This window comes from Meriones unguiculatus, chromosome 6 (assembly GCF_030254825.1).
Source record: "Meriones unguiculatus strain TT.TT164.6M chromosome 6, Bangor_MerUng_6.1, whole genome shotgun sequence".
NCBI lineage: Eukaryota > Metazoa > Chordata > Mammalia > Rodentia > Muridae > Meriones > Meriones unguiculatus.
This window is the reverse complement of record NC_083354.1, coordinates 3,161,876-3,306,054: the sequence shown is the minus strand read 5'-3', so window position 1 is coordinate 3,306,054 and position 144,179 is coordinate 3,161,876. Positions and strand designations below refer to the sequence as shown.

General features: G+C 39.9%; 1 long non-coding RNA gene across 1 annotated transcript; it reads right to left on the bottom strand.

Annotated features, from left to right (window-relative positions):
- Positions 1-33,116: 33,116 nt before the first annotated feature.
- LOC132654891 (uncharacterized) lies at positions 33,117-143,769 on the bottom strand. Its single transcript, XR_009592498.1, has 4 exons — positions 143,635-143,769; positions 110,129-110,752; positions 97,894-97,948; positions 33,117-34,172 (listed from the first exon to the last, which is right to left on the bottom strand). It is a non-coding gene; the product is annotated as an uncharacterized LOC132654891 (long non-coding RNA).
- Positions 143,770-144,179: the final 410 nt, after the last annotated feature.

Sequence of the window (144,179 nt, the reverse complement as noted above, 5' to 3'; positions counted from 1 at the left end):
CCCAGAGTTGCAGCAATATCAAATTAAGAATGTGTCTTTCTCTTTCAAGATTAATAGCCTCAAAATAGCTACCATTTGGTTAGAAGATGCATAAACTTGGAGAAAGGTAGAGAAACCAAGAAATAAAATAAAATTGGGAATAACATGTGGTAGAGGTTGGTGGTAAGGATATGAGCTTAGGGAATGACCAGAACACAATGGCTCAGGCGCCTATTATGTTTTTAAGGGAATTGTGGTATCTGTTACGAAAGAAACCAGGAACATAATTTTGGCAAATGATTGACTCCTGGTGACTTGATTGCTTAACTTCCTCTCACACACACAGGAGCTATGGCTACCAACAAGGACACCCAAATGCCCATGTCAAATGTGGTCTGTAAGGAGAGAAAAGCAGGAGGAAAAGACTAAAGAAAAAAACTCAAGATTTGTGCAGTTTCTACTAGAGAGCAGAAGATCCCTTTCCCATCACCAGAGAAACATCCCAAAACAAGACTTTTAGCATCCCGATGTTGCTCTGTACTAGGGGACATCTGTGTCCCATGCCTCACTCCTCTGAGAGCAAGCGTTCCTTCTGCCCACTCACTCCAGCCCTGTCACTGAAGTCACCTTGCCAAGAAGTGTCACATTCTGCCATTGTGTCTGTGATCCTAGACTTTTATCTGGATAGAGAGACTATGTGGGACTTGGGGTTTTGTTACTTGGGGAAGGATATAAGTGTGTTATATGTATAGAAGAAAAATATCTTCTGAATAAGTTGGAGCATTATGGCAAGATCATGTTATGTGTTCACCAACCTTATTTCCTTCTCTTTCTGGACATGTCCAGCCTCCTTTAGAGCTAATAGGTTCATTCAACTAAATTCCCATCAAGGAGTTTGAACAAAATTGATGAGTATGCCAAATCCAGATATTGCACACAAAATCCATAGCAAAACATTCTACTTCTCTCTTTCCCCATTGACAGATTGATTGTAAACAATCAGGGAATACTTAACAACCATACCTTGAAGGTGGCAGATTCTTCTTGACTATGGTCATTGGAAGATTGAACAAATAAGAGCTTATATCACTACTAACTCCTACCCAACCCACACAGTATTCAAAAATGTTCCTATCACTTTGACTATTCTCTTCCCAAACTGGAAGTAGCCACTGTTCTTTGGTAAGTGAATGGATCAGCCAGCTGCAGTATTCACATATCATAGAGGCCAGCAACAAAAGGAATGAGATATCAGAGCATATAAAAATCATGGATGGGTCTTACATATGTCTTAAATCTTAAGCAGTCCAAAAGGATCATTCTGAATCATTCTAATTATAGCACATTCTGAAGAGGGTTGTCTGTGGATTAGGAAGAAAGAAGTGTGTGGAGTGAGCAAAATTATTAGATATTGTAAGTGAGTGAAACTATCCTGGTTTATAGTATAAGATAGGTAAACGGAATATTGTATTGACAAACTTTTATAGACGTTCATAGAAGAAAGAGATACAAATTTAACAATCATTTATGAGGTTAGAATCCCAAAATAGAATTCAGACTATGAACAAGAATACCCAATAGTACTAGTAATGTCTGAAGGGAATGATCTTCTCACCAACAGGGTAAATGTCATTAAGTTATGTAACTTTGGAAATCAGCAGAGTCTGAAAGAACAAAAGCAAAAAACAAACAAACAAAAAAAAACAAAACAAACAAAAAAAACTACATGTAAGTAGAACATGAAAACACTGTTCTGCATTTGGCAAATTTTTGTTCCACAGGGATACAGGTGAATAAATCTAAAATCAGTGTATGTGGACCAATTAAATAACATGGTGGGAAGGAGGTGGAAAAGTTCTCTCACTGTTAGAAGAGGGAGCCAAAGGCAAGCATTGGAAGAAGCCTAGAAATGTCTGTGATATAATGGCTTAGAGTTGGAGACATCAATATGAAACCAAACATATATATACAATTAATATATATATATATATATATATATATATATATATAACTCTTTAACAATGGCTCCTTATCAAAAGAACACAGAAGGCAACCGAAAGAGCTCCTAATGGTCACCACTGGAAATATTTAACTGACAAAAATCAGTGAACTAATATGAAGCCATACCTCAAAGTAGTAAAATGTCCATGTATTCAACATTGATATAAAGTGATAGATTAATAAGTAAATAAAGGAGAACAGTCAAATCTCCTATCAGAAGAATAATCCATAAGGAGTAATTTCTGTAGGGACCTGTACTCCTGTACCAGGAGTATACCATAGAAATGGGTAAAAAATAAATAAAAATAAAAATAAAAAAAGAGTAACTGTGGGAAGTAAGTGCAACAAAAACTACTCTAGACAGGCAATCGAGAGTCGCCATCAACAGAGGGAAGCCATTTTGAGAGTGGGTATGAGAAACTGGGAAGCTTCCTTGTGTCTTCCCCCAAACCCATAATCCAAGCCAAGACATGAGAAAAACATTTCAAAAATACCACCTGGGAAGCAGTCTTCAAAATGCCTGAGCAACACTTCTTCCAGCTGCCAAGGTCAGAGAGAAGAAGTCTGAGAGAAGAAGCTAGCACAGCCACTAGGAGCCTAAAATACACACTGAGGAAATATAACACATCACAGAAAAGGGACCTGAAACAAGGACTAAAGAAGTCCACAGAAAGTATATGGGATAGAATGGCAGACTTGGCTTACTGATCGTTACACAATGCCCTCACATTAACTTAACAACAATAAAGGAAGTTGTGTTAGGGAAATGATAATATATAGCTGAGGCTTTTGTAAATGTAACCTATTCTAAAATTAAATCTATGGTGTTTCATAATAAACATAAAGGAAACGTAGCACTGCTGAGGGTGTATGTTCTTCTGTTAGCTGCTGAAATAAAACTGAAGGTTCTGGATGAGAGGGCATATAAAGACATTTCTAGCCCTAAGATTCTGTGATTCTATGTTATAAAGTTAACTAAGAAATTAATCTCAAACAACATACCCTCAAGACACTGGCATTTAAAAGGGTCTGGTCTCTCAACAAATGATCCGTTGGTACAATTTCTTAAAGTTAATACCTAATTCAATAATTAAATTGGAAAAAAAAACCCTAATGGTTAATTTCCTTTTCTTTCCTCAACATAATGAATGTTTGTCAAATATTTTCTCATACAGTCACCATCAAAGCAAAATCCATTTTCCAACACAGAGCATTTACGGAGAATGAACCAGCACAGACAGGAAAGGGTAGTTATTTTTAAACAAGCCCATTCTGTCCCTTTTGAGAGCAGTGGTGTACATATTCAAGTAGAATTATCAGGACCCTGAGCTGATGATGGAAGGCTGTGACAGAGCCACTGCTGTGGTTTCTATTAGCACAGCTGGCGACCAGAGATGGACCAACCTTTCAGAGACAAAGAGTATGGGAAAGAGAAGAAAAAAAGAGATGCCTTAATTCTTTTCTAAGATGGGTGATTATGAAGATTGCCAGTTGGTGGCTCGAGGATGGAGGGGGCAGCTGATGTGCTGCAAGAAAACCTCGGTGACTGAAAGGCTGCTGAGTAGCCAGGTTTGACACAAATGTGTAAATATTTTAGCAACTGAAGAGCAAAGGAGCTCAGTCTGTGACTAGTTTAAAAAGCCAGGACCTACTGCGTGATGAAGACAAGAGTTTAGTAGGTTCATGCTTACTCTTGTTTCTGTCAAAAACAGAGAGTTGATTGTTTTAGAAAAAAGAACCAGTGACTTCAATACCTAATGTTTTCCTTAAACCTTTCAAGAAGAGACTTATTAAAGGTTAAATGACTGTTTTAGCAATTCTGGGTTTCTTTTCTATTCCATATGAAGTTGAGAATTTTTCTTTCCAGGTCTGTAAAGAATTGTGTTGGTAATTTGATGGGCATTGCATTGAATCTGTAGATTGCTTTTGGTAAGATGGCCATTTTTACTATGTTAATCCTGCCAAGCCATGAGCATGGGAGATCTTTCCATCTTCTCATATCTTCTTCTAATTCTTTCTTCAGAGACTTGAAATTTTTTTCATACAAGTCTTTGACTTGCTTGGTTAGGGTTACACCAAAGTACTTTATGTCGTTTGTGGCTATTGTGAAGGGTGTTGTTTCCCTAATTTCTTTCTCAGCCCTTTTGTCTTTTGTATACAGGAGGGCTACTGATTTTTTTGAGTTAATTTTGTATCCAGCCACTTTGCTGAAGGTGTTTATCAGCTGTAGGAGTTCCCTGGTAGAGTTCTTGGGGTCACTCACGTATACTATCAGATCATCTGCAAATAGTGATAATTTGACTTCTTCCTTTCCTATTTGTATCCCCTTGATCTCCTTCAACTGTCTTATTGCTCTAGCAAGGACTTCCAGAACTATGTTGAAGAGATATGGGGAGAGTGGGCAGCCTTGTCTTGTCCCTGATTTCAGTGGGATTGCTTTAAGTTTCTCTCCATTCAGTTTGATGTTGGTTATAGGCTTGCTGTATTTTGCCTTTGCTATGTTTAGATATGTGCCTTGTATTCCTGATCTCTCCAATACTTTAAACATGAATGGATGTTGGATTTTGTCAAATGCTTTTTCAGCATCTAGGGAGATTATCATGTGTTTTTTTCTTTCAGTTTGTTAATATGATGGAAAGTGAATAAAGTGTTATTAATAAAATAAAATTAAATTTAAAAAGTTAAATGACTGAGTTAAAATCTCGAAGATTCTTGTTGGGGAAATTGCTATCAGATTTTTTTTTAAACCTTCTGAGCAAGAAATAAATTTTATTGAGCACTTTCATGTTCTTATTCTATACTCTGCTCTTTGCAGAATATAAGGAGAATGTAAAACAGATCCTGCTACTGGGAAGTAATTTACCCACTCTAACAACAGGGGCAGAGTTCGTGAGCTCACTAGGAGAAATGGAGGACCATAGATGTTCACAGGGGGGCAAGGCTAGGCAAAAAATAAAAAAAAAAGAAAAGAAAAGAAAAAGAAAACTAAGAAGAAATTAAGTCTTATTTCTAAAATATGCGTTAGTGAATGCATTTCCAGCATGTGAACACTTAAAGAGAACTATACAGTAAAAAGGTAAGCCTGCCAAGATGACCCACTGACCTCAGTGGGCACACTAGTAAATCTATGATGAAAAATAACACAACGGTACAAACGGTCCCTTGCCAATGTTCCAAATGTAAAAGGAGGCGCACGACCCCTCTGCCGTGCCTCTGGAGTCCTTGCCCAGTTGTTTAGTTTTACCTAGGAAAAGGAGCTATGAAAAGGTAAAATGTCAACAAAGCATTTAACGTCCAATTGATTTTTATTAGACCTTCGGGGACTGAAACACAGAAAGGTGTTGTGCCAGGTGTTGCCAGCCCTGTTTTTGCCGAGGGGCTTATTGTCTCCGTTTCTTTTTCTGTTGCTGGGACAAAAGCAACACGAGGGAGGAAGGGTTTGTTTGGGTTCATAGTTCAGAGCACAGCCCATGATGATAGAGGAGTCAAGGCAGTGATAGCTGGAAGCAGACAGACACAGTACATGCAGTCATGAAGCAGAGGGCAATGAATGCATAATTACTGCTGCTCAGCTTTCTCCACTATATACACTATATATATATATATGTTCATATATGTATGTATATATATTCCTGGATCCGAGCCAGGGAACAATGGTATAAACAGTTAGGCAGATCTTCACATCTCAATCACTCAACATAATTCTCAACAGACACACCCAAAAGTTTGTCTTCCATTTAATTGATCATTGAGGTTTACCATAATACTTGAGTGGGAAGGATGATACAGCACAAGCGCAGACAAGCTCACATCAAGCTCCTGATGAAAGGAGGGAGGACCATTGCCTTATAGCCAAACAGGATGACTGGCCCTCATGATTAGTTACTGTGGATTCTCCTGGTACAGGGGGAAGCTGTCAGACTTCTAAATTCAGTTTAACTGTGGATACCTGCCATGGTGATTCCATCCTGCCTTGGCCAGGATTACTGACACTTAGTGCCAGAGTTTAATCCAAAAGAATCTTCCATGATCTTTATATCACAGCACTCTAAAGTTGATTTCCACTTCAACTCCCTGGCCCCGCCAAGTCTCAGTACCTTCCAGTTATTGCTTATTGTTTTCAAACCACAGAAAGCTACTCTTACATCCATTTTGGGAGATGTAGTAACGCACAATATAAACGGCAGAACCTTTTTCTCTGGCCAAAGCCCATCATCTGTCAGGACATAGTTGAAGCCAAGCAAATCGCATCCTCATTGCTTGTGGTGAAGAAGAAACAAATGGGGTAAGCGACATTATGTTATGTCTGCCGGTAGATGTTGGCTTGGGTTGTGACTCTTGAAACATGGCCAATTAATCTTAAGGATGTCACAGTTCATCAGAATTCACACCTTTCACACTTCTTTCGTAATCATTCTAAGTCATGGCCACCACTTTATCTCCAGAATGTGTACTCGAATTTCATCCACACTCGTGTTTGTATTTGGTAGCGTTTGAGTTTTAACAGACAGATGGAAGCATCCCCTTTTCATGCTTAAAAGTAAACAGGGATGATTTGGTGGTGTGATTAGTAGAGATAAAGGCAGAAAGATATTTCTTCCGGCAAGTCTCAAACCTAAAGGCATTCTGCCAATAAAATTGTCATTCACTCCAAAACAATTATGTTAACATTTCAGAGAAAAATACAATGAAGTCTAATACTCTCCTCTCTCCCCTCCCTTGAAAGTTTTCTTGTAGCAAAAGGAAAGATAAATATGTAACATTTGCTATGATTTGATGTGAAAAACACCATCACATAGGCATAACCAAATCTTCCCTGATTAATCTGACAGCTGCACAACCTTTGTCTATTTCTGTTGCTTCGAAATATCACAGACTAATGATTAAAGGAAATTTCCTTCTTGTGGGTCTGGAAGTTGGGAGGCTGGAGGTTGGGCTGACAGACTCAGTGTCTGATGAAGACCACACTCTGTTTTCAAGGTGGTTCTTTACTGCCTTGTCCTCACATGGTGGAATACAGAATATCACAGAGGAATGATGCTGCCTAAGAACGTTCATCCTGTTTGTGAAAATGGAGTAGTCCAACTACCTTCTAAAGACCCAGCATTTACTGCTGGGCATTGACAATGAAAATTCAACCTCTGATTGCCATTCAGACCAGAGCACACAGCAAATGTCATATTCTGCAGCTCTCTTCACCAAACTGGGAGCCATGCTTTACTGATAATAAACTGGTTCTTTGTACATGGAAGCTCAATCTACACTGTTTAATGGATGAAGAGAGGTTGATGTCTCTATTAGGAAGTACTAGTCCTGCAAGGATAGCAGTTATGATGGGCAAAATAAAACACACCCTTGTAAATGTTTCAAAGCTCCAGGGTTGACTCGTTTTACTGTCCTTCAAGTTTCTAATGAGAGAGTTAAGTTTAGAAGAAAAGAGGCACCGTATTAGGTTTAAAAGAACATGGTATTCCTTGCCCTAGATGGTTATGACTCTCTCAGACATGTCTGGTGATCGCAGAGGGGCAAGTGCCAGGTGACTGGTGTTCTTATAAATCTTATAAAGAACGGGGACACACAGGGACACTCTGGAGCTGTGAACATACAGATAGCAACGTATGAAGAGGCGGCGAGAGGACAGTCATCGGCAAGCCAAGGGCAGAAACCCAACTTTCTACCATCTTGATCTTAACCTTCTAGATATGTGAGGGGAAACTGTGTCATTTAAGCCTCCAGTCGTCAGAATTTTGTTGTGCCAGCCCTTGCAAACTAATATAATTCTTCAACACACATCCTATGCTCTTAACTGATAGAAGACTCTTATTTATTCTGGAGCTGTATGCAGTCCAGAATCTACTATTTAATACAGTATGCACATTAATCTGATGCCAGCACTTCTAGGAACATCCCTGGGAAACTGTCAAACACTAACGTGCTTTACCAGCGGGGTCCCTTCCTGTCACACACTTCTACTGTCCTCTGTATGTATCCTCTGCATGTGCCTTGACTTCCAGAGGGCTGGCACCGCAGATGTCTGCTAGATGTGACCCTAGAACTACACAGAGGGCATAGAATCAAACAACACAAGGTCTGGCCTGGTCCCCTTCTTTATCATAGACACCCTGACACACCCCCTTGGCGAAGCTGGAGTCTATGTCTCATATACATATTGTGAAAATCACCATACAATTCTGCCTCTCTCTCTCTCTCTCTCTCTCTCTCTCTCTGTTCTTAGGAGCCCTGGCTCTAGACTGTAGTTCCGTTTATCAAGTCCTGCTGGAGAAAAATCAATTCCATTACCAGAGACATTCTGTGGAAAAGTTCTCTTATAGATCAAGGTTTTCACAACATATCACAGATACAAATCTGACACTAATGATGCCAAATGGTCCCATGGGACAGAGTGAGCCCCTGGTTGAAATTACTGGTTTTGGGGGAGTTCATCTCCTAGGTTTTAGCCCCTTCTGTTGCCCATTATCTGATGAGGTTACCAAGAATCATGGGTGCCTTTTTAAAATTGTATCGGCACTAAATCTGGTAGAAGTTCTAGTAGTCATTTATCCAGTCGTTCACTTGGGAAATACGGCCTGTTCTTATGTTCAGCACTGGCCTGGAGACAGCAGAAACAGTACTGTTGGCTTTTACAGTAGGCAGGAAAAAGTTTTAAACTTTGTTTTATAGTCTGGAAGTAGAGATAGATAACATTAGTTTAATAGTCTCACCTTGTCACCATCTTCAGAACACAGACATCTGAACGCCCCCACGGAAGTTATGTTTGTACATGTATGACGCTTGCACATGAAAAGACACACATACAGGCATGCGTGCTCACTCACAGGAAGCGCGCGCACGCGCGTGCACACACACACACACACACACACACAAACACACACACACCACATAAAAAGGAGCCAAGGTTAAAAAAAAGAGCCCAGTTCAGAAAACCCATCAAAGGAATTCTGTGAGGAAAAGGAAGAAAGGACCCCGTCGGGCTTATTGAAGCAGACATGGTGGCTGCTGGCTCCTGACACTTTAGCTGCTAGGGAACTGCAGAAGAGGCAGCAGACAGAGCTTCGGAGGATAAGCCCTGAGTGAGAGATGCGAACAGATTGTCTGGGGCTTTTGCCAGGGAGTTGATAAGGGGGTAGCTCCTTTTTCATTACATAATCTGCTTCCCTTGCAGAAAGAGGGACAGCAAGGAAAATCAGTGACTTGGGGCTCTAGTGTGGTAATCAGTGGCCACAACGGGACTTCATAATAAGTAAATGCCAACATCTATTGTGAGTGAGGATAGAATGTACGTTAGCGGTGTGGTCCTTGTTTGGCGTGAAGGCCATGTTTGAATATTTGAAATTAGCACCAATGCACAACACAGTTTTGGTTTTGGTTTTGGTTTGTTTGTTTGTTCTTCAGTTAGTTGTCCCTATGAAGCTGTTTCGCTTATATCAAATGTCACCAGGATAGTGCCCTTTTACCCATTCTCCAAGTAGAATATCACTTTTTTAACTAACATTAGCAACTGGGAAATTTTTGGATAAGGTATTTGATGCTGCCAACCTATGTAAAATAGCATTGCTGGAAGTGGATACGTTTGAGACAGCTCCTGTATGGGACTTGTCTGTGCATGCCTGGCTTAATCTCCCCCCAGAAGATGAAAATAACATTTAATCCTGGCATAGGCACTGTTGGGAGGCTGACTGTATGCCACTCCCAGTTCCCTTCTCTTGGAAAGCAAAACCACAGAGTTCAACACAGACAACAGCCAGTTAGCAGGCGCACATGCGAAATGGGAAATTAACTTAGAGTGGGTGAGACAGACTACTAAAATTCTGCCTATCCTGCTAAATTTAGCCAGAAAAAAAAAAAAACTGTCTGGGCCATTTTAAACTGGATTCTAGAGGCTGCTTGATCACACGTTTCAGCAAGAGGCTGAGGACCAAAATAGAGAAAGGAAATAGTTATTCCTTCCATTTAGATACATTTCTAATTAAAGTATCCAGCCACACCCTGTTTCACACAGGAAATACATGGCTCTTTTCTGCCGGACAAGAGCTCGGCAGACTTTATGATGGATTCCCTAGCTGCATTCCTGCTTCCCCTGTGGACTCTGAGCAGCTGATGCTACAAGGGCAAGAAATTCCGCATAGCCCTTTGGTCAGCGGACATGTTTCCAGGACTTTCATTATCATTATTCATTTCATTAGAATATTTAAATGCATCAGGTATAAGTTTCTAATACATTGACTCGGTCCTCTTTCCTGAAACACCCCCCTCAACCTTTCCCAAAGGTCGCTTTATCGATACAATCAGCAATTCCTTTCCTTTCATGCTTCAACTGCCATCCACTGCAATAAAGTTCAAAGTAAGTGATTATACAGGTGTGACTTATGGTGTTTTTTTTTTTTAGAATTATTTGAATTATTCTATTTTATAATCATCTAGCAAATAAAATGCATTCTCAGTTATTTTTTTTTTCATTGTCGGAATTATACAACCCAGGCTTTGAAATCAATGCTCAGAAATAAATGTGTAGTTCAGCCCTGACTTTCTATATAACCTTGACAAAGACATTTACCGTGCCTTGGCTCAGTTCCTCTATCTGTAAAACAGAGAGGAAAATATTGACTTTACTGATAGGGCTCTGGGTCAGATTAGTTACCCCAGCTTCACAAACTGCTTAAAAAAATTGTCAGGCTGCAGAAATCACACCTGGGTGAAGTGTGTATTTATCTTGTCCACTCATCCAAGTACTACCCTTTCCCATTCAAATCGCTCATCTTCTCCTGCCGCGTAGTAGCTTTTCATAGGCGAAGAAACAACATAGTACCCAGCACAAATCATCACCCCTGAAGGAGGCCCACACAGGTGAGGCAATATATAAAATGCTATATTGAAGGACAGAGGAAGAATTCAATCCTGTAACTGACAGTCTCGCCATGGGCATCACACTAGGTTTTTCAGAGCCTTGCTTTCCAGCATATTGATATCATTATCACAATTCTTCTCTTATCTGCTGAGCTCACAATTAGCTCTGGATCAAGTGCTGGGCTAAACTTTTAGTATTGTGACCATCTTCAGTCTTACCATTCACTGAGGGGTCTTAGTCTATTGTGTACGGCTTTACGGCCATGTTTCTCAACTTTCCTAATGCTGCGACCCTTTAATATAGTTTCTCGTATTATGACCCTCGATCATAAAATTATTTCCGTTGCTACTTCATAACTATGATATCTCTACTGTTATGAATCATAATGTAAATACCTGTGTTTTCTAATGGTCTCAGGTGACCCTGTGAAAGAAATGATCAATCCCTAATGGGGGTCATGACCCATAGGTTAAGGACTGCTGCCTTATGGGGTCCTGCAGTCGGGTATTTGTAAGGAAAAGATCCGTTATCCTCACAGTTCCGTGATCCTCACAGTTCTGGAAGCTGAGCAGTTCAAGACCAGCATGCTGACATCTGGGTGGAGCATGCCAGAGCAGAAAGCAAAGAGAGGTGGCCAATCTTCTTGCACCCTCTGGCCCTTTTATAATCGACCTGAATACATCCACGAAGGGGAAGCATTTGTGATCTAAAGCCTCTCTTCCAGATAGTATCTAGCATATAAAATATGTTTTCAGTTACACAGACTCTGACCCTCAACACTGCTATGTTGAGGACTGAGTCTCCAACTCATGCTGTTTGAGAGAAAGGTTCAAACCGTGCCAGAAAAGATTTGTTGTTATTCTTCCTATTTTATCCAGAGATCAAATGAGTGGAGGCCACATGACTAGTGAAAGAGGTAAAGCTAGAACCCAGCCTCAGTTCCAAGCAGCCCAGACTTCGGTTCCATGGTCCCACCCTGACTGAGTCACACAGCAGCTGTTAAAATCCAGTGCAATATGGGAAGAAAGAAGACACCAAGAAGCTGACATTGTTGTGCGTGTAGAAAACACTCCAAATAAAGCACTCCTTCTTCTTGTTGCTAAAAGGAATCACCTGAAACCAAACGCGACAACCTCAGGAGAAACTTTAGCTAATCATTCAGGTGGAACAGAAGCAGAGTACGGAACACACTTTAGATCCAACCTACCGCCGTGATATTTTTCTCATGCTCCCTAACTTACTTTAAAATATATCTAATGCTTTCAAAATGAAGATTGAATCTTTAAGGGGTGTTTGAAAAGAGAGCGCGTTGAATTGAACATTAAAGTAAATGACTCCTAGGTTCCCTTCCAAGCCGAGTTCAATGTTCTTTGAATGATTGGTGAAAACATAAATAGATCGAACAGTGCTGTTCTCAGAGTTAAGAAAAGTTCAAGGACACGGTGCTGATCCGGCTTGGCTTCGGCAACACCTTGTATCACAACCATCAAGGCACATGTGAGAACACCAGGGAAGGCCAGTAGTATCTCTCACAGCCCCTCACTCCTAACCGTCCTACAAGTTCTCAACACCTCTGCACTGGGAACCAAGCGTCCACATATGAACCTTTGTGGGACAGATCACAACCAAGCTGTAGCATGAGGCAGAGGCTCTCGGGATTATCTGCTTGGATTCTCTGAACACAGCGAGCTGCCTTGTAGGAGACGCTGCCTCTAAGCAGCCTGAAAAAAAAAATGTCTTTGGCTTCAACGTTGTTGTAATTATTAATTAATTCAATTTACACCGGGTCGTAATAGGCAGGAATTATATCTGAAAGTTGCCCCACAGCCAGACACTGCTGCCATCCTCTCAGAGAATACTTATTTGCCTTTTGCTTTGCAGGATAATTCCTGCTCTGTGTCTCTCTAAGACAGTCTCTCTGTCTTCCGAGGCTATTTCTGTACATATATCTTTGGAAATAGAGTCAAGAACAAAAGGCAACCAGTTATCACCCTGAAAACATTCAACAGTGTGCCCAGCCTTGGATATTTCATTGTTCTCACAGAAATGAATGGTAACCTGGCTGTTTCTATTGCAAGAGGCAATAAAATTTACTTAATGTCTTATGTTTCCTATAAAATTTTGGCTGCCTAACACACCACCTTGAAAGTAAAATAAAAACCTTAGACTTGTCATAACTCTTGTCAAGTTTTGTGAGGAGCATGACATGGCACAATATGCCATTTTTCACAGACACTCCATTGTGAAAAAGAAAGAAGAAACTGGGGAAATTTTTAATTATTTACTTTCTAACTGAATTGAATTAATTTCTTTTTCCCTGGAGGACAATTTTATTAGAGTTTACGTATAAAACAATAGGGCAAGCAGACTAAATCTCGGCAGTTGCTAGGAAGAGGGAAGGAGAGAAAGCCTTGGTGTTTGCAACCACAAGGTAAGGGGAGTCATGGCTTTAGAAAAAAAAGGGGGGGAAAGCCTAACTATCCAGAGAAAGCAAACTTAGCCTTCGGCCAGCACTCAAAACAGGGATAAAGAAAAGTATAGGAGGATTCCTGCCAGGGAAGCAGATCAGTGCCTGCTCAGCCATCGTCATCAGAGGTCGGAGCTGCTTCCTCCTCCAGCAGATGAGAACAAATAGAGACCCACAGCCAGACAATGTGCAGAGAGCAAGAGCTCTTACAACACTGAGCTCTAAACAGGCTGTCTCCGTCAAACCCCTCCCCTCAGGGAACCCTGCACAAGAGGCTGCAGGAAGAGTTTAAGAGCCAGAGGGGATAGGAGACACCAAGCAAGCAAGGTTCCCCATCCCCGGCATTTCCACGGCTCCTGCCTAATTCACAGTCCGTTTAGGCAGTCTTCTCTCCTCAGCTTATGTAATTTTGGCACTAGCCTTGGGAATCTTGGAATGTTTTGAGCTTCCTGCCACTTGTTAGCTTCCAGAGTCTTAGGAACCTTACTCCTTTCTCCTGGGACTGTTTCAGTAGTGGAGGAAATGGATACCAACAGCTCTCCAGCTGCAGGAATATTACGTTTGCATCAACAAGGGGGGGGGATAAAACTTGGCAAAATTCAGACACCTGTTTGCTGAATAAAGTTTCTTGGGAGTATGCAGGCAAAATCGATGCTTAGTTCCTTTCCCAATTAAAACAAAAACAAAAAAAAAAAACCGTTGGCTCTGATCGCTAGGTGCCAACCTTCTTCAGCACCTTATTGAACTACCATATTTGACATGGTATATGTCTCACTTGGACATTCTGTTTGGAGGGAGAGTACTATGGGCATTCTCTGAATGAAGACCCAGACCACAGGGTTAGGCTGGAAGGTGTCCAGAAAACCACGGCAGTCTCTCAGCCTTTGGCAGTCTCTCAGCCTTTGGCGCATATAACCTTACTCTTTTAAACTCAGCATCCAAAAGTGTGAGACAGGTGCATTTCTTTGAGTTCAAGGTCAGCCTGATACACTTAGAGAACTCCAAGCCAGCCAGAGTTACACAGTTGGACCCGTCTCAAAAAAAACAAAGAATTCTCTTCTTTGCCAATTCTCTGTGGCTGGCATGATTTCAAGTTGAAGCCTCCAGCAAAGAGAGATAGCCAATATCTGAATATCTCTTGGGGCTTTAGAAATTATTGCCTCTTGCCATGGCCACCATGAACCTCCTATCTTGCTACGGAGTACTAGATAAAGTTGTATTGAATTACCAGCTAGGAAATTCCCTAATCACTCTTTAATAACTCCACACCTTTTCTGCCAAGCTTGGGGCACTTTATTCTTTTAATGCTACAGTTTAAGATGGCTTTTCCCAATGTCCCAAGTGTTATTAATGGAATTTCATTAATATTCTGTATTAATTTTGGACAGTTGACATGTTCAGTAATAATAATTTATCATTTATGATTTCTTTCCCATTTACTTGAATCTTTGTAGACCTTCTAGTAAGACTACAATTACTCTATTTAAGTGTGGCATTTGGAATTTCAGTGATAGAACTTTTTAGCACCAGGTACTTATTGAATCATCATGTTTTTTCTCATCAAATTCTTGGTAATTTAGTTTTTTTCTTCGTGTGTATATTTTTTATATAGGAATTTTAAGTGAAATGTGTCTATTTTTTTTTCCATTTCCAGGTCTTTAACACAGAGGTAGACCAGCTTGCCCTCTGACCAGCTACCTTAACAAGTTCCTGAGATTGTTTTAGTAGGGTCTTGTTTTATTTCAGTATCTAACTCCTCCAAAAATGTGGCATGGAAGCAACAATTGTAGCTCTGATTAACTGTAGAAATGCCATACGGTAGAAGACATACAGTAGGACATAGGGTCTGTGGAGCCCAACATATGACCGGAAGTCCCAAAATGCGCCACTTCCTGTTGCTTGGACAACAGCAAGGCATTTCTCCTCTCCATGCCCAGTGATGAAATCTCCAAGTTACAGCCTGCAGATGTCAACATTATCTGTCTCACTGAGTTCTATGAAAACGAAGACATATAAAGTAGTTCCAGCAATCCTTGCCTACAGCTAGCAGGGTAGAAGGACAGTTATTATTTATTACTGGCTCATTTAAATTCATAACTGATTATGATGCTAATTTAGAAGAATTTTGCTGTTTAAAAATGGTATTTGTTGTAGGCATGTATAAAACACATAGGCACTTAAGCACGTATTTCCCCCTCAGTTTTACTGACTTTTATTATGGAAACTCTTTATTTTATTAAATGTCTTTCAAAACTTGTTTATAAGAACTAGATGGTCTTTTTTTTTCTTAAGTTTATTGATGTCATAATGGATCACAGTGCTATTTAATGGCCCTGAATTACCCAGTTTCTTGTTAGTGACACTGTGTTATTCTTTTGATCCACTGTTTTACAATATTTTTAGAATGTTGTTCATATAAACATGAGTTTTATTTTATTTTGGAACTATATTGAAACTTGAGAGAGTTTATTTTGATTAAGGTTCTGAGATTTGTAAGATAAATGAGGAAGATTTCTAGGTTCTTCTAAGGCTTGAAATAGTTTAAATAGCCTGGAATAAACTTTTCTTTGAAGGTTATGTAAAACTTGGCTAGGAATCCACCTGGCTCTTTCTGTTTGAATGCTACATCTTTATTCACCTTTTCAATCTTGTCTTTGGCAATTGGTCTGTTCAAGGATTCTACATCTTCTTAGGTCAAATTTAGTATTTTATCTCCGGCTACAAAAACCATCCATCTCTCTAAGTGTCCAGAGTTCTTGTCAAAATATGTGTGGCTTCTAAATTCTTTTAAATCTCATCGGTATCTAGTTTTATCCCTGCTTTTCCATTCCTGATCTTTCATATACTTTTATAACTATTTTTATAATCACTGTTATCTGCTTTATTGAGGTGTTGTTTCATCTTTTATATTTTTTCTATTGCCATGAATATTTGTATTTCATCTCATTAAATCTAGTTTATGTCTCATAATTTCTACTTGCCATTTTCATTTAATTTCATTTGGTATTCATTTTTCTAACTGCTCAAGAAGAGTTATTAGTTCCTTTGTTTTTATTTTTTCTTCAATACAAAAAAATTAAGATTTTTTTCTATTGTTTTTTTCCTTTGGGTATTATTTTTGTTATGCTTCATAGACCTGGTGATGAGTATTCTAATTTCCAGTGTTTCTCAAGGTAGAAGGTAATATTTCTTTATTAACCCAATATAATATTTATAAAATGCATAATATAATCTTCCTAGAACTGTTTCCAGGTGGTCATAATTAATTTATTATTTATTTTGAATATCATTTTGACAATAGGATGCAACCTATGAAAAAGATTTATCAATACTATGAAAATTTTAACCATTTGGGGGTAAGCAAGATGGCTCAGCAGGTAAAGGTGCTTGCTGCAAAGGCCTGGCTATTTGAGTTTGAATTCCAGTATCCACAAAATGGTGAATAAAAAGAACTGGCTCCACAAAGCTATTCTCTTAGCTACCTCTCCACAGTGCCATGAATGCTCCAACACAGACATCATGTGCACACAAACAAAAGTGAAAGTAAATACAATTTTTTAAAACAGCATTCTCATTTTTGTGACTAAATCCTTGATCAACTTTTATAAAACTTCTAGAGTATTAAAAAATTGTTTCTTCAGGAACTTAATGACTGGCTCTTTGGTCTCCCCACCCCCGAAGGGAGGAGCAGTCCTGTTAGGCCACAGAGGAGGGTTTTGCAGCCAGTCCTGAAGATAACTGATAAAACAGGATCAGATGAATGGGGAGGAGGTCTCCCCTATCAGTGGACTTAGAAAGGGGCACGGTGGAAATGAGGGAGGGAGGGAGGGACTGGGAGGGAATGAGGGATCGGGACACGGTTGGGATACAGAGTTAATAAAATGTAACTGATAAAAAAATAATAATAAAATCAAAAAATAAAAAAATAAAAATAAAAATTGTTTCTTAACTCATACATGTTAAACCAAATAAATTATTTATATGTTTCAATTCCCTCATGCCATTTTAATCTTAGTCTACAAGAAGCATTATTTAAGATGCATAAAGTGAATGATGATAATCGCATGAATAAATTATAATCCTTGCTTCTTATAGACTTAGAAACTACTGTTATGTGTAAAAAAAGTGTTGACTACTATTACTTTGGAAGCAAATTAGTAGAGACCAGAATGCTAGAAAGAACACGACTGGAATCCAGCAGTCAGGGGCTAAGGGAGGAGCTTTGCTGCATGTTTGAACTACATAGCTTTAAGTGCAGCCTGGGTTACTTAGGAGATCCTGTCTCAAAAACCAAAATCAACCAGCCAAAGAAAATGAATGAGAGAAAGTGGTGAGCTGATAAAGGGCACGGCTACAGACATGTATGAGAGCCGGAAAATGTCATTAAGAAAGCGACCCCTCACTCCACTCTCTGGCAGCCTTAGCAGTGGCTGTTAACTGCCAGGGATCATAGTGTGTCTTCTGAAAAGATGAACAAGAAGAATTAGCACCATCAGCCTTCAACAGCAAACTATTACCACCACCAACACACACACACACACACAAAACACACACACAAAAACAAAAACAAACAAAAAAAAAAACAACACAGCAGTGTTTTTAAAAAAAATCTAAACTGGCTTGATTTTATTTATTTTTTTTTTTTGATGTGTCAGAATGTTATTAAAGTAAGTACTTTCTCTGGGGGGAAAAAAGGAACCCTTGAGCTCTTAGCCTGTTAGCTCTAAAACTTCCAAAATGAGAGCCACAAGTACAAAGAAATGGGAATATATCTGGCAGTCTTCACACATGAAAACTGATAAAAATTCATCACAGTTTTCATTCTCCCATTGCTTGTTCTCTTTAACAGTGTTTCAGCTTCATGCTTTTTCTTTTCTGGGTGGAGTTCTTTATTTAGGAAAAATGGAAAGATGAAAATATACAAATATTGAACTTAGGACTTTTATCTCTGGTAATCAGAAAGACTAGAAGGTATGGGCATTATTTATTTATTTTTAAAATTTACTTATTTATTCACTTTACATCCTGATTGCAGACACACACACACTTTTCTCCTCCCAGTCCCTCCTCCCCACATCTCTCCCCCCATTCTTTTTCTTCCCAAAGAAACGGGGCGGGGTTCCCCCATGGGTACCAATCTTCCCTGGCACATTAAGTCACTGCAGAACCAGGCCTATCCTCTCCCACTGATGCCAGAGAAGGTAGCCCCATTAGGAGAAAGAAATACAAAGGGAGGAGTCAAAGTCAGAGAAGGTGTCTACTCCAGTTGTTGGGGGACCCACATGAAGACCAAGCTGCACATGTGCTACATCTGTGCAGAGGATCTAGGACCAGTCCATGCTCTCTGGTTGGTGGCTCAGTCTCTGTGAGCCCCATGGGCCCAAGCCAGTTGACTCTGTAAATTTTGTTGTGTCCTTGACCTCTCCAGCTCCTTCAATCATTCCTCCAACTCTTCTGTAGGTTTCCCCCAACTCTGTCTAATGCTTGATTGTGAGTCTCAGCCTGTTTCCATCAGCTCCTGGGTGAAGCCTCTTAGAGTAGTTACACTAAGCTCCTGTCTACAAGCATAACAGAGAAACGTTAATAATGTCAGGGACTGATTCTCTCCCATAGGATGGGCCTCAAGCAGGGCCAGTCTTTGGTTGACCATTCTCTCAATCTTTGCTCCATCTTTGTCCCTGTACTTCTTGTAGACAGAACAAATTTTGAGTCAGAAGTTTTGTGGGTGGGTTGGTGTCCTTATCCCTCCGCTGGACGTTCTGCCTGGTTACAGAAAGTGGCTACTTCAGGCACCATATCCCCCTCTGCTGGTGGTCTCAGCTAGGGTGACCCCCATAGACTTCATATGTTTAAAGAAAAATGAAGACATAATGATTTCTTGTTCCAGGGACTGTATAGACTCTGTGTTCTGCAGTACATGGGCTTGTTGTGTGTGGCACTTCTCCTGGGGAGGGCAACCCAAATATCTATTTACCCAAATAGGGAGCAGGCCAAAGTTACCCAAGTAACTTTGCACCCAAGTCCAGCTTTATAAATCAATGAGTTTATTTTGGTTGTACAGAAATATAGGTGAGAGGTTACTTACAGGAGCAGGGATGACTCAAAAGGCAGCAAAATAACTAAAGCCTGCCATAGCATCTGTGGTGGCTCATGAAGCCTAGAACCTGGAACCTCAATGAATGACAAGTTAGGGAACGTCTTTTCCAGGCAGTTTGCTGGGTTCTGTCTCATTAGCAGTTTTTAGTACTTATATAACCTCAGGGAGGGAAAGGCTTTACTCATCTGGTTATTTTCAGGGACTTCCTGAGACTTTTGAATAGTTTGCTTCCTGGGTCATAAGGATGATCCCTTTAGAATGTCCAGTCTTGAGTTTCCCTTCAAGATGGACTGTTTTGCTATACAGCAATACTAAAAAGAAATCTCAGCATGAGTACACCGCCGCAAATTTAGATGTGTAGAACTGTCACATTATTTTACTTTCTCTGTAGCAAACCAACACTACTGAATGCTTCTAATTTTGTACTTTTCCATTTAAATTGCTAATTCATGGAAAGCTGTTCTGCATATGATGTGAGGTGAAGATGAATTGGCATTCTTCTTCCATGTATAATAAACTTTTTTTCTATAATAAACTTTTCTGCATAATTGAACAATCCCTCCTTTTCCAAGCGATTTTCTACGCTACCTCTATCAAAGCAAAGTTCCGAGTGGGGGGTGCATCTATTGTTAAGCTACATGTTCTACCTCATGCACGGATTTCTCTGTTCTGTGTGAATGACAGGAACTAACATGGCTCAGTTTATCTCCGTATCTATAAAAGCAGTACATCTGTTGTGTTTTCAGTTATGTGAAAAAGTGTTCTGATTACTTCAAGCATTTATTGTGTTACACAAAGAATACTTTTAGGATTTTGCCTGGACCTACATTTAATCTAAAAACCCATATAGGAAGCAGAAAATTTTTACTACTACGTTGATGAACAAGAAATTTTTATACATTTATTAGTTGTTAAAAAATATTTTCAGAAATGTCTTAGATGTTCCAAGTGCTGGCCTTGCTTTTTTTTCCCATTTTATCTCTAAAAGTATAGCTTGCATTTTTAATTGTGAACAGAATCTTTGTAAGTAGTCTAATTATTTTTTATTTGTAAATGTATTATTGGAGCAAAGGGAGATGGCTTGCTGTGGAGAACAACTGAGTTTGGATTCCTGGTACCTATGTAGAACTCCAGGTGCTACAGAACACATCTGTAATCCCACAGCGGGGGAACTAGAGACAGGTGTATTCTGGGGGGTATTCAGAGAGTTGGTCTAGGCAAATTAGCAAGTCCAGGTTAAATCAGATAGCCTGGCTCAAAAAAAAAAAAAAAAAAAAAAAGATTGAGCACCTTGAGGAAGTCACTTGATACTGACCTCTGGCTGCTATTTGCACCGCCTCTAACCCCTCCACACACACTAGAGAGAGAGAGACCATACAAATACACCACAAATACACAAAATATTAAAGATATTTGCACATAAACTTCATTTCAGTCATTCTACCTCTTCTGATATTTACTTGATCTTCTAATTTGAAAGTATTTCAAGAAGATCATCATAACATCTGAAAATGACAGGCCTTTCTCTTTTCTTTCTTACCCTTAAAACTCTTAATGCATCCCTTTGTTTAAATAACACACAGTTGAATGAAAATATTTATTAGGTACTGATAAAAATAAAAAGTTAAAGTGTATGCTATGAAAATTCAGATAGTTTTCTTTTATTGTCTTTATGCACATGGATGTGTGTGTGTGTGTGTGTGTATGGCAGAGCACAAAGTACAAAGCAAGGTGTCTGGAGATCACCAACAGCTAAACTGTGTTGCCAGCCCACTCCAGGGATACTCCTGACTGTACTTCCTTTGTGCAGTGACTTCGGGCACATGCCACCTCTCTGGGCATTCCAACGTGGTAATTGGGGATTGAGCTCAGGTCCTCATGCTTGAAAGACAAGTACTCTCTAGACGAAGCTATCTTCTCAGGTTCCTCCCATTCAAAAAAATATTTATTCAGCATTGCAGTTCAACCCAGGGCCTTAGAAATGATTAAGAAATGCTTCTGCTGCTGAGCCACACCTTCTGTCTTCTAAATGAATATTCTCCTTGATATCATGGCAGCAAATAATTCCACAGAAATGCTTCACAGGAAAGAAAGATAAAAATATCTATTAACAAGAAGTCCTGCAAGTCAACAGCAAGGAATAAAAACTTAGTAAGTGGCCTGAATAGTCATTTCAGAGAAACTGCTCCTCTGTCTAACTCTAACCTAACTCAGCAAAGAGTGAAGCAAGAGTGGAATGATTCTTGTACATTTATCAAATGGGCTGGGAAACAAAAGCTGAGAGTGCCAAGAGTTACCCAGAGCAGATCAACGGATTCTCACACATTGCTCAGGGAATGTAAACTGACACAGTCACTTAGGAAAAGAATGTGGATTCTCGTATCAATTTGAATATTTGCATACCCAATAAACCAGCAATTTCACTTCTAGGTATTTATCTAAGAGTAGCTTAGCAAATATTATCAGAAAAAAATTGCCTAGCAACACTCTTCACAATAGCACAAATCAGATGATAATCTGTGTCAGTTGACAGGAGTTTGAATAAACCATGGTCTAATCACAAAGATATTAAATGCCAGTGAAAATTAATGAACTAAGGTACAGTTGCACATGAATAAACTTTGCAAACATGATAAGGTATAAGAAACAAATCCAGGAGGATCCATACATTTTGATACTATTTTTTAAAAAATGAAAAAGATGTTAAATAAAATATTTATGGGCTACACACTGATGTCTATATGTAATACTTCTTTTTGAAAGCAAAATAAAAATAAAAATAACATTCAAAATAATGACAATGAAAAAGCACGCTGAGCAGATGGAATAGAGTAGCATATGATTGTGTACAAGTCACTCTACGGATCTTAGCTCTTGATTCAAACGTGGGTCACCTACTGCATTCTATTGTTAACACATTCATAAAATCAAATACAGTAAATGCGGATCACAAATGAGCAGCAAAAGCAATATGTAATAAACCTGAGATTACAAGCACTGTTGGTACCAGGTGAAAACAAATGATGAGGGGCTAAGCTATGGCTCAGTGGCAGGTCACTTTTCAAGAATGTGGGTGCCCCTATATTCAACCCCTTTGTTCACAGAAATATAAATAAATGATGAAAGTGTGCTTTGAATAATTTTTAATAATTAATTAATCCCAATTGCAAACTCTATTCTAATAAGAGGGTGGGAAATTTAGAACCAGATTTTGGAAGGTTCCCACGCTCAATGTCTTGTTCAGGGCCTTGGGAAAAGGCACTAGGAAGACACCTTAGACTCACACGACTATAGTCATCACCACTATGGCTGTTATCTGAGTTTCATGCGGGTTTTTGGTCTCTGTGCTATGCTTTTGATTCTGTATGATTCTTTTTCTTTCACCTTATAACACAAGACAAGAACAAAAGCTCTGCCAACCACTAGAAAATGAATAGGAGAAGAAATACAGAAAACCAATAACAAAGCGACATCTCAAAAACTAAGCTGAATGTGGTGGCACATACCTGCACCCAGCACAGGGAGGTAGATTGAGCAGGATCAGGAGTTCTAGACCAGCCTTGGTTACATAGCAAATGGGAGGCCAACCTGGGCTCCATTAGCAAAATGAAGATTTCATTTTATCAACTAACTTCTGGGACAGGCTTTCGCAAGGCCACAGTCCTCCCATTTCCAATCCTCCAGATCAGTTTTATTATATTGTAGGGAATAAACTAAGAAGAGTCTGACTTCTATATCTTTAAATATTTGTTTTGCCTCTAAGCCAACTCTTTGGTGGCTGAACTTGGAGAAAAATTTAATTACAATTTTCCATGTCCTCTTGTTTACTTCCTCAAGTAGAAAACATTGTGATAGATGATAAAATGAAAAAAAGGCATAGAAAAGGAATTAAGAAAAGTCTCCTATGAAGTGGAAAACAAGCCCTATGGCAAGCCAATTTTATTGCTTTTTCCCTATTTATCTGAATTGCAGAGCTTAAATTAATGTAATATTGCCAAATGAAGCAGCTGAGTCTAGTTCATTTCTATTACTAATATCATCCTGCATTAATAATTAATGTGTGAGTCAAATAAGTATTTCATAACATTTGTAAGAACCAAACAGTGAACTACATTACGCTTTGAAGGATGACCCTGGGTCAGCTGGCTGAAAAGCAGTGCTGTGCTCACCCTTAGACATAGCTTTATTCTCTCACTCTGGCATGTTTTTCTTACATCGATTAATGAGCTATTTTTTTTATTTTCATCTTTTCCACATTTAACTTAAAAAGAGAAAACTACATCTCAGTTGATATATCTGAGTGCCGGGTAGAGAGGGGTTACAAAAGAGTAAGGAAAGGGTTTTCAAGAAAATGTACAGAATCTGTTGGTTAGAAACAGTTTAAGATTTGGAAGAAATGAGATCTTGGAATGAGGGAAGAATGAAAAGAGAAAAACTAGAAAGAGGATTAAGGCTTTCCAGACTAGAACACAACACTAATAACAAGGATTGATCTCACCTCCCTTTATTATTGCATTGCATTTTTTTGTTTTTATTACTAATATATCTCTCAAAGTGGCAGGGGAAAACCCAAAAATAAATCTAGATAAAAGACAACATATTAAACACACTTTCAGACATTTGAAGAAGCAGATTATAAATGTTTAAATAATGAAGCATCTAGAACATTTATTAATCTTTAAGGGTGAATAACAATTTATAAATATTAAAACTACATTAAAAGCATTAGGCCTAGCTTAAACGTACTTCAATATTCTGTAACGCACATATATGCATATAGTGTGTGTGTGTGTTGTTGTTGCTTTCTCTATAGTACTAAAGGTAATTCCTTTAAAACTCTCTTATGACTCTAGAATCCCTTGAGAGACTCCTATTCCCTTCTGTTTTAAGGGCACCAAGTCCAGGATGACAAAATGTGGCTTTAACCTTGATGTCATTCCAAGAACATACTCTGGGAACTGACCCTTAAGTGGATTTAACTAGGATCACACACACACACACACACACACACACACACACACACACTATGTGTGTGTATCCATCCATCCATCCATCCATACACACACATACATACACATGCAGAAAATCAGTCTTCAGTCTTCTTTTGTTACCACCCTGAGATTGTGTTATTTCCAATAGAATTTAATTATTTGGAATAATTTAAAAGATAGACAACCGTTTCCTGTCAATTGAGAAAAAAAAGTCTGATCATTTCAATCTTGGACATGTCTAATCCAGTCTTTATCTGAGAAGTAACCAATCACGTTTGAATATATTGTGCACAAACTGACGACTTTGGATTCTGATTTTTGATGTTTGCTGAAATGTGTGAACTCCAGGAAATTTTGCTTCATGTTTCAAACATTTTGCAAATGTGAGAAAGACCTCCAAAGCCCCAAGTGGTTCTGATCAAACTGTCCCCTTTGAACCTCAACATTTCTTCCTGAAAGGGCAGAAGGGCAGAAGGAATTGACCCAGGGAAAGAGCACAAGATTAGAAAGAACCATGTGTTTCATCCTTGTTGATCATAACACTCTGTCGCCTACATGTTGTCTCTTCACACAGTATTGTCCACGCCTCAATCTAAAATGTTTGACTTCTCAAACTCTCTCTGTACTCCCCCAGATCCTTTCTTCTAACTCTACTCTAAGACAGAAACGCAGCAATTCCCTTACAATGATGTTTTCCTATAGCCATAAAAGGCTTGGAAGTAGAGCAGGTGACCCCATCTTCATTCTTCCAAAATTCCCTCTTTTCTTTTCTCCTTCCTGAGAACCTCAGGCATTCCATCACACTATACTTCTGAGAGTCATTCTTTGCTGTGGTCAGCATAAACTTGTCTCTTTCCCTTCCGTTTCTTATCACTTCCATTGTATTTGTTATCATTCTTAGTGAGGCCAACATCCACATCAGTATCCTTTTAACCCCTGGCTTCTCTTTCCTTGACTTCATGGTCAATAGTCGACTTTTCCCTACTGATGTCAGCAATTCAGTCCCACAGTCATATCTCAGAACTCGTTGTTACCAAGAACTCACTGTTTCCCTCTTCCACATCTTCACTTTACTCTCTCTTAATTCCTATAATTCAGAACAACTATTCTAATACAGTAACTTCAATAATATTATGGTTTTAGTCAACTAACATAATTAGACTATTCTATATATTTTTACTAGATTTCAATTGCTAGTAATAGTAGCTCTCTCTATAGTGTTGAAGGAAATTCCTTTAAACTCTTTTCTGACTCTAGAAGCCCTTCCTTAAGGGACTACTGTTCCCTTCTGCTTTTTAAGGGCACCAAGTCCAGGATATCAACTGTGACTTTAACTTTCATGTCATTCCAAGAACATACTCTGGGAACTGACCTTTAAGTGGCTTTAGCTAGGACTTTCCTTTTTAACTTTCTCCAAACAGGCATGCCAAACTAAATAAAATCATCAAGTTCATTCACGTACATATGCTGCCTATCATTCATGGTTAACAAAAATGTCGATTCTATTTGAACAACAGTTTGTGTTTGTGGAGCCGTTTGATTCAACAATGGCTTACACATGATTTGAGACATGGTTTTCTAATCCTTTGAAATTTTTCATATTTTAGAAATTATAAATAAGGAAGAAGATAATATAATGAAACTTCAAATGTTCTAAGGGCTGGTCTGTGGCAGGGCAACAAATACCCCAGCGCATAGCAGACAAAAGCTCTACCACCAGGTTCCATTCCATCTATGAACGTTATCATTGATGATGATTTACTGTTGTTGTGAAATAAAACTAATATTTATACTTCCTTAAGCTGGAAGCTTTGTTCCAGAGTTACCATTTAGCAGTTGTCTCTTGCTACCATCAAAGTAGACCTCCACAGTGTAGAAATTAGCACTGAGGAGCTAACTGTTGACTATCTTCCAGGATATGCTCTACTGAAACTGTATTTAGGAAGACTCTGTCTTCTTTTTTATCCGATCTCAATGACCTTCCTGAAAACCTGAGTTTCCAACCATTAAATGTCATAAGTTCATTGATGATTCTATTTCCAGGTAGGAAAATCATCTGTGGCTACATCGCAACTTTTTACTTTCTTCTGTGCTAATGAAAACAATGCAGCTGTGACTTTATCAGGACCTGATTTGGACCAGTCTTTTACTTTTACTTTTACTGAAATTCCTCTCTCATGACTCCAAGTCAGTTTTAGGCATGTCCACATGCCCTAACATAATGTTCTAGCATGTTTGCTTTCTTCTAAAGCTGAGCATTCTTCAAATTAACCTATTTTTCTCCTCATGCCCTGACACCAATCACGGTCTTCAAATCTTTGACAAGATTAACTAAATGAGTCCCAGTGAAGAGGAATGATTGATGGATCCAAGCTTCATAGCACTGCTTATGGAATCTGATTTCTAATTAGTGGTAAAGTGTCAAGAGCAGAGTACATACATTTTAGCACCAGCCCCCTGCTCTGTGCCTATTCCAGGGTCTTACCTCAGAGGTTTGCCTCCATCCTGTTAATTTATAAAAGGGTGAATGTCCAGTGACTTGACAGTGCATTCAGAAACTTGTCAGTCAATACTACAATGGATTTGAAGTAATTATTCTGGGAGGAAACAAAGGGTGTGGAAGATAGCTGTTTGTGTGTGTGTGTGTGTGTGTGTGTGTGTGTGTGTATTAGGGTACATAAGATTTGGGGAACTTGGATGAACTGGGCTGCCTAGTCTGTCTGTATTGGTTTAGTTGAAATATTTTGTCAATGAGAATCGCTGCTCCAGAATCCTTGAAGGACTTCCTGATTCTTGTGGACACCCACCAACTCCCCCAGCTCTGTCTAACATCCAAGAATTAATGTTTGGTGCTCTAATGCCCTTTGCCAGAACTGTGATCAACATCTGTTCCACCTCACTGGGACCCACATGGCACCAGTAAATTTCTACTGTGAACTCATGAGGTCATGCAGCTGATAATTTTCTCTTAAGCACTTGTATATAAATTATCAGTCTGAGTCAATGGCCAATCTATTTAAACGCAAAAATCACGTGAAATTAATTTTATTCTGGAACATTTTATGCAATCATTAAGAAGTTCAAACTCCCAACTGTGTCTTCAAACTAGTATTGAGGGTCAATAACACAGACTAGGTCTGTAGGGATTCCCAATATTCAAGATTGCCAAAACCCAAGAGATTGTACTGGGCTTTTATACCTGGCTCTGATATCTCCTTACATTCTTATGGAAATTGTTTACTCTTTATGATTCCCCTCTCACAAATAACTTTCTGCTCAAAGGTGTATGTAGTATTATACAGATCCCTAAACACTAGCACAAAATGATCTATTCTGTACTTCTCCAAAAATGACTGTGACGAAATACAAATGTGCTCATTTTAATAAATTAAAATTGAGGGCGGTGACTTGGCTTGCTTTAGGCTTTCATTTCAGACTTCCAGTTCCTGGGAATATGAACTTTTGAGCATCAAAACTGCCTGATAGGAAACATATGTTCAACTCAAACTATATTCCCTACCTCAACTGTGGCACCTTCTACCTGTGTAATTTCTTCTGCCCTCCCTTACCAGTCTTGGGAGATTTCAGCACAGACTTGCAGTCTCTGTGCACTTACACACACACACACACACACACACACACACACACAGGAGAGAGACAGACAGACAAACAGACAGACTTTTCCCCTCCCCTCACTTCCTCAGACTTTCTTTAGTTTAGTTTAGGTTTCAGAAGTTCTCTCTGTTTTTTGCTCCCAGCCTCTAACACGGTAGCAGGAGAGGTCAGTGATTCCCATCTTACTGTGCATTGGGGAAAAAAAATATTTGTTCTCACCCTTATGCAAGCTCTCATTCTCCCCAAGCCTCGGTAAACAAATTAATCTATGAATTTAAAGCCAAGACCAGTTGAAAAGAAGGAAGGGAGGGAGGGAGGGAGAGTAAAGGAGATAGGAATGGGAAGGGGCAAAGAATGACAGCGTTGAATACTGGAAAGGCTAGAAAAAAAGACTCAAACCAGAGACTGCCCTGGAAGAATCAAGAATGTTTTCCATTGTAAAGGGCTCTTTTTTCATAACAACAGGATCGCTGGATGTAAATGAAGTCTCCCACTGTTAAAGAATTTAACTCTGTCCAGTCTCCAACATTTGTCCTATCCAGATGAATTTGCCTTCTTTGTCAGGGCCCTCCATTTGATCATTTGTTCCATCTGCCTTCTGTGAAGAACTGTTGAAACTCCAGATTCACTTCTTTCTTCCTGGTTGCCTTTGGGCTTCAAGGTCAGCCTCTTATACAAAGGGAGTTCATTCTGGAATATAAGGAACAAGAACTACTTGGCAAGGGCCAGTCTCGACACTGTGGAGGAGAAAACTTCAAACAAATGGAAAATGCCTAGTGTTTTCTCCATGGAAAATTACTCGTGTAATTCCCAATTCCACAGCAACCAAGCTATGTAGCTTTGCAGGGATTCTCAACACCTATCTTTCTCTAATGTCTTAGATTCTAAGGAAGCAATTTACACATGTGAAATAATTTAGTAAGTAATCAGATAAAAGGCAAACCCATTATTTAACTGGCAGTCCCCAAACCACAGAAGCATCTACAGAGCATTAGCTCCAGAGAACATGAGTGAGATCATCTGGTCACCTCTTCGTTTTCAGGCAAGACAACCAAGAGACAAAGGACCCCCAAAAATTTCTCTGCTGCACCACATAGTAGAATGCTAAGAATAGAAAGCAAGCCTGAGTTCTCATCCAATGACTTGATCAAGTTAAAATTCAAAGGCAGAAAAAGCCAGAAAGGGTTTACATTTAGAACAATGTAAAGCAGTTTTATATTTATAAAAAGCCCTCAACTAAAATAAACATGTGACTACTTTTCAAATTCTGCATTTCAGTGCCTTCCACTCCCTGGGTTTTGTGCTAAGAAATAAAAGCTATTCTTTATGTAAATTTAGCATCCATTGAAATGAAAGTGTGCTGCCTGGGAAATCACACACAATATGTTTCACAGTAGATTTATACATGTTTGGAATTATCCGTTTTTTTACTTATGCTCAATATTGTTCTTTCCCATTTCTATGGATATTGTGTGTTGGCTAAATATTTTTTAAAAACCAATGACTTTTTTAAAATACATTTTACCGTTTTCCAGAAATATTCGCTTGTCGTGGTTTGCATCTGAAATGTCCTCCACACGTTCTTGCTTTGAACACGTGTTCCCCAGCTGCTAGCACGAGAAGGCCATGGAACGCTCAAGAACCTGGCAGAAGTAGGCCTAAAAAGTGAACTTATAAAGGCTATACTATCCTGACTCCAGTTTCCTGTTGGTCCTCTGCTTCATGGTGGACCTGCTATGAGGAGCCTCCCCAACCCCCATCTCTGTGACCTGAGCTGTTTCCACCACTCCCTTCCCATCCTGCCAGATGTCCCACTTTCAGACACTGAGACCTTGAGCCAAATTGGTCTTTCTTTCCTCTAGTTATCCCTTCAGTGTCCTGGCATGACTGATAAACCATTGCAGGCTCTGATGTGTTTAACCCCATTTAGTCTTCTTCAACCCAGTGCTGTATTGCTTCCCCAACACTATTTACACTTTACTCCTTTTCTCTGTTGACTTTTATTCTGCCAAATAAATCTAAGTGTCTTTAAGCCTCTTTCCCTAACTCATCATTCATACTTGGGCAGACAAACATTTCAGATTCTTTCTTGAGCTGATTATTCATCTGCAGTCATCACCTGATTGCATCGCTTTAAGCAAGTTCAGTATCCCACCATTGCCAGGACTTCTATTCTGTTGGCACATTTAATCAGTTACACCATCTGAATACTCTGCCTTTTGTTAAATTTCAGTTTAAGTCTGTAACATGTTTTCTGTCCCACACTCTGTAAGAAAACACTACATTAGCTCTATGTAAGATTAAAAAACAGAAAGGTCCTATTCCCTCATGTCATGGTAACACTTGCTAACCCAGGTTGTCTTCTTAGAAAAGGCAAAGGGGAGCTGAGGACATTCCCACTGTACAGAAGCATCCCATGAGGACACGCAACAAAGCAATGAGCCAAGGAAGGCAAGAACTGGAAGAAGAAAAAAAAAAACTAGAAAAAAAAATGAGAAAAAAGATTTTTTTCTTTGAAGCTTCCAGAAAGAAGACAACTTTAGCAACATATGATTTTGGCTTCTAGAGTTATAAGAAAATATACCTGTATTTTAAGCTATTAACTATGTGGGAGAGTATGATAGATGATAGGTGGATAAATAGAGAATAGTTAGACAAACAGATAGATGGTTGATAGATGATAGAAAGACAGACAGACAAATGTAGATTAGATTTCATCAGTAATGTGAAATTAATGGAGTCTGTGATACTTGTCTGAGCCCAACTTGGATTCATTCCTGTCTGGATTACTGATACAGTCTCTGCTACCTGTTCCCTCTGCTACGGTCCATATTGCCCTTCTACAAAAAGATTAATTCTTCTCAAGTCCTGTACTGATTGTGTCATTACTCCAAATCAAAGTCAAAAGATAGCCCACACTTATCCTAGCTTTTAAGATCTCCACTTTGGTCTCAAGGTGCATTTTCAAGTGTTTGGGTTTTCCTGGAGGACTTTGTCATATGAGGAATTTGATTCGGTCTTGGTCCCCTCCAGGAGACCATGTAATGTTACCACCCCTTTCGTTTCTTAGCCCACAGTGACTTTTCCTTCTATGGACTGAGAGTCTGTAACAACTGAGCTGTGATGGCTTCATGCCAATGACCCTTAATGTCCATGCCCAGAGAAAAGGTGTCCAGAACTTGCATAAAGTCTAATTAATAACTGAAAATCCAAGAAGAAGGGACCAACCCCTACTGGTTGAGATTTTTACCTGAAGATGTGTTTCAGGATGTTAAAAACATCTGATAGTATGAAAGGCAGATTTAGGAAATACTTAATTCAGCGAAGGCATATAAAATAGAATTCTAGAAACAAGTGCATCACGGGTGAGGAAGCATGTGCTCCCGACACTGTGACACTGTGATTAAGAGGCTCAGTGGTCATGCTTTGAGGTTCAGATCCTGGGGCCATCACTAGGCGGTTTTATTCCCATCATTGAGCCACTGTTGAAAGAATAACCACCTATTTTGGCTCGGGATATTCTGTGGGAATCTTCTCATTATTGTACTTAGTCTCCTATGTAGGTACTCCTGCCAAAAGAGAGCCAATCTACTGTTGAGAACTGCGGCTCTCATTGTGAGCTGGCATTTGGGTTCGTACTTCAGTCTCCTGTGGATTTGTTTAGTAAGTCAATCAGCGAGGCTAAGTCTGAAATTACGCAGATAAAATGAGGGAACTGAGGCAAACTGCTGCATTCCTCTGGCCAACCCAACTGCTTTGCACCAGCCTCCTTCTGAATTATTTACACCCACTGACTACAATGATCCGATCTGCCCGATTCTGGCTCTACTTTCTACTATAATTTCTGCGGATGGGCTCCGCGTGCACCTGGCATTATCCCTGGAAGACTGGGCAGCTGCTCCATAGAAAACAATAACAGCTGTGAAACTCAAATCATTTCATGTTTTAGTAAGATGACAATAACATGGCGAGCAAGCCACATCGTGGAGATTCTGATTGGACAAGGCTTGCTGGAAGCCCAGGATGGAAAAGTGCAATAGCAACACAGCTGCTGTGCTTTAAATTCCACAAGTAGAGACACCAGTGGCTTCATCATGGAAACTTGATGGTTCACAGTTTCACGGCCAGGCGTCCTACGAACACCTCAGCATGTGTTCAGAAGGGTTCATGATTCATTCAGATGCTAGGGTCCGGTCACAATAACTACTGCGTCTATGAACACACTCAATGTGTTCATATATTTCTATCACACAAATTTCCCCTGTGATACATAATTATAGGATCATTTAGTCTCTAGTCCCAATAAATATAGCTAACAAAAATAAGTGAATGAATGGAAAAAATAAATGAATGAATGGAAATGCCATCTGCTTCTCTGCACAATTCCTCATTGTGCTGTAGTAGCAATTTATAACAAATTACTGCGCTAACCCTTAAATCAAACTCGTAAAAACAGAGACTTCAGAAACAATAACCCTGAGCCCAGAAACCCTCACATGACCAGAAATGTAAAGGCAATGGACACTGATGAATTCACCAAACTTTCGAGCTGACCTTTAAATGATTTGATAAAGGGCAGCCTACCAGAGTAGGAGAACCAAGTGTTCTCCTCCATCAAAATATGTGGCAGGCACTGAGCTGGGTCCTGTGGCTCAAATGAACTGTATGACGCTTATCAGAGGTCTCGAGTTTCAAGTGTCTATTGGTCTGAAAACAGGCCATCTCTGTTAGGAAGCAGCTGGGGTGACAGTTCTCTGGGCATCATCAGAATCCTGTCCGAAAACCTGGCCAGGTACAAATCATTTTCCTGCTTAAAAATCAGCAACAGGCTTCCCACTGTCTCTAGGATGGAGTCCTAACATTTTTTAGAATGCCTTAACATGGACCTTTCTTTCTTCATAATTTACAGCTTAATTTATCAAATTTTCCAATTAAAAAAGTCAGATGGTTATTACAGGCAGTTTAAAACGTATACATATTATATGTAAATATAAAATAATGTAAATATTAAAATAAAGATTAACACCAAGATATAACTGCCATTATTCATATTTTATTTACTTCCTGAGAACAGGTTTTTCCTATACAGACATGCCTGCATCCTATTCCCTTCTCTTCTCATTTTTTTTTTGCATTAAGTCTGTGCTTTAAGCACATTTCATATCTCCTTTGTCATTGCTTAGATCTAGACTAGAATGGGACAATCACAAAATCATTTTCCTCCTCAAGCTATCGAGCAGAGCTACAGAAGAATACAATATATTTTATGTTCCATCCTCACATCTTCTTACCTTCTCTCTTCCCTCATTTATTCAGTGGCATTTACTGACCTGGGATGTGGTTGTCACAGGAAAACCCAGTTTAAAAAAAAAAAAAAGGCCAATTCTTAAGTGTTGAGCTTCAAAAATTTTAGTGAGGGCTTTGTGGTGTCAAGCTTATCTCAGAAAGCCTAGCTCTTACATTTACAGTCTCCCCGGGTCTGTCCTGGTTTACAAAAGTCCTGGGTCCTGAAAAGAACCTCAGAGCCAGATAGCACGTAGTGTGTAGTTGGATGCCCTGGAAAACACCAATTCTTCCTGCTTTTTATTAGCTGTGTTCTTCAGCTTTGTCTTGGAAAGCAGCCAGGACGTCAAGAAACAAACAAACAAAAACAAAGAGATTTATATGAATTTCTGTTTCTCACATTTGAGGCAGAAAAAGGGAAGAAAGCTGTGGAGATACAAACAGTGAGAGAAGTGAGAAAATGATCTGAGCAGGGGTGGTGGCCACTGGGATCACTAAGGCCAGGAAACCCAGCTAATTAGCATAATTCCATCATGGCTTGGTCATAACCAAAAGCTGCCATCAGGGGATGATAGGGATTTCTGAGGATGGCTGGTCACAGTGGTAATTCCTTGTTCTCTAAATGAGGACACAGAATCCCAAAAGAAAACCGCTCACTAACACTCACTCATGCACTGAGTCAGGACCACAAGCCCAAGACTCTACACTGGTCACGGTTGCTAATGCTTTGAAATAATAACGAATACTATAGGGTCGATTTTGTAGGTATAAGCTGTCAGGAACACTGTAAGGGCTGAAAGAAGTTTTGTTGTCTTCTTCTTCTTCTTCTTCTTCTTCTTCTTCTTCTTCTTCTTCTCTTTTCTTTTTTTCAAACTAAAAAAAAGCATATTAAGATTTCATAGATATAGACAGAGGATCAAACTCTGAGATAGGGATAGAAGATTCCTACAGGGGTGTCAGCTGCAGTGGTGCTCCTTGGATTTCATGGGAGTAACACTCAGGGGCTCATGATGGATGCCGGCATTTACAGGGAAGGAGCATGGCACCTGGGGATTCGCACTGCCTTGATAAGAAGTGGAAGCAAGCCTCCCTTGGCCTGGGAGAAACTTTACCATATCTCTCAAGGTTGCTTTGCTGAAACGCAACTCTGAGAAAGAGCACTTGGGGACTTGTGTTCTTGCCTGGCACACCCAGCAAGAACATGCAGGGACACTGAGGGCCCAAGGCGAATCGCCTCTTCCTTACAACTATCATTTAAAACGAGCAGCAAAACAAAGCTGCATGTTTATAAGCCACAGGGCTGCACATCCTCCTCCTATTCCTTCCAAAGTATGAGCTTTGACTCTCCATTGCCCAGGAAATACAGTGCTTTCCAAACATCGTGGGGCTTTCAAACATCTTATGTTTGCCTGTGACTGTTTATTCTACATGTTGGTATTAAAGTCTGGCCGTTAAGCAAAAGTAATATTCCAAATATTTGATACGAGTCAAGAGAAACCAGCTATAAGCAAAGATTGCTGTGCTGTTCCTAGCTGCTAAGTTCCACCAACGTGAAGATACAGAAAGGTGAGCCTGAGGAATCTGCAGGGGTATATAGGAAATGCCCAAAGTGCCCAGCAATGACACAGTTATGCAGATAAACATCAGCAGCCTCAGTGGTAGTCTCTTTCATCTAATTCAAAGAGAAGCCAATCCAGCATATAATTTTATGGCTCCAGCAGCAACAACAACAGAAACTTTCTTATTATCTTCTACACTTTCAAATAAATATGAGTGTGTTTGCAAGTACAAAAATTAACTTGTTTGGAAGGGCCGGGATAAAGCATGGCTTCAACAGAAAGAAATCTTCTAGGGAGCAGCTGTTAGAGAAAGGTCAAAGAATTCTCCAATTAAAAAAAAGATAAAATAATTTGGGGGATGTTTTTATAGGCTTAAGGAATATTATGAGTGACTCTAGAGACAATTCAGTGGCACTTAAGATGCTTCTTTTACATATTGTCAGTGGAGTGTGACTGGCTAAAGTCCGCGGGAGGTAAGATATAATTGACAGAGAAAATTTTCCCACAGAAATTATGTTCTTTTCACTCTCATTTGGAAGCAATGCTGAGGCACATGGGTGGCTCCCAGCCTCCCAATCAGACACTTAAAACCCCAGAAATAGCTGAAGGAGAAAGCCCTGGTTTTCGTTCATCCTCTCAAGGAAAGTAATTTTAGGATCTGTTTCCTGGGGAATTACACCCAGAGACATCTTGCCTCATGGTTCTGGAACATTCTAACAAGAAAGGTACGGGTGACCTTATGTCTGCTGATTAGGACAAAGTCACTGTGCAGAAGGGAATTGTGGTGAGCCTCGCTACGTACTCATTTTAAGGCAGGGTGATATCTGGGTGATGGTCTGTTCAGCTGAATTAATTCAAGCCACCTGGGACAGTCATTTCATGTTTCTGTATCATATATCTGAAACCAACGAGCCACAGACAAGACCAGGAAACAAATCAATGCCACGTGTCTTCATTCTGCCTTGCTCCAAGCCCGTTGTGAATTCCCAAAGTAAAGAGGGTCACCTTTGCAGATTCCAGCCGGTGGTGATAAGCTCTCAATGGCAGTAGATGTGAAGAGTTAGAAAGCACCAGGCTCCTAGTCAAGTTGGGAGCCAGAGCCAGGGAGCAATCCTAAGTAGAACAGCCAGAGAGCTAAAACCTTGGCTAGAATCCACAGTACACATAAGGAGATAGGAGTTAAAAATAATCGTCTGCAGTGCAGTGCACATGTGGACATGCATTTCCAGAAGTTACCAAACATAGCCCCAGAATGGGTCATAAGTTAGTTGTTGGGCTGAAAGACTTAACCTAGGACATGGTGGGACAGAATCAACAGAAGGTTTTCCATGTCTGGACTAGGCTGGATGAGGAAACAGGAAGCTCAGATGAAAATGTGTGAGGAGACTCACTCCCGTAAGACAGAACACATTACAAAATTTACAAAGAAAGGAAGCTTGTTAGAAAATGCTGGCTCGTTGGGGACTTACTGTTTGAAAACAAATCTGTGAAGTTCAGTAGGGGTCCAAGTGTAGACATGGAAATGAGGACACTTACTTCATCTAGGTTTATGGGAATGTATCAGAGTTATGTAAAAGAATGAAACGCTAAAAGCCTCACTGCAGTAAGCAATCTTCGCAGGTTTAACCAGGAAAAAAAATACAGTACTGACCTAGGGCCTCTGGATACAGATAATATTCTCTTTCTGTGTCGCACTTTACGTCCGTGTGTTCCCATTTGAAAACCAAAAACATAGAGCTGGGTAAGTTTCCTACCACATAAACATGATGACCTGACTTCAGATCCCCGCCCCCCGCCCCCAGCCAGCAGCCAGGTAAACATCAGGTGTGGCTGCTTTGTAACCCCAGCCATGGGGGATAGGGGATATCATGGAGACAGGCAAATCTCAGTGCTTGCTACATGGTCTAAATTGTTGGGCTTAGTGAAGTTCAGTGAAGAAGGCTGTCTGAAACACTAAGGTGGCCGGCTAGCAAGAGGACTAAATGCGTAGAGGCACTTATCTGTGGGTATGGTATGACGACCTGAGTTCCATCTCTGGGTACCACAAAGGGGCAGGGGAAAAACAACTCCAGAGAGTTATCTCCCAATCTTCACATGTGTCCCTCCCCCCCACAAATAAATCAATGTATGAATGAATGAATAAATATTTAAAATGATAAGGCAGAAAGCAAACAGAAGAAACACCTGATAATCCTTGGTCCCCACACACATGCATATCCATATGCACACATAAATGTGTAAGCACATGAACACACAAGCCCACATACGAACACATTCACCAAGCACATACACACAGAGAACACGGAAAAGGACTTTCAGAAATAATTAACATGATTGCAGACACAAGAAGAGATGTCATGCTAACAAGAGGAACCAAAACCATTTGTTGACTGAGGTCAAAATGGATTTGTCCCCAAAGTCCAAATGATTTGTCTACTGAAATTTTAACTTTTATAAAAGGATAAAATTATTCCTGTAATCATTTCAGGAGGCAAGGACAGGCAGTTAAAGGCCTAAAATGTTAAGGTCTCACTTCTTATTTGAAACACTGCTTTGTTTTCTATTAATAAGCACAGAAATATTTTTAAATATCAAGACAGTCATTATTTTAGCCTCAGGCGACACGAAAATCACTTATCAAGTAACCCTTCTGCCTCTCACAGTGATTTATGAATGACTTCAAGACGGTCAGGTTCTCAACTAAGAGGTACAATAATGGCTGCAACGCTGATAGGATTTTCACTGACTGCAGCAAAGCACAGCAATGCGGAGCCTTGCTATTAAGAAGTAGATATTGTAGGGCTGGAGAGATGACTTAGCTGGTGAGAGTATGTCCTGTTCTTGCCGAAGACCTGAGTCCAGGCCCCAGCACCCACACTGGATGTCTCACAGCCACCTGGAACTCCAGTTCCTGAAGATCTCACAGCCCCTTGCCTCCGGAAGCACCTGCGCTCACATGCACGAAGCCGTGCATGAACACACACATATGCCTACACATGCTGACAGTTTTCTTATTCTTTTTCTGGTGCCCATCATTTGGACTTTGAGATTCACTTTGAATTCAGTCAACCAAACGTTTTTGGCTCCTCTTGTCAGCAGGATACGTCTTCTTGTGTCTGCAATCGTGCCAACTATTTCTGAAAGTCCTTTTGCATGTTCTGAAAGCCTTTTTGCATATATGCTTGGTGAATGCATGCATATGTGTGCATGTGTGTTCGTGTGTGCACACCCTTATGTGTGCTTATGGATATTAATTTGTTTTTATTAATTAATTTATTTAAGCACTTTATAGCCTGATTGAAGCCCCCTTCCCCCTCTCCTTCCTCCCCCACCTCTTCTCCTTTTCTCCTCAGAGAAGGGGAGGCCCCCTATGGATACTAACTCACCCTGGTACATCAAGGCAGCAGCAGCAGGACTAAGTGGCCTTCTCTCCCTCTGAGGCCAGATAAGGCAGCTCAGCTAAGGGAAAGGCAAATCCAAAGGCAGAGAACAGAGTCAGAGACAGCCCTCGCTCCAATTGTTAGGGGGCCCACATGAAGAACAATCTGCACATTTGCTACCTGTGTGTAGGGGCCCAGGTCCAGCCTATGGATGCTCTTTGGTTGGTGGTTCAGTGAGAAATGTTGATTAGCATTTGAAATGTAAACCTGTCATTAGTAAGTATTCTGCTTGTGTTAATTGAGGTGTTTGGTAAAGAGAACAGCTAATAAGCAACCAATAACCCATTCATTTCTAATTTTTAAATCTCAAAAATATAAAATTACTCTAACAAAGTATCTGACTCCCCCTACAATCCTCCAGACTTCTGAAGGAAGGGCCACTGAGTGGGCATAAAAATGGATCAACCCAAGAAGTGGAAACCCCAATGCAAAAGAATGAAAGGCTGGACAGGAACAGAGGCTCACAGTCAGGCTGTCCTGAGTTCAAGTCGACACTCTACCGCTCCAGCAATGTCTCATCAGTGACTCCTCTAAATCTTACATTCTGGTAGCTAGAAGCTGAGAATAGTAATCCCCATATCCCAGCATCACCATACAGGTTAAATACTGATCTGTGTCTGCCTCCCTCCACCCTTCCCCCCTTTCTGTGTGTGTGTCCAAGCTCACTCAGTAGATTAATTATGAGAGATGTTACCATTTGCACCCCTTCTCTGTTTCATCATGTTACTCTCTGCCCTTAGAGACACAGGATATTTACAGAAGCTGGTGGTAGGGGTACATTTTTGTTGGGGGGTCAGTTTTGTAATATCATCATTGTGACATCCTGTATCCCATCCACCAGTACCTTACGTCTACTCACAGAGGGCACCTCCACATGTTGGGGGACAGCTGGTCAGGTGCACTGATCATATTGGGGATGCTCTGCACTGAGGATGAAGGAGAAAGAAAGGAGGGGAATGACACAAGAGCAGCAGACACAGAGGTTTTATTCTCATGAATGCCAACTGACAAAAACTATTCAAATTATCTTAATTGATACATTGTTAGCGAGAGAATTATGAAAAGCTTACACAGTTGATTATTCTGTTCAGATCACATTTAACTGTAGAAATGGTAAACAGATCAGTGGTTGCCAAGGGCTCTGAGGTTTCCCATAGAAAACTTGGGAGATTCAGTTTTAGGAGACCAGATAATCTAGTGTGGTACTTTGAATGAAAATGGCTCCCATAAGCTCATATATTTGAATACGTGGTCCCCAGTTGGTGGAATTGTTTTGGAATGAATAGAAGGTGTGGCCGCTATGCAGAAGGTATGTCGTGGGTGGTTGGGGGAGGGGAGGCTTGGAAATTGCAAAAGCCCCTGCCATTTCCAGTTATCTCTCTCTTTCTTTCTGCCTTGTTGTTGTGGATCAGATATAAGCCCTCAGGTACTGCCCAGCACCATGCCTGCCTACCTGCTGCCATGCTTTCCACCATGACGGTCATGAACTCTAACTCTCTGAAACTGTAAACCGCAATAAACTCATCTATAAGTTCTCTTGATCATGGTGTCGTTTCACAGCAATAGAAAAGTTACTAAGCTAGGCACTGAAAAATATATTATGTGTATAGGTTAGCATAGGAACATTTGTTTATTTTGTCACCTGTGAGTTTTCCAAGATCTGTTTTCATTCGGAAGAAATGGCTGGCCTTGTGTCCAGGGCAAGAGAAGCACCTACTAGTGAGAGAAGGAAGCAAGTACTAAATATAGCAAATAGAACCCTACAGTGACTAGTGTGCCAAAACAGGACAAGCAAGAACCATGTAAAGGAACTCCCAAAGGAAGACACTGTCTGAGCAACCAAATAAAACCATGTATAATTCAAAGTATAGAATATTCACATACTCATGAGGGCACTAAATAATGGCTTAAATAAATAAAATGGCCAAACCTATCATGCAGAAGAATTACAAGTAATATGTGTAGATTAGACACTCTGCCCTTTGAAAAGAGTCAGACGACTCTTCACTCCATAAAATAGGCAAGAACTGGAGCATGAAAGATAAAACATTGGAAAAACCCTACCCCAGTCAGGTACGCAAGGCTATTGTTAACACAGATGAGCCCAATTGAGTCATCTTTGTTGATGAATCCCTGACTTGTGTAATCAGAATGGATATTTGGCTCTGGCATTCTTCCTCAAACTCCACCCCACCTATGGCAAAAGTATCAGACAAGTCCCCATGAACACATTCTACACCATATCTAACCAGTACTCTCCAAACATGACAAAGCCATCAAAACCACAGAAACACTCAGAAACGGATACAGCCAACAGGCATCCAAGGAGACATGATGATTAGACATGGTGGTCAGATCCTTGCTGGGATTATACCTTTAGGTTCAATAGACTTGAGAACCTCCATGGTTTGTCGAATACCTGAAACCTGAGCCTTCAGGCTATCCAGGCTACCAGGTCTGTATAAAACTCTGCTTGCTCTCTCTGCCAGAGAAATGGAGATATGGAGACACTGTTTCTATCTAGGCATTCTCTTCACACAGTACAGATCTCCTTCTGGCGCCCCTGTGCAATGTTCCTGGCAGCTTTTATTTTCCAGCTTACAGTTGGCAGCATCTCCTCATCTCATCAAAAGGTCTTGCCTTGGTACAGCTCACTCTTCTTTAAAATTCGTTTTTACAGTCAGGTCCAGAGAATCTTTATTTCAACATCCTTCCCAAGAAGTACAATATCACTTAATTAAAAAAAAAAAAAAAAAAAAAGATAGCCTCAGAGTTAACTGCAGGCTCAGCACTCTTTCTCTTCTACTCCAGCATCTTGTATTAGTTTGATATTTTACGACAAACTGGATTGCTGTGCTATTTTGCAGAGCCACCTTGACCTCTAAGGCAGTCAGAACAGTAACGTCCTATATACATTTTAGTACAAGAAGAGCAGCATAAAGGCTGAAACAAAAATAAAATCAACCTATGCTGCCTGTTAGATTTTGCTAAGCTTGTGGATAATAGCAAGGAGTGCCTGCAAAGGCTGACCTTGTGATTTCTTTGTGTCCACGTAGACTTTGCAATAAAATCTTCCGTATTTTAAGCATTAGCAATGTCCCAAATAGAATTTTCACGTGAAGTTATTTATATCTACAATGCATGAGGTTTCGGGCCTCAAGTACTGCTTAAATTTGACTTTTCTAATTTTATGAGGAAAACACACATAGACTTGATATTTCCATCAAACATTTCCTCATGATTATGTTCATCATGTCACATTTATTCATTCCCAAGTACCTACTTGGTGTATAGTAAACAGGAGAGCTAAAAAATAATAGTGAGCTATAAAGTAGCTGCAGTCAGGTAGTGGTTTGTTTATAGCGTCTCTCCAATGAGGGTATTTTGGAAAATAAAAAAAAAGTAATCAAAAGACAGTTTTTAAAGAAAAGTACTTATTCATAAGACCCAAAATGTAACTGACAGTGAAAGTGTGGAATCCAAAGGGAAGCTGACCAGCTTCAAGATGGCTATTTGAACTGGACAGAAGTTGGTTGAGCTGTATACACAGACTTTGGGTCTGGCTAGTCATACTGCATGATGACCATTTGCAAGCTCTTTCCAATAAAGTTTTAATCTAGTTTCAAAAATATTTTGTAAAGGAAAGCGCACAGGCATAAGACTTAAATTCCTCAATCCCCTGGAAGAAAGAATTAGCTGGCAAAGAAAGATGGGAGATTGTTTTTTTATATCTTTTTTTTTTTCCTGTTCCCAAACCTCCCTACCTCTCCAGGAAGTAAAGACTGTTCGCCTTCCTCACAGTGTTTGAGCAGTTAACTTTGCTGTCAGAGCAGCAATGGGGCAGGAGCCTCGAGAGACAGTGGGAATCCTTTGGAGACTGTAAAAACTGGAGTCTGCTCCTTTAGGAAAGGCGGAGCCCTATGCCGTCTGCACTCAGCATCTATGCCTAGATCCAGAGAACTAGCAGCCCGGTCACTTCTGCCACTGTCATCAACCTGGTCTTTGTCTTCTGCCTTCTTGTACTTCCTCATTAGAATTGCATTTATCTTAAGCTCTTTTGCAGATTTTCCCTCCTTAGGATTTCCATCTATGCTAAACTTTAGTGTGCATGGTCAAAATTCCAGAATCTGAGGAGAGGTGACCTAAGCACAACCTTCTAGCCACTGACAGAATGTCTGACTTTGCTTCAGAGGAAAATGGAGGCAGTAGCAATGACCTCAGAGAACCATAAAAATAAGCAGGCAAGCATGCTGATAGCCCAGCAACCCGGGCCCTCCACTTCTCTTTTCTTTCAACACACTTAGCAACACTAGGCCCTGCCTTCATGGAACTTCACGTATGCCTTTCTCAAAAAAAAAAAAAAAAAAAAAAAAAAGCAACCTAGCAACTCTTAGTAACTCCCCCCTTGTGACCAAAGACACCCTGGAACTAAAGAAAATAGGCCGAGGTAGACTGGATTGGTTTTTGGGTGCACGCATGCAAAGTAAGCCAAGTTGTGTCCTCCGACTGAACTTTCATGGGGGAAAACTCTATTCGCCTATCTTATACCTATGTGTGATTAGATGTGCACAAGACTAAAATCAGACACATAATGGGACTTTAACAGCTGCTGTGATCAAAGGCTCACATAAACCACACCTACCAATCTAAACCAAAAGACCACCTACATCTCCCCACAGCGCCCCCTATCTGTAACAACCAAACCAATGCCTCCTGGACTCATAAAAGAAAGTCCCCGGTAGTTACCAGGAGTTCTAGAACTCTCTAGCTCAAGCAGCGGGCTTCTCCCTTGCAATGTATCTGACCCGCAGTTTGCTTCGCGTCTGAATAAAACTCCTTGCTGCTTTGCAGTCTGTGTGTACTTTTTAGGTTCTTTGAACAAGACGCCCATAACCTGGCAACTCCAGGTCCAGACAGTGACCACCAGTAACAGAAGGATTACAGGGATTCACATAAATACCTGCTACCACAGTGAGTGCCCCAGAAAGCTCGCTTGTTAAAGTTCTCTAATTTTATATGGTTTTAGTCTCAGTTGTTGCCATGTTCTGAATGTGACCCAAGCTCATGTGCTGGAGTTTGCACTCTCGGTGCAACAGCGCTGGGAGAGGTGCTTTGCTTGTGAATGGGCCGAGTTTAAACAGAGCAGGCTCTTTTCAGCTCCTCGGTGAGGATGGAACTCGCTCCTCCTAGCTGTCTCCCATCCACTTCCCCTATGAGAACACTTTAAGGAGTTTCCAGATGCCTGCAACTTTGTCTGGGAATTCTCGTTTCTGGGGAAATAAACTTCAGGCTTCATGAATTCCCTCCGTGGCACTCATAATAGCAGCACAAATAGCAGCAGAATGAGACAAATGTTCTCTTATATAGCTTCTTAATTTTATGTTGGTTTTTTTTTTTTTCATTTTACCATGTATCATTTAAACTGGTGTTTTTATTTTTGTATTTTTGCTAGCAAAATAGTTTGCATTAAACCTCCAAAAGTTGAGGCTTTATGGGTCCTTTTACTAATTTCTTAGATTTCATCATTATAATTTACTTTTTCCATAGTCGTGTTTGTTGCACTTTTGAAACTAATTTTTTCCCTCATGTTATTTTCCTCCCTTTTCTAAACACGTTGTATTCCCAGGACTTTGAAGATTCTTTCCCAATCTGTTTTTGTTTTGTTTTGTCTTGTTTTTTGTTTTGTTTTGTTTTTTGGCTTGTTTGTTTGGTTGTTTGGTTTTTCTTGTTGTTGTTGTTATTGTTTTTGTTATATATGTTTTTCATTTGTAACTCTCAGTCTCAAACTTTTAACCATCCCTGTTAATAATTATGAATTATTTCATTCATCCTGTACTTTACATATTAATGTCTTGATTTCTGCTCTTTTGAATTCTTTACTTTAGTGACTTTGAACCCACTTCTAACGTCCTCAGGTTGTTGTCGGCATTAGTTTTCTTACGTGCTTTGTTGTTTATTCTGTACAGACCCAGGAGTATGGGGACAGGAGCAATATGGAGCAGGCACCACAGAGCAGCAGGGACGAGCCTTTCCTTGTTCAGTTGCCCCTGCAGCTGTCCTCATGGCTCTCACTATGGAAACCATGTTCCCTTCCACATGGATAACCAATACTGACTAGGAACTCCAAACACCACAGACTAAAAAAATCCTCTCAAGCCTTATTTATAGGAATGGTATATACACTTATTTTGTAGGAATTATATTGTTTCCTTTTTTAAAAAGTTACTTATTTTCTTTTTTTTGTTTTGTTTTGTTTTTTTTTTTTAATTCTTTATTAATTTCACTTTGTATCCCCCATGTGGTTCCCTGCCTCCTCCTTTCTCAATCCCTCCCTTCCTCCACCCTCTGCATGCATGCCCCTCCCCAAGTCTACTGATAGGGGAGGTCTTCTTCTTCTTCCTTCTGATCCTAGTCATAGATACAATATATTCAAAGAAAAATTGAATAATGCATCTTATAAACCTAAAAATTTTAAACAGTTTCACTTGCAAGAAGAGTATTGTTTTATATGTTACTGCATTTTCTTTCTCACAAATTTTAAATGGACATATATATATTTGTATCTTCATATATATGTATATATACATATATAATTCCTAAATTAGGGTTGTGGGCTGAATGTGTAGCTCCGTTTGTATAGTGATTGCCCAGCATGCAGGAAACCCTAGATCTGATGCCCAGCACTGCCTAACCTAGGCATGGCAATTCACACCTGCAATCCTAGCCCTTGGGCAGTGAAGGCAGGTAAGGAGCAGGGGAGTGATGCGTGATAGAGAGGTGTCTGTCAGCCTGTATAATAAAGATATGACTGCACACCCCCTTAAATGGATTGGGGGTAGGGAGAGTTTCTCTTCCCTGTATCTTCCCCCCTACCCCTCAAAAATGGAGAGCCCCACTACCAAAACACCCCAGCACATCAAGTTGCATCAAGATTCAGAGCATCCTCTTCCACAGTGGTTTGCCAAGGCAGCCCCACCAAGGGGAGGGGGCCAACAAGCCGGGAACAGAGTCCACGTCAGAGACAGCCCCACCCTTACTGTGGATCCCACATGAAGCAGGAGCTGCCCATGGGCTACATCTGTGTAGGGGCCTATATCCATTGCAGGCATGGTTCTTGGTTGGTTCATGGTTCATGGTGCTTCAGCCTCCGCAAGCCCCTCCGGTACTTGATTAGTTGGCTCCATTGGTTTTCTTGTGGAGCTCCTGTCCCCTCTGGATCCTTCTATCCGTACCCCGACTCTTCCACGAGACTCCGTATGATCTCTGCAATGTTTGGCTAGAATGTCAGCATCCGTTCGGATCTGCTGCTGGGTGGAGCCTCTCATAGAGCAGCTGTGCCAGACACCTGTCTGCAAGCACAGCAGAGTATTGTTAATAGTGTCAGGGGTTGGTTCTCTTCTTCAGGGTGGGTCTCAGGTTGGGCCAGGCATTGGTTGGACCTTCCCTCAATCTCTGCTCTGTCTTTATCCCTCTACACCCTGTAGGCATGGTAAATTTTGGGTCAACATTTTTGTGGGTGTGTTGGTGTTCCCCTCCCCTTACTAGGAGTCCTGTCTAGTTAGAGGGTGTCCTTTTCAGTCTCCATGACCCCTGCTGCTAGAGTTTCAGCTAGAGTCCTCCATATCCTCCCAGAAGCCTACCTTGTTGGAGGTTTCCAGCTTGTCACAGAGATGCCCCTACCCACGGTTTCTCTTCTCTCTGCAGGCCCTCTGTCTACCTGCCTCAGTCTCCCCAGGACTGACCTCTACCCTCATTTCTCTCCACGATTCTTCTCCTACCTTGTTCCCTTTCTTTAACCACTTCTGATGTCTATTTTATTTCCCCTTCTGAGTAAGATTTAAGCAACCTGCCTTGGGTCCTCCTAATTACTTCTCTTCTTTGGGTCAGTGAATTACAGTGTGGTTATCTTGTACTATATAAGTAAAATCTGCTTATAAGTGAGTACATATCATGTGTGTCTTTCTGGGCCTGGGCGATCTTTTCTAGTTTCACTCATTTGCCTGAAAATTTCATGGTTTCTTTGTTTTCAATAGCTGAGTAGCATTCCATTGTGTAAATGCACCACAGTTTCTTTATCCATTCTTTGGTTCACGGACATCTAGGTTGTTTCCAGGTTCTGGCTATTAGGAATAAAGCTGCTTTTAACATAGTTGGGCAAGTGTCCTTGTGGTATGGTGGAGCATCTTTTGGATATATGCCCAGGAGTGATAAAGCTGGGTCTTGAGACAGAACTATTCCCAATTTTATGAGACACTACCAAGTAGTTTTATAAGTTTGCACTTCCAGCAGTAACAGAGGACTGTTTCTCTTTCTTCACATCCTTGCCAACATGTGCTGTCACTTAAGTTTTTGATCTTAGCCATACTGACAGGTATAAGATGGAATCTCTGAGTCTTTTTGATTTGTATATCCCTGATGACTAAGGACGTTGAACATTTCTTTAAGTGCTTCTCAGCCATTTGAGATTCCTCCGTTGAGCATTCTCTGTTTAGATCTGCACCCCATTTTCAACTGGATTATTTTGTTTGTTGGTGTTTAATTTCTTGAATTCTTTATATATTTTGTTTTTAGCCCTTTGTCAGATGTTAGGGGTAGTGAAGATCTTTTCCCAATCTGTAGACTGCCACTTTGTTCTATTGACAGTGTCCTTTGTCTCATAGAAGCTTTTCAGTTCAGCCTCCGTATCCTCCATTGTTCGGAGTCTTCACTAGGCTCACCCTCATAGATTACAGTAAGGTTCCACTATGCTAGGTTTCCATTCCCCTGCCGGTGCTCCTCAATTCCATCTGTCTCTCCAGGTTTGGAGGTGGGGGACAATGATGGAGAGACAGCTAAAAATCTTTTTTATGTTATCCTATGCACCACCAGAGAGAGGGCCAAGTTTAAGTAAGTCTCTGTTTGGGCACTATTTCAATGTGTTCTTTTCATTGAAGTTAAATGTTTTCAGGCCATAGTCTGTGCTATATATCTAGTAGGAGGGAGAAAGGCTAGATAAACTTTTCATGGCAATATCACTCATGCCTGACCCCAGAAGCTGGAACTCTATAAGGCTGAATTCTCATGTGAACAAGGGATTAGTAACTCAAATGGGGCTAACTCATGAGGGCTAACATGCACACGTGGGCCAGGCATGGTGGCAACAAAGAGAAGCGATCAAGGGTGAGTCAGAAAGTACTGGCTCATTTAAAGAGGGCAGTCTCACTGAGGTAAAGAGAATGATTTTCATACCTGAAACCAGTCCCTGAATTCTTATCTTTTCTTATAAATATGCATTTCAGTGAGTGTACAACTTGGCTTTGGAAAACTTACAACTAATGGAAAATTTTAAGAAATACTCTTCAAGCCAATGCACACCACACACATGCACACACACACACACACACACACACACACACACACACATTCCAAACTAAGCTGAAAGTTGATCCTGGCCTCTGTGGGTCACAAGTCTGATGTTTCCATACTAGCCATCTCATGCTTGAAGCCAGCTCAAGAATTATAAAGCAGATTACTAAATGAATCATAAAATGCAACTGAGGTTCATTGCACTTTTGTAATTTTAGTTTCAGCTACTTGTCTCTTTCTACCAGACATGTCCAAAAGGTGGCTTCTACCCCCTAGAACACACTCAACAATGGATCTATGCATGTGTTACCAGATGAGGGTGCAGAAGGGCTTATGAACCTGTGACTCTCTTCTTCCCTGAGAGGAAAAAAAGAAAGAAAGTTGTTGGGAAACACAGTGTTGTAGGGGGAAGGAAGTTGTCCCATCCTTGATCTGATGCCCAGCACTGGCTCCTCTGTCAGTGTGATGCAATATTCCACGTCTGACCCAGGTAAGGAGCAGGGGAGTGATGCGTGATAGAGGGGTGTCTATCTGTATAATGAAGATGTGACTGCACACCCCTTTATAAGGATTGGGAGTAGGGAGAGTTTTGGAGGAATCAGCCTACAGGAGAAATACTCTGAGGCAAAGCTGTCATTCCTACATACCTTCTTCATCCTGGCCTATGGAGCATTATCATGCCATGAAAACTTCAGCGTTTCAGACAAGCAAAAGGACCATTCAGGTCTTAGGTAAGACAGAACCAGGAAGAGGTAAAAGTGGCCACAGAGCTGGGTTCTTCTGGGGCAGTTGGATATTAAGTCTTGAGTATATTAAGTATACCAGAGTCAGACCTGACTGAGGGTTGGGAAGTCAACATTTGTTCTTTCAACAGTGTTCAGTAATGTTATTGCACAATATAAGTCCTTTAGTAGACGCACAAATACAATTGTGAGTAAAACTAACAGGCCTTCTTATAACTTGGGAGGGAAGCAGATATAACAGAGTAGCAACAGACAATTATAATATAACATCATGATGCCACAACAGGGAAAATACAAGACGTGTTGAAAAAGACTTAACCAAAACCAAGGTGAAAGCAGCAGCCCCATAGACTTAGAGATTTGTATGTTTGGAGGGCAGGGATTGAATACTGTTCTATAAAGACACCTAGGCAACAAAAAGAGTCAGGTGCCATAAGAGAGCTGAGAGAAGCTTGGTGTGGCAGAAGAGTCTCATTCAGGGGCTAAAGCGATGAGGCATGAGATGAGGCCCAGCACTCTAGTCTGAACAGTTAAAAAGATTTACAGCAGTGAGTGTGGATTTGAGAACAGCCATTCTCTGGCTAATGGGCTGAGCTGGTCCTGGGAGAACTCCATTATAAAGAGGCACCAAAAGGGCTAGAAATTGTCAGGTACCAAGAGCTACTCAGGCATGTCTGGGTTCGAGGCAGTGAGCAAGGGGGAACTACTCAAAGACGAAGGCAACAGTTTCATTGTACAAGCTGGTTGTCTCAGATCCACTGCAGAAGTGTGATAAACTGCCAGTTCTCCTGGGTGCAGACATGACTTTATATTCTTCCTATTGGCCTGTTATTAGAAGCTACTGGGAAAGAGGAAATCCTGGTTAGAAGATATTAGTTAGTAGTTTCTCCTACCACAGAGTCAGGGCTGAACAAGGGAGCCAATACTCTAGAAACACACTCCTCACTAAGTCCTTGGTTGAACTTCTTTTTTTATTTAATTATTTTTATTTTATTCACTTTGTATCCCCCCTGTACCTCCCTCTCTCCTCCCCTCCCAATCCCACCCTCCCTCCTCCCCACCCTTGTCCCTCTCCCAGTCCACTGAAAAGGGAGGTCCTCCTCCCCTTTCCTCTGACCCTAGTCTATCAGGTCTCATCAGGACTGGCTGCATTGTCTTCTTCTGTGGCCTGGTAAGGCTGCTCCCCCCTCAAGGGGAGGTGATCAAAGAGCAGGCCAATCAGTTCATGTCAGAGACAGTCCCTGTCCCCATTACTATGGAGGCCACTTGGATACTGAACTGCCATGGGCTACATCTGTGCAGGGGTTCCAGGCCATCTCCATGAGTGTCCTTGGCTGGAGTATCAGTTTCAGAAAAGACCCCTGTGTCTAGCCACGAGCACAGTCACCAACTTGAAACTTCTTTAAAAACAAAAAATTAAGCAGAGCTTCATATTCTGGATGGAGGCTATTTTGGAAATCAGTTATAGTTTTTAAAAAGTCTGTGTGAGTGATGATTCCATTATGCAAAATTATTAGTTCTGCTGATGGACCCACAAGGAGTTGCATCACTTTTTGGCAATAAACCTGAAATAACAACAGAAAAGGCACAGACAAAACCAAAATAAAATGTCAGGCCTCACTTCTCCATGGTGAAAGAGAAGGCTTCTCAATGCTTTCATTACACATTCATTAATTAGAAACACATTAGAGACTGAGAATTAAAGTGAGCTTATCCCAGAAAGACAGTGTAAGCCCATGAGCATGAACTCATGATACAGAAATCAAAACACATCTTTGTAAACACCCATTAAGGATTAATCTCAGGTTCTACAAACCCCTAATACCAGGCGGAATGTTTTTATGCAAGCCAAGCAAAACAGTGAAATCGGGATTCACCTCTTGTTTAAACAAAAGTGACAAAGTGAACTGTGTATTTGAGCCATTCCCTTTTGTATACACAAGCGCAGCCGGCATTTTCCGAGCAGTTTTCTGTGAAGGAATATTTGATGTCATCTTACTTTCACTGTAATGAAGATTTAATGGAACTGTTTAATCTCGTGTAAAGAGCATTCTGTTACATCACATTCTCATAATAACTTGGTGAGGTGAGTGCTAGTTAAAGTTCACAGAAGGTGTGCAAATTCTCCAACACGATGCACATGGTCACCTCCAGATTTCATAGCTTTAAATACAGTATATTCTTCTGTATGACACGTTGGTGCTTTCGTTCTTTAAATTATTGATTTCTACTGTCTCCATCTTGGTCTCTCTGCTTTCTCAAACATTAGGACACAAAAATCTCTCCTTCCAGTTACACACGAATGTTGCTAGTTCATGTAATACCAAGCCAGACACAAAGAATACCGGCAAATGAAGCTAAGCACGCATAAAATGAATTACTGACCTCAGCCAGGTGAGACTTCCTGTACATCTTCAGAAATGAATTAATGTGGCTCATTATATGACAGGTTAAAGATTTTAAAATCATGTGATTATGCAGAGATAAAAACATTTGACAGATTCCAAATTATAATAAAAATTTATATTATGTTAGAAAGAGGGGGATTTCCTCAACTTGATAAAAAATATCTACAAAACTATTGTACCTAGTTGTGTTTTTAATGGTAAGAGACAAGAGTTTTCCACTAAGATGAAGAACAAGACAGGGGCAAAAAAAAAAGAAAAAAAAAGATAGGGGCCATCTGTGGTAGGCTCCTGTCCCGTTCCCTGTCTTTTCCTGCTTCCAATGTCTATCACATTTGTCCTTCCGAATAAGAATTGAGCATTTTCCCTAGCTTCTTTAGGACTATAGATTTTAGTATGTTTATCCTGTATTATATGTCTAATATCCACTTATGAGTGAGTATATACCATGTGTGTCTTTCTGCTTCTAGGTTACCTCATTCAAGATGATCTTTTCTAGTTCCTACCATCTGCCTGCAAATTTCATAACTTCCTTGCTTTTAATTGCTGAGTAGTATTCTATCATGTAAATGTACCACAATTTCTATATCCATTTCTCCATTAAGGGACATTTCCTTGTTTCCAGCTTCTGGCTATTACGAATAGAGCTCCTACAAACATGGTTGAGCAAATGTCTTTGTTGTATAGTTAAGCATCTTTTGGATATATGCTGTAGCCCCCTCCGTCATCCCCTCCCAATCCCACCCTTCCTCCTTTTTTTCCCAATCCCCTCCCTCAGTCCACTGATAGGGGAGGTCCTCCTCCCCTTGCATCTGATGCTAGCCTATCAGGTCTCATCAGGAATGGCTGCATTGTCTTCCTCTGTGGCCTGGTACAGCTGCACTACCCCCAGGGCTGGGTGATCAAAGAGCTAGCCACTGAGTTCATGTCAGAGACAGTCCCTATTCCCCTTACTAGGGAACCCATTTGGAGACTGAGTTGCCATGGGCTACATCTGCGCAAGGGGTCTAGGTTATCCCTATGCATGGTCCTTGGTTGGAGTATTGGTCTTTGCAAAGACACTTGGGCCCAGAGTTTTTGGTTCTGCTGCTCTCCTTGTGGAGACCTGGTCTTTCTCCTCCAGGTCTTTCTATCTTCCACTTCTTTCATAAGATTCCCTGCACTCTGCCCAAAGTTTGGCTATGAGTCTCAGCATCTGCTTTGATACCCTGCTAGGTAGAGTCTTTCAGAAGCCCTCTGTGGTAGGCTTCTGTCCTGTTCCCTGTTCTCTCCCTTTTCCGATGTCTATCCCATTTGCTTTCTAAGTGAGGAATGAGCAACTTCCCTAGGGTCCTCCTTCTTGTTTAGCTTCTTTAGAAATATAGATTTTAGTATGTTTATCCTATATTATATGTCTAATATCCACTTATAAGTGAGTATATACCATGTGTGTCTTTCTGCTTCTGGGATACCACATTCAGGATGAACTTTTCTAGTTCCCACTATTTGCCTGCAAATTTCATGATTTCCTTGTTTTTAGTTGCTGAGTAGTATTCCACTGTGTAAATACACCACAATTTCTGTATCCATTCCTCAGTTGAGGGACATCTGAGTTGTTTCCAAATTCTGGCTATTACAAATAAAGCTGCTACAAACATGGTTGCGTAAATGTCTATGTGGCTAGGAGTGGAATAGCTCAATCTTGAGGCAGCACTATTCCCAACGTTCTAAGAAAGCACCAGATTGATTTCCAAAGTGTTTTTATAAGGTTACATTCCCAGCAGTAATGGAAGAGGGTTCCCCTTTTTCCACATCCTCTCCAGCAAGTGTTGTCGCTTGAGATTTTGATCTTAGACATTCTGATAGGTGTAAGGAGAAATCTCAGGGTCATTTTGGTTTGCATTTTCCTGATGACTAAGGATGGCGAGCATTTCTTTTTTTTAATTTTTATTTTTTTAATATTAGTTACAGTTTGTTAACTTTGTATACCTGCTGTATCCTGCTCCCTCTTTCCTTCCCAATCTCACTCTCCCACCCTCATCTTCCTGCTCCTTTCCAAGTCCACTGACAGGGGAGAACCTCCTCCCCTTTCATCTGATACTGGTTTATCAGGTGTCAGCAGGTGGCTGAAAAGTCCTCCTCTGTAGTCTAGCAGGGTTGCTCCTCCCTGGGGGGGGGGGGCGGTTAAAAAGCCTGCCATTGAGTTCATGTCAGAAACAGTCCCTGTTCCCCTTATTAGGGTACCCACTTGGATACTGAGCTACCAAGGGCTACTTCTGAGCAGGGGTTCTTGGTTGCATCCACACATGGTCCTTGTTTGGAGAAACAGTCTCATAAAAGACCCCTGTGCCCAGATATATTTGGTCCTTGTGGAACGCCTGTCCTCCCCAGGTCATATTAACTACCCCCTCCACCACCACCCCTTTCTTATTCCCTGCACTCTGGGGAAGATTTGGTTGTGAGTCTTAATGTCTGCTTTGATACACTGCTAGGTAGAGTCTTTCAGAGGCTCTCTGTGGCAGGCTCCTGTCCTAGTGTTTCTCTGCAATTCGATATTCCTCTATTGAGAATTCTGTTTATCTCTGTACCCCATTTTTTAATTGGATTACTTGATTTGTTGGTGTTTAACTTTTTGAGTTCTTTATCTATTTTAGATATTAGCCCTCTGTCAGATGTAGCATTGGTGAAGATCCTTTCCCAGTCTGTAGGCTGTTGTTTTGTTCTGATGACAGTGTCCTTTGCTTTACAGAGGCTTTTTAGTTTCATGGGAGAAGTCATAGAATTTGAGAAAGAAAAAAAAAATCAAATTGTTTACAGAAGTTGCTTTTGATGCTGTTATCAGTTTATTAGAACTTTCCACAGGCTGCAATGTCTGGAAAAAAGGGAGGCTTCCCGGCCCCCTTCCTAAACTGCATTTGTAGTAAGTGTGTAATATTTACACACAGCAGTGCATCTTCTCATATCAATTGGTTTGAAATGCCAACCTCAGTAACAAAGCTGACAAAACCAGGTACGTATACAGCTGCGAAACAACGGGAATATTCACACGCTAGCACAAAAGTAACCTTACACAAACTCTTCAGAAAATATACTGGAAACTTCTGGCCAAGTCACACCAGAGGAAACATTCTACATTCATATATAAGTAGGCTATAAACATACACATTATGTGCTCAAAAGAAATTATTGAGTTCCAAAACAAGTCGTATTCAAATATTCACTGAAATGTCATCCAAGGTAGTGAAAAATAAGACAAATAACAAAAAATATTTATGGATAAGTATCACTAATAAAGTATTCCCTGCCTGTTTGGTTCACAGCAATATAGTAAAGTTTGAATAATGATGAGTAGTATATCAGTTCACTAAAATTTGTCTTCAAGTCAGTAACATGAGCTTCTCTAATACTTTCAACTACATATCCTTATTGAAATAGCCTTATCCAGCCAGAAGAAATATGTACAACAGTTATTTTCAGAGTAAAGAAAAGTGTTTACCTTTTCTTCCTTTTTAAAAATTTTTGTTTGAAAAGTTAAATTTACCTAGGTCTTTATTTGATTTTTTTTATCATTCACCATTTTATAAAAACCATCTAGAAAGGCAGAAGAGTATCCAAAGATTTTTAAAACATAATCTAAATAGCCAAATATGTTTGAGATTTACTTTCATAGACTTTCAGGACTAACTAGGCCTGTGCTGAAAGGAACCTAAAAGGTGGAGGACACAGATCTGACAGCCCAGGTAAAACTGTTCTCATGTTTCCATGGAGACTGGAATTTGGGGGTTAACATATAAAATTTTCCTTACGTTCCAAAGCTAATTCAAATTTAAGATATAAATCGTCTTTCAATTTTTAATGACGATTACTGCACTATGAAATAAACTTCCAAGACCAAAAGTCACAGTTCTCCAGAAATGTAAATTAATATCAGAAAGTCAAAAGTAAAGAGCCATTACAGTGACATGGCCAATCCAGAGTCCTTCTAAAAACGTCACAGGCACTGGCAGTCGGTGATTTACATGAACTCTTCACAGTAGATGCAAAGCGTGGCCACTGCACGTGACACGTACTCACATCACTAATGTGGAGGTCACCTTGTGACCAACTTTAGAAAACCAAATTTGTCTCCAGAATCCAAATTTGTCTCTTCAGCATGAGAGTGAAGATATACAGTACAGTTGGCTGTTAAAGAAACCTGACAACCACAGTCTTTTCTCATTTCTCCTTGGAGGATACAGAGAATTTTACATATGCAAAGGGCATTGATTTTCATTATATATATATATCTCCCCAATACGTACCCAAGGGGCCCAGTTGGATTATGCAATACGTGTATGTGTTTTACCTTTTATACGTGCGAGCACTATATTGTACTAAAAAGGAAACAATATGTGAAGATATATGTGATCTTTTTCCATTTTATATCTGTCCACTTTCCTGGTATTTTTTCCTAAAAAGAAATTGAAGAGGTAATATGGACCAACACGAAAATTTGTATATTTTTTTTCTAAAGAAAGTAGCAATATCCAAGAAAGTGAAAAAAAATTAGAGTTTATACAAGAAAATCCTACATACAAGGTTTTATTTGGCTTACACATCAGAATCAAAGTGTGCATGGGAATCAGAATCAAGTGCATGAAAGGAAGTTAGGGCATGAGTGTAAGACAGGAGCCTGGAGGCAGGAATTGAAGCAGAAGGGGCATGCTGCTTCCTGGCTTGTTTCTCGGGCTCTTGTTCAGCTGTCTTTTATATACCTCATAGACCACAGCCCGGGGGTGGCACTGCTTCAAGTGAGCTAGGCCTCCTGCATCAACCACTAACCAAGAAAGTGCCTACAGACTTGCCTACGGGCAGCATGATGGAGGCATTTTCTCATATCTCTCATTTTCTCTTCCCAGATAACTCTACACTGTATCAAGCTGACAAAACAAATAAATAATAAATAAAAATTAAAAATTAAAACCACCACCAACAACAACAACAACAAAAACCATGCCACTGACCATGGTTGCATCCATCTAGTTTTCAGCTTTCTGGTACTAGATGGAGGAGTTTGTCCATCATGTCCATTAGTCTATGCTGTTCTTCCCCTCCCCCACAACTCCTATGACGCTCTCTCTAGAAACCCAAATCAGCAAGACATCTGTTCCTGATCTCTAAAATCATATGATTAAAAACATCTTCCCTTTCATACCTTTATTGAATTCATTACTTCCTTATAATAATGCAAAAATAACTTCTATAGATACCAACACATTAATTGTAAAGATCATATGGGTATGAAAAATATCCAAGAAATACCTACACAACATTAAAGAGATGAGCAAGTCATCAAAGACTGGCACTATTCAGTTTCAAAACCAGCTACAATGCTGAGTAATCATAATAGCATTTTTATTGGCAAAATGATAGCTCGACACATGTGAGTGGGGAAAATTGCCAGGAAACAGACCCAAGTTAATAGAAGTGCCTGAGCCATGAGAAAATAGCAAGGCAATCCAACAAAGAAAAGATTTTATATTCAACAAGTTCTTCCAAAAATAACCAGATGATCACATGAAAAACCAAAGATGTTTAAGCCCAGACCTATGTATCAATTCAGTGTAGACCATAAAAACTTAAGTAAAAACCTAAAACTATAAAGCTCCCAGAAAAGAAGAAAGAAGAAAATCTAGGTGACCTTGCATTTAATGTGGGCTTTCAGTTCCGTTTGGTTTGTTTGTTGGTTTGTTTGTTTGTTTGTTTGTTTGTTTTTGGTTGGTTGGTTGGTTGATGGGTTAGGGATCTTGGATATTCTGCAGTGCATATGTGGGGGTCAGATCTTAGGTAGTCAGCTTTGCTGGCAAGCACTTATACCCACTGAGCCATCTCGCTGACAACCTTCATGTTTGTTTTTGAGATAGTATACCAAAGATAAAACTCATGGAGTTAAAAGACAATGATCTGTACTTAGATGTCATTTAAAATTTCTTCTCTGCAAAAGACTTTGTCAAAGGGATAAGATGTCAGGCCACAATCTATGAGAAAATTGTTGTGAATGACATCTGATAGAACAGTTCTTCAAAACATATAAAAAGCAAAATATTTTAAACAGAAAAAAAAGATCTGAACAGATAGATCATTAAAGAAGACATATCAGTGATAGTTAAGCATGAAATGATGCTCAATGCCAAATATCACGAGGATCTTGCAATTTAAAAAGAAAAAAAAACCACTATGATGTCACTACAAACCTATTAGCATGGCTAAAATCCCAAATACTGACAACACCAAGTTTTGAGGAACTCTCATTAATTGGTGGTAGAACGAAACTGGAACAGCCATTTTGAAAGAATTTTGGTAATATAGTCATAGCAATTTAATTCCTTTGTTACCCAGTTTGTGGGTAAATTAATGTTCATAAAAAAAAAACCTGCATACCGGTATTTTTACCAAATCTATTTGTATTTTCTCAACCCTTAAAGCAACCAATATGCCCTTCAACAGTGAACGAATAAAAAATCAGGTAAAGTCAGATACACAGACTAGTATTGCATGCTAAAGAGAAAGTGAACTATCAAACCATAGAAAAACAGGGAGGAAACTCTAGTGTTTCATTGCTACACTGATAGAGCCAAATGGAAAGGACAGCCTGCTGTGTGATTTTAACTACAGATGGTCCTCAATTTGTGACGTTTTTTTCATGATGTCTTTTTTTTTTCCTTACAACAGTGCAAAAATGATATGCACTCAGTAGGAACGTTGCTTTGATGTTTTTCCAGACTAGTGCTTTGCAGCACAATATTCTTCAGCAATTCCCACCTTTTGGCAAGTCTAAGTGTTCTGAGACCCAAAGAATAGGCTGGGCGAATTGATGACTCTCAAAAGATAAGGCACATTAAATGAATTTTCAACCTATGGATCATTATTAGTTTACAGTGTGTTTATCAGGATGAGCCCTTACCACAAGTATGGGTTATCTGTGTGTAACGTTCCGAAAGAGGCAAAACAGTAAAAGGCATCTTGTCAGAGTTTAAACAGAAGAAGGGATTTTTGTCTTGTTTTGTTTTTCAGGACAGGGTTTCTCTGTACAGCTTTGGCCTTTCTGGACTCACTTTATAGACCGAGCTGGTCTCCAACTCATAGAGATCCGCCTGCCTCTGCCTTCCAGAGTGCTGGGATTACAGTCATGTGCCACTGGGCCAGGCTGAGATTTTTTTTTTTTTTCAGAGCACTGCATGATTCTGTAATGGCGGCTGTGTGAGTTTGCACACTTGACACTACCCACAGAACACATGCTGTCAGGAGTAAATCTTAATGCAAACTTCAGACTTTGGGTGATACTGACATGTAGGTTCATTAACAAGTGTACCATTTCTTGCAAGATATTGATGGTCTAAGAGGTTTTATGTGACAGAGAAGTGCATGGGAACTCTCTATCCTCTGGGTATATAGTTATCCTTTCAGCTGAAACATTCTGTTCTGAGGCTTATAAAACTCCAGAAAGTAAGAAAGTTACAAAACTCATGGGCTCCACCCTCCCAGAAGATTCTAAAAACAGTAAACAGTTGCTGTGAAGGAGTCTCTGGTAGAGAAGCTCGGAAAAGTTGGGCAGAGATCTTAAGGAATGCAAATTTTGTCAAGAGTCCCCCATGCTGGAGTGGCTTTCAGTGGTGTGTCTGCCCTTCTGCCGTTCATAGTATAGTAAATAACCCCTAACCACTGCGCTCATCACTGTGCTGGGGTAGAATCATTTCTTCCGTCTTCCCTCAGAGAGTCTCCCATGAACAATATAAAATGTGTAAAAGACACAAGGAAGAGATACACCCCAGGGGAAAAAGAGTCATTTAACAACACCCGTTTTTTGTTTGTTTTTTTGTTTTTCCTGAAACTATTTGAAAGAAACAAAATTGTTAGAGAGCTGGAGGAGGGGTTGGTCAGGAGATGGGGAAATTTCTTGAAACTCAAGTTCAGCTTCTAATACACCTGCTGTCATACCCTGGAGAGAGGTTAAGGTGGTCAAGGTCAAGGGCATTCACAAGAGACTTCTAATTATGGTAGTAGGAAAAGAGACTTCTTTAGCCAAAATGAGTTGGAGGTTTGGAGTCAGAGACCTAGTCAACCTCTGCAGAGCTGGGACCTTGGTAAGTGGGCTGGGTTTCTCTTTTTCTTGCCCCAATAAGACTTTGGAGGAGCAAGTGGGTTAGCAGATATGAATATATTCACTAATAACAAATTCAGTTGTCATGAAAGATGGAAGCCATAAACAGGCATAGTATAGAGATCATTAAATGATTCTAGCCTGTCAAAAACAGGTCGAACGTATCCAAGTGGCAGAAAAGCACAGAGAAATGAAATAAGACAAAACAAAAACAAAGCCCAACCAACCAACAAACAAAAACAACTGGTCCTAATAAATAATTATTATGAGGATGTTAGGACAGGAACCTCAGAATTTCTAATTAGTGTCATGGGAAGAAAGTGGAGGGTGTCCTCCAAAATTGTCTTCCAAGTAAAGGCAAGTGTTGTTTGATTGGGAAGTAGTAAGGTGTGTTTTCCCAAGATAATCTTGAGTTTTCAAGCAGAAGCATCCAGCGGATAATTTAAAATATGTGCTAGGCACTCAGAAGAGAGATTGAAACCAGAGTTATAGAGCCAAAAGCAGTCAACTTCACGCTGGTGGGTGAAAACATGGATACCAATGAGGTCCAGAAGCAGAGGGTAAATCACAGGACTGCAACCCCTCAATTTTCAAGTCTCTGAGATGCTCAGACACTCAGGTAACCTGTGGTCAGGAAAACAAAGCCGGTTCACATCCATCCCTGTGAATCCTACTGTTATGCTCTCTTCCTCCTATTTAAACATAAGGTAATTAATCAAAAGGGACAAAAACTCCTGAAGATTTATTCCTCATTGTCCCAATCCTGTCCTTCCCGGGCCCCTCTCCAAAGTCTTCACTGAATAGTCGAAGTGTAATTGGAGCTGTCCCTTTCAGCCAATACCTGCCAAGGAGGATCTTCAAGTACATGGCATCTAGCAAGCTGGACACTTAAAGCAGTGATGAAAATATGGTTTGTGGACACGACAGCTCATGATAACAGCTAAAGGGCTGGAGGGATGGGCGGGGCAGGGTCTCCCAGAAATATTTTGCTGCAGTTTAATTCTTGCAATCCTGCCCCCATTCACTCCCAGGTGCATCCTATTGTGTGAGTTCAGTCCTCCTTGACCATTGTCAGACTCAAAAGAAGACCTGTCCTCTCTGGTCCAATTGTGTCTTCAGTTCTGTGCCAAGACGGCATTTGTCTGACATGATCCTTTACATTTCTAGGACAATGAGTGCCAAAACTTTGACCACTAGGAGAGAAGTTTGAATTTTCTTTCACTGTTCTTGTTGCTCATAATTTGGATAGTTTATAGTCAGTGACTTCAGTTAAGAAGTTCTTTGGGGCTTTGTTTGCTTTGAGGTTTTTGGCCTCAGACCTAAGCGAAAGTACAAAGCAAGCCATTTTACTTGCTTTATTTCTCTGTCACCAGGATAACATCTATTATCAAATGTCATGGAGACATCTACCCTACTCCACCTGAGACTTAAAGACCTGAGAAGGAAGTAGTTAGAGAGTAGAATCAAGCCACCTTTCCCCTACACCCAGGATGAGATCCGCATGGGTGCCTTAGTTCAATGCAGGTCCATAAATCTGAACTTAGGATACTCATTCACAAACACATTAATAATGCCCACTCTACTCCAGGAGCACCTGTTCCCTGTCACTTAAAACCATTCTAAAAGGGAGGCTAAGAACCATCATGTGAAATGGGACCTTTGTTGTAAGTGATATGGAGTTGGATCCTTTTCTGTTTTTTTAAACATTGGCTCATTATTCAAGCACATCGAATAAGCTCTTGTGAGTTGAATGGTGCCAAGTATTTTACACAGCTAAACAGACACAATACCTACAATCTGGGTACTTATGATCCAGAAAAGGCAGCAGCTTACGTAGTATAGAGGAACAAATTCAGAACAACAAAAACAACAACAACAACAAAAAAAAAAACTGAATAAGTGGCACACAGCTACGGGTTTATGCCACAAGAGTAAATGTGTCAAATATCAACTGATACCAAAAGGACCATCCATCTGGCCTTGGGATTTCATCATGACTGGACGTTTCTATTGTGTTGTAGTGTATCTGCTGTTTCTTTGGTTGTCTTGGAACCAAGCTCAACAGAACTAGGCAATAGTCCTTCCTTTCATTCTGCAGAGAGAGCTCCTCAGACGTTATCATATGCAGGCATGCTTTAGGCAGGCACCTGACCTTCCTTTCTCCCTTTCCTCATCCCTGCCCCCTTACATAGACCTTTGCTTGACCATATTGAGCCTGTCCTGTTGATCCATCTCCCTTCCAGATTTCCTCCCCAGGGTTCTCTGCCCATCTTCCTTAGCACAGAGTCCAGGTTTCTCTGTCCCATCCAAATAAAGTACATCCTTCAGACAGGCAAAATGTAGGCACAGTGATGATAGTTAATGAAAGCACTGTAGTACCCAGAGTTACCATATAACAAAAGGACTGCCAAAGTTCACAGGTAACCAATAATTATATTAGTTTTTAATAATTTAGAAAATTAAATTAGGAAGAAAATGCACTGTCAGCATTTTAAATTTTTTTAGATTGATTTGTTCCATTTTATGAGTATGTTTTGGTTGAATGTTTGTCTACATACCACATGTGTGCCTAGCGTTCATGCAGGTTGAAAGAGTGAAAGAGGGTGTTGGATTCACTGGAACTAGATACCTAGCACTATCTGACTAACAAGAACTTATTGAACGTGCTTGAGCAATAAGTCAATGTTTGAAAACAAAAAACAAACAAACAAACAAACAAAAAAACAGAAGGAGATTCAGTTGTGAGCCTCCATATAGATGCTGGGAATTGATTAATCTTCTGCAAGAATAAGAAATGCTCCTACTGCTGAACCATCTCCATTGTTAACATTTTAAAGAAGAGAGTAAAGATCTTGTTACTGCTTTGTAGTAAAGCAGGCTACATTTTCTATTAACTGTGGCCAGGCCCAGTGTGAGGGTACTGGTGAAGCTGTCTAACAGAAAGGAACTTCTGAGATCATGTGAGGGTAGCATCAAATTAGAATCTAGGATCCCTCAGGTAGTCCCCAAAGCCATCAGTTCTGTCTGCACTGACTACCTCCTCTAATAGGTCCAGTCAGATCCAGCACTGCCCTGCATTTATGCCTGAGTGGAAAATGAACATCTTTTGTGAGGCTGAGAACCCCACAGTAAGGCCCCTCTGGCCCTGTTGTCTGAATCATACCACTGGCTCAGTAGCTCCCAGTAAGGGGTAGAAAGCAAATCCATGCTCTAAGAGCCACGGCACTCATCCCCTAAATCCTACAAACTCTACTCATCCTCATCTTGCAGCTTCTCTCTATGCTACTGACCACTGACCTGTATATCTTTACAGTGGTTTTAGGCTTCTCAAAACCCATAAGGTGTGTGTCTTGCCAGAAACATTGGCTTTTGTCCCAGAAATATAAACCACTCCTGAGATAAGTAGGCCAAATATTCTGCCTTTTTGCTTAAAATGAATAAAGAAAAACATGCAGGAAGAATGGGCATACCCTTAGAGGTAGACTACAGACATAATAAAAAGTCAGGAGGCAAGGGTCTAACTCTGCCCACACCAAAAGTGAGGCCCACAGATAGGTTGAATTATTTAAGATGAATCTCCAGATCTAGAAAATGTATCCCTTATTTGACCTTCCCATACATGTTTTAAATTGGAGAATATCTATATGAATTTTTATCCCGTCCCATCTAGTTTATAAACCGTATTCTAGATAGCCCAGAAATGGAACAAAAAAAACCAACAACAAAACAAAGACAGATTTTACTATGTGGTGCTTTTCTAATGATGACGATAAAAGCGGTGACAATTAATAAAAATACAGAATGCTATGAAAGCTCTTCTGCCATTGATATATATATATATATATATATACACACACACACACACACACACACACACACATTCATGTATACATATGTATACATGTGTGTGTGACTGTATATATTCTGTAGTTTTGTCTGGAGAAATTGTGGAGGTCTGGTTCACCCAGGTTTTTCTACCAGCCTTACTTTCCATGCCTAATTGTTACATGCATAGAGACTGACATGGATTTGAGTGATTGAGTGAAATCAGACACACTGAACATCTTAGGTCTAGTAATTAATACCTTGTCAAATAAGAAGACAGTGGTGCACTCAAGAGGAACAGCCTTGGAGTAATTATATAGTAGCCAGGTTAGGGTTTAGTAAGTGACACTGACTTATTGGCGCTCAGCTTCTGACATTGCCTGTCAAGATCAATTTATAATGGAAATGATTCATCTACCCTTCTCATTCTAAGATCAAGTGAGTGTCCTCTGCTCCTGGGAGTCTAACTTTCCTTGGCAGACTGATGGAGTTGAAGCCTAATTAACATGATGATAAATCACATGGCAGCCATTGCCTATTACCCAAGCCTCAGATAACCTATCTATGATTAAGGCTGTCTGTTGTCAAGTCCCTGTCCTTATAGAGGGTCAATCAATACAAGAACCATGCTGAACTAAAGTATAGTGTTTCTTTGGGGGCAAAAAGCAAAAACAAATCTTGCTTATTTATAAGAGAAAACAGAAAAGAATGAAAAGAGGAAGAAGAAAATATATGTACTGAAAATAAGACATAACTTGACCTCTTCTCCTACAGAGCTGAGTGTATACTCTGTGAGTGGACATGAGCCAGTGAAGCAACACCCATAAAGCCTGCTCTGGACAATAGATACATGATGACTTCCGTAAAACTGCACAGAAAAAAATTATTCCAAAGTATCTAAGGAAGGTAGAAAGATCTCAAGTGAGGGACGGTCAAGAAGTTGAGGTTTTACTAAATGCTGTGAAAATGAAACAATGAAAAAAAAATGACACAGTGGAACATATCAATGTCCCACTGTGTCCAAGGTTGCAGGCATGAGGTCAGTAAATTTAACCTATTTTAACTCTCAGTTTTCTCATATCTAAAGTTGAGAATTAGACAGAACAATGAATAAAAGTCTTCAACAGGATCCCTTCTATGGGCGCATTTTGTGGGAAAGAACAGGAGATCTAGACAAATCACATGCAGAAGCCAAGAGCTACAGTCTGAGCACCAGGTAAAAAGAAAAATAGCTTTTTTTTTCTAACCAAAGAGGTTTACATTTTTTATAATGCTATGACTGATTTTATTTTTCAGAAATTTAATTACCCATTTGAAGCCTTTATAAATTCCATTAGCAAGATGTTTATAATTTCTGTGAAGTAAAGATGTATTTCGTATCTTTGGGTCTAAAATACTGTTTGTGACTCATTTTTCTGTGCTTTCTATGGGCGGCTACGATTTTTATTAAGAACAAACAGCCCAAACTTACACAAACAAAGGTTCGATTATATAAAATAGCTCAGCATTCCTAAGCAAGATGAGAAATAATGATAATTATGGTATCTGGTCAGCACACCCTTGCCCAGAACAAGAAACAGGAATAATGGCAGCACAGCTCAGGCTTCCATGTGGATCCTTGAGATGGTAACTTCATGCAGTCAGTATTTCAACAATACCTGAAGTTAGAACAGTAATTTCCATGGCTCTGGTATATCAGAGGTATCAAAATATTCATGCTAAAGGTCGGCCGGTGTTGAATGTGTACCGGACAGGTACGGAATCATTTTAGGAGACAAGCCTCCAGGTATACTAGGAAGGAATTAATTAGATTCGGCTGGCCTCTGGCCATGCCTGTGAGGGATTATCTTGATCGGGTGATATTATTCTCTAGGCTTGAGCCGTGTATTTCATAAAAGGGAAAGGCTAGCTGAATATGAACACTGCCATTCTCTGTTCCCTGAATACAGGCTCAGTGTGACCGATTCCCATCTCACACTCTGACCTCCAGGACTTCCCAGCCATGGAGGACTGCACCCTTAAATTCTGAGCTAAAATAAGCCCGTCCTCCCCTCAAGGGCTTTTGTCAGGTTGCAATTATCATAGCAACAGGAAAAGCAACTAAAATAGATGGGGTGCAGATATTACAATTAAAGAACCCATACTAGCTTTAGTAGTTGAATACACTGAAGGCAGGAAACCTTATCTCACGTCTCCATTTCGTTTCAAACACTTGAAATCTGGGGTAAGGGAAACACTAGATAGAGGAGAACCACCTTTCCCTCTGCATAAAACACACTTTAGGAAAAAAAAAAACACATTTTAGAAACATCGCTACCCTGCCCATATCCTGTCATGATCTCCATGTATCCAACAGCCTGGACATTCAGGCCAGCATGAAATGAAAACAGGGGACAAGCTAGAACCCAGAAGAGTACACTGAGACTACAGCTACACTAAAAGCCATGATTTGAGAATGAAACACTTTGAAGGAAAAACCCCAGGCTTACACCGGTTTAATGTTTACAATGGGAATCTGGTGAATCAAAAAGCCAGAGATAAGTCCAGTGTCAGCACAGGATTCTCTAAGCAAAATGGAAGTAAATAATCTGTGGTGAATCATTTGTCATATAACCTTGGAGGTCACTGTCCTTGTGGCTATACCATGTGGATACAAACCACGATACAAGGGCTTCATGAATACTGAAAGGCCACACACAGCAGGTCTCTCAGTTGCAGATTGGCCTCTTGAGCGTCTAGATAGGCAAATCAGGTCCATTTGGTGATCCCATTGTGAGAACAGAGACATTTGCCTGTGGTACAAACTTCTACGGTAAGGAGTGTTTAACTCCTGGCTATTGGTTCTTGGTAGACACCCTCCCTTCATCCTGTATGCATCTCTCTCTCCCCGTCTCTTTGCCTCTCTCTCTGATGAAATAATTATAAAGTTTACCACTTCAACTCTTGTTAAGTATACAGTGTAATACTGTCATATTCATGTGCGTTTTGTGCACCCAACATCTGGAACTCTTCGTGTTACTAAACTGGACTTCTCGACCTTTCCAGGTCATTCCTCCCTCTGTCCTCCCTGGCAGCCAACCTTCTAGAATTTGGCTCCTCTATGCTATTCATCATGTCAATGGAACAGGTTTATTCTGCTCAGTATAATGTCCTCAGGTTTTATCTGTGAGACATGAATCAGAATTTTCTCCTTTATTAAGGCTGAAAAAGATTCCAACAGATGCATTGAGCATGTTTTGTTTATCTGGTTGTGGATTAATGGACACAGATTATTTTTCTCTTTTGGCTGTTGTAGATTACCTTCTGTGGACATGGTATGCATATATCTCTTTATAACCATGTCTTTGATTCTTGTGGTTATGTACCTAGAGGTAGAATTGTCAACTCATTTATAATGTTATTGTGTTCCTGTGTGTGCATGTGTTTGGAGGCTAGAGGACAACGTCAGGTACCATCTCCTCTTTTGGACAAAAGTTCCTCACGGGCCTGGAATTCACCAAGTAAGTTATGTTGGCTGGCCAGTAAATCCCATGGATCTAGATGTCTCTGAGTCCACAGTGCTAGAATAGCACGTGTCTGGCACCCTGTACAACCTTTTCTTTAATGTATTGGAGGGGAGGGGATGTGTGCAAGTACTTATGCTTGCAAGGTAAGTACTTACTGAGTGAACCACCTCCCCATCCTTCTAGTTCTACCTCAATTTCCTGAGGTTCTGTAATGCTGTTTTCTACAGTCTATCATGTCATTTTCCCTGTCCTTGTTGGTAGCATAGCCTCACATCAGCCTAACTCCACTCCATTACCTCTGCCCTGCAAGACTGCAAAACTTTCCAAATTCTTTCCCTTTTCCAATCCACTAAGCACATTAAGGCTATATTAATTTTTCTTTAAATGCAATTCTGATGTAATTTATTTGCTTAAGAGGGAAAAGAAGAGAAGAAAAGAAAGCCCTTGGGTGGTTCCTAAGCTGCCCACTGAAGCACTAACTCTCAAGAACAGACCAACAGGACTTTCCTCTGTGTTCCAACACGATATTACTCCAACTTCCCTTTGCCTCTTTTTTCTGCTCTGCCCTCTGCCTTCCTGCATGTTATAGTTCCGCTTGCTGAAACACCCTCACCACCACCACCGCCACCAGACTTGATCTCACCTAGAACTTTCACTGAAGAACTACATGGCCCTTCAAAATTCAAGGTCCTTCAAAATACAAGGGCCTCTCAGCCCTTGTAGCTCCCCTGCACACAAGAAACCTGGCCTCACATAGATTCACCATATCCCCACAAGATTGTGGTAGCTGTTTTCTTCCCAATTATATTGAAAAGCCCAAGGGCAAGTGTCCATTTTATTTGTTATGAAAACTCCAGCACTCTGTACTTCTGGGCACAAGAAGAGAAAAGAAAAACTCTGTTGTTAAATGTTGAAAGCTTCATATTTCCCTAACTATGATGAGTGTCATCTATTTTAAAACTCCAAACCCTTAGAATTGAATCAGGTTCATAAACGGGCTCTTTCAAGATATCCTGGGAGTTCTTTATTAGGGGTCTAAATTACTGAGTTTGACTGTTGGTATTGATCAGTCCAAAGAGATAACTCTAAGTGCCTGCCCCCCCTTAGACCAGTATAGATTCAGTTGTCACTGTATTTCACTGGAGCTCTTGCAATTAACTCTTTCCTTTGATTATAATTACTGACTTCCAAGTGTTCTATGCTAACACGTGAATCATGATTATCTCACAATGTGGGCGGCTCACAGAAATAAATTCAAGAAATATTCTTCATTAGGCAGAGTGTCAGGTATCAGTGAGAAGTTTATAACTTACCTACTTTTTAATTGCTTTGTTTTATTTCCTCCTATATTGGACAGAATAAAATAAAAAGAATCTCTCCTTTTGCCAAAGAGAAGCAACATAAAAATAAGTGAAAACAGGAGAGAACTCTGCATGCATGGCATACTTTAAAGTAAAATTATAACACACAATAAAATTCAAAATGAGTTGCAGCTGTGGTTTGAAAACCTTAAATATATCATTGAAAAGAAAATTGACTAATAAACAATCTCCCCCACACTAGCAAATCACTGTGCATATGCAAATAAAATTAATTCATGCTGTAAAAGACTAAAAAGAAACCCATCAAGCATGCAGGAAGCTCCCATTTTCTAGGCTGATTACAGGGGAAAGGCAGAGGAGGCCCTGCCCTGTTCAGTCTGGAGGACCAGAAGAGGAAGAGAAAAATCAGGAAGCTGCAGTCTCAGAAGGCAGCTTGGAGCCAAACCAGGAAGTAGAACCAAAACGGACAACAGCAGGGCCCAGAGGCTAGACAGGAAGACAGACAGGGGGTTAAGAACGGACAGTAAGAGAAGGGATGCATTCAGCAACACCCGCCATAGCTCACACTGAATTTGATGAGTCTAGAAGCTAGATTGTAAAGTGTTCAAACCAGCTACACATCCCTGACTTTTCTTTCCAATCTGATTAAAAATTCTTGACTTCATAATCTAAATATGACACTAACACATATTAAAAGTACCAAGGACTTGGCTATCTTAAATCTCTTAGCATGTATGGAAGAAATTAAGGAACGAGGGGTTTTAGAGATTACTTAGGAGTGCCCATTACTCTTGAGGAAGACCAAAGTTCTATTCTCAGTACCCAGCTCGGGCCACTCACAGCTGCCTTTAACCCTAGCTCCAGGGAATCTGACAGATTTGAACTCATATGTGCACATACCCACATAGACACACATGTAAACACATCATACTAAAATGAAATAAATCCAAAAAAATAAATTAAAAAATGAATGAGATACAGACTTTGATTGTTCTATCAAATAATTTGTGACCTGTAAGTTGTTCAATGATCTCTAGCCAGGATCTTTACATATCTAATATCTGGGAAAGTGCCTAGTAATGTCTTCAGACCCAGCACAATTCCCCCTTATACTCTCAAAACTTCATAGATTTAGGGAAAAAAATTATTACAAGTCTTTGCAGCATAGCCTGAAAGCAGATTTTTTTTTTCTGTTTAGAATACTGATTGTCAACTTATTTACTGGCCATTACTCTTTTCATCAAAATATATATATACAACATAACTTTACAAATAAATCTAGATTCCAGGTAAACAGGTTTTAGTGACTAAATTTGACATCAGTAAATTTTTATATAGAAACTGTTTCTTAAACTCTATGATTGCGTATAGCTGTGTAACGATTTCTAGAACCAATTTTCCAGCATGAATATGTAGCCTAAATGTTACTACCATCAAACCTCTGGAATATCATTATAATAAATCACTACAAGGGATAGCCATATTGACAGTCAACTCTTTGGTGTGTGTGTACGCATCTTGATACTCTCAGAAATACAAGATAATTTGTGTAATTGTTGTCTTTTGTGACAATGACATTGATCCTAGTTTTGTGTAAAAAGAGGATTTTTGTTTTCTTCTTAAAATGTTTAAAATCATCTTTAAAATATTTTACATACAGTTGTAGTGTAGAGGGACTGGACAGAGTCAGCTGTCTGGACAGACCAAGCTGTTGTCACCCTATGAACTGGATCACAATCTTCCTACCCCTTGCTCCCCCAGGTAGACTTCAACTAGAACTACAGGCACTTGGGAATAGAAGTAAGGAGAGCTCCAGGTCATTCTCAACTATGTAGCAAGTTCAAGGCTAGCCTGAGCTACAAAGACCCTGTATCAAATAAAACAAGGACAAGTAAATGAAATACATACCTCACATAAAGCATGTAAGAGCCAGAAGTTAAGGAAGAGTGCTGTAGACAGCCATCCTCTGAACATGGCCTGAACTGTTGCACTTGTAAACTCACAACATTTGTAATTATCTGCACACAACTGGCATAAGACCAAGCCATCCAAAATTCTGGCATAGATGAAAAAGGTGGTTGCCAGGCCCCAGCCTTTACTGAGGCATTTTTGTGAACTGAGACCTGATGGGGAAGGCAGAAACGTTGTATATTGAGGATGTGGCCACGGATAGCTTCCCTTGCTTAGGTGAATGATACCAAATCCATGTATGTAATGGAAGCACTAATTGGACTTAGTAGAATACAAAAATGAATGAGGAGGGAAGGGGAGGAAGATACAGAAGAAGAGAGAAGATGCTCAAGAGAGGAGGAAATGGAGTAGGGAGAAGGATGTTTTAGGGGATAGGGGAAAAATGGGGGTTTATGTGAATATTTGTCAACATAAACACATATGAAATTCTCAAAACCCAATGCAGACAGTCCAGATGGGACCTGACAGGCTAAGGTCAGTTGGAAGGGGAGGAGGACCTCCCTATCAGCGGACTGGGGAAGGAGCATGGGAGTAAAAGAGGGAGGAAGGGCAGGATCAGGAGGCGATGAGGGAGGGGTTACAGCTGGGATACAACGTGAATAAACTGTAATTAATAAATAAATAAGTGGAAAAAGAGAATGAAAATTTTCAAAAGTATGTTCATCTGATGGAAGGAAAGAAGAATAAATTATACAGATTTGTGTGTAGAGAGTGTGGAGGGGTTCCATTTCATGGCGTCAGAAAGCTTTTGAAATCTCTAAGTCTAAGGAAAACAACAAAAATTTTGTTAAATCTTGGATTTACAATTCAAATAAGCGAAAAAAATCTATAAATTAAAAATAGCTAAAATGCTTTCAGTTTTAGGACGCTATGCCAAGGACCAAGAGATTGAAAGGACAAACCACACTAAGCTTGAGAGTCTCTGTTCTTAAAATGAATCTTTAAAATGCTAGCACCCGAGAACACAATGTTCTCTTTACGAGGATCTCAGATCAAACTCTTAACAGATTTCAGAAGAGGCTGGTTAGCATGGTGGCGGCAATGGAGACAGTGAGTGCGGTGATCAGGTCCCCCTCCGTCTTAGAACAGAAGAGGAAAAAAACACACACAAAAGCACAGGAGGCTGTGCTTCACAACGTGGTTGAAACCAGTACTAAAGCAGCATATTAATTCCCCCTCGGCATATTAGCGAGAATCCACACAACCACCACAGCAGGAGTGGAGTTGCATATTCATAAAAAATATGACACAAGAAAGCCCCCAAGTTCTGAAAGCAAGCCTTGGTAAATGCTATCACAAATCATCTCTCTGGTTTATAAGACTGGCGTGGGAGTCCATTTCTGTACATCCAACACCTGAGTCAGGAGACACACGGGTAGCCTTAAATTTTACCTCATGCTGTAATTGCAACATAAAAATAAATCTGCCAGACTGGCTTCAGCAGAGATCTTATAATTGGAACGGTGCCGTGCAAAGGGTATTTTTATATATTTTGGATGGATATGCATATTCCTTATTTCCATTAGCATCACCATGCCCCCTCCCCAAATCTAAAACGTATAAATGTTTAAAATGTTTAATATATATATGTATGTATGTATATCATCAGAACACCTGCAGTTTTCTAGAATGAGAAAACTGCCCCAGGTTTGAATGGAACCTTTCTCCTGGCAGGCCAACAAAGCCCGCCGCAGTTATCTGTGAGGAACTGAGGAACTGAAGCCGGAATGCACACCTCAGGAAGAAGGGACTTGCTCAACTGCAAAGAAACCATATCTTTAATCGTTTCTTCTCATCACAGGTTTGCTTTTGACACCTGACTTTTGTGCACAGACACCCCAAGAAAAGATATGTTAAGAAAAAGCAAACGGGCTTTTTTTTTTGATGCTCTGTTTCACAATACCTTTCTATTAAAGATTTTGTTCAATCTTACATTTAAACCATAAAGGGTGGGTGTAGTTCCCTGTAGGGTAGCCGTTCTCTGTGGGTCATGACTCATTGGGTAGGGGGTGTCGAATGACCCTTGCATATCAGATATCCTGCATTTCAGATATTTACATTATGATTCACAACAGTAGCAAAATTATAGTTATGAAGTAGCGATGAAATAATTTTATGGATGGGGGGGTCATCACAACAGGAGGAACTGTATTAAGAGTTTGCAGCATTAAGAAGGTTAAGAACCATTGCCTTTGGGTATTGTGGTGGACTGAATAAAAATGCCCCTTCATGCTCACAGATTTGAGCCCCAGGAAATGGCATTATTTGAAAGGGTTAGGAGGTGTGGCCTTGTTGGAGGAAGTGCCTCACTGGGAGTGGACTCTGAGGTTTCCAATAAGCCCAGGGTCCCTCTCTTTCTGCTACCTGTACTTCCAGATGAAAAGCTCTCATCTACTTCTCCAGCACCACATCTGCCTATGTGCTACCATGTTCCTGTCAAGATGATAGTGGACTAAACATCTGAGCTGTAAGCCAGCCCCACTTAAATGCTTTCCTTTATAAGTGTTGCCATGGTCATGGTGTCTCTTCACAGCAATAGAACACTGACCAAGACGGGTATGTCTTCATTTGGGGACTCTGGCACTTTACACTGTGTGGAAACGTTAACTTTCCTTCCAGCTTCCACACCTGGCATTGTTTGGATAAGGGCTGTGCCAAAATCTCTCTCTCTCTCTCTCTCTCTCTCTCTCTCTCTCTCTCTCTGTATGTATGTATGTGTGTGTGTGTTTTAATTCCCTAAAACAGCTCAAACAGTAAATCCTCAAATTTAAATCAAGCCTCATGCTCTCAGCTCACACCATACCTCACATCCATTCTGGTTCCTGGTTCTAGCACCTTGCGGTATGAGCGACTTGGAAACGTTGTCTGTCAAACAGCCCTTATAATGAGACAAAACAGCGCACCCTCAGAAACAGTGATACCAACAGGTATTGGAACAAGTATTGGCCTTTCTCAACCGATCAGAGAAGGGAAGCCACAGTGCAGCAGCATGCGCTACTTCAGCACAAAAACCGTGGTTTCTCTCTGAGGGTTCTCGTCAAGAGAATAGGGCAGATGCCATAAAAGTAAGACAATGAGAGCAGAGCATGTGCAGAGGACCGTACTGGGCTAGCCACCTGTATGTGTAGCCTGTTAGGTGCCCCGGGGTCCTAGGCTTTGAATCACAGATCACAAGGTCAATGGAGCCCTATTTTCATTGAAAAGGAAGTCCGTGTATTTTTAGCTGGTGACTAAAGCAAAAGTTCCTGAGGGTTGATTATTAATGTGTCTACCACATAAATGAATGATGCCATTAACGGACTTTTTAGAAATTTAGAATGACCAACTGATGGTTGCTGAAAGTAATTAATGGTGTGATTCACGGAGCGTGGTTCTTGTTGCGTCACTAGGCTGAAGGTTCCTATAAGATCACAACATCCCTATGAGGAAGCACCATGAAGAGCACTGGTAAGATCATTGAGGCTCAAGGAAGATCCTTGTCCCAGCCCCATCACATAGCCAGTGTGATCATAAGTGACTGCACCTGTTCTGAACCGCTCTGTCTCCAAGAAAATAGATTAAAAAAAAAAACATTTTTTGAGAAAAATAATCTCATAACTCCTTTGATGTTGTTGAAAAGAGCTCAGGAAGTTTGCTTGCCACTCCCTTCCACTAATTTGTCACTTGTGTTTAATCTGTTTCAAAAGAGAGAGTGTGGGAGACACATACATACTCATCACATCCATGAATTCCTGGCTATCAGCTCCCATGATGAGTGAAGGCAAAGAAGCTGAGAACAGAATACTGCTCGCTCTAGGGTTCGTGTAGGCAGCTCCTCCCGGTAAATGACACATGATTTCTTGGCATCAGTTTCATTCTGCTTCCCTCAGGATGCAACGAAGGGTGAAGTCACCAAATGCCCAAGCTGGAAGCCAGTCTGGCTTAGTTCACATTCTGTACGTTTTACACTGTTCTCTTTAGCTCCTCCCAGTCTTACTTTCTGTTCATCAGCAAGGAAATGGTAACGGTCACACTGTTTCCCCCAAATTGCTATCAGCGAGAAGCTCCTCCACGCTCCGCACGTGGTCCTGGTGTCCAGGGCAGCTGTGACTACAGGAAATGCCATGTGCAAAACTCTTGGGAGAGAAAGATGCTTCTTAACTACCAGATAGAAAAGCCCCTCAAGAGTCCTTCTAAAGCATAGGCTGCAACCACAAAAGCCCATCCAAGTAATTCTTCTGAGTTGTCAAAAACTGCATCAGAAACATTCGAAGGTCCTACCCGAGCTACTACAAGCCCAACGCCCAAGAAGAGGCAAGTGGCTTCTGCAATGATGTTGATGGAAAAGGAAGGTACTCAATAGGGTTTCTCTGGAAAAGAGGAAATGTTATTAAGAGAACAGTAAAAAGCGACCAGATTCATAATCTGCTTCTGAATGGCAGCCCCAGGCAGCAGCTAAGAGTGTTAGAAAGTCTGTCACAGCCAAACTAATGAAAGGTCAGCTTGTAGCCAAGAAGCCAATCAGCAGCCAGTAACACAGATGTGTGCAGGAGGCTTGCCATCATGGACTGGCGTTTCCGTGTGACTTTGTTTTATTGGGAAGAGGATGAAAAACCTTTAATGAAACAAGATTTACTGACAACCGTACACAACCCACAGAATATGCCATCAAGGGCTGTGTCCTCAGCTGTGGACATCACTTGTCGGTTTTCTCTGTTAACTCCCGTAACTGAAGTGTTATTTAAATGAATACTGGGCTGCATGTTATTGCCAAAAGTCATGTGCTTTTACAAGCAACGTGTGATCTGTTCTCCTTCATTGGTCTCTTAATCACATTCTATTGTGCGACATTACCACTGAACTATATTGGAAACCATTAAGTTTGTCTAAACACCACAGGCAATGAGGTTAATTCCACTTCTGAAAGATTGCTCTGGACAGCCGAAGACATGAAACAGACCTGGAAGCATATTGGCTATCACAACCCTTAGAAACGGGGCCTATAATACAATTCATTAAGCATAATTGAAGTTGAAATCTTGCAATGAAAATGTAACAAAGAACACCATGTAAATTGACTTTTTGATGTACGGCTTCCCTTTAGTGCAGGGTCAGAGTCCATTAATTTTAATGGACATAACCTGCTCACATATCAGCTGAAGGATTTTTACCTTCTTCTGTGTAACATAGGCTGTATATGGAGAAAACTGTCCACGAAAAAAAAAATGGAGGAAATTGCTAAAGAGCTCCGAGATAATGGAGTCCAAAGGCTTCATAGTCAATCAAATATAAGTGAAAAATTATTCTCAAATTAAGAAAATTTGTTTCTTCAGAGAAAAGAAAACACAGGAAAGTAATGATGGTGTTGTATGATTGACTGAATACTTTCTGATTCAGTCTAGTTCGCTCTCTTGTCCCCTGTGTGGATATAAGCTTTGAAGGTAGAGAGATGTCTTAGTCCCTAGCACTAGAGGAACAGCGTGGGTCACTACAAAGGACATTCAACAGACAGTTGCTCAACTGGAAAGGACGGCCCACCATTCCCAAAACTGCCTCCAAGTGTTCGCACCTCTGTGCCTCAGCTCACCACTAAGCTCTCTGCCTGAAATAACCTCTCAAACACCCAAACCCCATCTTCATTAATCCCCACCTAATCCAAAAAAAAGCCATGTAATGCTAGAAGTTTGTTCCTGATTCCCCCAACAGAATACTGACATCTCACCATAGAGTAGTATCCAGTTACATTCAGAAAACTTACTGAAAGCCCCAAAGAAGAATTTGTTTATTTGAATCATACTGTTAAAGGTTGTGCCAGGAAATTTTAAAAATAATGTACTTAATAGTTGATTAAAGTAATTGTAGGAAAGTCATTAAGTGTTTGTACAAACAGTACATTTGTAGTTGTAAAGCTATACACACATTCCAGATTGCGGAGATAATGGTATTGTTTAATATTTAAATTTCTTTAAGGTTATGATTAACAGAGAATAGACAGCTGGATTCTAACATATTCCCAGTTTGTTACTGCGTATTGTTTTGATTGGAATACCTAAGGAAAAGCTGGCCTAACATGGCATGCACTTAGAAAAGGAATATTTTGAGCCCCCCTCCCTTTAAATTCCAAGTAATTTTCTTTAATATCACATAAAAGTTCAATAAAATACTCATGGAAGTTCCTCAATGCTACATGGAATCTGAAAAATACTAAGGGGCTTTTAAATCTTTGCTACATTAAGTTATTGCTTTGGTTTTTATTTTGAATAAATGTTTCCCCTATGAGTTGTTTTACAACATGCATCAATGTTTGCCTGACTCCTGATCTGTACCAAGTTAGTGGCGAAGGAAATGGAATGTTTCTCTTGTTTCCTTTCCCCAATCCTAACCATAGTATTAATACTTCCTGTCTGCTATGCTTGCTGCAAAACAAAACAAAACAACAGCAACAGCAACAACAAAAGAGTAGTTAGAGATGAGGAGGAAGGATAAACCAGATGAAATTAGGAAACAATAGCTAGATCAATACTAGGATTGATTACTGTATGAGTGCCTGGTGTGCTAACACACACAATTTTTTTCTGAAATATGTGAGATTATATTGCCCTGCCTTTTTTGACCAAATGCTTCAATTTATACCTTCTTACAAAGTACAGATCTATTAGAATGGCTAAAATCCAAAATATTAAAAACACCAACTGCTGACAAAAATGAAGAACAAGAGGAGCTCTGAGTAATGCTAGTGGGGATGCAAAATGAAAAAGATGCATTGGAAGGCAGCTTTATAGCTCTTATTGAAACAGAAATTACTCTTGTCATATAATTCAGTAATTAAACTTCTTGATATTTACCAAAATGAATCAAAAACATGTCCACTAAAAACTAGAAATGAATGCCCATGGATACAAAGCTTTCATCCAAGTTGTCCTTCAGCAAATGAACACATAAGTAAATGGCATAGCCAGACAATGGGATATTATTTAACACGAAAAGTAAATGAGATGCCAAGCTAAAGAACGTTATGAAGCCACCATCCACTATCACTATTTCTGTGTGAAAGAGGCTAATCTGAAAGCAAAATACTATGCGATACTATGTGATCCCAATTTATGATATGGTAAAAGGGGAAAAACTATGAAGACTATAAAAAGCCTAATGGTTGCCAGAGTGTACATAGAAAAGAGAGCTAAATACAGCTCAGAATACTTAGGAAGGGAAACTATTGTGTGATGTGGCATTTGTTGGTAACTTTCTTCAAAATTCATAGACTGTCCCACACCAAGAGTGAACTTGAATGTAAACCATGAGCTTCAAGGCTATAAGGATGTGTCAACACAGGCTCATCAGTCTCAGAAGTACGCCCCTGGGGTGTAGGAAGCTGCTAGCAGGGACGGGTGTAGAAGCCTGAGAACAGGTATATACGGGACTCTCTGTACTTCCTACTCTGGTGTGCTTTGAACCTAAAGCTAAGCTAAAATTTATCAATCAAAAGGGGGTATTGACTTATGTAAACACAGTTCAATTATCAAAACAAACCAAAAATTCAGTGTAATTTATCCAACAGCATTTTAGTCAAATTTCATGAATGTGTCCTCCAATGTTCTTGATAAAAGAAATAATTTTTTTTTCTGCTATAGTGACACATCTCATTCAGTTGTCGTTTATCTTCTTTTGGTTTCTCAGTTTTTACCTTTCACAACTTTGACTTTTAATTAGTATGACGGCCTTGGTACCAATTGTCTAATTGTTCCTTGTGTATTTAGATTATATACTTTGTTTGTGAAGGATTAAAAGAAACATTGGTAAAAAGAGGCATCATTGGAAATCTACTTTTCTCCTTTTGCAATTTGTGAAGACATGTCATGGACCTACTCTGAAAAAAATAAAGGTCCCATTTTTTTCTTCATACTTCCACTAAGTAGCTTTCTTTTTAGTTCTTGTTAACATTACTGTTTGTTTGTTTGTTTGCTTGTTTGTTTTTTCAAGACAGAGCTTCTCTGTGTAAGAAGAGTCCTCACTGTCCTGGACTCACTTTTGTAGACCAGGCTGTCCTCAGACTCACAAAGATCCACCTGTCTCTACCTCCCAAGCGCTGGGACTAAAGGCCTGCGCCACCACGCCCAGCCTGACATCACCTTTACACTTCATACTTCCACCAAAGAAGCTCTTTGTTAGTTCTCACTGACATCATGATTGCAGGTGAGTAGCCAAAGGTGACATATTACAATGTCCGCAAAGCTTTTTGAGGTTTGCCCTTTCCTATATAAAGTATTTCCAATATAAAACTATATTTCCAATATAAAATATTTCCATTGCACTGAAAGTAATAACAATACTAAACTTTCTGTTACTAAATTGGATTCTTCAACGCTGATCAGACTGGAGCTGATCTCATCAGATTAGCGTAATCTCTATGCATTGTGGGGCTTCCCCGACAGGACTGCCCACAGACACTTTCAAAATCCCTGGTTCGAATGGCTTTTCTGAACTCCCCAAAGACTTCCAACTGCTGAGTGGCCACAGTGATAAGCCTACACACATCTTGAATTCTCCTGCGTTTCAAAGTCCTTCACCCAAATTATTGGATTCCTAGGGTCTTACAAAGCTAATCAACCTCCGGAGAGTCTTTAGACCAACAAAATGGCCACTTCTGTGGTTCAAAAGATGGCTTTTTTTATTCTCTTTAAATCAAAATGATTTGCCTTCAAGATAGATAGCCTCTTAAGCCTACTCTGTGGACTTTTTAACTTTAGGTAATATATTTTTCCAGTTTTAGAAGTTCTAACTGCTTCTTTTTAAATAATTTCTATTTCTCTGCTACTGATGTGGTAGGGAACGCCAAATGTCTTACTTCCTAGTGTACCAAGCACTTAGCATCTCAAGTTACAAGCTAAACAGGTGTAACTTGAGCCCTTTCATTAATTCAGTCTCTTCTTTACTAAACACATTCATGTGCTGAGTGTTGTCGTGACATGAAAAAGGAAATCCTTTCCTCAAAAACATTAAGATATGTCCAAATAGATAAACTGTGGACTCACGAAAGTTAAATGAAATGCAAAATTGCATGTGAACTAGGACCATATCTAGTACAAAAAAAAAAAAAAGTTCTTCTATTGAGAGTACAGTCCATGAATAAGCACTACCCATACTCCATGAGGAAGGACTTCTTACAAATTCAGAATCCAAAACTCATCCCAGAGCTGTGAAAACAGAATAAGAATTTTCACAATATTCCCACATAACTCTTAAGGAAAAGCCACACATAAACACAAACACAGAACAACAGCAATAGCAAGAATCAATAAAGATTGCTCATTGAGAGTTCTCAACTTCACTTGTCTCAATTCCTCAGTAAAAATACACAGACTAACAAAATGGATGTAAAAGCAGGATCCATCCTTATGCTTTATCCAAGAAATACACCTAACATCAAAGATATACATCACCTCTTGGTAGAAGGATAGAAAAATATATTCCAAGAAAAGGACCTAAAAAACAAGATGATGCAGCTATTTTAATATCTAACAAAATTGACTTCAAACCAAAATTAAGAGGGAAGGACAATACATATGTAAAGAAAAAAACCCACCAAAAGGAAATTGCAATTTTTAGGATCTATGCATCAAAGACAAGATCACTCAAGTTCATAAAAGGAACACTAGTACATCTTAAATCACATGTGGATGCTATGAAAAGACAAAATCTAAGAATAATAGGAATTCATGAAAAAGAAGACTCCAGACTCTAAGGTCCAGAAAATATTTTCAAGAAAATCATAGAAGAAAATTTTCCCAACTTAAAGAAAGAGATGTCCATAAATATACAAGAGGCCTACAGAACTCCAAATAGACTAGACCAGAAAAGAAACACATCACGTCACATCATAGTCAAAACACCAAATCTACAGAACAAAGAAAAGATATTAAAAGCAGCAAGGGAAAAAGGCCAAGTAACATATGAAGGTAGACCTATCAGAATCACACCAGACTTCTCATCAGAAACTATGAAAGCCAGAAGGGCCTGGGCAAGTATCATGGAGACTCTAAGAGATCACAAATGTCAACCCAGACTACTATACCCTGCAAAGCTTTCAATCAACATAGATGGAGAAAACAAAATATTCCATGACAAAACTAAATTTACACAATATCTACACAGCAAACCATCCCTACAGAAGATACTAGAAGGAAAACTCCAATCCAATGAAAACAAATTCACCCAAGAAAAGAGGGCATACAGATAATGTCCCAACAAAAATGAAAAGAAAACAAGCAATGAAACAGGGTTAGATCATCGACTCCATTACAAAAGGAACTAACATGCATTGGTCACTATTATCTATCAATATCAATGGACTCAACTCACCAATAAAAAGACACAGGCTAACAGAATGGTTAAGGAAACAGGATGCAACATTCTGTTGCATCCAAGAAACACACCTATGCAACAAAGACAAACACTACCTCAGAGTAAAGGGCTGGAAAACTGTTTTTCAAGCAAATGGTTCCAGAAAACAAGCTGGAGTAGCCATCCTAATATCTAATAAAATAGACTTTCAACCCAAGTTAATCAAAAAAGATAAGGAGGGCCACTATATTCTCATCAAAGGAAAAATCCACCAAGAGGACATCACAATCTTGAATATCTATGCCCCAAATACAAGAGCACCGACATTTGTAAATGAAACATTATTAAAGCTTAAATCATACATTGATCATAATACCTTAATAGTGGGAGACTTCAACACTCCACTCTCACCAAGGGACAGATCAACTAGACAGACACCAAATAGGGAAATAAAAGCACTCACAGAATCCCTAAATCAAATGGACCTACTAGACGTCTACAGATCATTTCACCCAAACTCAAAAGAGTACACCTTCTTTTCAGCACCGCATGGAACCTTTTCCAAAATAGACCATATAGTGGGCCACAAAGCAAGCCTCAACAGATACAAAAGGATTGAAATAATCCCTTGTATACTATCTGACCACCATGGACTAAAGCTCGACCTCAACAACAACAGAAACAACAAAAAGCCGACATGCACATGGAAACTGAACAACTTACTACTCAATGACAGCTGGGTTAAGGAAGAAATAAAGAAAGAAATTAAAGACTTCCTAGAATTCCATGAAAAGGAAGGCACAACATACCCAAATTTATGGGACACATTGAAAGCAGTGCTCAGAGGAAAATTTATAGCACTAAGTGCCTGCAAGAAGAAATTCGTAACATCACATACAAACAACTTAATGGCCCAACTGAAAACCCTAGAAAAAAAAGAAGCAGATACACCCAAGAGGAACAGACGGCTGGAAATAATCAAACTAAGGGCTGAAATCAATCAACTAGAAACAAATAAAACTATCCAAAGAATCAATGAAACAAAAAGCTGGTTCTTTGAGAAAATCAACAAGATAGACAAACCCTTAGCCAAACTAACTAAAAAGCAGAGAGAAACTATCCAGATCAGCAAAATCAGAAATGAAAATGGGGACATAACCACAGACATTGAGGAAATCCAAACAATTATTAGGTCATACTACAAAAGCCTATATGCCACAAAATTTGAGAATCTAAATGAAATGGATAATTTTCTTGAAAGATTCCATCTACCAAAACTAAGTCAAGATCAGGTAGAAAGACTGAATAGCCCTATATCTCCCAAGGAAATCGAAGCAGTCATTAACAATCTCCCCTCCAAAAAAAGCCCTGGACCAGATGGCTTCAGCGCAGAATTCTACAAGACCTTCAAAGAAGTGCTAACTCCAATTCTCCTCAAGCTATTCCACAAAATAGAAACAGAAGGAACACTACCAAACTCATTCTATGAAGCCACAGTCACCTTAATACCTAAACCACACAAAGACCCAACAAAAAAAGAGAACTCCAGGCCTATCTCTCTTATGAACATTGACGCAAAAATACTCAATAAAATACTTGCAAACCGAATCCAAGAACACATCAAAGATATCATCCACCATGACCAAGTAGGCTTCATCCCAGGCATGCAAGGGTGGTTCAACATACGGAAATCCATCAATGTAATCCACTACATAAACAAACTGAAGGAGAAAAACCACATGATCATCTCCTCAGATGCCGAAAAAGCATTTGACAAAGTCCAACACCCATTCATGTTTAAAGTCTTGGAGAGATCAGGGATACAAGGCACATACCTAAACATAGTAAAGGCAATATATAGCAAGCCTATAGCTAACATCAAACTCAATGGAGAGAAACTTAAATCAATCCCACTGAAATCAGGGACAAGACAAGGCTGTCCATTGTCCCCATATCTCTTCAACATAGTACTTGAAGTCCTAGCCAGAGCAATAAGACAACTAAAGGAGATCAAGGGGATACAAATCGGAAAGAGGTCAAAGTGTCACTATTTGCAGATGATATGATAGTATACATGAGTGACCCCAAAAATTCAACCAGAGAACTCCTTCAGCTGATAAACACCTTCAGCAAAGTGGCAGGATACAAAATCAACTCAAAAAAATCAGAAGCCCTCCTATATATCAAAGACAAAAAGTCTGAGAAAGAAATTAGGGAAACAACACCCTTCACAATAGCCACTAATAACATAAAGTACCTTGGTGTGACTCTAACCAAGCAAGTGAAAGACCTGTTTGAGAAAAACTTCAAGTCTCTGAAGAAAGAAATCGAAGAAGATATCAGAAGATGGAAAGATCTCCCGTGCTCATGGATTGGTAGGATTAACATTGTGAAAATGGCCATACTGCCAAAAGCAATCTACAGATTCAATGCAATTCCCATCAAAATACCAACTCAATTCTTTACAGACCTTGAAAAAAAGATTCTCAGATTCATATGGAGAAACAAAAAAACCCAGAATCTCCAAAACGATCCTGTATGACAACAGATCATCTGGAGGTATCTCCATTCCTGATCTCAAGCTGTACTACAGGGCGACAGTAATAAAAACTGCATGGTATTGGCATAGAAACAGAAAGGAGGATCAATGGAACCGCATAGAAGACCCAGAAATAAATCCACACACCTATGAATACTCGTTATTCGACAAAGAAGCCAATTCCATTCAATGGAAAAAAGACAGCATCTTCAACAAATGGTGCTGGACCAACTGGATGTCTACATGCAGAAAAATGAAAATAGATCCATATTTATCACCCTGCACAAAACTAAAGTCAAAGTGGATCAAGGACCTCAACATAAAACCAGATACCCTAAATCAATTGGAAAAAAAAAGTGGGGAACAGCCTAGAACTCATTGGCACAGGAGACAACTTCCTGAACAGAACACCAACAGCACAGGCTCTAAGAGCAACAATCAATAAATGGGACCTCATGAAAATGAAAAGTTTCTGTAAAGCAAAGGATACCGTCATCAAAACAAAACGACTGCCTACAGATTGGGAAAGAATCTTCACTAACCCTTTATCTGACAGAGGACTAATATCCAGTATATACAAACTACTAAAGAAGCTGAAAAGCAGCAATCCAAGTAATCCAATTAAAAAATGGGGAACAGAGCTAAACAGAGAATTCTCGACAGAGGAATATCGAATGGCAGAAAAACACTTAAAGAAATGCTCATCCTCATTAGCCATCAGGGAAATGCAAATCAAAACGACCCTGAGATATCACCTTACATCCATCAGAATGGCCAAGTTGAAAAACTCAAGCGATAACACATGCTGGAGAGGTTGTGGAGAAAGGGGAACCCTCCTCCACTGCTGGTGGGAATGTAAACTGGTACAACCACTCTGGAAAGCTATCTGGCGCTTTTTAAGACAAATAGGAATAGGGTCTTTTCTGAGACTGACATTCAACCAAGGACCATGTATGGATATAACCTAGAACCTCCACTCAGATGTAGCCTGTGGTAGCTCAGTAACCAATTGGTTTCCCAAGTGAGGGAAACAGGGACTATTTCTAACAGGAACTCAATGATTGGCTCTTTGGTCTCCCCACCCCCCGAAGGGAGGAGCAGTCCTGTTAGGCCACAGAGGAGGGCTTTGCAGCCAGTCCTGAAGATACCTGATAAAACAGGATCAGATGATTGGGGAGGAGGTCCCCCCTATCAGTGGACTTGGAAAGGGGCACGGTGGAGATGAGGGAGGGAGGGAGAGACTGGGAGGGAATGAGGGATCGGGACACGGCTGGGATACAGAGTTAATTAAATGTAACTGATAAAAAAATAAAAAAAAAATCACATGTGGAATTTCATACACAGATAGTGAGAGATTTCAATAACCCAGTCTCACCAACAGACAGATCAGCCAGACAAAAGTTAAAGAAATGCTGGAGCTGAGTGAAGTTATAAACCAAATGAACCTAACAGATTGTCTTAGTTAGGGTTCCTATTGCTGCAATGAAACACCATAACCATGGCAACTCTTATAGAGGAAAACATTTAAATGGGGCCGGCTTACTGTTTCAGAGGTGCAGTCCTTTATCATCATGGCGAGACACATGGAGGCATGCAGGCAGACATTGTGCTGGAGAAGGAGCTGAAAGTTTTACATATAGATCTGCAGGCAGCAAAAAGAGACTGGACATTTCTGGAGCATATAGGGTCTCAAAGCCCACCTCCACAGTGCCACGATTCCTCCAAGAAGACTACACCTGCTCCAACAAGGCCACGCCTCCTAATTGTGCCATTCCTCCGACAAGACCACACACACCTACTGCCACAAGGCCACACTCCTGATTGTACCACTCCCTGTGGCCAAGCATTCAAACACTTGAGTCTATGGGGGGGGCATTTCTATTCAAACCACCACACACATTTCAACCAAACACACACACACACACACACACACACACACACCTTATTCTCAGCATTTCATGAAACTTTCTCCAGAAGGACCACATCCTTGGACACAAAGCAAGTATCAACAGATACAAGAACAATGAGCTAACACCTTGAATCTTATTTGTCTACAAATTAAAGCTGAGTATCAACAACAAGAGAAGCAACAGGAAGTGTATAAACTCACGGAAACCGAGCAGTTCATTACTGACTGAATAATGGCTCAAGACAGCAATTAAAGACTTCCTAGAATTGAAAGAAAGTGAATGCACGGCACATCTAAACTTATGGGACACAATGAAGGTAAAATAATAGCACTAAGTGCCTATGTTAAAAAAAAATGTTACTAATATGAGAGCTCTCAGACTAGTAACTTAACAGCATACCTGAAATCTGTAGAACAAATGACAATCAAAGAAAAAAATTAGAGAATCAACAGTTTCACAATAGTCTCAAGTAATATAAAATATCTTGGAATAATTCCAACTAAGAAAGTGAAAGTCCTGTATAATAAAAATTTTAAGACACTGACACTGAAGAAAGTAATTTAAGAAGATATCGGGAGACGGAAAGGTCTCCCACACGTATGGATCAATAGTATTAATTTAGTAAAAATGGTCATCCTATCAAACGCAATCTACAGATTCAATGCAATCTCCATCAAAATTCCAAAAGAAGTCTTTATGGATATTAAAAGGACATTTTTCAGCTTCATATAAAATTACACAGAGAGAATAGCTTTAAAATCCTGATTAATAAAAGAACTGTCATTGTGGAGGTTTTAATTTGAGTAAAAGTTGGTGCTGATAATAAACATAAACGTTTGTAAACTATTGAGAAACATAAAAGAGATATCACCATCTCTGACTTCAAATTGTACTTCACAGCATTAGTAATAAAAACAGCATGGTATTGGCACACAAACACACAAGACAAGTCAACATGTCAATCAATGAAATGAAATTAAAGATCCAGGCACAAACCTAACATACATATGGACACTTGACTTTTGATAAAGAAGCCTAAAATATACACGGAAAAAGAGACAACAGTGTCAACAAATTGTGTGGGCCAAAACGAATGTCTGCATGGAGAAGAATGCAAATAGATACATACTTATCACCCCGCACAAAACTCAATTCTAAAATGATTCAAAGCGCTCAATATAAAACTATAAAACTATAGTTTTTATATAATATATAACTATGTATATAACTATATATAACTAAATATATAACTATAAAATTGAGCTACACTGAACCTGGTAGAAGAGAAAGTAAGGGATAGCCTTGAACTCAATGGCAAGCCGTACTGATAGCATAGACACTAAGATCAACTGTTAATAAACGGGACTTCATGGAACTGAGAAATTTCTGCACAAGGATCCCGTGGTGTTTTGAACAAGAGTGGCCTCAATAGGCTCATAGATATAAATGTTTGGTCATCAGGAAGGGGCAGTACTTGAGAAGGATTAGGATGTGTGGACTTGTTGGAGAAAGCGTGTCACTGGGTGCGGGCTTTGAGGTTTTAAAACCTCAAGTCAGGCCCAGTTTCTCTCTCTTCTTGCTGCCTGTGGATCCAGATATATAACTCTTAGCTACTTATCCAGCACCATGTCTGCTTGCATGCCACCGTGATCTGCATCATGACAATGGACTAAACCTCTGAAACGGTCTCTTCACAGCAATTGAACACTGAGTCACTGAGTAAGACAGACCATTGTTCTGACAAAGCAGCACCCAACAGAATAAAAAAAGGGTTTTTTTTATACCAGTTACACATCTGATAGAGGGCTAATATCCAAACTATATAAAGAACTGAAAAAAACTAGATATCAAAAAAAAAAAAAAAACAACCTAAATTAAAAATGGTGTAAAGGGGAAACCCACATGGCTAAGAAACACTTAAAAGAATGCTCAACCATCTTTAGCTATTGGGGAAATGCAAACCAAAACTACTGTGAGATTTCATCTTTGCTTTAATGGCTAATATCAGTAAAACAAATGATAGCTCGTGCTGACAAGGATGTAAAATAAGAAGAATCCTCATCGACTGCTAGTGAAACTGAAAACTTATAGTCACTATGAAAATCATTGTGATAGTTCCTCAGGAAGATGGGAATGGGCCTAGATAAGCTATATCGCTCTTGGGCATATACCCAAAGGACACCTCATTCTACCATGGAGACACTTGCTCAGCCATGTTCACTGATGCTCATTTGGGTTTGTTTGTTTGTTTTGTTGTTGTTTCTTTTTTACAATTTATTTATTTATTCACTTTACATCCCCATCATAGCGCTCTTCCTCCTCTCCTCCTGGTCCTGCCCTCCAACTCTTTTCCCCCTCTCCTCACCCCTTTTCCTCAGAAAAGCCCCTCCCCACCAACAACCTGCCCTGGCACATCAAGTCAAAATTGGTGCTCTATTTGTAATAGTCAGAAACTGGAAACAACCTGGATATGGTTCAACAAAGGAATGCATTTAAAAAAATGTGGTACATTGGCACAATAGAATATTATTCAGTATTTATAGAATGAAATTTCCAGGTGAATTGAAGGAACTGGAAAAAATCATCCTGAGAAGTATAACCTGGACCCAGAAAGACTGAGGCAGCTTTCACAGGGCCTTTCACAGGTCTGTACCAGATGGGATCCCAGATGGGAGAAGTAGCCACATACCCTCATCCCCAACCCAGAAGCAATCTTCAATTAATAACCACTTGTGAATGAAAAGTTAGTTTTCTCCAAGGGAGTCTCACTGGGGGAAAAAGGTTACTCTTAAGGGCAGGCTACATGCTCAGTAGTTGATGGACAACAGAAAATGAACTCAATGACATCTTTGAAGGTTCCTTGTCTATAATGTCATGTCGGGCTTTTCGTTTTATCATATTCTTTACTTTTTATTTAATGTATATATTTCTCTGTCTTACTTTGTATCCCTCAGGTCCTTTGGGTATAGGTTATGGCTTCCAGCTTAGGGTTTTTATGGTATTCCTGGGTGTATGAATAAAGGAGTCTCTGTGCATCTGTTTCTTGTGCCTTTCCTTGGGCTCTTTTATTTCTGTTTTTGTTTTGTTTTTTCTTATTCTGATATGCTAGACTTGTTTTATCTTATTATATTTTATTTTGTTATTATCCCTTAGAATCTGATTTGTTGTCTAATGAGAAAAAGAAAGGGGATGGATCTGGGTGGGAGGGGGGAGAGGAGGAGTAGAGTAAGGGGAAACTGTAATCAGGATACATTATGTGAGAAAAAAAATGTTTTTCTCTATTTTTAATAAAAGAAAAAGTAAAGAAGAAACAAACATTAAAGAAAAGCCCTCCTTCAGAAGGTAAGGGAAAAGACTTTTAAGTGAAGCCTTAGAGATTTCACACAGAATATGAGATTTCGGCAAAAATAAGAAAGATCATTTTTGGTGGAGATCTAAGGACAGAATTGGGGGTAAGTCAAACTGGGATGTGGTTAAGTAAAACCCTGGGTATAGTAACCCCTGCAAAGAGTAGAGTATTTTTATTTGCAAAGTAGGGAAATTGCAGCCTTAAGTTTATGTCACAAGAATTGTCATCCTTTAGCTACAAGTCTGGCTATACATACATAGTTCCAGGGATGAGTAATTCAACAATGTCATCCAAAAAAAAAAAAAATTCTCCCTACTTTCTGTTGTGTTATCCAATTTCCCCATTATTTCAACTCTGAGGCTCACAGCCATCCTTAGCCTCAAGATATTTGCTTGGTTGAAAGTATTCCATGAAGCATTAAGTATGTCTATAGTTTTTATGTTCTCTTTAGAGATAAAAACAAATCTCAGAGCTCTCTGTAGGTTTTCCTTCATGTATCATTGACCAGTACTTTGAAATTGCATGTGGTTCTGCCAATTGCTTGGGGAAATAAATGCCACCGCTGTGATGGGTACATGAGAGCTCTTACTCATTGTGATGGTAATGCAAAATGAACAGCCTCTTTGGAAGATAGTTTGATGTTTTCTTGCAAACTGAACATATTCTTATCACATGATCTAGTAATCATGCTTCTTGAGTCAAGTGGTCATGAATAATCTTCTTGTCTGAGGAAAAACCCAACATCCCTCGAAAGATATACACCTTGGAAGAAAGTGAATAAAAATTGAGATTCCATTATTAAAAAGATGTCTATTTATTAAACTAAATATCAGGCATTTTCAAGTTTATCTCACTGAATCTAACTCTATAATTGGTCTCCTTTATTTGAACAAAGTGTCAACTTTGAAACAAATACAATATATATATATATATATATATATATATATATATATATATACAAAACAATATATACTATAAAGATGGAAACCATCATTTTCTAGTTTTTCATTCATATATTGCTCATCAACCCCAAGGAACTCCTTCTGTACCTCAAATTTTAAAGAACATTCTTGGTTTTACTTTGGAGATCATCAGTTGTCTTAATAACTCTAAACTACATCACATTAATCATGTTAAACCCAAATCCTCTTTTCACTGGCTTGCACTCTCTCTTCTGATACAGAGACTAATGCTTAAGATTTATTGAGTGACATCTGGTTAATTAAATGTCTATTTCCTCCTGCCTGTTAAAGGGATCATAACACAGACAGACAACATTAGGAGAATAATTAAAGTGCAACCAGAGATCAGGACTAACCTTGAGACTCACTTTAATTAAAATTAAAACAGGAGCGATATGTGGAAAGAATTACTGCTTTTATCTGAGCTCTCTGTACACTTGAAACCTTACTCTGGAAATCTGCACTTTGTTTTGCTACAATTTTGTGTGTGGATAAAAGTTTCACTTTCCATGGACCTCTCTTTTGCTAATATTTTTACATTTGGCCATCAAAGAAGCTCACCCTCAGCTTTCATATGATTGCAAGTTCAGACAAGACAAAAATCTCAGCATGGAGAAGAGGAAGTAGATACAAAGTTCCACCCCTAACAGAGAAGCTATTTGCAATTGATACCTGCTGGGGAAGGGAAAATCAACTTTCTCCAGCAGAGTGATACTGGACTTATCAACCATACTTCAGGGCAGGCCTCATGCTCAGAAGTAGCTGCCCAACACAAAATGGATTCCATGTTTTGGGTTTGGTTTCTCTTTGTTTATGCCATTTTTGGTTTGTTTATTTTTTGTTTTTCTTTTTTGACATTTGATTTGATGTTGTTGTTTGCTTTATGGGTGTTTTGGTTTTGTGTGTGTGTGAGAGAGGGAGAGAGAGATAAAGAGAGAGAGAACACAAAGTAGGAAGCAGGAATTTAGTGAAGACCCAGGAAAAGTTGGGTAAGGAAAAAGAGTATGGTCAAAATGTATTGGATGTAAAAAAAAAAAATTTTTTTTAAGTTTTAAATACTGTAGCAAAACACTGTTTTCTGAATTAACGGGGTAATTGCACATATAGATTCACTGCATCTACAAGACCTGCGCAAGATCAAGCCAGGAAAACTCAGAGCATGAATGGAGGAGTTGGTCATAAAGGCCCACCACTAGCTGAGAGCTATTGGCAACTGATAACTGCTTAGAGAGGGAAAGTTACCCTTAAAGCAGTTACAGGTTGTCACTCACCTGACACTAGTTAAGTCTAGGGCTGTGACCAGTAAAGGTGAAGGAACTGGAACAAGGCAGGAGAGGAAGCCTTACCTGACAACACTTGATAAAAGACTCATTATAGTAAGCGCTGGAACCCTTTCTGTCTGGGGATGAGGTAGGGCTCAAAGTTGGATATTTTTTTCTTTTTTTATTTTTTTTTTGAGAATTTCATAGATACATATAATATCTTGCATAAGCTCCAATCTTCCCTTGCTTTCCTTCATCTTCTCCCTTAACTCCCATTATTGTTCCGACCCCCACTTTATGTGTTTCTTTTCTTCCTAAAACCGTGTAATTCACTTAGTCCTACCAGACACGCACTGCTGCAGGACTAGCAAATAAAAGATGGGTAGCATCTCAAGGGCTGATTCCTGGGCGAAACAAAAACTCTAAACAAAATCTGAGTCATCAGTTGCAACATCTCTCACATAGTGGCAGGACTTCATGACCATCTCCTCCATCCATGCTGTGATTTTCTTTCCTGGCTTGATCTTGTACATGTAGTCAAAGATGCTGTGAATTCATACGTCCAACTGCCCTATTGGCTCCGAAAACTCGCTGTAGTTGTCCACTGCTTTGGGCAGCCTCTTACAATAGTCTCACCCCCTCTTCTGCAATGATCTTGAAAACGTGAGAGGAGGGGATATGAGACAAATGTTCCATTTAGAGCTGAGCACTTTGCAGTCTCTAATTTTCTGTATGTAAACTAGTTGTGGGCCTCTATGCTAATCATCATCTGCTGCAAAAGGAATCTTCTCTGACAACAGTTAAGTGATGCAATGGTGAGCCTAGTGTCATGTCCATTTACAAAATGAGAGGAGTAGGTTCTCCCTAGGAGATTCTACCAGCTAGTTTCTTGACTTCACTAACAGTGACAGCCACAAGTTGAGAAGAAAACCTTAAATCATAACAAAAAGTGGTTGGTTACACTTTTTGTGCCACTATTGTATCAGTGGCAGTCACCTGGAATGGTTATTTCCAGCCCTATTCACTTACCTGTGAATTTCCTACTTTCATTTTTCTCAATAGTACTCTATTGCATAAATGCAATTCTTATATTCACTAGCTGATGGGCTACCAGGCTATTTCTATTTCATAACAGTTGTGAATAGAGACACAATGAACATGGATGAGCAAGTATCTCCATAGTGAGGTATTAAGCCCTTTTGGTATATGCCCAAGAGGAATAGAGCTGAATCATATGCTAGATCTATTTCTATCATTTGAGAAACTTCCACACTGATTTCCATAGCAGCTGCACCATTTTGTACTCTCAATAACAACGAATTAATATTGTTCCTTCTTCTACATCCATGCCAGCATTTGCTATTTGTTTTTTGTTCTTTTTGTTGCTGTTGTTGTTGTTCTTTTTTTTTTTTTTTTTTACCATAGCCATTCTTACTAGTTTAAGATAAAACTTCAAAACAGTTTTAGTTTGCATATCCCTCATGGATAAGGACACTGAACTTTAAATATTTTTCATCCATTCATGTTTCTTCTTTTGAGAACTTTCTATTCGTTCCATTTCCCAATTTTTAATTATGTTGTTTGTTTTGTTTTGTGAGTTCTTTGTATTATTCTAGACACTAGCTCTCTGTCAGATGTTTATCTGGCAATAATTTTTTTTTTCTCATTCTGCAGGTTTCTTTTCATTGTTAGGAAAGGCTAATAAAACCATCCCCTGCTGTGCTTATAACCATATACTTTATGTCTGCTTTATATTTTAAAAGCTTACAGACTAAGTGTTAAAGAAAGCCTCAAGACAAACATGGTATATACCCGCTTATATAGACCTCCAAGATATGAGGTCTATATATGAGGTGTATAGACAACATAATATAAGATATGAGATGTATAGACAACATAATGAAGTCTATACACCTAAAGAAGATAAACAAGAAAGCAGACACGAGGTAAGATGATCAATCCTCACTTAGAAAGACAAATGAGATGTGCATTGGACATATGACAGGAGTCTACCGCAGAAGACATCTGAAAGACCCTACCAAGCAGCGTTTCCAAACAGATACTAAGACTCCTAACCAAACCTTCAGCAGAAGAGGAGTTAGTATGACGAGGAAAGGATAGGAGCTCCACAAGGACCAAATACATCTGGGCACAAGGGTTTTTTCTGAAGCTGTTTCTCCAACCAAGGACCATGTAGGGATATAACCTAGAACCTTTACTCAGACGAAGCTCATGGTAGCTCAATAACCAATTGGTTTTCCATAGTAAGGGGGACAGGAACTCAATGGCAGGCTCTTTGACCTCCCCACACCCCAAGGAAGGAGCAGTCCTGCTAGGCCACAGAGGAGGACTTTGCACCCAGCCCTGAAGATACTTGATAAAACAGGGCCAGATGTAAGGGGAGGAGGTCCTCCCCAATCCGTGAACTTGGAAAGGGGCAGGGAGAAGCTGAGGGAGGGAGGGTGGGATTGGGAGGGAATAAAGGAGCAGGCTACAGCTGGGATACAGAGTTAATAAAATGTAACTAATAATAAACAATAATAAAAAAAAGAAAGCCTCGTATATATGATTTGTGTGTTCTAAATACTTTGCCTACCTCGGAGAAAAGAGAAAAGTAGTTTAAGGGGATTAGAAGGACCTTACAACTTCGTCTAAAAAGGAGGCCTTATAACTGTTCTAATTGGCAGTATAGATTCAAATCTCGGCACCTCAGTTTGTCTTGACACTGTCATTCTTAGCAATGCAGGACTAAGGACATTGTTTACCCAGTGTATGACTTTACTCACAGAGAGAAAGGAGATTAGTGTAACTGAGTGGGTTTATCTGTGCATTGTGAAGGTTAAATGGGAAAATTTGTTCAATAGCTGTCTCTTACTAATGGCCTCTTCCTATCATCATTAAAAGATGCAAATACAACAGTTATTCACAATTTTTCATTACTGACATTCTAAATAAAGATACTTTTAAGCACCATTGACATTTGTGATGTTTTAAAAAAGAAGAAGAAGCAGTAAACTGATTCAAGTACTGGTCTAGACATAAGTAGACTGTCCCTAAATCTGACTTCTCTAAAAAGCTGCTATGTTCACAGACAGGCCTGCAATTTTTCTAGAATAGCATTTCCAGACTAAAATTCAATAAGCCCGTAAGATTATGGTGAAAACAGGGAATACTTCTTTTTGTCACTCATTTTCAAAATGGTGCCTTCCAGATATTATCGTAGAAAACAAAGTTCAACTCACTAAGACATCTTCAGACAAGTCTAGTGGATCATGCTATAAACTTGGTTCTCATGAGGATTTCATGCTCAAGGTCAGCCTATACTACATAGCAAGACCTTGTCTTTAAATTTCTTCTTCCTCTTCTTCTCCTCCTCCTCCTTTCTCCACCATCTCCTCCTCCTTTCTTTGTCTTCTTCTTCAGCTTCAGTACTTTCATCTGTCTCTGTGACTCCATCTAAACATTTTTCTCAACATTTTGTTTATTCTTTCAGGCTTTTCCCATCCTTATCACCTCATTATCGTATGATGTTTTCCTATTCTTACAGCTCAGGGCTCCTTCTGCACTTGAACTCCCACAGTGCAGTCTTTCATCTCCTACATCATCACATTCTGCAGTGTCATGACTTCCTTACTTCTTGTTTTAACTCTCTCCTGCCTCTCAAGCAGGGTGATAGGCTCTCAGTGGCTTCCACCCCATGAATAATTTCTGCTCCTTCAGTAGAAGACATGATCATATACCAGTAATGGTTGAATTAGATTGGATTAAATTTAAATGAGTTTTCATTAATGAAATATTTCTTCTGATGAGGATTCATTGTTTCTGTTCATTAAAATTTTATCTTACCTTAGGAATAAAACTGTAACAGTACAATATGCATTGAGGTTAAGAGATGAAATATCTGAATAAATTATTGATAAAACATATAAATGAACCATTTTATTTCAGAAGTCCTAAAAAATGTTTCAGATTTTCTAGTTCTCCTGTTTGGTAAGTCAAGATAAAACAATGGCTGTGCAAATGTTTACAAAGGGGAAACCATTATATAAATACACTTTGGAAGTATTTAGTTACAGAATGCAAAATGTCATTTCCTTAGCTTGAAATCATGAAAGAGAGAAATTTCACTACTAAGAATAGGAAGATAAAATCTATTTTTGTACTTACCCAATTGGACAGATTCATGGCACATCAATAAGAAATATTTTATGGCCATTTTTACAACAAAGATGAACTGTACCCTTTAAAGATTCAGTTTTTAATATCTGGAAAGGGCACCTCAGAAATTTTATTTTGCATTTTTTTCTTCCAAGGTGACAACTATATGATTATCAATCACCCAGCATATAACCACTCAGACCAAGACCTTTACTAACTCAAACAATTGCCTATATTTCCCCTCAAGTCAGTTGGTGATTGCTTGTTCATATTAAGGACATTTCACAAATTACAGAAAATAAGCATTGGCTAGGCATCACTATTAGAGCAAATGTTTCAGGAATATACTATAAACAAAGTAGGTTTTCTCAACTTCTCTATATGATTCCACTGTTTCTCCCACTCTCCATCTCATGTACTGAGATATCACTGAATCTCCAGGCCAGGTGGGGCCCCCTTTTGGGGGGTCCCAGATCAGATATTTACAGATACTACTCATAACAGTAGCAAAATTTCAGTTATGAAGTAGCAACAAAATAATTTTATGGTCTGGGATCACCACATTAGGAATTGTATTAAAGGGTCGCAACATTAGGAAACTTGAGACCTTCTGCTTGACTGTGATTTTTGAGCTTCTCATGGGGTTTCCGTCCTCCAATCTTACATCTTGTAAGATGACAAAAGCTTGGCAGTAGATGATGCCCCAGTAGAAAAGAATGTTGACAACCTGACACAGCACTGGCATCCTCCCTAGAAGCACTCTCCTCCTGCAACATTTTACCATATGAGAATAACTAGCTACAGAACTTGATGGCATAATGACAGCAGTAAGCAAGAGCCATGTTTTCATGAAAGTTTTGTAGAATCTTTGTAAATCTTTGTAAATGTCATAAACCCACGACATATTACACATCACATCAGTACCTTAGATTAACTTTGACTTTTAGATGTCGTTAGTCTTTTTATTCACCATTTTCTTCTTTTGTTTATTCACATTAGTCCTTTATATCCATACAAACTTCAACTTTACATATCCAGCTCTGGTTATGTTACAAGATCCAAAGCAGAACTCACTGGTGAATGTGCTCAGTTCTTCCAAATGTACTGTAGACCTTCCTAGAAGGGCAGCCATTATTTCACTTGCTTGCACTAATGATAAGAAAAGCTTTTTGTAACATATTTACATTACCATATATAGGAAAACTGGAATTTATATCACTCCGGAAACACTTTACACTGTTTCTGCATTACAGAAACTTATTAAGCTGCTTCCGTGTTCAAACAACTTTTTATGCAATGCTTCAGCATATCCTAAACTTACCCTATCGCATTTTATAATTTCACTTCTTAAATATCATTTACCATAAGTTTTGCTACTCCCAGAGTATAAAATCTCATTTGTGTGACTTTAAAATTTATCCTTTTATAAAATATGCTCTTTTTTTTTGTAAGCAAGTAATGGCTGGAACTAATGATTGCCATGTTTTTTTTTTATTTTTATTTTATACAAAACAAACTTTTAGTACTGAAATGTTGAATGACTACAAGTCTATATTTTTCTCTTTGAGCATTTGCCTTCATAAATCCTCCAGACCTGATACCCTTAAATAGCATCCATAGCATCTTAGATGTGCACAGATGTGCTATCTGCTAATGCATACCTATCTATTTTGATGAATTAAGGAAACATGCTGAGAGATTTATTTTGCCATGTGGCTAAAACGTATTTTGCTGTCTACATCTTTACTTTAAAAAACTAAATTATTCAGCCTGGATTAGAGACAAGGGACATGAGAAAAACGTACACTGGTATTAATAACTGGGTAAATCATTGGGAGAACGATGGCCAATTTGATACTCACAAGTGGAGGTTATTAATGGAGCTAACTGCACAGTGCTAGATTATAGTCAGAAGCATTCTCACTGCTGAACCTTTACCTTTGAGTATACACAGCTGTATAGATGCAAAACTAATTTTGTAAATGTATACCCACATGGGCTCGTGTTCATACATATGTTTCCTGGCTATGCCCATTGAGAAATTATAGATTTCCAGGAGTACTGAGCATACTCAGTGCCTTGATGTTGGTTCTTAATACTATTCAACAATGAAAGGAATGAAGGTTGCTTGGAGAAATGGGTGATTATAGGGCTAAGGTCAGAAATCAGGAAGATAAGTTTGAAGCAGCATATAGGACTGGAAAGTAAAGAAATAATAAATAAGGCGAAGGGGATGTGTCAAGAGACCTTTGAATCAACATGAAATGGTTTCCAAAGGCCAGAACTAAAATTATTTAAGCAACAAACTAAATAATGGAGCAGTAAATTGCAACCCAAAATCTAGAGTACATAACTATGAGCTGACATTATGAAAATAAGTGGGAGAAGAAATAATCCTGTTCTGTTTTTCATACAATGCCCTCTCCAGAAAGTAGTGCTTAACTCTCTACCTCCTCTACATGACCCCTACCTTCTGACCTGCCTTCAAGTATGAGGACAGGTCTAGATTTGCAGAGGTAAACCTCACAAACAAGGTTAACTCTGTCATTCACAAATCATGTTGGCAATCTACCCTCCGTACACAAAGAGAAGGACATTTTTCTTCTGTTCTACTTAAACTCCCATCAACTCCAAACCGATCATGAGACAAAAACATCAGGGCAAAACCAAACTGAGAGACTTTTCCAAACTCTACAAGCAGCACTCTTTGAAATGATTAATGCCACCATAAACAAGAAAAATCATGAGGCACCAGCATGGACACCAAAGGACACACAGCTGAGAACACCTAAAGAGACGTGGAAATAAATGCAGTTTCTGATGGGACCCTAGGTGAGAAAGCAAGGGAAGGGAGGAGATTTCATGTTTAAAAAGTGAGGAGTTCAGTTAGCTTAGTTATGTTCCTGTTGATTCTACTCTTGTGACAAGTGTGATACTGTTCATATAGAAGCTGGCAGAGTAGAACTCTATCTTTGCAAATTTTTCTGTACATTTAATAAAATTCAAAAAGAAAGCTGGGTGGACTGGAGAGACAGCTCAGTGTTCAAGATCACTGGCTGCATTTGCAGAGGATACTAGTTTGAGTCACAACACCAACACAGTGTCTCAAACCATCTGTACCCCCAGTTCTGGGAGAGGATCCAGTACCTTTTCTTTGCTCTCTAAGAACATCAGCCACATATGTCGTTATGTATGTGTATGAGTGTGTATATGTGTGTGTGTGTATACATATATGTATAGGCAAGCTCATACACACAAAATTAAAAAATTAAAATTATTTTTAAAAGAAAGAAAAGCTGGGTCTAGAGAGATAGCTTAGCAGTTAAGATGCTTTCCCAGAAGACCTGAATTTAGTTTACAGCACCTCTAATGGGGCAATACACAACCACTTGTCTTCAGTGCACCTTCTACAGTAAGGAAATGTAAATTTTAGTGATTTTCCCTTGGGACAACCAATCTAGCCCTTTTACATAAGCAAACGCAAAGGAAATACACTTTAGGAAAATTCTTGAGGAAGAACTAATTACAGTGAATTAGCCAACCACGGATTCCCACCCCTCCCCCCCAGCCTGAGAAGCTGAGGACTCTGGCCAGGCACACGGGCTCTATAATAAGTATAGGCAACTTCTAGCAACTCCGACTGTCTTGCTTTAGAAGAAAACAAGTTCAAGCACATGGACTCGGGGTGTGTACAGAGGAGGAGCAGGGATGGAAACCTCCAGGTGCACAGACTGCAGACCCCTGTAGATGCCTGTCAGGTGCCTTGCAGCCCCAGGTTGCTCCAGTGCAGTCAAGGCTGTATCCCGTCTGGGGATAGCCCACTGTTTAGGAAACCTGAGCATGCTTTTCAAATACTCACCATCTCTCATCTGCACAACTGGGGCTAAGAATCCATCCTGCATTTTCATTCAAGCCTAAGAGAAAAAACGGACCTTAGTTTTTAAGCATGGGTGCTAAAAGAGAACAAGAAAAATGTGTTAATCAAAGCTAAACTTATTGGGACTCGAGGCGTAGACAGTTCATCTCTGTTTATTTGAAGGGCATGATCTGAGGACGTACAGGTTTGGGTGAGAATCAGGAGTCACAAAATCCAAACCTCTACCAAGTCCACATTTCTATTTTAAAGAAAGATCTGAGATGTCAGAGGTCATGGCTTCTGTCTACGGGAAGGGAGACCAAATGTGAGTGGATGTTGTTATCTTGCAATCGTTTGTTTGTTTGACGCAGGGTCTTACTGTGTAGACCTAACTGGCCTGAAATTTTGCTTGTAGAATATGCTGGCCTTGAGTTCACAGTGATCCACCTGTATCTGCCCCCTGGGTACTAGGAATAAAATATTATTTTAAAAAAGAACTTGATTTTTTTCTAAAACCACATTTTATGTATAGCAACACACTTTACTATTAAATGAAAGTCTAATAGTACTGTTTGATATAGGTTTTTAAGATATTGATGTTACGTTATCTGTGTGAGTGTTTTGCTTACATGTTTGTGCTTTGGAAGGTATCAGATCCCATAAAACAGGTTGTGAGCCACCACGTGAGTGCTGGGAACCAAACTCAGATCCTCTGGAAGAGCAACCAAGGCTCTTAACCATTAAGCCATCTCTCCAGTCCCTTTGATACAGTTTTAAACAGAAGGAATAAAGGAAAATTTTCGGGGTATGAAGCTCCTCCCCAAGGACAATTTTTTTCAATATTTTTTTAATTTTTTCTAAATGGGTCAATGGGACAAATTCTTGACTTGTCTTGTCTAATTTCTATTTCACTGATAGTCAATGAAACGGAAACACAAAAGCACACATTTCCTAATTACCACTTCAAAAGAATAACGTGTTGGATTCTTTTGGTAAAAATGGTCCTTGCTACTTCAATACACGAAAAGTTGAATTCACAGATCTACCACAAAAATGAAACTGATGCCAGAATGGAAACTCCAAAGGCACTAGCTTTATGTCCTCTTTCGTGATTCATGTGTCCGTGCTCTGTCTTTATTCATAGCCTGATATTACCCTCTCTAGGTCTCCTTTCTACTTTGCTCAGACTTAACAGCTCTGAGTGTGTGTGTGTGTGTGTGTGTGTGTGTGTGTGTGCATTGTATGCTATGGTCTTTATATGAGGGAAAACACGAAGCTTTTTTTTTCTTAGTTTAAAAAAGCTTTGATTTCTGTGTGACATTTAAAAATATTAACAACAATCAATCTTTAAAAGCCAAATAAAATCTTTGATATGACTAGATTGAAGGTCTTTTATATGCAGCTTCTTGCCTGATTACATCATTGCCTAAACATTCAGAAGTTAAAATGGGTTTTGTAGTGTTCTGAGTGAATCTAACTTAGAGAAGGTTTTTATGAAGGCTGGCCTAATACACATGTTCATTTCAGAAAGAAAAATATCTCAGGATAGAGGCAAGACAAAATTCCTACTTTAGAAACTGGTAGATCTGGAGACTGGAAGTATAGATCAGTCACTAAAGTGCTGGTCTCCCGATCACTAGGAGCTACGTTCGATCCCTGTCATTTACACAAAAAGCCTGGCACGGTGGCATGCATTTGTAAGCTCATAAATGGGGAGGTGGAGGCAGGGGAATTCCTGAATTTCACGGGCTAGGCCAACAGTTCTCAACCTTCCTAACACTGCAACCCTTTAATACAGTTCCTCATGAGGTAACCACCAAACATAAAATTATTTTCGTTGCTACTTCATAACTGTAACTTAGCTACTGTCATGGATTGCAATGCAAATATCAGATATGCAGGATATCTCATAGGTGACCCCCATAAAAGGGTCATTTGACCCCTCAAAAGGGTCAAAACCCATAGGTTGAGAAGCATTGGGCTAGATAGTCTAACTTTATCAGTAAGCTCCAGGCTAGTAAGACACCCTGTCTCAAATGATGAGGATTGTTACCAGAAAATGACACTCAAGATTGTCCTCTGGCTTCTACGCATATGCACACTTACCCACATACAAGTACACACAGTATACCCACATACCTACATACATGTACACATGAGAATATCCACACACTCACAAACAAGCACATATGAATATACCCGCAGGCCCACAAGCATGCACACACATACACATTTTAAAATGTTAGATTTTGAAAGATTAGGAAATTCTGTGGATTCCTTCACTCAGAGATTGTTAAGGATATAAAGCCATACCTTTTAGACTATCAAGCCAAACTGAAGTTGCACAGACAGGAGATTGCTGGAAGGTCAGTGATGGGCTGAAGGCCCATCAACACACTCACAGGTCAGAGAGAAGAAGATTCAGGAAACCTTGGCAGAAGCATTAAGAGGCAGTGGTCCTCTCAGAGATGATACTCAGTCATCATTACAAAGAGGTGTCCTGAAGTAGGCTAATTCCATCACACCTGCCTCGGTTTCAGGTGCTCTTCTGAGCTCCCTTGATGCCTTCTCACTGCCTCCTCAGTGATGCTGCCAGCTGCCCTCCAATGCAAAACCATGGGAGAAGTCCAACAGGGCACAAGGCACACAGTAGGCAAGTTGATAGGGAATTTAAAACAAGACTAAAATCTCGTGTGCCTTCTCACAAACCCACAAATCACTAAGTCTTAACAACAACAATGATAAACTGTTCCTCCAAAAATTATTTCTTGCTCTGAGTCCTAAACAATGAACTATGATTACCACTGAGTTTTAATGTTATATACACGAACGTAGAATTAGCACACATTGAATTGCTTGTTTTCTAATGAACGGTTTATATGGAAATTAATTCAGAGAATCCAAACACATAGACAAGACTCTAAAGGTGTTTATCTCACAGTGAGCTGATGTTGACCCCAGCACTGTTCGGGCTCCCATGGAGCAGAGTTTTTATTCCCCTCTCCAGGGTTTTCACCTATCCTGGCTTGCAAATACAGGCATGCAGGGTACAATGGAGTGTGAGTGTGGTTTCTGCTCTCCTGACCATTTGTTACCACTCAGGGAGGAAAAGAAAGAATCTTCTCTGGCTCTCAAACTCCTTTCTCCTCTCTTACTGCGATTATAAGTGACTACAAAGATAGCGATATAGAAAATGTGCTATTATTTAGTATGCCATAGTTCATCAGTTAGAAACACAATGAACGTAAAGTAAATATGTTGTATGAAGAGTTTTTGTTGTTTTTTGTTGTTGTTGTTTGGTTTGTTTGCTTTCTTCCTTAGGAACAGGGTGGTAGTATGCAGTCAAAGCTGGCCTTGATCTAACAATCTTCCAGCCTGGGCTGGGCTGATGTGCATGAATCAGCACATATAGCTCAAAATTCACTGTTGATGTTCTTCCAAAAAGAAAAACTTATCAAGACTATTTTCTATGGTGTTTACCCTCCTCTTGTCCTGTAACTTACGTAATGACTTTGTTCTGTGGCTGAACCAATAGGCGTCTTCCTCTCAAAGACTGGGTCCTCTTCCAGAGGCCCACCCTCGGCAGTTTACTCCTGGCGGCAGAAGTTTCCCCCCAATTCCCTTCTTGTGAAGATTTTAATGGGGTCACTGTTTCAAGGATGCCTTCGGTTTTCTTGAGGTCTCGATACCTCCCTATGACAGTAAGATCATCCTTGCCACTCCACTGGTTGCATGTCTAAGCCTCAATGCTTTTGATGCCTAGAGAGATGGTTCAGTAGTTAGGAGCACTTGCTGTTTTCTCAGAGGACACGGGCTCGATTCCCAGCACCCACGTGGCAGCTCACAAACATCTGCATCTCCTGTTCCAGGGGATCTGACATCCTCTTCAGGCCTCCCAAGGTACCAGGCATGTACAACAAAATGCCTACACACACTTGCTGTGCTTAATCTTTCTCAGCCTGTTTTCTTTTCCGTAAAATGTCACGTGAGTTGTCACTGGGTAATACAGGCACAATGCTATGTGCTTTCTTATCCGTGCCCGAGCTGGAGAATAGAGGTACAGGAATCAGTCACTACCAAGCATTTAAATAAAGAATCAAGCAATTCACTGGTTAATTACACGGAGTCTGAGGAGTTAAGAACTGGTTGTAAGTCTACTTCATGCTATTACTCACAGCTAACAGAGTGAGCTGGCAGCTGAAAGGTGGACCTTGTTGGAAGGCTGGCATTCTTTAACTGAAGTGAGATGAATGAAGTAAGCCAGGTAAGGACTGACTCTAGTAAATTCACTGCAAACCAGAGCAGCACAGGGGTGCTAGAGACAAAGACATAGAGCTCCTGTCACTTCTGTTTTGGCATTCCCTGTGGCCGCTCAGTAATTTGCTTGGTGTTTAAAATATTTTAAGCAGGGAAGAGGGTGCACACGAAGGTGTTGGCAAGTACAAGTTTTCACCAAGAAATATTGTCTTGAATTTGGAGCATGTCCTTAAATTTGAGACTTCTAATTCTTTCTCACGTTAGTTTTTCTAAAAATGACACTTGTTATGTTAACATTGAAAACAATAATTTAGTCAGATGTAATGATATACATGTATTGAAATGGTACACTGAAACCTTGTGCTTATATATAATTAGTGTGCCAGTTAAGCTTGTTTTAAAGTAGCCAGCATTCAGGAGTCAGAGGCAGGCAGATCTCTGTGAGTTTAAGGCCTTGCCTAGTCTACAGAGTGAGTTCCAGACCAGCCAGGGCTACAATAGAAAGACAGAAATTAAATTTAAGTGTTAAATTTTGATTTTAAAACATTACGTATTGTGCATGAAGTATGACTGACAATCTGGATGCTCCTCAAAAGAGAATTCTTTTCCAGAGGTATTAAAATGATGCTTTCTGTTTATTGAAGTACCATCTACACTAAACAAGATACAAATCTACCTAGGCTATCCACTGGCTGATGAACTGAGCAGCAAAGCCTGGGCATATCCACAGTGGCATATTACTCTACCACAAAAGAATGAAATTCTGTTATCTGCAGCAACCAGGATAGAACTGGAACAAATTATGTTAAGTGAAATAAGTCAGTTGCAAGACAGACAAATACGGAATGTTTTCAGTTCTATACAGAAGCTAAATTGTTGACCTTTCAGAAATGAAGAGAATCAGGGTTATCAGGGGCTAAGAGGGGTTGGTGAAAGGGGCACATACCTAGTATTTGCCAGTGAGTGTAGGAAAGGAGCAGTTAGATAGGAAGAGACCCGGAGGCACTGGATAGCTGAATAGCTGATTGTAACAAAGTAGTAAGCTTCTTGTAGAAGCTATCCTCCTAGGACAGTGGTACTCAACCTTCCTAATGCTGTGACCCTTTCATAGATTTCTTCATGTTGTGATGATCCCCATACATAACACTATTTTTGTAGCTACTTCATACGTGTAATTTTGCTACTGTTATGAATCATAATGTAAATATTTCTGGAGATGAGGATTGCCAAAGGGATCTCGACCCACAGGTTGAGAACCAGCGTCACAGGAGCTCACCAGAGACCACCCTATCAACGAGGAACTAAGTATGAGGTAACCAAGAACAACTACAGCTGCACATCTGGTCAGATGGAATAGTTAACTCTCTGTCATGGTAAATCTACAAGCTAGTCATGTAAATACGAGAACAAAGAGAACCTGGCATAGTTAACAGCAGTGTATACACTTGCTAGGTCAGAGGGCAGTAATACTGGCAAGATGGTGAATAATGCTTAAACAGCACATGTTCTCCTCCCTGGTTGGGCCATGAAGTATATGGGCTACTCACTGGCTCAGCCCATGATAGCACAGGGAATTAACCAATTTCAATAGAAATTACCTCAGCCTTTGTCCACTTTCTGACATTGCCCTATAAAATGCTTGGATGAAGAAATTCAATGGCTGTTTTCTTTCTCGTATACCACTCCCAACTCTCAAGAGTTCTCTTGCTTTTCCTTAATTTCTACTTTACCTCATTATTTTTTTACTCCTCTGCAACAATTCTTACTAAAGTCTATAGTGGAAGTTTCGGTTTCTTTTATGTGGTTCTTGGGTTTGGTCCCCAATGTGGGATGTGGAAATGTTTTTAGTTCATCCTCAGTTGAAAACAAACACTTAAGAAAGCACATGATCTTGGTCAGCTGAAAACAGACACATGAGAGGGCAAGTGATATTTTGTTGGAAACTGTGTCATGCAAGGGTGTGGGTTTTGCCAGCTGGAAAAACACCCTCATGTGGACTCTGAGAAGGAATAAATAGAAGCCCACGGACAGGGAAACACCACCTTTGCGTCGATATGCTTTGTAAGGTTCACATAGCTTCTCTGGTCTTCCTTTTTCTACACTTCTCGGAGAGGAACGCTCCACAGAATTTCTCATGGCACTCCAGCTGAGTCTTGCTGCTTTTGCTGGTTTGGCGGTCTTGCTGTTTCTGCTGAGTCGTGCTGCTGCTGCTGCTGCTGCTGCTGCTGCTGCTAATGATGATTCCTGTTGCTTTGTGGTATTTGCTATTTGGCTGGACTGCTGGTATCCAGACAACGAAGAGTGGCATCAACCCCAAGGAACTATGTCTAAAAAGGTCCACAACCCTCTTTTCCTAATAACCTTCTTTCTCAGAACTCTGGTCAGCGGGCTGGAAGGGAGGTAGAAGTGTTTAGGAGCCCTAAATAAAGTAGTTTTTTTGAAAAATCTAAGCCTACAAAAGCCAGCTTCTGCTTTGCATACCTCAGCAAGAATCCACATCTTTAATCTTCATTAGCATGAGACAATACACAGCAGCCACAATCCATCTTTGATGACTACAGGTGTCTGGCATGTAAGGTCCTTGGGTCATGTACCACTGAGCCATGAAAGGTTCCTCTCAAATCCTGTACCACATGGAAGCAAAGACAGAGGAAAGAAGAAAGAAGGAAGGAACAAAAGAAGGAAGGAAGGAAGAAAGGAAGAAAGGAAGGAAGGAAGGAAGGAAGGAAGGAAGGAAGGACTATTTAGTGCCCTGTATTATGGATGAGGTGTCTCAGATGTCACACATTCTAGAAAGCATATTCTCATGGTCTGTGATTCAAACCAAGTGCAAGACAGTGATGCCATCATTAAATGTAAAAATTGAGTTTTAAAATAGGTATTTATTATAAATAAAATGTGATAAGTATGTACCTTGAATTAAAAATTTTTAAGCATAGCTTATAGACATAATTTTTTTTAGTTTAATTGCCTGGTGAACATCTTGAAGGAGTCAGTATGGTATTGCTGTGAGATGATGTTTTTTAACATTCTACTTAATAAAAAGTTTGAAAACCTCCTGTCAAAGATCAGAAAGAAACTTGCTATCTTCCATTTTTTTAAAAATTAAGATTCTAATTCAAGAATTCAATTCAATTCACAAGCTCATTTTTGCTCTTGAATTCACCAAGAATCTATCAAGAGATATATATTAATTATGTAAGTAAATCATAAATATTTATAGTGTGAGGCAAGGGGAACCCACTACAAAAAAGAAAAGGTAGAATTGTTCTCTTTAAAGGAGAAATAGTGAGGAAGATAGGTTCCTAGCTATAAGAGGCAAATTAAAGGAAGTGGCTGACTTCAGAATGTTAATACCATCCTTGCAATTTAAGTTTTAATATAAGTAATTAATCAACTTTTGTCATTTTCTGCAATACACTCTGAACATTCTGTATGAGTCCCGTCCTTCACTGTGCTCTTTCAAGTTTAAAAGCCTTAGGCTTTCAGAACTTGCCTTGTGACAGTGGCAAGGCTCTTTTTTTATAGACTAATTAACATGCCAAGAATTTCAAACCAGCAAGAGATACAATGCTATTATTTCCTAGTGTTGGAGACATTTTTCACGCCTGCTTCAAAAATCTTGAACACATTGCTCTTGTATTCTCAACACCACTCAGCTGACTATAGCAACTAACTTCAAATTCGTTTCAGAACACCCCTTCCTGCCCACTGAAGTTCGATTGGAAATACTATCACATTATGCAAGTTTTTCTTGTTCGATCTCTCCTCATAGACCCTCTTCAATAGTATCATGAGGAAGGAAGGAAAGCACCCATACTCCTAGAGCTTAAGTTACATACTCTAAGCCAAGGGCCACACTGGGCTGGGACAAATGTTGACACATCTAAGTGCAGACACACACAGCCAGTCACCTTGTGCCCATAAGTCTCGACGGATCTCAGTTCTGGCTTTGAATTATAACCCACTACTAAACTGCTACCAAGTCTTTTAAGACTTAAACTACAAATGCACCAATACAGAATTCACATCCATATCAGTTGCAACTAACATGTAAAAAGAGGTCTACAAAGAACAGCATCTCCAGTTGCCGGGAACTCGCTGCACATGAAGACAGATTCTACCAAAGCGGAGACAGTCTAAATTCATTTTTTATTATCATTTGTATCATGTGTGTAAATATATATATATATATTTGTGGAAAAGAAAAACAGAACAGAGTGAAGGTAATGGTCGCCCAAGAGAGAGTACCATGAGCCTTGTAAGCATTCCTTTCCATCTTTAGTCTTCTATGGCTTGTGTTTTCCTATGTAAATTTCATGGAAAATGAAGAGTAAATATTGACCTAATACATTGCCTAAGCCGCAAAAGCCAAGTTCTGTGTTGCCAGTGTCTGGGTGCTAGAGCTCCTAACGCTGTGAGAGTTGCAGACTCCCCCACACAGAGAGCAAGGTTGTGCTGGCTGGTTTTGTCAACTCGACACTCAAACTGTAATTATCTGAAGGGATGAGACCATGCCTCCGTAAGACCTATCTGTAAGGCATATTCTTAATGAGTGATTGACAGGGGAAGGCCCGGGCCATTGCACATGGTCCCATCGTGGGCTGGTGGTCCTGGGTTCTATAAGAAAGCAGTCTGAACAGGCCAGGAGAAGCAAGCCAGCAAGCAGCGCTCCTCCATGCCCTCTGCATCAGTTCCTGCCTCCGGGTTCCCACCCTGATGAGTTTCTATCTTGATGTCCTTCAACGATGAACAGCAATGTAGAAGGGTAAGCCAAATACACCCTTTCCTCCCCAACCTGCTTTTCGGTCATAGTGTTCATCGCAGCAATAGAAACCCTAAGACAATGGCTCAAAGGCCTCCAGGCCTGTATACCTTCAATTTTCCTCGGCTTGAAGATTCCTTTATCCTGCCTTGGCTTCTCATTCCTGTTGCCCCCAAAGTAACCGGGCTCTGCCACGGTGTTTTGCTATCTGTTCAGTGACCCATCCGTAAACGAGTTCAGGGCATCCCCCTGCTGCAGCGCTAGGGTTGATGCTTCAAAGCTGACCTTTGAAATCACCCTTTCAGCTTGCTGAGGAGAGTCTCCCTCACCGCTTGTGTCAAAGCTCCAGAAACCTGGGTACAAATGGATTCTAAAATCCTCTCTTCCCTCACAACCTTGAAGTGAAAACTCAAACACTTCTCTTGTCACGAAGATGCTCCAGGCTGGCTTGGCTGCCTCTTCTGCACGTCCCAGAAAGTAAACGGCATGAAAACAAAATCTCAGCGAGCCTCACTTTAGTGTGAAACGGGTTGATCTTCTGCATGAGGCAAACTAAAATATCGTATGAGCATGTCAGCTCAGGGGAGGGAGGTGGGGTACGGGCGATGTCTGGAGAAAAATAGCAAGATGAAGGGCCTGGAATCCGAAACGCCCTGTCAGCAGTCAGAGGATCGCCTGACAGAATGAAAATCTCACTTCACCAGGTAGAAAACATTCTATAATGCGGTGGGAAACACCATCCCGGATAGCAAATTTAGGCGTGTTTTATCAGCGTTGGGAATTATGTATAACCTTTAGCCCCGTGATTCCTGGTGTGACCCTAAGGATGTAATCTACAGCTCACGGAAGAGAAGACTCGTACCCGCTTAGTTCATGCTGTCAACAGTCCAGCAGTTATTAAGTAAGGTACCCTCGCTTGAAAAGCTGTAATCGAGAAGGACCGACTATAAAGCAACATAAGAAACACCATCACTTAGTTATGAGGACGCACGAACCCGGAGAAAATTCTCGAAGACTCGGAGTCAACAGTGGGTGTCCTGGAGGAGGGGAGGAGGAAAGCGGAAATGAAGGGAAGCACACAGTTCAGCTTACAGGAGCAGGACACGGGGGCACACACCCTGGCTGTGTCCTGGGGGGACCTACAAAGAGGCTTTATAGATTCCTCTTTATAGATTCCTCATCTGTGAAATAGAGAGAGTGTGGCTTCTTAGAAGTTTGAAATGGATTAAGTGAGATCCTAGCACCATGCTGCTGGGGTGATAGGTTTGGAAACTTTGTATCTGTAACTGCCAGTTTTCTACGATGGACAAATAATACTTTCATCATGAAAAAAGTCACTTCAACGAGTGCAGGCAGTCAAGCACTACTTCAGAGCAAGGAATGCATTCTGGGAAATGGGTTAAGTGACTCTGTCAAGGTGCAGCAGTCGTAAGGGGCTTTCACAAACTGAACCAGTCACAACAAAGCTGGGTCCTGTATGTGGTCTGCTGTTGGCAAAAATGTCGTTAGGAGGGACTGGAGAGATAGTCCCATGCCACTCTTGCAGAGGACCCAGGTTCACTTCCCAGGACCGACACAGAAGTTCACAGCCATTCCTGACGCCAGTTCAGGGATATCAAATGGCTTTGTCTGGCTCTGTGAGCACCAGATATATACACACACCGGCAAAACAAGCACACACATAAAATTTTAAAATACTTTAAAACTCATTTTGTAAAATGTCATTAAGTGCTGTATGATAAGTTTAAGGAATCAAAGGGAAAGTCCACAATTTACTTCAAAAACTGTCAAAAAAAAAAAAAAGGACAGATTAACACTGGCTATACAGATGCATATTGTAAATTTCTTCCAACTTTTATATATTAATTAAAATAGCTGTGATAAAATGTTAGGGAAAGCTTATAGTTATAAAACTAATTTTTATTTAGACAAATATAGTATATTCCTTTTATTAGATCATATATTAAAATATACATAAAATATAATAATTCCCCCTGCTTTAGACTTCATCAATTAATTCTACCTCCTCTAAAGTTTGTTTTCTCCTTCCACATTTTATGCTCATAAATTTAAATCAAATTATTTTTGTTAGGTCTTATTTATATTACTTAGCACTTTTAGGGTGTTTTGTGTGTATCTTATTATTTTGAATTCTGTGTGTCTGTGTGTGGGCGCATGAGCACACATGCATTTGAGCCACCCCTCAACTCCTGGTGCCTATACCTTTGATATTTAGAAAATATAGAACATAATGCTTTTAGAAAAAGGATATATCTAGCTTTAGTTAGTGAACTTATTTGACAAATGGTTTCTCTATAGATAACTTAAGCTGGAGAACATAGCTTCTTCACATATTTGATTTTTGTAATTACTTACATTTTAAAGACATTTTAGTAAGGAAATAAAATACTTTGATATTTTTCAAATTCCTTTTTTATCTTTACTTTACATTACAATGCAAAAGTGGAAAAGAACCAAATCAACTCCTCCTTGGAGGCCGGTTACCAAGGGCCGTCCTCTCTCACAGAGGGAGGAGCCATCTCACAAAGGCTCATTTCCCTGCCATCCCATTGGCAACAACCAGATTTTGGAGGGGAAACACTGAATCCAGCAGTAGGTCTGGGTCACTGCTGGATCTCACAGTGAAATATTGGAGGGGAACCCTGCTCTCTTGACCACAGATCATCAGGTTCTGACCTTTCTAGGAAATTAGACCTTTAATCTCCTTGAGGAATGACCTCCACTGCTGCTCCATTCAGCTTAAATGATGCACTTAAGTCTAAAAAACACTTCAGTGTTTTTTACACCCATTTTTTTTTTCTATCCAGAACCAAATCACTGTCCTCCTGTGCTTGCTATCTATGACGTCAAGACTATCTGAGCAATTTCTTCTGAGAAACCATCTCTAGACTCCCAAAGGATAGAGGAAAGAGGGTCAGTCAATCTGTCAGAGGGAAAGTAGGAGTTGGGGGGAGGGGTCCAGTTGTTTCTGCCTCTTGAGGATCGTGAATGCTATGTAGTGAGTTGCATTCCTGACTTCTAAGAATTCTCAGAGCTTGGCAGTAGAGTCACTGAACTTCTGATTGACAACCTCATATGTTCTACATGCCACACACGCACACACGCACACACACACACACACACACACACACCACACACATGCACACATGCACACACACTACCTTCATTCTGCAAAACGGAGGGACAGTGACTCACCTACTTTCTACCATCCTGTGTCACAGTCTGGATTTTCAGATGTTTCTTGTCTCTATCGGAGATAGATGGACACCTGCAGCTTCGGAGTGGTTGTTAGTGTCCTTGTTTTGTCCTGGCTTCTCAGGGGGAATAATTGGGCAGAGGTGTCATTACTCTTACTTCCCATCTCATCACTGAAAGAGCCTCTTATTAGCGTAGGAAAGATTCCTGTTTGTTTTTGTGAGTGAAGATAGAAACTGATTCTCCTCTAATTGGAAACAGCCTGTCATATTTATGTTTCTTCATGTCCTCAGCATGAGTTCTCACTAAATGATTCCCTTCAGACTCCAAATGCCTGATATACACAAAGTTCGAAAATCTGAAGTAGAAAACCACAAAGCAAACGCTGGTTGTTTTTTCTCTGGCAGTTTCTTTAATGTTTCAGTCAGTGTAAACTAATTCCATCAGGTAGGAGGAGAAACAAAGAGCATGATGTGTTGAAAGAGACAATGGCATGGGAAGCTTATATTAGTACACAAAGTAGTGGCTTCAACCCAAAGGTTTCTTCTTCTTCTTCTTCTTCTTCTTCTTCTTCTTCTTCTTCTTCTTCTTCTTCTTCTTCTTCTTCTTCTTCGTCTTCTTCTCCTTTTGAACACAAAGAGGAAAATAATGGAAATTAAAATGCGTAGGATTTTAGTCCATGCTATACCTACAAAACAAAAGCCAATATAATACAAAGCAATGCCTAGCTCTGCCAACACTATAAATTCGTAGGTATTTCCTTTGTTTTTAGGGTATTGTTTTATCTACTACTCTGGTAGATTTCAGAAGGTCAGACACTAGAAAACACGACTCAGAAGGCAGACACCCAGCAAGCCATCCATCCCTATTACTTCCTGAATTGTTCTTCAGACACCAGTGCGTTTAGAGAGCCCCCTGGGTCTCTACATGTGTAGTTTATGCATATTCAAAAGGGCAAACAGGGAGATGGAGCACACAGGGGAAGGTAATAGAGGCAAGAATCATATTGGAGTGTTCTTTTAATTAACGGAAGCTAATGAGTGTCTGTGTCCTTTGTGAAAGTAGTTGTTTCCAGGTGGTGATTTTCGGTACCATTGCAATAAATAAAGCTAGTTGAAGCTTCAGGGAACACAAGGTAAATTCCAGAGATAATTTTATTTTCTACCCAGGATGTAAATAACTAAAAAGGAAGAAAAATACAAAGGAGTTTTATTCCCGATTAACAAATAGCTTCTTTATATATATGAAGAGTCAACTCGACACCATACAAGCAAACACGTCTGTGGGTTCAAGTCAGGAACCTGAAGAGAAGATAGAGACAGATGAATTTGTTTTGGCCCCATTTTTATGCCAAATTGAGAATCTGGGTGATAGAAGAAGAAAAAAAAAACATGAAATGTGTGAAAATAAAATATACAAGTGATCGAAGAGACAAGACATTATAAAACAAAAGAGGACACTATTTTTTCACTTGCTTGCTGTGTCGATGTCACTGTTTCTCCTTATCCAAGCTCCGTCCTGTAAGTCTCCACACACCAGGCTGTGGTTATCCCTGTTTCCAGAGATAGGGTGTCTCTGCAACAGGCACCCTCTAAACTTTTTGAGTTTGCTTTTACCATAGAGGACTCACAGAAGAAAACTGCAGTCTCCCGCTTGGAAGAGTTGTGTAGGCTCAAAGAAGAAGAAGGGTTTCTCATCAATCTCAAAGATAGGCTTTGCGCTCCCAACCGGCCAAGCACAGAGGACTCCAGTACAGAGATAAAGGATGGGGGCAGGGCAGGAAAGGGAAAGCTGGAGCAGGAGGATTACACAGAGCCAGGAGGGGCCAGAAGGGACTTGAAACCTTCTGTCATGAGCAGTTCAACAGAGAGAGCTTTCTTTCTTTCTTTCTTCCTTTCTTTCTTTCTTTCTTCTTTCTTTCTTTCTTTCTTTCTTTCTTTCTTTCTTTCTTTCTTCCTTCCTTCCTTCCTTTCTTTTTTTTTTAAAGTGGAAGGATGCAGAAACCAAGAAGATGAGGAAAACAACATGGGAGAGGCTTCAGGAACTCCTGGGAAAGCCTGCCCCCTTAGTGAACACAAGTCCGTTAATCTCCACTGCAGCAAGAACTGAAACTAATCTTAGAAGTCATGCTATTCTTCCAAGGGAACAAGGAAGACACCTGTACACAAAGGGCCCCCGGGTGTAAAGCGTTCTCATCTAAGTGGGGTTTGTTGTTTGTTTGTTTGTTTGTTTTTAATTCATGTCTTGCGGGGAGGGAGAACCTTAGCATATTTGTAAGGTGAAGGAAAGGATTGGGGGAGAGTACTATGTACTTTATGCTGGAGGATTACCATGTGCTGTTTGATCTCACCAAAAAAGTCTAGACATTTTTGGAGGCCCTTCTGCTTCAGACCCAAGCATTTCTATATCAAGTGTCCACTGCCGCCCCTTGTGTGGTAATGAGCTGACTCCTACCTCTACAACAACAACAACAAAAAGATGAGAATAGCAAAACATCCCAAAAGTAAGACCACTGTGCTCTTTAGAACAGGCAGAAGGAGCACCATTTCCAACAGAGGTTACTATTGTTTACCCCAGGAGATGAGACCCTGGTGGGAAAGAGAGGATGAGATGCTCAGCCCTGGAGAAGGCTCAGTGGGGAACCTCAGCTGGCTCCCTCCGCTTCTCTAGTCAGCTGCTCCTGCGTGTCTGTGAGCCCCTGACTTGATGGTATCTCTAAGCTGTTGCTATTTGTTTTTAATTGGAAGTCGTGCCTCAGGGGACATTCTACTCTGCCAGGGCCTCTCTCTATTGGAAACTCCATCTGGCTGTCTTACAGGAGCTTCCCCAGTTCTTTCAGCTAGATGTTCTGAGCACCTCCCCCATTTGACGTTGTTTTTGCTATCTGTCTGTTTCCTGATGTTTATTATCTTACTTTTGCTTTGCTATGTGCTTAATGAACAATCATTCAAAACGCAATGTGTGGTTCACATTGACTTTACAAAACAAAGAGGCAGAGGGAGGCGTATGAATATAATAGGTGATGACGTACAGCGTGCAGAATTGCCTCCAGGAAAACACAGAGAGGTTCAAGGCAATGTGTTTGGAAACTGGACACCACATAGATCATAACATATTTTATATTGTATGTGTTTCTAAAACCCTCCCCACTCCACAGCACAAAGCACAGGGCTCAGGTAGAAAATGTGGGGTGTTTCAAGAGGATATCAGATTTCAGGATGTCAGACCTTTTTATTGTTTTTCCGCTGACCCCCTCCTCCCTTTTCCTAATGGATGACGGATCTCTTTCTGCCACCTGGAATCCCTCTGTTTTATGTCTACATGTCAAGAGTCCATAAATCTCCTACTCTTCTGTAGAAAGCATGCTCTAACCCAATCCTTGTGTCTCCCACAGTAGTACAATGCCTCCTCTCTTCAATGTCTCTACATCTGATGTATGTATGTCGGCCCCGTATACACAGTGAGAAGTAGTAATTGTTTTCCCATCAGTTCTGTCTTTTCTGTTCAAGTTCACCCCGTTACTAGTCTGTCTGCTTCTTGCTCTTAAATTCTAGTGTAGCAGACACCTGGAAAATTCTTTCCTCTCTGTTTCAGATACCCTATCACTTTCTTAGCCTCTCGTTCATTTACTCAGAACAACATGTGATATACATTTGGTACCAAACATATCTGTGTATGTATATGTGTGAACATGTCCATGTGTGCAGATGTGCGGGAGTATGTGTCAAGGCCAGAGGTTGATGTCAAGAGTCTTCCATGATCAACCACTACCTTTTCTGTCTCTAACTCTTTTATTTTTTTATTACAATGTATTCACTTTGTATCCCACCTGTAGCCCCCTCTCTTGTCCCCTCCCAACTCTACCCTCCCTCCCTCTTCTCCTTAAGACACACTTGCTCACTATGACTGGAGCTTATGGTTAGACTAGACGAGCTGTCCAGCAAGCCCCGGACATATTCCTGTCTCTGCTTCTTCCCATTCTGGGTTTGCAGGAACTCACCACCAGGCCTGTCTTATACATGGATGACCGGCATCCAAACCCCAGGTTGTTACAGCAAGCATATAACCAACTGAGCCATCCCCAGGCCTTCAAAATATTTTCAAATAAACGAATGAGTGACAGACATACCGATGCATTTCTTAAACATGATCGTGTCACAGAATCAAGTGAAAGGCCTGTTAAAATACAGATTACCAGGCTTTACCTAAGAGTTTCTGACTCAGTGGTTCTGACAGGAGCTGAGACTCTTTATTTCAAACCACTGCCTCTGGGTGTCCAGACTTTTGATGGAAGGGATGAAAGCTGAAGACTAGTACTCTACGTCGGTACGGGAAGCCCTGAATACTTCAAAAACAACCTAAACTGAAATGGCATCTTGAAATGTTTTGCCTACCGTTCACCTAGAGGCATTTACAACATGAATTACAGGCATTTAAATTTTTTGCCAGAAGAGATAAAAATTTCACTAAGAATTCCAAGAAGCAGAGATGTCCGAACAAAATGTGAATTATCACTTCTTATTCAAAGTTTGATCTTTCAACAGTGCAATAAGATTTTTAAAGCTACAATATTTACTATTGTACTCTAACCTAGCCTATTTTAATGTCACACCAAAGCAAAAAGTCAAACCATCCCTTCTAAGAAGTAGACACAGGAGATCTCTGTTTTTTTTTCCATTATCATCAATCCATTTGGAGAATCCAGACTCATTTTACCCCTATATGACTCTCCTTCATTCTCTGTCTCCATCTCTGTCTCCCCTCTCTCTTTGCATGTTTGTGTGTGTATGTGAGTTTGTGTGTGTGCAAAGTGCCTATGTGGATTCATATTTTTAGTCAATTTTCTTGTTACTATATATATTAAAAAAAAAACAGCGCTGCTTAGTATTTTTGTTTTTGTTGTTGTTTCCTATACAGGGTTTCTCTGCGTTGCCCTGACTGTCCTGAAACTCACTCTTTAGAGCAGGCTGGCCTTGAACTCGAAGAATCACCATCCTCTGCCTCTCAATTGCTAGGATTCAGGTATGTGCCACCACCCCTCAGCTTAGTTAAAAAAGAAAATCTCATCACAGATAGGTATATCCCTTACCCTCATCAAAAAAAAAAAAAAAATCTTCTTTTTCGCAGTACATAGAGACTATTATAGAAAGCCACAACTGATCAAAATAATTGACAGTGGGCTGTCCAGTCTTAATTGAGTCATTTACTCAATTGTAACAACACAACTGCTACATCTGGGGCTCAGAAAAAAAAATTAAGAAAGAGGGATCGGAAAGACCAGAGAACAAGGATGTCTGCTGTGAGGCAGACGTGATGGGCAGCTGCACCTGTGAAACGGCAACAATGTGGCCGACTAAACAAGACCTATGTAATCCAAACGCCAGTTGACAAGCCAAGGTAGGCAGGGAACGTTCCACAAGGTCCCACTGGTAGATGAAGAAGGACAGGTAATCAGTGACTTCTGAGACAGGGAGAATCAGTTTGCTCCAAGGGGAATCTCCTTGATAGGTTATCCAATCTCATGTGGTCAGTGATAAACACATACATGTACATAGTAGCAACACTATGTGGACTCAGGAGGTTGTGTGTAAATATACACATATATGTAACAATTATAATTAAAGAGAAAAGGTCACGAATTTCAGAGGAGAGAAGTGGGACACGGGAGGAGTTGGAGTGAGAGAAAAGAGGAGTAGAAATGAGGTAAATAATTATGGTTCCCAAAACCCTGTGGGTCTTAAGGGCACCAGGCAAGCATCCGGTGCAGACATATAGGTAGGTGAAACTCCCTCACACATGAAGCTTTTATATTTTCAAGTTCGAGTTTTCGAATGTTTTGACACCGATGTCAGTACCTGTGTTGAACAACAACATTCTTTAGACTCCTGGATTTCTTTAATCCATAGCACTACTAGGCATTTATGGGGTAGAAAACTTTTGTTTGATAATTACAAATAAGCACATATACATTATAAAGGTATATATCATGGCCTAACACATGGCTTCCCACCACTCCAAGTTCTAAGTTTGCCAATACTTTTGTTCCAAAAAAGTACCTGAGAGCATAATTCCAATTCTACTTAATATTTTATAGTATAAAATAGCCATCTAAATATCTAATAAATACTATATATTTATTTGAATATCTCAGATGACTGTTTTAGCTGCATCAGTATGCCTTTTCATCTCTCGGAACCAGATTGCACACAAAATTCTCAGTTAAATGTTTGATGTAGCTTTAAACTAAATAGCTCTTCAAATTTATCCACACTTTTAAATTTTAATACATTCCTACAGCGAAGCAATAGCTAAAATGTTGCTTATAGGGACAACAAATATCATTTAATCTAAAATAGTGTTTCCTGATTTAACCTTTGAATTAAAAAAAAAAACTCACTTCTCCAAAGATTTACATTTCATACATAACTTCTCCTCAACCTCAGATGTCAGCTTCAGGTATATTTTAGTTGGTATATCTTACAAAACATGAAAATTAAACACTCCCAAGTATAATTACTATTATTTATAATTGCAAGCTGGAGTTTATGTGATAATTGTTCTGTACTTTCCCTACTGTTCAAGGTATATGTAATGTAATACATTAGTAAATTGCTGGCTTATCTATCAATGGGTTCTTTAACTAAGCTGCAAGCAAACACAGATATCAAAAGCCTTCGTAGCCGTAACCAAAACAAAAGCTTGATTAAAATTACTCCTCGGAAATTAAAACTGCTTTTTATTCACATAATTGGAAAAAATTCCTAACTTTGCTCCTGAATAGATGGAGGCTAACAGAAAACAGAAGAAGTCAAAGGAGGGAACAGATACTGAGCTCGGACTAGAAAGTAGAAAGAGTGGAACCAAATGAGTTGTTAAGATGAGCACAGATGTCAGCAGGGAGGTGCAGAGCAAGAAGCTATGCAAATCTGAAAATTAGTAAAAGAGGAGGAGGAGGAGACCAGAAAGCAAGATGCTTAGGAGAAGGAAAAGGTGAAAATGGCAGAACCATGCAGAAGGTAAACAAGCCCTAAACAGGAACAAGAGTTGGGAGCATCAGCCAAGGCCATGTCTGTCATGCTAATGGAGATGCAAGGGACTGAGATGTAAGCAAAACAGACAGTGCATTTTGATAGTCCTAATAGGCCTAATTAACTGCTTTGGCTGAAACCTCCCATGACACAATGCAGCAGCATTCAGAGCAGCATGAATTAACTGCCAGGATGCCCACCAGCCTTAACTGAATGACAGCTTTGGTTTTCTTCTACCAGGTGTTTTTCAATGCATGAATGAACAGGCCAAGGTATGAATCTGAATTCACCAAGTATACAATATATCAAAAAGAACATTTTTAAATAAAACTCAGACTCTAACGGCAGGTTTCCTTAGGATATTTTTAATATTTAAGGAATTTCAAATGCACGTCCAGAGTCATTTCTACACAAAATTGAATTCCCAAGGCAATTCACCATGCAGGATACAAAAGAATCCACAGGATATCTCGTAAGTCATATTCGCAGTTACTTTTAGGAATTAGAGAACCAACATTGAATTTCCCTTGCATATAAGTGAACCTGACTGCTGGTGGTACATCAGAAGTACTTAGGGAAACACAAGTGTAAGACAGAGTAGTGCACTCTTGTCACCCTAGCGTTTACTAGGCTGAGACATAAGGATTGTCACACATTCAAGGCTAACCTGGACTACGTAGTGACTTCAAGTCTATCCTTGGCTACTTAGTGAGACTTTTATCCCAAAAGAATAACAACAACAACTGAGTGGAATGTGAGCATCAGAACGTCTGTGCAGTCATCACTTCTAGTCCGCAAGGCAACTGAAAAAGGGACTGAGACTCACCGTGCTGCTCTGCGGAAAACACTCAACAAGGAAGTCATGGCCTAGAATAACACGCCGTGGAGACATGATCAAAGGACAGCAAGGATTTCCCAGGGCCTCGTTCAACCTATGCTTTTATTTCTTTGTGTAAACGGTAAGTGGCTAGTCATAACACAGGCTCCCTTTCTGAAGTCACTTGGACTCTCTCTCTCTTTTTCTCTCTCAAGAAAAAGATACACAACTGCATTCTTTTAATCATGCTTACTTGGTTGTGAATGTGCCCAACGCATTCAAGCTGCTGTGTGGGCCAGCGTTGACGGATCTTGTTACTTCTCTGTTCTTATAAGCCCCATTTATCCCTTCTGTTCTGAGTGTGTGGCCAGTGCTTTGAAGTGACAGAAATGGAAAATGTCTGTATTTGAAATAGAAATCTAAGGCAGCAGGATAGTTTAACCAAAGCATTTCTTTTTTTAAAGCAAAGACATGGTTTTAGATCTAAGACAAAGAACACTTCCTTAGAGATAACGTAAGGAAAGGGAGGTAAACATAAACTTATAGATTCAAGAAAGTCACCTTGTATGAGATTACTATTTATTGAAAGTATAGGAAGAGCTACTTTGTAAGGAAACATAGGAGTTTCACAGCCAGAAACTCAAATAAGGGGCTCTATGTATACACTATGTGACTTGTAAGTGTATTTAGAAATTAAAGCCATTAAAAGTTAAATGTGAATAAATTTTGCCTTGAAAAACACAACAGGCCTGTGAGAGGTATGATGTTATAATGAATATCCATTTTGATTTTAGAGTTAAATTTTCCACTGATCCAATATTATATGCTAAAGGAAAATGGCATTCCAGCTGTCCCGGATATAAAATTTTCTTTCTAGTAAGGAAATAGTGTCCCAATAAAATGCAATGATAAAGACCTTTCTCTGACCATGAGCTCCATATTCTACCCATTGTCCTGACATAATCACACTTCTGTCCACATCTTTCATCTTGCAGATTGAATTATTTCCTGTGAAACTGAGTTTTTGTTTTGCTTTGTTTTGTTTGATAAAGTAGCCCAGCTGGTTTAGAATCCTAGTGAGGAGTATTTCCATTAATCTGGGACCCTTGCTAGCACAGAAATTTAGATATTAATCATTAATTGGCATGTTACTACTTGGAAGCAAAAAGAAGAACCTAAACAACAGCTATTGAAATGTAGTTTCAAGTGTCTAGGTAAGAAACCCTATCCTAAAACTTAAATGCAGCTAATGTGAAATTATTGTACAAAATGAGGTAAAAAAAAAGAAAATAGGAGAGGGAGCAGGATACAGCTGGAATACAGAATTAATAAAATGTAACTAATAATAAAAATAAAAAGAGAAGAAAAAAAATAGGACAATGAGGAGCCAGGCAGTGAGTGTGCTAGCTTCAGAGACCTTGGAGTGGTTAAAAAAAAAAAGAAAAAAAAAAAAAAAAGCCTTCACTTCTTCCTTGTCCCCACAAATGGTACATGACAAAACTATAATTGGACTTTGAATATTGTTTTGTTGTTGTTGTTGTTGTTGTTGTTTTGAGGTCTTCTTGTTTTTGTTTGGTTTTGGTTTGTTTTTTCTGGACAGAGTTTCTCTGTGCAGCCTTGGCTGTTCTGGACTTGATTTGAAGATCAGGCTGGCCTCGAAGTCACAGAGATCTGCCTGTTCCTGCCTTCAAGACTGCTGGGATTACAGGTATGCGCCCGTGCCTGGCAAAGCTGTAACTGAATTTCTGACTCTCCAGTCTGTGCCTTTGCCCTAGCAAACAGAGTATCTTCTGGGAGCCATATTTTAATATCAATCTTAAACGTAAGACCTGAGAATTCAGATGCATACATGACCAGACACCTTTAATGAAGACCAGTCACCAATTCACCAGTCATCTCTCCCTCTGTGGTTCATACAATGAAAAGTTTCAATATTAAATTCAGAAAGAGAAAGAATCCAATGGGGATCCAACTGTGAAGACTTGGCACCATTATCAAGTGCTTATCACTTACTCCAACAATCATCATGGAGAGCCTGATAAATGGAGCCTGGGGAAGGCATTCCTGGCATAGGATACCTCAGTCATATGACTCAGCATGACAATACTTTCAGAAAACTATACAATTTCCTTGAATATATGAAAACCCTAATAAAACCCTCTAACAGCATGGCTTGCATAAACTATTTTTTGCATAAATGACTAAAGAAAAATCATCTAGTGAGATCACTAAAATATTAAGAGATTTGGAGAAGTCCCCAGTATAATCTAAGGATACAGCTTCAGAAAACAGAAGGGTCCACTGTATAATACCAGGACCCACTGAGATCAATATATCCTTTCCACTCCACTAGAAAACCCTTGATCTGATAAAGACTTTCAGCAAAGCAGCAGGATACAAGAGCAACATGAAAAAACAGTAGTCTTTCTGTGTACCAGTAGTAACAAACATGCTGAGAAAGACATCAATATAAAAAATCCCTACTTACAATAGCATTAAATATTTAAATTCTTAAGAATACATCTAGCCTTCATATATTTAAGGAAGTTTCCACTGTGCTGATTTCCATGTCATCCCTCAAATGCCCCTCAGTTTCAGCTGTCTCTCCCTTCATCCCTCTTTTCAACCCTATCTCCTTTCCCTCTTCTTATGTGATCCTTCCCTACCTGCTTCCCAGTCCACCAAAAGAAATCTATTCTAGTTTCCATTCCTAAGGATATCTGTATGTCTCTCATAATCCTTTCTTCTACATCTAACCTCTATGGGTCTAAGAATTGTAGGTTGATTGTCATATATTTGACAGCTAATATCCACAGAGAAGTGAATGCACACCATATTTGTCTTTTAGAGTCAGGGTGAACTCATTCAGGATGAATTTCTCCATCTGTTTTTCTGCAAATTTCATCATGTCCTTTTTTAACAGTTTAGTAATACTCCATTGTGTAAATGTACCACATTTTCTTTATCCATTCTTTTATTAAAGGGTATCTAGATTGTTTCCAGATTCTGGCTATTATGAATAAAGCTGCTATGAACATGGTTGAGCAAGTGTCCTTGTAGGATGAGACATACTTTGGGTATGTAACGAAAAGTAGTATAGCTGGGTCTTGAGGCAAATGGATTTCTAACTTTTTGAGGAACTGCCACATTTCTTTCTATAGTGACTATATACATTTGCACTCCCAGCAGCAATAGATGTGTATTTCTTCTATGTCAGATCCTCACCGGCGTGAGCTCTCTCTTTGTGTTATTGATCTCAGCCATTTTGTCAGGTGTAAGGTGGAATCTCAAAGTTGTTTGATCTGCATTTCCCTTATGGCTAAGGATGCTGGACATTTCTTTAAGTGTTTGTTTGTTTAACCATTTGAGTTTCACCTATTGAAAATTATTTGTTTAGATCAGTACCCATATTTAAATTGGATTATTTGGGGGGTTTTGATACCTAGGTTTTTGTTGTTGTTGTTTTAGTTCTTTATGTATTTTTGATATTAGTCTTCTATCAGATGTGGAGTTCGATCCTAATGAGATCTCCTAATAATGGGGGAGTTCCAACTGGCCGCCTCTCGTCACCAAATAAGGCTTCTAGTATTGGGGCTGGGTTGCATTCAATTGAGTTGTTGGTCAAGGGGGCTCCATGGAAATCCCCAAACAACACAGGCTGTTGCTAAGACAATGGGTTGTTCTCCACAGACTGGCAGGGAAGGCCCCATTGCTAAGGACAACACCCACACAACTCATTGAACATGGAGAAGTCAAGCTGGTGCCTACAGTGTCTTTGGTGCTGGAAGGTACTCTGCAGACTGCCCCAAACAAACAAACAAGCAAACACAAAAACAATAAAACAAAACATAAGCACCAACCCAGCCAGAAAATCCTTGGCCACAAATTGTTCTGCCGGTAAGATATGCTAGGTCAATGGTGGCACAGAACTTGTGGGAGTGATCAACCAGTGTCCCTTAGTTTACCTTGTTCAGGCTTGATGTGGTAGTTTCTGTTTTATCTTATTATGTTTTATTTTGTCATGTTTGTTTGTTATCTCTTAGAATCTTGTTCCTCTCTAATGAGAGACAGAAAGAGCAGATTAGGAGAGGAACTAGGAGACACAGAGGGGAAACTGTAGTTGGGATATACTGTGTGAGAAAAGAATCTACTTCTTTTTCTATCATTTTTTCACAATTCACTCATTATATATCCCAACTGAAGCCCCCTCCCTCCGCTTCTCCCAATCCCACCCTCCCTCTTCTCCTCTAACCCCTTCCCCAAGTCTACTGAAAGGGGGAGTTCTCCTCCTCTGTCATCTGCCCATAGCTAATCAAGTCTTATCAAGACTGCCTGGATCCTCTTCCTCAGTGTCCTGGCAAGACCGCACCACCAGGGTGATCAAAGAGCAGGCAATCAAGTTCATGACAGAGGCAGCCCCTCCTCCTCTTACTCTGGTACCCACACATAAGCTGTTAATGGGCTACATCTGAGCAGGGGTCTAGGTCCTCTCCGTGCATGGTCCTTGATTGGTGCATCAGTCTCTGCAGGACCCCCTGGGCTCAGATTTTTAGCTTTGTTGGTCTCCTTGTGGGGCTCCTGTCCCCTCCATGTACTTCTTCCTCCCTTCCTCCTCCCACCTTCTTCCATAAGACTCCCTGTGCTCTGCCTGAAGTTTGGCTGTGAGTCTCAGCATCTGCTGCAATCCCCTGTTGGGAACTAGAAAAGATTATCCTGAGTGAGGTAACCCAAAAACAGAAAGACAGGCATGCTATACACTCACTTATAAGCGGATATTAGCCATATAATATAAGATAGCCATACTAAAATCTACAGACCTAAAGAAGCTAAACACTAAGGAGAACCCTAGGGAGGATGTTTAAATCTCAATCAGAATGGCAAACAGGACAGACACCAGAAGCAGTGGAAGAGAAGAAACAGGATGGGAGCCTCCTAGAGAGGGTCCTCTGAGAGAATCTATTTCTAATAAAAGGAAGGGGGAGAATAAACCTAACCAAGGAGGTAAAAAGCCTCTGCAATGAAAATTTTAAGACACTGAAGAAATTGAAGGTGACATTAGACAATGAAGGAAAGATCTGTGCTCATGGAATGACATAATTCTGTAAAAAAGAGTTATTTTACCAAATGGTACCTACAGTTTCAGTGCAATCTCCATCAAAATTATGAGAAATGAGAAAAATATCCAAAAATTCATATACAAACAAAAAGGGCTACAAATAGTCAAAGCAACCCTGAGCAGAAAGAACAATGCTGGGGGAATCCTATCACCTGATTCCACAATACTATGTTTTATGCAATTTTCTTTATTTATTCATTTTTTGTCATATATAAAATATTTGTACATGCATGTATGGCAAATGAACTAAACAGATGTTCCTCAGAAGATAAATACAAATGTCCAAAAATATATGGAAAAAATGTTTAGCAACCTTAGCCATCAAGAAAATCTAAGTCAAGCCTACAGTGGACTTCATTTTATCCCAGTTCAATGAATCACTTAACCTTTATCCAGAAAGTTTCTTCCTGAAGAGTATGATAATTAACAAAGAGATCTACAACTTAAAAATGTGTAGCACATTGGAGCACACAGTCCTAATTGGGATGTCTCTGTCAAGTCCCTCCTCTCAAGGCCCAGGGACCCATAAAGAAGAAGATACAGAAAGACTGTAAGAGCCAGAGGTAGTGGATGACTCTGAGAAAACAATTTCTTCCAGACACAACATATGAGCTCACAGAGACTGTGACAGCATGCACAAGACCTGCACAAGTCAGAACCAGACAAAATCCCAGCACTGAGAAAGGAAGGGAACACAAAGTCCCACCCTTAACTAAGAAGCTGTTTGCAACTGATACCCGCTGGGAAAGAGAAAATCAGCTTTCTCCAATGGAGCTGCACTAGCTATATCAAACACACTTCAGGACAGGCCCAACACGAAACAGACTCCATGATTTTGTGTACTTTCTGCATAGGTTTGGTATTTTATGCCTTATTGATTTTTTTGTCTGTCTGTCTGTTTGTTTTGACTGTTTTTAGAGAAAGAGCTAGAGACAAAATATGAAGTTGGGTTGGTAGGGAGATGGTGAGAATGTGGGAGGAGTTGGGAAAAGAGAATGAATATGATCAAAATATATTGTAAGAAAAATTTAAACAATAATAAAAATAAATTTTCAAGGAATAAATAAAAACATTATACAGAAAATAAATGAAAAGTCTATGACATGAGAGCAGAAGGGAGAGTGGAGGAAAGGAAACAGCTAAAGGAAGGAGAGACAAGAAATGAAGATGAGGAAATACAAGCAAAGTTTAGTACATGAATGAATATGACATGATGAAACCATTATTTTGTTTACCTAAGGAAACTGAAAAATCTTTGCTCACAAAATAGAGTCAAGAACTGACATAGTCAGGAGTTTGGGATATTAATAGAAATCTAAGAAGTTATGTGCAACATTCTAGAGTTAGCAATGAATATTCGGGGTGCAAACACAAATTTAAAAATAATCAACACATAGTATTCAAAAATCTGGAATGAGGGTGGTATAGGCAGGAAAAATGAAATCCACCTTCACATCACTGTAATTTTCATGCATTATAAAAAGGGGGAGCACCCAGGAAGAACTCAAAATAAATGGTGATTGAGGCAGAAAGAACACAACACATGATGCTTCCCACAGCCACACGTAGAAAACATCCCAAAAAGGAGTGATCATGAATATTCAATGCCTAGTTAATAGGTCACCACACATACTAATCTCCCCTTCTAATTATTTATTAGCTTGGCAAATGATATCAGTATTTAATTCAGCAGTAAAAATATGTATTTATTTCACCTTCCACATAGAATCTCAAAAAGTACCATTGACTTGTTTGATGAGCTGGATCACTCCCACAATTCTGCTCTTCCATCCCAGACCAGGCTTCCATCTCTCCTCCCTTTAGCCATGGTGATAGCCTCTAAGAGAGGCAGACACTGCACCACTACCTGTCCCCTTGTGGTTGACCCATCACCTCCAAACAGCCGGAATGATTTTAAGGCACAAGTATATAATAATATACCAAAACACAAGAACATTCTCATCAGAGCAGAACATGGAAAAATTTGAGGGTGAAATCTGGATTCTTTTTGGAAAGACCTTTGATGTTCTATTATTGAAGATTTTGCTCACGAAGGTAGACGTGAACTTAAATGAGTTGTTTTCTATAGCTGTTATTACAAATTCCCCAAGATTTAATTACTTAAAATAACATAAACTTACCTTATACATCTGTAGATTAAAGCCTACTCCATTGAATCAAGTTCTTTGTAGGGCTGTATTCCTTTCCGGAAGCTTTGGAGAAGGACATGTTTCCTCCTATTCTCCTATCTTCTGATAGTTTCCAGCAAGCCTTGGCTAATGATTCCTTCCTTCATCTTCAAATCCAGAAGAATACATCAATCCAATCATTTCTCCATGGTCCCATCTCTTTCATTGGGCATGCCTTGGAAAGGGTCACTAATTTTAAGAATTCAACTACTTGACTGGCTTTATCCAGATAATGGTAGTCACTTCTGAGAAAGTCCCTTTGTCATGGAAGTCAGCATGATCCCAGGGTCCAGGGATCAGAGCACAGGCTCCATGGGGGCAACTATTTTCCTTCCTACTCCAGTAAAGACTAGATCTTCTCCAGAAAGAGGAATGCTCAGACTGCATCCATCTTTATCTTTCTAGAGTCTTCAGTTGTCCTTAAGTTGAAGGTTCTGCCCTTAAGCCTTATCCCATCTTTCACACCATGCTCTGCACCTTACAAAGATAGCTCCTTTTTTCACTTCCACTTCATAGAAATTTCTTCACAATCATACTTAGTATAATTTCTATTCCTTGTCTATGATTTAAATCTTGTTACCTAGGAGCTTGGATGTTTTTTACTGTTTACACTCACACAAATTCATACACACACACACACACACACACACACACACACACACACACTCCCTGCTATAGCAGACTATCCCAGAGCAAGCTATCCTGTGTTTCATGCTCTACAAATTGTTTCTGGACAGTATCACAGGAAGAGCTTCAGAGGCAAGCACATGGCAAAGCAAGTATATAGTTTATGGACAGAAAACAAAACACATATGCACACACACACACACACACACACACACACAAATAGTATTTAAGTGGTTATCAAAATCCATCAAAGTAGATAGGGTTGGAAAAGGAATTTTCCAAAACAAATCACTAAATATTTTCATCAAAAATAATTTTGGGCATGTTGGAAATGGTTCTCCCTTTATCAGAAACTCATTTTCTACTTCAAATCTGGCATCCCATTTATGGTCTGCTTTGATCTTCTTCCCAGAAAGTCCCATCACAGATGCTGGAAGAAAACCTGGGATTCTGATTGCTCCATTTAATTAATACAAAAAGGAACTGAGGCTGGATAACGTAAAGATAGGTAAGAATATAAGGTCAGGTTTATTTGATAGGTTAAAAAAAAGCAGCTCAAATTATTGGATGACATTATTCAGGATCCACGGAAAAGAATCTTACATGATCGGGCCTCTGACCACACTCTAGCTCATAGCTTAACCTTGAGCATGGAGAATGGCCACAAGCCAGTGAAGCAGAAGGCCAGAGGAGAGAACAGTGTCCCTCAGCTGATGGAGCACGCTGACAAAACAGCCAAGCCCACGTGGTCTCTCAAGCAGCCATGGTTCAGTTCAGCATGACTTCCTCCAAGCTTCAGACATTTTTGTTTCTTTGTTTGTTTTTGTATTTTTTATTTATATTGATTACAGTTTATTCACTTTGTATCCCCCTGTAGCTCCCTCCCTCCTCCCCTCCCAATCCCACCCTCCCTTTCCCTTCTCCACCCATGTCCCTCCCCAAGTCCACTGATTGGGGAGGTCCTCCTCCCCTTCCTTCTGATCCTAGTCTATCAGGTCTCATCAGGAGGGGCTGCATTATCTTCCTCTGTGGCCTGGTAAGGTTGCTCCCCCCTCAGGGGGAGGTGATCAAAGAGCCAGCCACTGAGTTCATGTCAGAGACAACCCCTGTTCCCATTACTATGGAACCCACTTGGACACTGAACTGCCATGGGCTATATCTGTGCAGGGGTTCTAGGTTATCTCCATGAATGGTTCTTGGTTGGAGTAACAGTCTCAGAAAAGACCCCTGTGCTCAGATTTCTTGGTTCTGTTGCTCTCCTTGTGGAGCTCCTGTGCCTTTTCGCCAGATTACAGGAACAGGTAGAGGCAGACAGCTCACCTCCTCCCCTGGCCTGTACCCCACTGCTACTTAATGCCCCTCTTCCCATGCCGGTGAGGTGTTGAGGAAGTGGTAGACTGTATCTCCACACATGTCTCCCTCAGTCTTTGACATTTATCATACTCGGACATGCTCCTGCCTCAGGTCTCCTCCTGCTGAAGATGGGCAAACAAGGGAAGCTGTAAGGGCTCATTAGATAAGCTAACACTCTGTCACACACGATGCTGGAATTTTAATTTGATTTTTAGCTCTAGGAGTGTCTGAGAAAAAGTTTTACATACAATCTGGCTCCCGCATCACCTCTCAACCTGCTACCACCCATACGGAAAAGGCTGCGGAAAGTTTTTCTTGAGTTCCTTGGACAGCTGTTTCCTTGGTCCTCGTGCAAGCCCAGGTTTTAGAGAGCTTCGAAAGGCTGATATTCGTAGAGCACACAGGAATTACACGGGCAGACTGTAGCCTGAGATGTTCACTGTCGCTGCATCTCAAGACAGCATTGCATGTTTGAGACAGGAGTATGCACAAGTCACACATCAGAGAACTGGAGGTTTGACTCCAGTGACAACTGGGGAACATTAAATCTTTCAGCGGCAGCCACAAAGGTATAGATCTAAGACTCTAACGCACTATCGTTTGGCGGAGGTTTGAGACTGAGGCTAACATCCCGGCTGACAGGCACCAGAGCTGGCTTGTGAGCAGACACTGATTGGATTGTTTTCTGGTTCCCTCCTCCTCCATAAAGAGACCAGAGGGGTCTTGATCAAATAGGCAATTTCCCATATATATCAGTAATGTGGTGGGAACCCGATAAATGGTTAATGCATGAAAATAATAGTTTCCCAAGATTTTGGTTTTCCATTCAAGAAGAGCCCAAGAACTCATTGAAGATAATGACACCAAATAATAATGGCAAGGGAAAAAAAAATCAAGGTCTCTTTTTTTCCTCTCTCTCCCGCTTTCCCTCCCTCCCCACTCCTCTCTCCCATTCTTGCGTTCTCTAGGGTTTCAATACAGGCAGCGTCACCATGCTCGGTGACTTTCTCTTTTTTAAGTATGAATTTCTTTCCCACTCTACACATACACACCCAAATATACATTTACACATATACTGAACATTATTGTATCGTCCTTCTATGTCCCCCCGAGACGATTCTGTCCTTCGTAATCTCTCCTTCTGTAAGCGTGGCCTACCTCCCTGACTTATTTGCATATGCTGGGCTGCCCTGTACTCACAGAGACAGATGCCACTAGGTTTTGGTGAAGGACCCCTTTAATGTATTAGCGCTCTTAGTTTTTTAGCTTCCTGTTATGAAGATGATTACGTCTACATTCATCAGGGATGCTGAGCCTTAATTTCCCTTTCTCCGCATGCTCTCTTCCAGCTTCGGCATCAGAGCAGTATGGACCTTGGGAAATGGAGCTTAGAAACATGCCTTGCTCTTTAATTTCTTGATCTCTAGTGGAGACCCTCCCGGATATCTGGCTGCCAGAAGCTCCAAGGCCACCCCCATCTTCACAGAGCCTGTTTGCTCTGTGTCGGGAACTTTCTGTCTCTGAGGAAAGCAGGGAGGACCGAAATCACATCCTCCCCGGTGAATGATTGCAGAATTTTAAAGCAGAGACCCGATTTTTCAAAAACACAAATTAAAAACTGATTTACTGCAAGGTTGTTTTTCAGTTCTGACAGCAACTATATGTCATGATCTGTCAAAATCTTTTCCCCAGACAAGGAACATGTGTTGCTATGAATGAAAAGGGCAAAAGCAAGTTCCTTTACTATACTCTCTTGCAGAGTAAATCTTTTTTTTTTTTTTGTCCCTGGAAGAATAAATAATTTGGCACTTATAAAGGCCAACTTTAAGGCATTTTGCATATTTTTTAGGGCGAGGGGTTCAAATGACATTATTACCATGATTGGCCTACATTAACTTAATTTTCACAAATGGTTAGAGGGCAGGTGGTGCTATTACTCATCCTTTGAGCCTGGAGACCATAGAATAAGAGGGATTGTCCCAGGTTACCCCAGCCCGTAAGCATCAGTGGCAGACTCACATCCGATTCTCTGTTTCCAAAGCTCCTTCTTCTTAACGCTTAACACATAGTTGATCTCTACCTTCGACTCCCTTTAGCAAAATTCCCCTCCAATTCATGACCGTACATTGTAACTGATTTGTTACTCTCCCTTCATGGATCCTTCACCCCAGCTTGTTCCCTTTCATAAGCACAAAGTCCTTCCTCTTTGTTGTGCAGAGGTCCATGTCCATGAGGAAGGGGCTTACAAGGTAAGATGAAAGAGAGAGAGTGGACTCAATTAATTCAATGAGCAAGAAATTAACTCCGGGGGATAGGGCTTATGCTCATTGCCCACCCCCTAGAGAAGAATGATGCAGAGTCCTGTCAGAGGAAAGTGATATGGGACTGCATGGGTAAACACCACTGCTCAAAGTCCTGGGACGGAGGCCACTGACCCTGCAAAAGATCCTGCTGCATGGCCACTGGAGACCTTCCTATGGCATTAAAGAGACCCCAAATGTGGCTCAATTAGCTACCTCCACCCTCACAGAATCTCCTCTACTCAGTTCACATTCCATGATCATGAGAGTGGAAATGAAATGGGAAGTGAAAGGTATTTGCTGTAATGGGTAAGGATTCATCAAACATTATTGGGTTTTTGGATGTTGGGAAGTTGATGCCGTTGTCCAGAACAAGAAAAGATCAGAAGATGGGTTCTCATGAGGGGTGCTTGGAAGCCTGAGTGGTGAGTGTTGAGCACAGAGTGGTGAGGACGGAAAATACAGAGCCCTGTCTGGGAGAGCCAGGCCACCGAGCACGATTCAGAGAGCTGGTGAGACTTCTCAGATGACAAGCAAAGTACACTGTGTGTTCATTTTTGTCTCTAATGAACACTCCCAGCTTTTATGAGAGTATCAGAAAGTATCAGTCAGCCATCTTGGGTTGCCTTGCACTCAGCCACCAAGAACCAGTACTAGTAAATCACTGCTTATTGAGCATTTATTACATGTCTGATGCGAGCATATGTGTGTTAAATTAACTGTCAACATAATCATGAAATTATTACGGTAACCACATCATGGAAAGGTGAACTGGTTCTCAGAGGTTTAGATTACCTGCTGAAGTTTGCATAGCTCAGGTCTGTAGGGAGATGATATGAGACCAGACAGACATTGCTGCCACATGATTACCCTTTTGTTGTGATTAGGACCACATCACCAAGGGACAGAAGATGTAATATTATTTGTTCTTTCCTTTCATATTATCTTTAGGAGATTAATTCACAAATACATGTACAAATCATCCTACACAAAAATGTTATTTCATAATCAAATTATTTTAAATAAAACACAAGCCCGGGAGAGATGAATAGCTTTGCTTATAACTAATTTAAATGATATACTGCTTTCTACCCAGCATTGTTTTTAATGAACTATTATGAGACGTTATGCAAATTAAAATGTATCAGCCTCCTGTAAGTAAGAGGTACTTAAACTCTTTAATACATGATTTATGACAGTTCATTTGATCAAAGAAGGTAATTTAGCCTATTCACCAAACTGTACCTATTTGGACAATTTAAAAAAATCACTTGGTTTGCATTTTAAATGCCAAAATGTGGGGGACTATGATATGGCCCCAATTGCCATACACCGGCTGCTATTTCATCTTCATGTCTTTGCGCCTGGATTAACACATGCTCCAAACTGGGGAACAGCACTCCAGACACCTGCTGTCCTGCTGTGAAGGACATTTGTCCTGGTGCCCCATGAAGGTAAGCGAGAATTTTTCTAAAAGCAAAACTGCTGGGATGGAATCACCCTCTTATTGTCTCATAATACTTGGTCTTCACTAAGCATCAAGGGCAATGCACCCTGCTCTGACAGAAACACTTTCTGGACCCTGTGCAACCTATCAGAACATCATACAGAAGAGTCCCTTTGTGCCATGAACTAGTTACTGTGTCTCTGAGTATGAGGTGCTGGCATTTACCCAGGAAAGACAATCTAGAAAGTGATACCCTGGCCTTCCTCCGCAGGCATGTTTAGAAAGCTAGAGGTTTCTGTGGCCAGTGTCTTAGTTAGGGTTTCCATTGCTGCAATGAAACACAATGACCAAAAGCAACTTGGAGAAAAAGTTTATTTGGCTTACAGGTCCACATTACTGCTCATCACTGAAGGAAGTCAGGACAGGAACTCAAACAGGGTAGGAACTTGGAGGCAGGAGTTGATGCAGAAGCTATGGAGGAGGGCTTCTTAGGGCTTGCTCCCCATGGCTTGCTTAGTCTGTTTTCTTATAGTACCCAGGACCACCATCCCAGGGATGGCACCACCCACAATTAGCTTGGCCCTTCCCCATCAATCACTAATTAAGAAAATGCCTTACAGGCTTACCTACATCCTGATGTTATGGGGGCATTTCTTAAATTGAATTTTCCTCCTTTCAGATGAGTTTAGCTTGTATCAAGTTGGCATAAAACTATCTAACACAGTGACTTACATATGACTGTTAAGTATTTATCTCCATTCAAAACAACACCCTGAATATGGAGTCAAGATGACCACCAGCTTCCTAGCAAGTTTTTTCTATCCTGTGACCCAGTCATTTTGAGTTCTGACATTGTAAAAACAAAAACAAAAACAAACATTTATTTTATGGAAGACTAGTTAATGCATCTGCCTGGAACACCCTTCCCTTCTCTCTTCCATTACTCCTATCTCAAAGATGCTGCACTGGAGCCCTCCTATTCCAGTGGAGGGGCTGGTGTCATTCTACACCTACCCTAAACCCTCTCTTGTCATGTAGATATTTCATCTGAATTGGAACATTCTTTCCTGGAGGGAAGAGAAAGGCTCATGCAACCTACCAAGCTTAGCAAGCTAAGAAAGCTGAAAGATTCACAAGACCCCTTCCCATGGTCATATACAATCCGTAATAGTACCAGGGAAGGAGACTGATAGGTGAGCTGCCTGCTAGTTTGCCCAGGTGAGTTTGCCTGCTAGTTTCTCGGGTTGTTGCACAAACAAGGGTGGCTTTTGAAGTGTGATGCCTATGAGTTACCCATGTTGCTGTAAGTAACCCTTCCACCATGCTCCTGTGAGCAATCCTAATAAATATTGGGTCACCGTGGTAGTTGGTTATATATGTTTATTACTACAACCTAGGGTTACCTGAGAAGAGAGCTTAACTGACGAAGTTTCTAGATCAGATTGTCTTCTTAACATAACCTGTGGGGGATTGCTTTGACTGTTAATTGGTACAGGAAAAACCACCCCATTGTCAACACTGCTGTTGCCTAGACAAGGCTCCTGAACTCTATAAGGAGAGAGCCAGAAGAAAAAGAAGGTGAACAGGGGGCTTACACTTGTTTCCCTCTCTGCTCTTGACTGTGGGTGGGATACAACTCACTGATCACCTTCTGTGATAATGGACTACCATAGAGGAAAAGCAAAGAAACTGAGCCAGTCACCAAGCTCAACGTAAGTGGAATGATTTCTTCAGTCTGTGGTTTATCCCAAGTCTGTGATGTTAGTTGTTTCCTTAACTATGCCTCGGAAAGCATACAACACCCTTCGACATCAGACTCTTTTGTAGGTACCTATATTTTACTCTATTTTATTTTGGTATCTTTTACCTCTATCTCCCCTCCAAAACCCCAATCCTAGGTAGAAGAGAAAGGTTGTTAGGATGAACAGGGACGTAGATCTCTTTAGACTGGCTGGTTAGGGTTCTAGGGGCAGTACCAATCTCAGTCTTTAGGATATCTAGCAGTCCACAGCAAACGGCAAATGAAGGAGGATGAACAAGCAGCCATCTTCCTCTCTGTCCATCTCCTCAGAAGTATTCTTCCTCTCTCTGGGAGCTTTCTCTCAAAGCCTCCTCCTCCTCTCTCTGGGCTCCAGTATCTATCCCTCTCTGAGTACTCAGCTGGCAAAGACCACAGCCCTCTCTGAGCTGCCCAAGGCAATTATCAGCTGTGGACAGACTAAAAGCAGCCCCGTATCCTACACTTGGGATAAAAACAAAAACATGTTTACATAACATAACTTAGTTTTTAAAGAAACCAACACTTCCACATCACTGTTTTACTAGACTCTACTATCCTTGGGACATAGCCAAGTATTACGTCTTTCTTACTAAACTGTCTCAATACTTTAAATAGAATATATGAAAGTTTTGTTATTGTATTTTTGTTTCCAAGGCAAAATTTCATGCAGCTCAGGTGGTGCTAGAATTAAGTATGTTGCTGAAGATGAACTTGCACTTCTGATCCTCCTGCAACCAATCCCTCCGTACAGAGATTACATACATGTACCACCACACCCATTTCATGCAGTACTGGGGCCTGGATAGAGCTTCATACAGGCTACATTATCACTCTACCAACCAAGCTGAATACCAGCCTCAGAACTTCTTTTTAAAAGGATGAATGACAACCCTTGTTCATTGTGTCCTCTCTTTTAGGGTCATTCTCCCTTCCATGCATGTAGGGAAGATGTATTCGGAAGAGAGTTATTTGGTGCACACAAAAAGAATAAGGCTACAGAAGAAAGGTCATGCCTCCTATTACAAGAAAAGAAGTGTTTGCCACAGAAAAGTTGTCCTCTGAGGATGACCATCTACCTCTTCATCTTTATCTGTCTTCTTCTTCCACACTTCAGCCTTCCTAGTTCTTACTCTAAGCCCTCCTCCTTTCTCATAATCTTATTTTTGCCATGCCTTCCACTGCCAGCCTAAGACCATCCTCTGTTTTCTTCTAATCCTCCCTTCTTTATCTGACTCAAACAATTGTATATTTCCAGTTACACACCAAAACACATGAAACTGGAAGCTGTTTGTAAATAATATACTACATGCCACACATTAATCTATGCCTCAAAATCATAGGATAACAAGATATATTTTCTGTGTATGAACAATGAGTGTATCTCAACACACCATTTTATGTCAAAAGATTAATAGACTTCTCTCTCTAGCCAAGATGGAATAACAGGAAATGGATTTATGATCTTACCTGCAATAGCCAAAACATTTTAGAACATTTATGAAATAAGTGATCGTCAAGGTGATGATCTCAGGAACAAGCAAGACTGTTTATCCCTGAGAAAGAGGAAACAGGGTGAGTCCTGTGACTTTCCCAGCTTACAGACTGGAACAATCCAGAATCATATGAAGATGTAGCAGACTCCCTGAGTCTAAGAGATGGAACTAGGGACTCAAGGAGACTGAGGAGACAAGAGTTTTCATGACAAGAGTATTTCTGAACAAGAGACATTTGGGGGCGGTTCTACCTCTTCTTAGCATATACTCACAGACTGGATTCTCTCCTACAGAAGCTTGAACACTCCCATACACGTCTTCCACATCTTGAGTTATGCTGCTCTTTATGGACTGAGATAATCATTTCTTAGGAAGCATCTTCATCGTCTTCCCATTGGTGTCTCATGGGGTCTACAATATTCTGGCCCACAATGCACTCCGATGTGCTTCTGTATTGTACTGTCTTCAGACTGATAACCTGGGAATCATTTGGCACTGTGATGGAGGCTAAATAAGCCTCCATCCATAGCTCCCTTTCAGGACTCCAAAATTTTATTTCCCGTTGTTGTTCTGGCAAAGCCTATATACAAATAGCAAGTAAAGGCCTCAGATAGACTATCAATTCTTTTCACATTGTGTTCATTTCCAATAACCTCCACATGGCCACCATAGATCCTGCTCATGCCAAACCTACTGAGAAGTCTGCAGGACAGTGGCAGGCCCAAACAACAACCTATACCACCATCTGTTAAAACAGTTCCCACACCATATTTGGATAGTTTATGTGCATATGTTGTAGAGAGTATCATATCCTTGTATGTGTGGCTATAAACAACTTGGCAGACAATATCTCTGATAGTTACACATACTATCCTGTGATTGGATATGTAGTATTTATTTTCATCCTGGATCACCAAGCATTTCTGAGCATAATGATCCATTTTACTCTCTTGTTACCTTCTAAGTTTCACTTGGTATATCATAAAATAGGCTTAGTAACTTTAACCTCAACCCCAGCAGAACAGAGACCCATCCCCCCAGCTCTACACCGACCTGCAAACCCAGAAATTCTGTGGAGTGAAAGCTCCAAATCTCAAGTGTTCGACTGAGGATGGCTCAGCTCTTGCATGAAAAAGCCTTCAGGAAAATAACCACATGGAAGAAAAAGGGGAACAGTCTCTACTATCGAGGAGCAAGAGCACCGCCTGCCCTGCCAATGAAACCGCACAGTGCTTTGCTCACATGGAATCTTACAAGGAGCTTGACAGTGAGCAGGGAAGATTCTTGTTCCACAAATCTTAAAGACAAGACCTGAAACTTTTTACAAATTTGGTCTGTACCCCCAGAACAAAGATCAATAATAACGTTTTAGGAAACAAAAGTACCTAATATCTGGAGGTGAAGGGATGGCTCAGTGATTAAAGGCATACACCGCTCTTGTGTAGGAACTGAGTTTGATTCCCAGAACCCATATCAGGTGGCTCACAATGCCAGGTAAGGCCATGCTAAAGGTGTCTAATACCGTTTAGTCTTTACAGGCAGCCATACTCACACGCATGCATAGTGTGTGTGGGGGGGTGTACATTTTTTAAAATCCAGTAACAAAACAGAACAAATTTATTGTGTCTAGCAATTAGTAAAAACTTACAAAAAGAAGTAGGAGGATACAATTCACAACGAAGTTTTGAAAAAAAAAAAAAAATCTAGCAAATGAAACTGTCCCAAAACTAACAGCAGATAAATTAGCAGACATGGATTTTAAAACAGGGTTTTTTTTTAATAGTATTTAAATAGTATTCTTTATGTTAAGAGAGTTAAATAGAAAAATAAAACATACTTTAAAGGCCCTAATTCAAATTCTAAAGATAAAATGTATTCTATTTTGAATTGACATTCCATCGCTAAATGACAAATAATGACAAAGTTAACGTATTAAAACATCTCCGTCTATTGGTATGTAGTTGTGGAGCTCAGAAGTCTGGAGTGTTGGGCTGCAGTTGATCTCTAGAGCTTTACTACACTAAAATTATGGCGTTGGCTGATTGCCACGGGTGCTAACTTCTTGTTCATTGGCTCTAGGAAGAAAATTAAATTCTGAGTTCACTACATTTAATAAAAATCCAGTTTCCTGTAGTTATAGGCCCGAAGATCCATTTTTCTTTCTGTCACTGTTGGTGCCTGAAGGCCTTTTGTGATGTGTTCCCACTCACTCACTCTCTGTGAACAGCTTTGACTTCACATGTCTTGTTTTCCATGATTTCTTCTGCTACTATCATGCTGAGAAGCCTTCCTCCTTACAAATGACCTTGTAATTACATGAGCCAAACAAGACTGCCTCCCTTTTTGGTAGACTCAAGCTGGATATTTCATTGCACTCACTTCTCTGGAACTTAGGGTGAAAATCTTACTGGAGGAGAAAGTTTAAAACTCTGTCTCTACATCTGAGATATAAAATTTGCTACATGAAAGAAAAAGGAATATTGTATTGAACTTTAATAGACAATATTCAAAATGAAACACACATAAAAATATGTAACAGTATAAAAATGAGTAATAGTGAGCTATGAGATAATTTCAAAGGAGGGGAGACTCTGAAGGAAAAAAATGGTTTTAACGTATTTTAAGTTGGTGAGAACTATAAACCTATATCTTAAGTAGAAGAAATGTGAAGAAAAGTATACCAGGGCTTGCCACAGTGAAATTGCTTAAGATTGGTAATAAAGACAAAATCTTAAAAGCAAGCAGAGGAGAAGAAAAAAAAAAACATTAGTTTCAGCAAATGAGATGATCTTATCCTTTGGAAAATGTAAATAAATGAAGAGACACTGATGAACATCTTTAAAACATACGGAAAAAGTCAACCTTACAGTGATATGCCATCAAAAGTCACTTCAAAAGCCTGAAATAATGGCGCATAGCTAAAGTATCCTAGAGCACAGAGGGTGACAAATGGAATTTTACAACAGTGAAAACCTAGCTGTAGGAACCATCCCATTGACAGCCCTGTTGACCTGCTCAGTCTGCAATGGTAAAGCGGATGGCTGATGTCCTTTGCCTCTCTTAACTCAGCTCTGAACGGTAGCCTGCTACACATGCATTTGACCGTTTGGATAGCAACTAAAAGCTTCTAGCCTTGGAAAGCAAGGAAAACACGAAGAAAATAAATCAAAGACATGTTGAATGATTCCTCTACCATATAGTCCATGCTAACAGAAATACATGTGTAGAAATTTAGTATGGTAGGGTGGTACTACGCAGTGGGGATTGAGATTGACAGTGGGGCAGATTGATAGGGCTTTTGGTCCTCCCTGTGCCCGTGAGATGCCTAGAACCCTTTGGACATTCTAGCACAAATGTTTTATTACAGTATGAATGTGCCTATGCTCCCACTGGCACATGCCTATGTCACATACGAAAGTAATCCTATTTTTATCAACTGGCCTCCCCCTCTGAGAGAGAGAGAGAACTACTTTATACTTTCTGTGACTTCAAGAGCCTCCTCCAATACCTATTACATAATAAGTTTAACATAGGTGCTAATGTATTTAAACTGAATCTGTTGGTTAACTCATTAAATAATTATTCATTAATCACTTACTACTACTGCTTGGCAAAGATGTAATAAACCAGAGAACAAATTAAATCAATTCCCAACCTGTACAGATTTGACAATCTACTTTTGATTCAAAGGAAATTATAATAGTTATGACATAGTTTTAAAACTACCCCTTAAAAGTTTAAAAATAAAATGGCAAGGAGAGAGTAAAATCAGGGCTATTCGTTGTTTTAAACGGAATGCCAGGGAAATTCCCTTTGAACAGGTTGCATTTAAAACGGGATCTGAATGGAGGAAGGAACAAGCCATTTAGCTAGTTGGAGGAGCCTATGCAAAGGTCCTGAACCAGAAACATCTTTGGAATTTTAACCACCAAGAAGCCAATATGGCTGGTCAGAAAAGACAAGGAGAATAGTGGTAGGGAGAGGAGTCAGAGAAGCCTTTTGCCTCTGAACACAAAGGGAACTTTGAAAACACACATGCTCAGAGAATAGATTTCAGTTGGTTTGGGGTGAATCCCAAGTCAATATAACCTCAGTGGTCCACCAGAGACCCTCACTGATAAAGGTGATTGAGAGTCACTAGAAGCCAGGTGAATTAAATGATCCAACGTATGTCTTAGAAAGGACCACTCTAGTTTCTGGATGATTCATAAAAACAAGCAAGAAGGGTGGAACACAAGGAGGACAGCCCAGTCAAAGATGCTGTTAGGTCGTTACTAAACAACAGTCTAAGTAAAACATGGTGGTGAGGGCTGGAGAGATGGCTCAGATGTTAATAACACTGGCTGTTCTTCCAAAGGTCCTGAGTTCAATTCCCAGCAACCGCATGGTAGCTCACAGCCACTTATAAAGAGATCTGGTACATAATGTGATCTTGTGTATACATAATAAATAAATCTTTTAAAAAAAACATGGTGGTGACTGACAACTAAAAAGGTATAGAGGGAGAAGATGAGAAATGACCAAATTTAAGATATTTTACTAATATGGAACTAACAGGATTTGCTGGCAGATGGAATGTGGACAGTGAAATATTTGATTATGGCTTGAAAAAAAAAAAAAAGATGACTGTTTTGGATCCGAGCAATCAGATGACGCATGCTTGTAAGAGGAAAATCACAGGCATGAGTATGGGGAAAGATGCAAGTTTGGAGAGAAATCAGGATGATGTGAATAAAGTATTAAAAGACTGGCATTAGAGTTTCCTTTCTGCTTGCTCTCTTTCGTTGTCTTTCATCTCTCCATATCTCCATTCTCACTCTCTGTAGTGACTTGATTGAGAAATGCCCCCATTTGCTCATGTATTTAGACATGTGTTCCCCAGTTGGTGGTGCTGTTTTAGGAAGTGGCACAGCATTGCTGAAGAAGATATGCCACTAAGGGCAAGCTTTGAGCGTTGATAGCCCCATCTCACTTTTAGTATGCACTCTGTGCTTTACAGTTGAAGATGTGCTCCCTCAGCTTCCTGCTCCAGCTCCCTGCTGCCAGGCCTTTTCTGCAGCAACGAACTCTCCCTCTGGAACCTTATCAACCAAAATAAACTCTTTCTTCCATAAGCTCCCTTTCGCCATGGTGTTTTATCATAGTGACAGGGAGCTAACTAATACACCCTATCTGTACTGCAAATTTCTTCTGATGCCTTTGTGGACCCAAAGTTGAAAACATTTCTACACTCTGATATGCAAGATGAGGTACCTACACAAAAAAAATTTTAAAGATTGAGAGAGAAAGTTAAATTGCAATGCAAACAGCTCCTTCCTGGAGCAGATGTTATAAATATCCACAAGAAAGTTTTAGCTCTTGTCTATGCAAGTTGACAGAAAAAAAATCCATTCAGCCAAATTCCTGGAGCATTTCTTTTTCAAGACAACTGGATTTTATGAGAAGGTAAATTTTCTCCATTAACATTCTTGCATATAAAATGACTGCTGACAACCTTTGCAAAAATCAAAATCATCTATCAGTTATATTGATCTCTTTTTATGTGTGTGCGTGTGTGTAGAGATATAAATGTATATATTATATATGCATTCATGTAAGGAAGAGTTCAATTTTAGATACCGCTGGTCATTTTAACATGAGAATTTTACCAGATTTCTGCTAGAGCACTATTCTTTATAAAACATCTACATTTTCCTGGTAGCTGATGTTTCCATTCTGGAATTAACTTGACATACATATTTGAAAATATTCTTCTCTGTGCAAAATACCTTAAAATAACTTTCTTTTCCTGAACTCCAAATTAGTAACAGATTATAAATGCCTCAACCTTACCGAAATCTTTTTTAAAGAGTTCTATTATCCAATTAACCGAATTTATTTAACACATTCTCTTTATTTAAACAAAAATTATTTAACACTGAGAAATAAAAGAAATACTTTTAAAGTATCTTTAAATTAATGGAATATAAAGACTAATGTCAAGGAAAAATCATTTTACAAATACATAATATGAAGACAACCAGCTCTAAACATCACTTTTCATACTCTAAGATGGTGCCAAGCAACCAATCCCGCTTGTCAAACAAGAAATGTTATAATGCCAAAACTAATTTATTGAACAAAGTAATTTTTAGAATATAGAGACCAATAGTCTTGGATTTTCTAACTTAATAGCCTAATCTGGGGCTGAAGAACTAAGTGTCACAATCATGGCAGGAATGACAGCTTACTTACATAGAAGAAAGGGTGACTGAAGGCAAAGAGTTATTCATATATTGGCAAAGTATCATCGCATGTATGCAGAAAACTAAAATGTGCTTGGAAGAAATGGTTCAGCTGTGAAGAAATTGGAGCTACCAATAAAGCTTTCAGAAAGGAGAGTGCCAAACAGGGGCATGTAAGTTTCTCTTGGCTCACAGAACAAGATCAGAAATGCATTTTTCCTTTCATTTTTGACAGTAGCTTCTGAACAATGTTTTGTCCTTGCCAGCAAAATTGAAAGTAAGAGGAAAAAAATGTTTTAAAGTGGCAAATAAAATCCCAGGAATATTATAGATGGGTCTAAAACATAGCAGTTATGTTGTTGGGGTTTTGTTTGTTTATTTTTTTAAGACAATTCATCTAGCATAACAAATTTACTACATTTTTTCCTGTTAAATTATTTGGCTTTGAGTTGTTTGAAACAATTTTGAAGCATTTCTCAGAAATTTTTAGCAGTAATAAGAACAACTGTTGATGTAAAAAATATTGTTTATAAGCATATATTGATACACATTGACAAGCTCAATGTGTTTTGTGAAAATAAGTTACCGGAACTTTCATATAGTGCACTTATTTAAACCCACATGATACTGGCATAGAAACAGAATGATGGATCAATGGAATCGAATAGAAGACCCAGAAAGAAATCCACCCACCCACGGATACTTGATTTTTTACAAAGAAGCCAAAACCATACAATGGAAAAAAGATAGCATCTTCAACAGATGGTGCTGGTCTAACTGGATGTCCACATGAAGAAAAGTGCAAATAGAAAAGTGTGAGCTCACATTTAAATCCACAAGCAGGAGGCAGAGAAGGGCACTGGGAACGGTCCAAGTCCTTTGAAACCTCAAACTCATCCCCAGTGACACACCTTTTCCAAGGTGGCCACTCCCCTAATCTTTCCCAAACAGCAGTACCAACTGGGCATTAAGTGTTTAAATATATGAACCTATAGGGAGCATTTCTCTTTCAAATTATCACACTTACTATATTCACGGAGTTAAATAATTTTATATTTCTTAATAAAATGCCAACATTTCATAGGTTCAATGAACATCTATAGAGCATATAATATGATGTACCAGAGAATTACAAGTTGTAAGGGACCTGAAATAAAAAATCTAAGAATAAACTGTCCAAATACTGGAAGAAGTTAGTGCGGTGCAATTGTACGGGACTGACATTCTGATATGATTTGAATGAGAAATGACCCCACAGGCTCACGTAGTAACATGCACATGAAAACTGGGATGTAAAGGCTGAATAGAAATTCGTCAGGGACTTGGAAGTAGTTCAGCTGGTAGAGGGCTTGTGTGGTATGCACTCAATCCCCTGCACTGCCTAAAACAGAGACTGGTGACCCATGCCGTGTCCACAGCACTCTGGAGGTAGAGGCTCAAGGACTGGACACTCAAAACCATTCCCCTCAGCTCACAGTGAGTAGGAGGCCAGCCGGTGCTGCCTGGAACTTCTCAAAAAGAAAGCGAATTTGTCAGAAATCAAGTGCAGGACACCATTTTGGAGATAAGCCTAAGGGAACATGCAGACATGTTTCAAGGCTAGCATGTTTGTGGAGATACTCTTCTTCTCTTCGACCTACAACATACTGCAGGAACTATGGGCATGGGGTAAGAAAGATAGGCAATGAGGTCTTTGTAGTTTCTTCTGTGTTGCCATTAAGCCTTCTAGTCACTAGCCTCCAAGTGAGGTACCACAAACACATTCATAATACAATCATTAGAATTTTGAAAAAAAAAAATAGAAAGAAAGAAAACCGTGAGGGCTTTTCTTTCTATCGGTGTCTTACAGTGGGAAAATTTAAATGTACAAAAAAAGAATGTATGCTCATCACTTCAATGGTACAATTAACTTGCCTTTTTATTTGTTTGGGTGTAGTTGGAACAGGTGCATACAATTCCATCTTAGAGTCTAGCTCCGCTGCAGAGGTTCCCCTCTCCCTGAAATACAGAACATGTTTTCCTCTTTCTTCACGTCTCAATTTGGGCTTGCGACCTTGGATGTCGTCAGTGGCGCATTGTACAACACCCACGTCTGGTTACAGTGCTAAGGAGGTAGTGCTTTCTGCTTTAGTTCAGCTACGTTCGAATCTCAGACTTTAAAATGGCAGTTAGCTCCCCTTGCTCTTCACCGAGCGGCTTGGAGTCACCCTGATACACGTACTATTATCCCAACACTTGGGAAGCTTTAGAATTTGGCTCCCACCTCTTTGGGTCTCCCTTCCTCTACCTCTCCCTCAAACTGCAAATCAACTGAACGCTTCGTTTCTGGCCACATTTTAAGGGCCTTAGTGGTAATCAGGTGGGACCCTCCCTCAGGCTAAAAATCAGCACTCCACCAGCTCTGTTCCCATTTTTCAATTCTAACAGCCCTTCCACAAGCTTCTTCTTCTCTTTTCATATTCTGAAGATAATTGTTTCACATTTTATGACAGGTTGTAAACACTGTTTGCAACAGTGTTTGGATGATGGCTCTAACAGGCTACTTGGGCACTGATAGGAGTTAAACCGCATTTCTAATTCAATTATTATTTTTCTAATTGGAAAAAGGAAACCAATGTTCATAAATTAAGCAGAAGGGTTAACACTCACACCCTCATTGGCATCATATAAGAGGAATTTATCACTGCCATGTGATTCAAGGTATTCTTGGGCAAGGATAAGAAAAGAAGAAAAAGGTTCTAGGCCTCATTCACTTCTTCACTTTCAGTAGATTAGCATAAACCCCAAGTCATGATTTCCTGACTTATATTTTATGTTTCATAGATTATGTTGTCTGGTCTTAGTACCCAACACCATCTTCACAAAATGCACCCAGGATTTTGTATTCTTACAAAGCAACAACTGTATACAGAACACAGCCCAAGACACAAAATTCAAGCATTAAATTAAGGCAAGTCAATTAATTGTCTAAGCATCAGCCATATAATAGCGTAAAGCTAACAATGGTCTAGCTATAGCCAACAAAAACAGAGAATGCCCAGAATTTAAATTACGGCATATTACTATTTAAAAATTAATACGTATCCACAGTTATTAGCAACAATTGCCACTCCAAAGGAATAGTATACATACATGTATTAAGTCTTGTTCAAGGATTATTTGTTGAGCCCTCATCATGTGCTGTAAAGTCCTCTAGTCACAGAGATAAGGAACAACATACCAGAACCCTGCTCTCGGGAGCTGAGATTCTGATAGAAACACACAGAGAACAGAAAACGAAAGTAAAATGTATAGATATCTAGCAAACCGCAGTAACACAAAGAACAATGCTGTTCTTGTAAGCAATGCAATCAACAACCATGTTTTCAGAATGCAAATGAAGCATACTAGAAGTTCTAGCATTTCTAAAATTAAAAGCGAAATAAAATATCAAAGCAGGGTTCACAGCCAGCCTAGAACAAAGTCAGTCCCAGGCCAGCTAGTGCCACAAGTGAGACCTTGTCTCAAAATACAATAATAATTTTTACCTTATCTTCCTCATTTGTCTCTTTTTCTAATATTTCGCATATACTGTGGTGGCTAAGTGGATGTTTTTCAATAAATGAGTGAGTAACATATTTGGTGAGGTGCACTTGTAGCTCTTATTATCATTGCTAATACCACTATTAAACGTTTCA